This window comes from Procambarus clarkii, chromosome 12 (assembly GCF_040958095.1).
Source record: "Procambarus clarkii isolate CNS0578487 chromosome 12, FALCON_Pclarkii_2.0, whole genome shotgun sequence".
NCBI classification, from domain to species: domain Eukaryota; kingdom Metazoa; phylum Arthropoda; class Malacostraca; order Decapoda; family Cambaridae; genus Procambarus; species Procambarus clarkii.
Window position 1 is genome coordinate 44,685,355 of NC_091161.1, and position 138,251 is coordinate 44,823,605.

The 138,251-nt window shown below is 42.5% G+C and overlaps 1 long non-coding RNA gene across 1 annotated transcript; it reads right to left on the reverse strand.

The window, feature by feature from the left end:
- Window positions 1–55,478: 55,478 nt before the first annotated feature.
- Window positions 55,479–111,228, reverse strand: LOC138363914 (uncharacterized). The gene is made up of 4 exons (XR_011228262.1): window positions 111,090–111,228; window positions 107,524–107,633; window positions 106,982–107,059; window positions 55,479–56,819 (listed from the first exon to the last, which is right to left on the reverse strand). It is a non-coding gene; the product is annotated as an uncharacterized lncRNA (long non-coding RNA).
- Window positions 111,229–138,251: the final 27,023 nt, after the last annotated feature.

The window sequence follows — 138,251 nt, forward strand, 5'->3', positions numbered from 1 at the left end:
ACCTATAAGTTAAACAATCCTTGTAAATATTTATTGTATGTATGTACCTTACCTAAATAAAATTGTATTGTATTGTAGTTTTAGGCTCTTTAGTCGGTCCCAATAGTTTAGATGTTTTACTGAGTGGATTCTAGCAGTAAAGGATCTCTGCACGCTCTCCAGGTCAGCAATTTCTCCAGTTTTGAAAGGGGCTGTCATTGTGCAGCAGTACTCCACTCTAGAGAGCACAAGCGTTTTGAAAAGTATCATCATCGGTATAGCATCTCTAGTGTGGAAAATTTTTGTTATCCAACCTGTCATTTTTCTTGCAGTTGTGACGGCTACTTTATTGTATTCTTTAAAGGTAAGGTCTTCCGACATGAGTACACCCAGATCCTTTACATTACCTTTTCGTTCTATGTTATGATTTGCCCGAGTTTTGTACGTGGTTTCCGTTTTTATTTTTTCGTTTTTTCCATAGCGCATGAGCTGGAACTTATCTTCGTTAAACACCATATTATTTTCTGTAGCCCATAGAAAGACCTGATCTACATCTGACTAGAGGTTTGCCGTGTCCTCTGTTGCCTACTCTCATGAAGATCCTAGTGTCATCTGCAAAGGGTGATACAGTGCTATAGGTTGTGTTCTTGTCTATGTCCAATATGAGGATGAGAAAAAGTACTGGAGCAAGCACAGTACCCTGGGGGACTGAGCTCTTCACGGTTGATGGGCTGGATTTTATTTTGTTGACTATTAAACATTGGGTTCTGTTGGTCAGGAAATTGTAGATTCCTTTTGAATGCATTTTATGTGCAATAACACCATGGTCACATTTATCAAAAGCGTTTGCGAAATCTGTGTAAATTACATCAGCGTTTTGCTTGTCTTCCATAGCATCTAATGCCATATCATATTGGTCCAGCAACTGCGACAGGCAAGAGCGCGCTGTTCTGAAACCATGTTGTCCGGGGTTATGGAGATGCTGTGATTCCATGTATTTTGTGATCTTACTTCTTAGCACTCTCTCAAAAATTTTTATGATGTGCGATGTTAGTGCTATCGGTCTGTAATTTTTTGCCTCTGCCTTATTTCCTCCTTTATGGAGTGGTGCTATCTCTGCTGTTTTTAGTATGTCAGGGATAACGCCAGTATCTAGGCTTTGTCTCCACAGAATGTGAAGGGCCTGCGATAGTGGTTTTTTACACGTCTTGATGAATATGGAGTTCCAAGAATCCGGGCCTGGTGCTGAGTGCATAGGCATATTGTTTATGGCTTCTTCAAAATCTAGTGGGGATAGGGTGACGTCTGATATATGATTTGATGTTGGTATCATATCCATGAAAAATTCATTTGAGTTATCAATCTTTAGTGTGTTTAATGGCTCGCTGAAAACAGAGTCGTACTGCTTCCTCAGTAGCTCGCTCATTTCTTTGTTGTCATCGGTGAAAGTTCCATCTCCCTTTCGCAGAGGCCCGATACTAGATGCGGTTTTTAATCTTGATTTTGCATAGGAGAAAAAATATTTCGGATTTCTCTCTATTTCACTGATGGCCTTTTGCTCTCTTTGCCTCTCCTGGGTTTTGTATGATTCCTGTAGCTTCCGTTCAATTGATTCTATTTCTCTTCCTAACCTTCTTCGCCATTCTTGAGATAGGGTGCGACTCTCAAGTTGTTCCGCGATTCGTTTTCTTCGCCTATATAGGGAACGGCGTTCCCGTTCCAATCTGTCTCTCCCTCTTTTTTCTTACGGGTATGCGGTTTGAACATATTTCTAGTGCTACTGAGCTTATTTTTTCCAGGCACTGGTTCAGGTTTGTATTTTCTAGCTGTTCTTCCCAGTTTATTTCTGTGAAGTCCTGGTTTATTTGCTCCCAGTTTATCTGTTATTATTGAAGTTGAATTTGCTGAAATCTCCTCCACCGGGAATCTGGACTGGTTTTGAAGGTCTACTCCCCATGGTTGTCATAACTTCAATTAAGTTGTGATCTGAGTAACAGGTATTTGTAATCATTATGTTCCTGATCAATTCATCATTATTAGTGAAAATGAGGTCCAGCGTGTTCTCCTTCCTAGTTGGTTCTACTATTTGCTGGTTTAAGGCAAACCTGTCGCACATCCGTAGCAGGTCATTTGCATGTGCCTGTTCGTTTAGGCTACTTCCCGGTATTCTTTCTGATATTACTGTATTAGCCAGGTGCTTCCATTTCAGGTGCCGTAGGTTGAAGTCCCCAAGTAGGTATGATGTTCGGAGCTGGATTTGTGAGGTTTTCAAAGCAGTGTTCTATTTTCATTAGTTGGTCTTTAAACTGCTGAGGGTTTGCCTCCGGTGACTTATATACAAGGACAATAACTACATTAGAATCTCTATTTTAATTATCAGCACTTCCACCATATCATTTGAGGTGTTTAGCAGCTCAGTACAGATGAGTGTGTCTTTGATGTAGAGGCTGACTCCACCCTGAAGCCGGTGTTTCCTATCACATCTGAAAAGATTGTACTCTGAGATCCATATTTCACCATCATGGTAGTCCTTGTGTGGGTTTCTGTTAGGGCTGCAAACACTGCATTTGCCTCATGAAGGAGACCATCTATAAAGTGAACTTTGTTGGATTTGCGTGTTTTTACCCTGGATGTTAGCAAATATAAATGGCCACTGCTTATTTTAAAATAAGCGGGGAAATTCTGGAAGGAGCAAAAACATTTACGCAGCGCTCAGTGAGAGCTGCGCGCGCCGTGGGGGGGGGGGGGCGCACAATTTAAGCAAACGCTCAAGGATTTTCGTCCTCAGTCCTACACAGCTCCGGTCCGCTCCGCTCGAAAACACTCCTTCACTCCATGTGGTCTACTTCTTCCCCATAGAAGTGCGGATTCGCCCTCAGAGCACATTATGGACCCTACACCAGCAGCTGTGGCCCCTGCTCTAATGGACCTGCCCTTTGGGGCCCCTCGACATCCCAGAGCGTCCCGCCAGGGGCGTCTGGCCTGCAACAGGATCTAAGGTATGGTCTCGCCTGGGTTCGCACGAGGAGCGTGGTGCCCCTCCTAGGCTAGGACTGTCCCCGTGTAGGCGTGTGCCCAGCGCCATGCCCCCCGGGCTTGCTTCTCGTGCCCTAGCTGCTTTCCTGGGCCCCAGTGTCCCCCCTTGTGGGCACTGGCCCCCCCCCCCGGGCCCTCTTCGGGCAACCCCCCCCCTCCCTGGCCTCGTGCCCCAGCTGATGATCTAGCTCCTCCCGGGCCCCTGTTTGGGGGCCCAGTGCTCACGTCCCAGCTGGCTGCGCCCTGCCTGGGCTGGAGGGGGCGGGCGGGCCCCCACGTTTGCCCCTTCTACTCCACGCGGGAACCTGGTCTGGGGGGCCTCCTCCCTAGCCCGGGACCCAGCTGGTGGCCCAGCAGCTACCGGTCCAGCCGTCGGTGTCCACGAGCGGATATCCCAGCGCCGTCGTTCCAGCTGGCGGCGGGCCAGCTGCTGATGTTCCAGCTATAGGGGCAAGCTGATGATCCAGCAGCTGACGCCTAGGTCGGCCGCGTACAGTGGGGGGACGCTGGGGGGCCCCCCCTGCTGGGCTCGGCGCCGTAGGAGTGGACGAATAGTGGACGCTTGGAGCTCCTCCCTACGTCAACGCTCCGTCCCTAAGGGCGCTTTTGGCTTCCGCTCTGCGCTGGAGGAGGGGACGTTCGTTTCTGCCTTCCCTGCGTCTGCCTCTGAAGGAAGTATCGTGTTTTCGTTGCCTGGGGTCCGCTTTCGCTACCTCTTCTGGTGTTGCTGACTTTTTCTTCCTCTTTATATAATTTTTCTTTCCCTCATGCTGCGCTTTTTCATGTTTTTTTTTTTGTTTGTACTGCTACTCTTTTCGTTTATTTTTTACCTCCCCGCTTATTGCATTATTATTGTTATTATTTATTAATTTTCATGTTTATTTTACTTATGTCCTTTTCTGTGCCTCCATTTATTCGTTTCTCCGTTTTCCATATTTATTTTATTTAAGTTTAATTATGTCCTTATTCAGTTTATACTGTTACTCTTTCTTTCGTTTGTTTATTTTACACGTTTATTCGTTATTTATTTACTTTATTTCAGTTATATTTTGTCCTCCTCTTTGTCATGCTCACTTTTTTGCTTATTACAACGTTTTGTATTTACTTTGTTTTATTGTAATTATATTTATTTATTATTATGCCTTTTTCTGTTTGTACTGCTCCCCATTTATTCGTTTATTTATTTACCTCCCCGCTTTATGCATTTTATTTTAGTTTTACTTATGTCCTTATTCTGTGTTACTGCCTTCATATATGCGTTTATTCCGTTTTATTATTTAAGTTTCTTATGTCCTTATTCTGTTTATACTGTTACATTCATTCGTTTGTTTATTTTATACGTTTATCCGTATTTATTTACTTAATAGCCCTGCCCTGGTGACTCTCTATTACTCCCTCGTCTATCCATATCTCAACTATGGTATTTGTGCTTGGGGTTCTACTACCCAAAATCATTTACGTCCTCTAATTACTCAACACAAAGCTGCTATTAGGACAATATCCAACTCTGGCCCCAGACATCACTCGGTACCCCTACTCAAATCTCTGAATATGTTAGACATTAAGTCACTGCACATTCTCTCATGTGTATTATACATATATAAAACGCTAAACTATAATGCTAATCCTGACCTCAAAAGCTTCATAGAAGGTTGTAACAGAACCCATGAGCACCACACCAGAAATAAATACAGTTTTGATATTCCTAGAGTACGACTTAAACAAACTAGAAATGCTCTACAAATCAAGGGACCCAGATTGTGGAATGACCTTCCCAACCATGTTAAAGACTGTACCTCTCTCAACCAGTTTAAGATAAAACGAAGCTATACCTAATAAATTCCCTGTAACCTACCTTACCCCTCTAATGTCATCCAATGTCTGTTTTTTTAAAAGAGCGCTGTTTGTCGACAGAATTGTATTTGTGCTGCTTTTTCAGCTATGTTTTCATTCCATGTTTTCATTTTACTCTTTATGCTCAGTTAGTATTAAGCTTTAGTCATTTAAGTTTTTTTATGCCCGAAACGCTTTACGTACATATGCACACACACACACATACATTCACAAGCAATAAATAGTACCTTACTAATATAACGAAGTTTTCACTAAGAAAATGTAAAAGAGAGACATAAGCACTAGAAGGATAGGGAAAAAGCACAAAATACTCCTTCCAAAGTACTAGGTCGCAGGACCATTAGCCGGCTAACAGGGCGGGCCCGCCCAGCTAAGGGCTCCACAGGGGTCCCGGCTAAGGGCATAACGGACTGGCCCAGCTAATGGGCCTAGTACGGGGCCGACCGAGGGCATGGCGAAAAATGCCAGAAAAAACGATAACAAGTAAAGCAGAGGGAGGGTAGAAGTAAGGCGACTAAAACCCGGACTTAATCATAAAGAACTTAAATAAGTAGTAGTATGATACAGTAGGAACTGTATAAATAGATAAATAAGTAAATGTCCCACACTGGAGAGGAGGAAGTAAGCAGGGAAACCCTAACCTTAACAAACCAACAATAACGTAGCATGCACAACACGAACACTAGTGGTCAACAAGGGCAAAATAAGGGCCTAACAAACAACAGTTGCCAAATGTAAACTGTAAAATCCTGCCTCTGAACATCAGCAGCTGGAACACCTGCAGCTGGACATTGGCAACTGGTGCATCAACATCTGCCAAAGATAAATAAATAGTGGCAACTGGCCACCAGGGAAAACTTCGGTTATAAGTAGAAGTCCAACTGTAAGACAATTAGGGACCATATAGAACCTGGGAGCCAACAAGGAAATGGAGAGTATCTTCTGCCGCTGCCGAAGATACAAAATTAGCGGCAACGGGCCAAGGGGGAAACTGCAGCAGTAAGGGAAGTGCGACTGCAAAACAGATCATGCTCAAAATAATGCTGGAATATAACTCTTTAGAGAAAACGGGATTAATGCATGAAGCTGAAATAAATTACAATCAAATACAATAAACTGAAAGGAGTGCTAATAGGCACAACGTCGGCTGGAACACTTCTGCTGGAACTTCGGGGGCTGGCGCGTCGGCAGCTGGACCCTTGGGAGCTGGAACGCAGTAGGATGGGAATTATCAGTTGTGACCGCTTCAACTGGAACATCAGGAACAACTTCAACCGTAGCATGGGAGCTGGTCCAACAACCGCTGGAACGCCAGCAGCTGGACCATGTTCCACCTGAACAGCAGCAAGCTGGGACAGCAACAGCTGTACCCACAGCAGCTAGAACACCGACTGTCGGGAATGTCAGCAGCCGGAACACCAACAGCTGCAGCATCTGGACACCAAAATTGAGCAACAACGTAGGAAGAGTGGCGGCTCGGACACTAGGGCAGACGGCTGGACCAGCTGCAACAGACCCAACCGAGCATCGGCCGCTAGAACACAGTGACACGTCGCAGGAAGAACATCGGCCGGACATCAACCCCTGAACGAAGGCAGCTAAGACGTCGGTGGCTGTGAAAACCTTCCGGGCTACACCGGGCAGACAACACGTCTGGATAAACCAGCGGCCTGGGGGGCCGCTGTGACTTCCGGGCTACACCGGGCAGACAACACGTCTGGATAAACCAGCGGCCTGGAAGGCCGCATATTTATATGACCAATATAAATATAATACCTGAATAACATCGCCGGCTTAACTCATCACAGGAAGAACGTCGGCTGGAGAGCAGCCCCTGAACGCAGTCAGCTAAGACGGCAGTGGCTATGACAACCTTCCTGGCTACATTGGGCAGACAAAAACGTCTGAATAAACCAGCGGCCTGGGAAGCAGCAGTATCTTCCGGGCTACACCGAGCAGACAACACATCGGATAACCAGCGGCCTGGGAGGCCACACATGTCTGGATAAACCAGCAGCGGGGAGGCTGCAGATTCTTTCGGGCTACACCGGGCAGACAAAACGACTGGAAACGTTTACTGGTACTGGTAAACGAAACTGGTACTGTCTAGCTGTCAGTACTTAATAACTTAATGACAAAGTCAACAAAACAAGTATAAAGGTAAAACGGTAAGTAAAATGACATGCACTTAAGCAATGCATAACTAGCAATAAATTGCTGATGGAACTAATCATAATACGAGTCCAAGATAAACTTAAAGGGAGAGGCATGAGGCCCGAAGACAGCGTCTAGGACATCCTAGCTGACTTTACTTAACTTAAAGGTGAAGCATAAATTAAACAAACATAATTGTAAACCAGTAAAGTAAAAACATGCAGCAAGAGCGATGTAAAATGCGGGAAATTTGCTGAGGAAACTAAACGTAAATGCAGGGCCAGAATAAACTTAAAGCAAGGGGCCCGATCCCTGCAACTATCACATCCTAGCTGACTTTACATAATAACTTAAAGGCAAAGCAGAAGTTAGACAAACAAATGTAAAACCAGCAAAGAAACATGCAGCTTGACACTGCATAAAATTCCTAAATAAATTAAGGAAACTTATGGAAAATACAAGTCCATAAAAACTTAAAGGTAGAGGCTGGAGGCCTGTGACACAGCAGCTAGCATAACCTAGCTGACCTTACCTAATAACTTAAAGGCAATAAGCAAAAGTTAAACAAACCTAAATGTAAAACCAGCAAAAGAAAACATGCAGCTTGACACTGCATAAAATTCATTAATAAATTAAGGAAACTTATGGAAAAACAAGTCCATGAAAACTTAAAGCTAAGGGCCGGAGGCCTGTGACACAGCAGCTAGCCTAACCTAGCTGACTTTACCTAGTAACTTAAAAGCAATAAGCAAAATGTTAAACAAACATAATTGTAAACCAGTAATAAATAAATACACATGCAGCAAGACGCTGCATAATTTGCGGGAATAGTTAGCTGATGTAACTAAACGTAAATGCAGGGCCAGTAATCTTAAAGCAAGAGGCAAGGGGGTTGGGGGGCCGTACTCTGCGCCTATCACAGCCTAGCCGAGTTACTTAATAACTTAATGGCTAACAATAGTTAAACAATCACAATTGCAAAACCAGTAAGAGTAAATAACATGCAGCTTGACCTGCATAAATTGCAGTAATAAATTGAGGTAAAATAATGGTACACAATACCAAGATAATCTTAATTAAAGTCAAAGGCATGAGGCTTGTAACTCGGGAACTAGCACAACCTAGGTTACTTTCCTTAATAAATAACTCAATACAAGAAGCAAGAGTTTTAATAAGTTAATAAAACATGCACGAGGGCAATGCATATATTGTAATAATAAATTGCAGAGAGAAACAAATCGTAGTTGCAAGCCCAAGAAAGGTAACAGCAAGAGGCTTGGACCCGCATCACGGGTCTGATAAATAAATTGCGGATAAATAAATTGTGAGGCATAACACATTGGAACTGAAAGACAATATAAAAATTTATATAGCCAGCGTTTAGAGTAGAGTAAACAACAGCACGAATAGGAGCTGGCTTGAGCATTAAATGTCCTGGAACAACAATAACAGCACTACCCAATATATAAACATAGGCATGGGACGAAAGCAAAGGTAAAATTACAGTAAATATTGTAGCTTGAGGAAGCACGCTATGACTAACAGTCAGACTAAAGAAGCACTTATATAAAGAACATAAATAATAATTAACGGCTACACGAGAAGTTGCCCAAGCAGCAGACCTTACGTCGACTGAGTGAGGGAGCTTAAGGTACAAGGCTGAGCAGATGGGGGAGGTGGGGGGTGGGGGGGTGGACAGGCTTCCTCCCGATTGTGCTTCAAATAACAGCCACCTACTGGAGAAAAAACCAGTGCCCCATAACAACACCGAGGGTCACCTCCCCCTCTAGGTCCACTGCACCTGCATTTGGTCACCAAGGCTGAACCAATAGGCGTGCTTCAGGGACGCGCCACGGAGGGACCGTGGCGCGCCAAGACAAACACTGTACCTTAAATGTTGAGAAGGGCAGGATGCCCCTGACGGGTCGCTCTGAGTCGTTGTCGATAGGAACTGGTGTAAGGTCCATGCTGGGGGAACAGTTGAGATTAATTTAATTACACTAATTACAATTCATGGGAATATTTCTTAGCTATCTGCAGGCTTAACACTTTGGGGGTTCCGGCGGAGCACCCCCAAAGATACAGCAAATGCTTAGCATGCTAGAACAAGTGCCCCTTGAGCACGTCTGCGGGCCGTCCCTTTCAAAAATAAAACAGAGGATGCAGAGGATCCCGGGAGGAGGGTGGGGGTTTTGTAAGAGAGCAGCTGCTGGCTTGTCGGGAAAAGGGGCCACGCAGTCTGTGGCCGGGTTTATATAACCTCGGCTCGTTGCGCGCGCAGCTTGGGTGGTTAAAGTCAGCTTCCAGACATACGTTTTCTCTTCCCTCCGAAAACCCACCGTTTTTGGGAAAAAACAGTGTTCTTAACATCATTTCTGATTGGGGAGAAAAAACAAGCCAGGAGTGGGGGGACCTTAATTTATTAAGTAATGTTTACAGAGCAACTGCTGTACCACAATAAAAGATGTCGTGTAACATGACTGAGTAGAATGCCATTACTGCAAAGATGCAACTAAGGGAATGAGTCGTAGGACATTAACCGTGCCTAGTGCCGGCTAGCCGAAGCAATGTTGCAGTACTCGCTTAATACTATAATTAAACACAATGCCAGAGGTAATTGAGTGGCACAGCCAGTACAGTATGTATAAAATATATTCTGTATACACAGAGGACATAGAAAAGAAATAGATAAGAATTTCCAGGGGTAATGATATGCTAGTGCCTAGTTTACATGTAAAGTCTGCAACCCCCAACTTGCACTACAAGAGAGCACTTGACATATGGTAAGTAGCTGCGGGCAGCCCTAGACTTGGGGATCCGGCGCAGCACCCCCACTCCGCAGGCCAGCGAAGCCTCTTCCCCACCCCGCGAAGGGCGACGTGCCCGTTCGCCGCAGAAGTAACTTATCTAGGTAATGGAATGACGTCTTGCCTGACGTAGGAGTGGAACGCATCACTTTTCCACCTGCCAACTGCTCTGATTGCTGCCGGTGCCAGGCCATCCTTGGACATCTGCATGGCCCTGCCGATTCTGAAGGAGTGCGGAGCATAATCGTTTGGAGGCAGGCCTAGTGCTCGAACGGCAACACGGAGCACCCATATAAAATCTTGTCTGGTGACCGGGGCGCCCGATTCACCAAGGAAGATAGGTCCTGGTTCCATGCCCCGTCGTCTTATGTAGTTCGCCATGGCACGGACCAGGCAGTACTTGCTATAGGGGTCTGCACTCAGGGTTAAAGTGGGGGTACGCCCTGCACTGTGCTTGTAGAAGGCAAACGCGATGTCGATCCCTGTCCGTGATAAAGTTAACTGGTCCAAGCATAGCATGTGTTGCCCCTTCCCCGTATAGGTCACCTCCCCTGGCTGGAGGCAGGCGTAGAAGGCGAGGGAGAAGAGCGCTCGGTAGCAGGTCTTCTTGTAAGTCGAGCGGCAGACACCTCGCAGGGCCCCCAGTAGTCGATGCAGTAGTCGTCTGGTCACGGGCAATCGTCGTGCGGGGAGCCGTTGGGCCTTGTTGCGCGCTCCTTAAGTAGTTGTGTGACTAGGAACTGGCGAGTAGGATCCTCCCTACCATGAAGCTTGAACATGAAGGCGATTGCCGCAAGGTAGGCGCTGAGAGAGCGGAAAGCCAAACCTAGAGACAGCAGCGACTGCAGGAAGTTCGCCAGTGTCGTGGACGAAGCCTCGAAGAGACACTCCCGTCTCCTGTCGTTTGATACATACGCCACGTACTCCGCCTACTAATGTTGATACGCTCGCCGTGTCGCAGGCTGCAGGGAGTCGAGCAGCGTCCTTACAGTTTCAGGGTGAAGTTGCAGGGCAGGTGCTGCGGGATTGCGGTTGGCTTCTCGGCGAGTCCTGCGTCTTGCAGGAACGAGGGCGGCAGTACCTGCAACCGGGAACTTGCCCGGGAGGTGTGATGGAAGAAGCGTAATATTATGGGTGAGGAGGAGGATTGCCAGTGGCCGGACCAATTGCATGAGGAGGGGGCACCTGGCGGACAGACATTGCAGCACGTTTACCACAGCGGCGTTGTCGGACCTACACACAAGCCTCTCGTTTGCTAACACTGTGCACCCCCACTCCGGCACGTTTACCACAGCGGCGGCATCAAGTGCGTCTGTGTCCACTGGCGTTGTGATGTGTGTCTTTCTTCCTGCTCTTGTCCTGAGTGGGGTGACGGGAATGATTCTCCTTGGCGGTGGCGACTCGAGGTTTGGCCTGGGGGCACGGGCAGTAGGCAGGGTGTCGCTTGTGGCAGCGAGGGCAGTGCTTGAAGGTGCAGGAGGGGACAGAGCAGCCTGCCCCGGTTGCGTGGAAAGCGTAGCAGTATCCCGGTGGTAGTCCGTAGGCCCGTGCAGTAGAGAGCGAACGTTCAGCTGGGGAGGCGACGGTGCGAGGCACCACCTGAATCCGCTCCTGCACTGCACGTTGTACCGATCGAATCTCCAGGTCGAGTCTTAATGCGGTCCAAGGGCAGCCCGACCTCTCCTTGTCCCACCTGAATGCCTCGTCGTACCACATCCAGTCGCCTCGGAGGTTGCGCTTCATGGACTTCACGTAGCGGATATAAGTGAAAAGCGCCCGCCCCTCGGCGGGATGTCGCTCCAGGTAGATTGAAGCAAAGATGTCAAAGCCGTGTCCCCACTGCTCCGGCGTCAGAGGCGGCAGGTTCTTAGTGGATAACTGGGCCTCAGAGGGAGTGGCATGGCGTGTCTCTGAGGGCCTGGCATCGCGTTCATAAGCCAGCAGCTCGCGCAGGTCGATGTACTTGTTTGCCCAGACTTTTTCTCTTAGGGCCAGTGGGACGTGCTCGCCTAGCATGGTGACGGTGTTGCCTCGCGTCCCCCAGGGCTGTCCCACCCAAGGACTAGGGGTAGGGGGGAACGAGCTCTCTTGGCGGTACTCACCGTTGAAGGACGCGCTGGAAGAGCTGTGTCGCCGTGTCGCGTGGCTCCTTGCCCTTGACCGTGTGCGGCGCACAGGAGGGGAGGCTGTGTGTGTAGGCCGGTTCGTGAGGGAGTTTATGTCGCCCGCTCCGCCGGGGTTCGAAGTCTGCCGTCGCCTCGAATCGGAGGGGGCCCTCCGAACCTGAGCATTGAGCGTCTGCAGCGTTGCCCAGTCGGCGGCCGAAAGTTGTGGGGGTTGGTCGGCCGCGCCCCCCGTGGCCACGCCGGTTGGGTGTGCATCGTGGATGTGGTCGCCGTCCGAGTCAGAGCCTCCTGAAGAGGCCTCCGAGGAGGAGGCAAAGCGAGCGGGTTTCACCCTTGCCCTGGGTGGTTGCGTCCTAGCGCCCCTTCGTCGCTGTCCTCTTGTTGACGCCGTCCTTGTCCTCTTCTTCACCGTGGGGGGGGGGCCGGCATCCCCGTACTGCGGAGAGGGGAAAAATATAAACGGGCGGCCAGGGCAGGACAGGAAAGGAAACATGGCTAAGCATGTAAGCAAGATAACTTATAACCATGTAAAGCAAAGCATGGCAGGGAAAAAAAAAAAAAAAAAACTTGAGCCATGGACATGACATACCATAAGCATAAGTAAACTGAAATAAGTAAAATAAATAACAAGTAAAATGCGTAAATAAAATAAAACAAAAAGTATCAGGAAGCAGAAAAAAAAGCATGAATAAAACGAAATGATAACTAAATAAATAAGCGAAAAGTGAACAAAGCAAACAGAATAAGGACAGAAGTAATAACTGAAATAAAGGAATAAATAACGAATAATACAGAGAAATAAAGAAAACGAATGAAAGCGTAGCAGTAAAAAAAAAAAAGCATAAGTAATAACTAAAAGTGAAAACGGAGAAAGACGAATAAATGGGAGGAGTAAAACTGGATAATGACATAAGAAGTAAGAGAATAAATAACGTATGAAACGGAATGATAAAATAAATGCATAAGTGGGTAGCAGACGAACAGAAATAAAGGCAAAGTAAAATAAATAAAGTAAATAAATAACGAATAAAACGGAAAATATAAATAACGAAAAGAGGAGCAGAAAAACCGGGAAAACATGACTAGAAACATTAACGCTAGAGAAAGCGTATAAATGTGAGCAGTGCAAACAGAGCAAGGGCAAAAGTAATAACTGAAATAAAGTAAATAAATAATGAGTAAACGTATAAACAAACAAATGAAAGTGTGGCAGTATAAGCAGAAAAGGAACAAAAGTAATACCCTAAGTAATTAAATAAATAAAGAATAAAGGGAGAAAACGAATAAAAGGAGGCAGTATCACAGAATAAGGACATAAGTAAATAAAGAAAATTAATACATAAAGCAGGGAGCTAAGTTAAACTAATAAAGGGAAGCGGTACAAACAGAATAAGGGCATAATAAGGGAAACAAAACGTAGTAATAGGCGAGTAAAAATGGGCAGGACAAACAGGATAAGGACAAAAGTAATAGCTGCAATAAAGTGAATAAAGAACGAATAAACTTAAAATAAGCAAACGGAAGAATGTGTAACAGTAAAACGGAATAAGGACATAAGTAAACTTAATAATAAAATAAATAATGAATAAACGGAGAAAGCGAAAATGGAGGCATTAACCCAGAGGCAGTAATAAGTGAAAATAAAATATATAATGAGTAAATAAAATAAATATAAGTAAATAAACTCGGAAATAAACTAAAAATAAATTTAACAAACTTTAATTAATTAATACTTAAATAAACAAAAACAAAATGAACTTTAATAATTAAAAAAAAACAAAAATATAAATTTAGTAAATAAACTAAAATGAAATGCCAGGACATAAGAAAACTTAATAATAAAATAAATAAAGAATAAACGGAGAAAGCGAAAATGGAGGCATTAACCCAGAGGCAGTAATAAGTGAAAATAAAATAGATAATGAGTAAATAAAATAAATATAAGTAAATACTCGGAAATAAACTAAAATAAATTTATAAACAAACTTTAATTAGTTAATAAACTTTAAAATGAGCAAAACAAAATGAACTTTAATTAATTAAATAAACCGAAATATATAAAACTGTAAATAAACTAAAATTAAATGCCAGGACATAAGGAAACTTAATAATAAAATAAATAATGAATAAACGGAGAAAGCGAAAAAAGGAGGCAGTAACACAGAATAAGTAGATAAGGGAAATTAAAATAATGAGTAAATCAAATAATAAGTAAATAAAAGAAATAATAATAGTAAAAAATATAAGAGACATAAAGCAGGGAGGAAAAATAAACGGATAAAAGAGTAGCAGACAAACAGAATAAGGTCAAGAAGGGAAACAAAGCGTAGTAATAAGCGAAAAAAGAGAGCAGGACAAACAGGGGAAGGGCAAAAGTAATAACTGAAATTAAAAAAAAAAAAAATAATGTTTATTTAGGTAAGGTACATACATAAAAGAGATTTTACAAAGAGTGATGGATTTATAGTTAGAGCTAGTACATACAATGCCTAATCCCACTATTACACAAAGCGTTTCGGGCATAAAAAAACTTAAATGACTAAAGCTTAATACTAATTGAGCATAAAGAGTAAAATGAAAACATGGAATGAAAACATAGCTGAAAAAGCAGCACAAATACAATTCTGTCGACAAACAGCGCTCTTTAAAAAAACAGACATTGGATGACATTAGAGGGGTAAGGTAGGTTACAGGGAATTTATTAGGTATAGCTTCGTTTTTATCTTAAACTGGTTGAGAGAGGTACAGTCTTTAACATGGTTGGGAAGGTCATTCCACAATCTGGGTCCCTTGATTTGTAGAGCATTTCTAGTTTGTTTAAGTCGTACTCTAGGAATATCAAAACTGTATTTATTTCTGGTGTGGTGCTCATGGGTTCTGTTACAACCTTCTATGAAGCTTTTGAGGTCAGGATTAGCATTATAGTTTAGCGTTTTATATATGTATAATACACATGAGAGAATGTGCAGTGACTTAATGTCTAACATATTCAGAGATTTGAGTAGGGGTACCGAGTGATGTCTGGGGCCAGAGTTGGATATTGTCCTAATAGCAGCTTTGTGTTGAGTAATTAGAGGACGTAAATGATTTTGGGTAGTAGAACCCCAAGCACAAATACCATAGTTGAGATATGGATAGACGAGGGAGTAATAGAGAGTCACCAGGGCAGGGCTATTAAGTAAATAAATAACGGATAAACGTATAAAATAAACAAACGAATGAATGTAACAGTATAAACAGAATAAGGACATAAGAAACTTAAATAATAAAACGGAATAAACGCATATATGAAGGCAGTAACACAGAATAAGGACATAAGTAAAAATAAAATAAAATGCATAAAGCGGGGAGGTAAATAAATAAACGAATAAATGGGGAGCAGTACAAACAGAAAAAAGGCATAATAATAAATAAATATAATTACAATAAAACAAAGTAAATACAAAACGTTGTAATAAGCAAAAAAGTGAGCATGACAAAGAGGAGGACAAAATATAACTGAAATAAAGTAAATAAATAACGAATAAACGTGTAAAATAAACAAACGAAAGAAAGAGTAACAGTATAAACTGAATAAGGACATAATTAAACTTAAAATAAAATAAATATGGAAAACGGAGAAACGAATAAATGGAGGCACAGAAAAGACATTGTATGTGCGTATATATGTGTGTATATGTATATATATATATTTATGTGTATGTATATATTCATTAGTTGCTATACTAATTTATAGTACTGTCATTCATTTTTTATTTCCATCTCGTCCGTAGTAATTTATTATGAGTCTGGGAATTGGTTTACTATTTTCGTCCTTATTTCTGTTATTTTACTATATTAATTACATTAATTCTGATCGGGGAGAAAAAACAAGCCAGGAGTGGGAGGACCTTAATTTATTAAGTAATTTTTACAGAGCAACTGCTGTACCACAATAAAAGATGTCGTGTAACATGACTGAGTAGAATGCCAGTACTGCAAAGATGCAACTAAGGGAATGAGTCGTAGGACATTGACCGTGCCTAGTGCCGGCTAGCCTAAGCAATGTTGCAGTACTCGCAATCAGCTTAATACTACAATTAAAACAATGCCAGAGTTAATTGAGTGGCACAGCCAGTACAGTATGTATAAAATATATTCTGTATACACAGAGGGCATAGAAAAGAATAGATAAGAATTTCCAGGGGTAATGATATGCTAGTGCCTAGTTTACATGTAAAGTCTGCAACCCCCAACTTGCACTACAAGAGAGCACTTGACATATGGTAAGTAGCTGCGGGCAGCCCTAGACTTGGGGATCCGGCGCAGCACCCGCACTCCGCAGGCCAGCGAAGCCGGACCACCACCATAGCCAGTAGGGGGACCACGCTCCTCGTGCGAACCCCAGGCGAGACCATACCTTAGATCCTGTTGCAGGCCAGACGCCCCTGGCGGGACGCTCTGGGATGTCGAGGGGCCCCCAAAGGGCAGGTCCATTAGAGCGGGGCCCGCAACTGCTGGTGTAGGGTCCATAATGTGCTCCGAGGGCGAATCCTCACTTCTAGGGCAAGGAGGAGACCACGTGGGGCGTAGGAGTGAAGGAGTGTTTCGAGCGTAGCGGAACTGTGTAGGACTGAGGGGGAAAATCCTGGAGCGATTGCTTAAATGAGCGCCCCCCCCCCCCCCCCACGGCTCGCGAGCACTCGCTGAGTGCTGCGTAAATGTTTTTTCTCCTTCCCAGAATTCCCCCGCTCATTTTAAAATGAGCAGTGGCCATTTATTTTACATTTACGGATCCCTAGCCTTCCTGGTGTCCATTTCACTTTGCCTCAGATCCCCAGATCTTGGAGTTCTTGGGGTACTGCTGCTCGCAGAATGCTCATTGACACTCAGACTAAACTCATTTACGCCTCTTAAGGCAGTTTCTTAGGCTAACTATTCAGCTCTTAACATGCTTTCGGAGGCCAACATAGAATGGAGATCACTGTAACGGACTCGGTTACCATCCTTATAATTCATGTCACTCTGGACGCAAGCATGTTGCAGTTACGCCTTAAGACCTGTTTCTTATATTTCATTTATGGTTTTATTTTTATATTGATTTGATATTATATACATAGTGGTCATATAAATATTGATTATGTTGGGCTGTTCTATTGTTTTATATTATTCTATTGGATTATTTTGAAATGAATTATTACTTGCTAGATCCCTCCCCCTGGATTAACTTCTGCCCTTGACCCAGATACGGTAACTGGTTTCCCCCCCAACCTTTTTTACTTGTCTGGTTTTTTTCCTGCTAAAGTTCTGCTCGGTTTGGTAGTTACCTTACTTCGCTACAGACTAGTTTCCTGGAAGATCTTTTTCTCTTCCTTTCCCCTCTAGTCACTCCTATTCCCTAGCTGTGCCAGTGTTCCTTTTGAGAGTTTCCGCAGGGTATCACCCTGGCTTTATCCATTAATGACACTTGCCCAGTTCGCTTCTGGAAATGTCCCCCTCCTCTTAGAAACTAATTCCAGCAGTACCCATAAGGAGTAGGTTCCTTGCCCGTCACGTTCATACTGCATGCCCGTTTCTGCCCACCCTTACTGCCTTAATACTTCCAGAACCGACTACGGAAGGCGCACAAGGTACACCATTGATGAACAAGGAAAAGGGATGAAGCCCGAGGGCAGACTACTGCATCCATAAGGTCGACACACATTCCTAGTTACAGCTGCCAGCCGCCGCGTTCGCCCTTCGGGGTTGGGGGTTCCGCACCGCTGGCCCTCGCGGGATTGGGGGTGCTCCGCCGGAACCCTCAAAGTGATAAGCCTGCAGATAGCTAAGAAATATTCCCATAAATTGTAATTAGTGTAATTAAATTAATGCAACTTTCATTTACTACCTATGGATGTAGTTATTAATTGTAATTGATTTCTACTTTATCATTAAAGATTATTCCTTAATACTTTATTGTTATGCACTAGTCAATAATTATTTATCATTCATCCTAATTAGCTATTTGATTCATTAAAAATAATTGCCTATCATTATACTATTTGTTATTATTATTATTTATTATATATTAATAATAATTAATTTATTATTTATTAATTTATTATATATTAACTTATTATTTACCATTATAAAATAAACAAGTCCCCAATCTGAGCACGTTTTCTTCCAACCTCAGAAAAAGAACACTGTTTTTTCCCAAAAACGGTGGGTTTTCTGAGGGAAGAGAAAACGTATGTCTGGAAGCTGACTTTAACCACCCAAGCTGCGCGCGCAACGAGCCGAGGTTACATAAACCCGGCCACAAACTGCGTGGCCCCTCTTCCCGACAAGCCAGCAGCTGCTCTCTTACAAAACGCCCACCCTCCTTCCAGGATCCTCTGCATCCTCTGTTTTATTTTTGAAAGGGACGGCCCGCAGACGTGCTCAAGGGGCACTTGTTCTAGCATGCTAAGCATTTGCTGTATCTTTGGGGGTGCTCCGCCGGAACCCCCAAAGTGTTAAGCCTGCAGATAGCTAAGAAATATTCCCATGAATTGTAATTAGTGTAATTAAATTAATGCAACTTTCATTTACTACCTATGGATGTAGTTATTAATTGTAATTGATTTCTACTTTATCATTAAGGATTATTCAATATAATTATTCCTTAATAATTTATTGTTATGCACTAGTCAATAATTATTTATCATTCATCCTAATTAGTTATTTGATTCATTAAAAATAATTGCTTATCATTATACTATTTGTTATTATTATTATTTATTATATAATAATAATTAATTTATTATTTATTAATTTATTATATATTAATTTATTATTTACCATTATAAAATAAACAAGTCCCCAATCTGAGCACGTTTCCTTCCAACCTCAGAAAATCGTGTTAGTGGAAGTGCTGGAAGCCTTACTAGGTGTTAATATCTGAGGCTCAGGTAAGGAGGCCACTGTTCATTTATTGATTTTATAAATAAATATATATTTATATATTATATCTAATAGTAATAAATATATGTATGTATATATGTCGTACCTAGTAGCCTGAACGCACTTCTCAGCCTACTATGCAAGGCCCGATTTGCCTAATAAGCCAAGTTTTCCTGAATTAATATATTTTCTCTAATTTTTTTCTTATGAAATGATAAAGCTACCCATTTCATTATATATGAGGTCAATTTTTTTTATTGGAGTTAAAATTAACGTAGATATATGACCGAACCTAACCAGCCCTACCTAACCTAACCTATCGTTATAGGTTAGGTTAGGTTAGGTGGCAGAAAAAGTTAGGTAGTCGAAAAACAATTAATTCATGAAAACTTGGCTTATTAGGCAAATCGGGCCTTGCATAGTAGGCAGAGAAGTACGTTCTGGCTAGGTACGACATATATATTATATATATATATATATATATATATATATATATATATATATATATATATATATATATATATATATATATATATATATATATATATATAATATATATATAATATATATAATATATATATATTATATATATATATATATATATATATATATATATATATATATATATATATATATATATATATATATATATATGTCGTACCTAGTAGCCAGAATGCACTTCTCGGCCTACTATGCAAGGCCCGATTTGCCTAATAATCCAAGTTTTCCTGAATTAATATATTTTCTCTAATTTTTTTCTTATGAAATGATAAAGCTACCCATTTCATTATATATGAGGTCATTTTATTTTATTGGAGTTAAAATTAACGTAGATATATGACCGAACCTAACCAACCCTACCTAACCTATCTTTATAGGTTAGGTTAGGTTAGGTTAGGTAGCCGAAAAAGTTAGGTTAGGTTAGGTTAGGTAGCCGAAAAAGTTAGGTTAGGTTAGGTAGGTTAGGTAGTCGAAAAACAATTAATTCAGGACAACTTGTCTTATTAGGCAAATCGGGCCTTGCATAGTAGGCTGAGAATTGTGTTCTGGCTACTAGGTACGACATATATATATATAATATATATTAATATATTATATATTAATATATATATATATATATATATATATATATATATATATATATATATATATATATATATATATATATATATATATATATATATATATATACATATATATATGTAGCAACTGTTAGCAACCCCAATGTCGGCAACTTGCACGCGTCTCACACCACACGCCCTCCGAATTGCTGTGGCCCTCTGCCTTGCTGCCCCAATCCACACCAGATATAGGTGTATTTGTGGCGAGGTGGTGGCTGACAGATACGGCCACCATGGCCTACTCTGCCAAAGCACAGGGGGATGGCACTCGAGGCACAATGAAGTTAACGACATCATCAAGAGGAGCCTCACCACAGCTGGATGCCCAGCTGAAAGAGAGCCCCGTTACCTAACGCCCCGTAACTCTGATGCTCTTATTGGTCGCCCGGATGGTATCACAGTGAACCCCTGGAAGAATGGCAAGCAGTTGGTATGGGACTACACGTGCGTATCAACCCTGGCTAACACCTACATTAACCTCAGTGTTGCACAACCAGGTGGCGCTGCCACCCACAGGGAAGCAGCCAAATCCCGTAAGTATAGTGAACTGGATCACCACTACAATTTTGTCCCCATTGCTTCTGAGACACTCGGCGCCTGGGGTAAAAGTGCTACCAGTTTTTTGAAGGAACTGGGTTCTAGGCTCATTGAAACAACAAGGGACCCAAGAGCTGCAAGCTTTCTTTTCCAGCTCCTCAGTGTGGCGATACAGAGGGGAAATGCGCACTGCATCCAGGGTTCCTGCCCGCCATCTGAGGAGCTGGAGGAACTCGACAACCTATGATAACCATCTTTGTAACCCATATGTAACTCCTTTTTTGTAACAAAGTTCAAATAAAGTAAATATATATGTGTACATACAAAAGAATGGGGGTGGTAGGAGAAGATAATATTAGTGTTCAGTGAGAAACCACAAGGTCTCCTCTGAATACTTTTTATTTTCTTCTCCGAGGCTATGGGTCCCCACATTGGCACCAGAGGTGGTACCCTCACAAACTTTTTATTTTTATATATGTATATATATATATATATATATATATATATATATATATATATATATATATATATAATATATATATATATATATATATATATATATATATATATATATATATATATATATATATATATATACATATATTAGTATATTTTGGTAGCAGTCTTTCCTGTAGACATATATTATTAAATATGACCGAAAAAGTAAGATTAATAATTCTAACACGAATTTTCTTAATCTTTCGTACATTTCTTTTCACTGTTGGAGGTAATTCAAAAATCAATTCTCCAAAATTCATTTTTATTTCTAGTCTGACGCGACACTTGAGCGCGTTTCGTAAAACTTATTACATTTTCAAAGACTTTTCACATACACAACTGAATAGAACTTACATATCTCCGATTTGTTTATATCTACATTTGAGTGAGGTGGATGGGGTGAGGTGGTATTTAATAGGGAATTAATTTCATCAACACAAGACAGAACTCGAAACAATGGGTATTGAAATGGAAGTGATTGTAGAAAGCCTATTGGTCCATATTTCTTGATGCTTCTATATTGGAGCGGAGTCTTGAGGTGGGTAGAATATAGTTGTGCATTAATTGGCTGTTGATTGCTGGTGTTGACTTCTTAATGTGTAGTGCCTCGCAAACGTCAAGCCGCCTGCTATCGCTGTATCTATCGATGATTTCTGTGTTTTTTACTAGGATTTCTCTGGCGATGGTTTGGTTGTGGGAAGAGATTATATGTTCCTTAATGGAGCCCTGTTGTTTATGCATCGTTAAACGCCTAGAAAGAGATGTTGTTGTCTAGCCTATATACTGGGTTTTTTGGAGCTTACAGTCCCCAAGTGGGCATTTGAAGGCATAGACGACGTTGGTCTCTTAAAGCGTTCTGCTTTGTGTCTAGAGAGTTTCTTATGAGTAGGCTGGCCGTTTTTCTGGTTTTATAGTAAATCGTCAGTTGTATCCTCTGATTTTTGTCTGTAGGGATAACGTTTCTATTAACAATATCTTTCAGAACCCTTTCCTCTGTTTTATGAGCTGTGGAAAAGAAGTTCCTGTAAAATAGTCTAATAGGGGGAATAGGTGTTGTGTTAGTTGTCTCTTCAGAGGTTGCATGGCGTTTCACTTTCCTTCTTATGATGTCTTCGACGAAACCATTGGAGAAGCCGTTGTTGACTAGGACCTGCCTTACCCTACAGAGTTCTTGAATTACCTCCAACAGTGAAAAGAAATGTACGAAAGATTGAGAAAATTCGTGTTAGAATTATTAATCTTACTTTTTTGGTCATATTTAATAATATATGTCTACAGGAAAGACTGCTACCAAAATATACTAATATTAAAGCGCACGACCCAGCAGCAAGGAATCAAGCCTTCACGATAAAATATCGCCAGGATCTGATTCGTGATCAGATATACAAGGCAGAGAATGAAATCAAAGACAACAAAACGCAACTACTTCATGCTACAAACGAGTGGAGAAATAGCAACATCGACGAAAGTATCCGTACCCGCATTGAACAACACCTCGACATCCTCACAGACCGACATCACCTCAGCACTGAAACAGGATTATCAAGAAACTTACAACATTATATGGAGGACCTATGGCAATTCCACGACCAAGAGATGGCTTCCTGAACCTTGCAGGAATTAACCTCACTGAGGACCAAGTCACTCTCCTAAATCTGGGCATAAACTGTCACGTTATGTCCAGACCGAGTGAGATGGCCCGGAATCAAAGTAGAGTTGGAAATTCTGTTGGACGACATATTCGACCTCGAGACACAAAAGAAGGTCACTACCAAAGATACCTTACAAGCAGAACTTATTGCAGAAGGAGGAAAGAATCGAGGCAATTACAGAAGCACCATACTGTCCCCCGAGCTCAAAGCGGCAGCTAAAAGCCTTCGTGAGAACAAGGAGATAGTTGTCAGGAGAGGTGACAAGTCGCCAATATATGTCATTCTTAAAAAAGACGAATATCTGGCGAAAATGAACCTCATACTCTCTGACCAAACTAAGTTCCAAAGGGTAATGAAGGACACTACAGCCGAATTGAATGCAAAAGTCAACAAACTGATCGAAACTGTGAACGCCAAGAAATCCGGACTCCACCTGCCAAAGATCATTGGGGAATATAAACCTGGATATGCGTATGGAAATGTCAAGACACACAAGCCTGGAAACGCACTTCGGCCAATCATTAGCCAGATACCCACACCCACGTACAGACTGGCGAAGCGACTCAACGGCCTGCTGACTCATTATGTTCCTTGCCCTTCAGCCTGAAGTCTCCAAAGGAATTTGTTGACTTACTGCGGGGCACACGGGCCACAGGGATAAGAGCCTCGTTGGACGTAGAATCGGTGTTTACCAACGTACCTGTGGACGAGACAATCGGGATGATAGCCGACAGAGTGTATCGTGATCCAGCCTGTACTCCTCTTGACATACCCAAAAATATTCTAAGGAAACTACTCCAAGCTTGTACTAAAGAGGCACCCTTCTTGAGCCCGGATGGGCACATGTATAAGCAAGTAGATGGGGTCGCCATGGGTTCTCCCCTAGGTGTCCTGTTTGCAAACTTCTACATGGGTACCATCGAGCAAAAAGTCTTAGTCGACATGAACTTGAAACCGGCCATATACTGCAGGTATGTTGACGACATTTTTACACAGGTACCTGATGTCAGACATCTGCAGGAGCTGAAGGAGGCATTTGAGCAGAGTTCCGTGCTGCGTTTCACTTACGAGATGGAAAAGGATGGGAAGCTGCCCTTTCTAGATGTAACAGTCATGGAAAAGAGCGGAGGTTTCCACACTGCAGTCTACACTAAGGAAACGAACATAGGAATGTGCCTAAATGCCAATAGCGACTGCCCAGACAGGTACAAGAGGAGTGTTGTTAACGCATATGTCGACCGTGCTCTAAGCCACAGCTCAGAATGGAAGCAAGTCGACGAAGAACTCTGTAGGGTAAGGCAGGTCCTAGTCAACAACGGCTTCTCCAATGGTTTCGTCGAAGACATCATAAGAAGGAAAGTGAAACGCCATGCAACCTCTGAAGAGACAACTAACACAACACCTATACCCCCTATTAGACTATTTTACAGGAACTTCTTTTCCACAGCTCATAAAACAGAGGAAAGGGTCCTGAAAGATATTGTTAATAGAAACGTTATCCCTACAGACAAAAATCAGAGGATACAACTGACGATTTACTATAAAACCAGAAAAACGGCCAGCCTACTCATGAGAAACTCTCCAGACACAAAGCAGAACGCTTTAAGAGACCAACGTCGTCTATGCCTTCAAATGCCCACTTGGGGACTGTAAGCTCCAAAAAACCCAGTATATAGGCAAGACAACAACATCTCTTTCTAGGCGTTTAACAATGCATAAACAACAGGGCTCCATTAAGGAACATATAATCTCTTCCCACAACCAAACCATCGCCAGAGAAATCCTAGTAAACAACAAAGAAATCATCGATAGATACAGCGATAGCAGGCGGCTTGACGTTTGCGAGGCACTACACATTAAGAAGTCAACACCAGCAATCAACAGCCAATTAATGCACAACTATATTCTACCCACCTCAAGACTCCGCTCCAATATAGAAGCATCAAGAAATATGGACCAATAGGCTTTCTACAATCACTTCCATTTCAATACCCATTGTTTCGTGTTCTGTCTTGTGTTCATGAAATTAATACCCTATTAATGCCACCTCTTGTTCTGTCTTGTGTTGATGAAATTAATACCCTATTAATGCCACCTCACCCCATCCACCTCACTCAAATGTAGATATAAACAAAATCGGAGATGTGTAAGTTCTATTCAGTTGTGTATTTGTAAAGTCTTTGAAAATGTAATAAGTTTTACGAAACGCGCTCGTGTCGCGTCAGACTAGAAATAAAAATAAATTTTGGAGAATTGATATTTGAATTACCTCCAACAGTGAAAAGAAATGTACGAAAGATTGAGAAAATTCGTGTTAGAATTATTAATCTTACTTTTTCGGTCATATTTAATAATAAATATATATATATATATATATATATATATATATATATATATATATATATATATATATATATATATATATATATATATATATATATATGTCGTACCTAGTAGCCAGAACGCACTTCTCAGCCTACTATGCAAGGCCCGATTTGCCTAATAAGCCAAGTTTTCCTGAATTAATATATTTTCTCTAATTTTTTTCTTATGAAATGATAAAGCTACCCATTTCATTATGTATGAGGTCAATTTTTTTTATTGGAGTTAAAATTAACATAGATATATGACCGAACCTAACCAACCCTACCTAACCTAACCTAACCTATCTCTATAGGTTAGGTTAGGTTAGGTAGCCGAAAAAGTTAGGTTAGGTAGTCGAGAAACAATTAATTCATGAAAACTTGGCTTATTAGGCAAATCGGGCCTTGCATAGTAGGCTGAGAAGTGCGTTCTGGCTACTAGGTACGACATATATATATATATATATATATATATATATATATATATATATATATATATATATATATATATATATATATATATATATATATATATATATATATATATATATATGTATATATATATATATATATATATGTATATATATGTATATATGTATATGTATATATATGTATATATGTATATATATATATATTATATATATATATATATATATATGTATATATGTATATATATATATAACTGAAAACTACCTGGGGTGTGAGTTTTCAGTTGTATATAGTCCTGGGGACCATTCAGGCTTGTTTGCATATATATATATATATATATATATATATATATATATATATATATATATATATATATATATATATATATATATATATGTGTGTGTATTTATTATTTTCTGGTTTAGGGCTTCTATCCCTCTAACTATTTTCTTAGCATCAGGGCTTTATTGAAATAGGAGTTCTCCAAAACTCATTTTCGTACTTTTAAGGTGAAGAAAAGAAGTGATTTACTATAGAGTGTATTACACTTATTTGTATAATTTGCACGACGTTTCGAACCTCCATGGTTCATTCTCAAGTGAACAGATCTTACAATACTAGTTGATTTTATACCCGCATTAGGTCAGGTGATAATACAATGAAGGTGAAAACATGGGGGGATACATAAGGGATAAACATAGGGGCTGCAGAAGGCTTATTGGCCCATACGAGGCATCTCCTATATAAACACAAAGATTAATCCAGTGTAATTGGCCTGTTATGTTGGACATTGTCTTCTGTGTTGGCATCGATATGTTCTTGTCTTGTCCTTACTCTCATGGTGGGTAGAGTAAATAGTTCCGTGATTTGGGTGTTCATGGTAGGTCGCTCTATTCTTATGTGAATTGCCTCAAGAATTTGTAATCTTCTTGAATCTTGGGTTTTGTCTATTATGCAAGTATTCTTGTTCAACATTTCTCTTGTTAGAGTAATGTCATGGGCTTGTCTCATGTGATTCCTAGGGGCACCAGATTGAAGATGGCATGTCAAACGCCTCGTCAGCTTGGTCGACGTCATACCTATGTACTTACATTGAAGGTTACATCCTTCGTGGGGGCAAGTGTACATGTATACAACGCTTGACTGCTGTAGAGGGTTCTCCGTCGGCTTCGGGCTGTTTTTGATAAGGAGTTCGGAAGTCTTCTTGGTTTTGTAGAATATTATCAGGTTTATGTTTTGGTTAGGAGTAGTGCTTTTTACTCCTTTACGGATTATTTCTTTCATTATTCTTTCCTCTTTTATATGTTCACTGTGCATGGTTGATTTGTAATATAATTTTATTGGGGGTGTTGTGGTTTCTGTTCTAGGTTCTGAATTATACCAACGGTCCAAGTGTCTTCTTATAGCAACGTTTATTTCCGCGTTGCTATATCCGTTGTTCACCAATACCTGAGTTACTCTTTCAAACTCTCTACTCACGTTGCTCCATTCAGAGCAGTGGGTAAGCGCTCGACGAATATAAGTATTGAGAACACTGGCTTTGTATCTTTGGGGGCACTCACTTCTACCGTTCAGGCATAATCCTATGTTGGTGGGCTTGGTATATACGTTGGTGCTTAAAGAGGTTCCTGATTTTGTTATTAGTACATCCAAGAATGGCAGACTGTTATTTTCACTATTTTCATGTGTAAATCGGAGTACTGACTCTCTCTCTAGGTGTCTTTTTAGGTCAATTAGTTCATCTGAGTCTTTTACTATTACGAATATGTCATCTACATAACGGCAGTATACAGTTGGTTTTTGTCTGCTACTGAAGACCCTATCTTCGATGGTTCCCATATAAAAATTAGCAAATAAAACTCCTAAGGGGGAGCCCATTGCTACTCCGTCTATTTGTAAATACATGTCTCCTTGTGGACTGATGAAAGGGGCTTCCTTTGTACATGCTTCGAGAAGACTTTTCAAGTGTGGCTCAGGTATGTCTAATTTGGGGGTGCTCTCGTCTCTGTATACTCTGTCCAGTATCATTCCTATGGTTGTGTCGACTGGGACGTTGGTAAAAAGGGATTCAACGTCCAGGGAAGCGATGATTCCATCGGGCTGGGTAGATTTGATCAATTCTAGGAAATCTGCTGATGATTGTAGACTAAACTTACTTGGAGTGTATGGAGTTAGGAGTTCATTGAGTTTCTTTGCCAGGTGATAAGTTGGGGTTGGTATTTGGCTGATTATAGGGCGTAGTGGGTTACCTGGTTTATGCGTCTTAACATTGCCGTAGGCATATCCTAAGCCATAGTCGCCTTGAAGTTTATTGAAATGCACACTACCTTTCTTTGCGTTGATTGCTGTAATTGTTTTGTTTACTTTCCGCTTAAGGTCTTCTACGGGGTTCCTCGTGATTCGTTGAAATTTGGAGTCGTCACTTAGGATGTCGCTAATTTTGTTCATGTATTCATGGGTAAGAATCAATACATATGCTGCTGTTTTGTCGGCTTTTCTTATTGTTACGTCTTTCAGATTTTTTAGTTGTTTCGTTGCTTCTTTGAGTCGTGGGGTTAAGATTGTAGATGAATATGTTCCTCGTTTTTTCCCCTGCTTCTGCAAGTAGTTCACCAACATAGGATTATGCCTGAATGGTAGAAGTGAGTGCCCCCAAAGATACAAAGCCAGTGTTCTCAATGCTTATATTCGTCGAGCGCTTACCCACTGCTCTGAATGGAGCAACGTGAGTAGAGAGTTTGAAAGAGTAACTCAGGTATTGGTGAACAACGGATATAGCAACGCGGAAATAAACGTTGCTATAAGAAGACACTTGGACCGTTGGTATAATTCAGAACCTAGAACAGAAACCACAACACCCCCAATAAAATTATATTACAAATCAACCATGCACAGTGAACATATAAAAGAGGAAAGAATAATGAAAGAAATAATCCGTAAAGGAGTAAAAAGCACTACTCCTAACCAAAACATAAACCTGATAATATTCTACAAAACCAAGAAGACTTCCGAACTCCTTATCAAAAACAGCCCGAAGCCGACGGAGAACCCTCTACAGCAGTCAAGCGTTGTATACATGTACACTTGCCCCCACGAAGGATGTAACCTTCAATGTAAGTACATAGGTATGACGTCGACCAAGCTGACGAGGCGTTTGACATGCCATCTTCAATCTGGTGCCCCTAGGAATCACATGAGACAAGCCCATGACATTACTCTAACAAGAGAAATGTTGAACAAGAATACTTGCATAATAGACAAAACCCAAGATTCAAGAAGATTACAAATTCTTGAGGCAATTCACATAAGAATAGAGCGACCTACCATGAACACCCAAATCACGGAACTATTTACTCTACCCACCATGAGAGTAAGGACAAGACAAGAACATATCGATGCCAACACAGAAGACAATGTCCAACATAACAGGCCAATTACACTGGATTAATCTTTGTGTTTAGATAGGAGATGCCTCCTATGGGCCAAAAAGCCTTCTGCAGCCCCTATGTTTATCCCTTATGTATCCCCCCATGTTTTCACCTTCATTGTATTATCTCGTGACCTAATGCGGGTATAAAATCAACTAGTATTGTAAGATCTGTTCACTTGAGAATGAACCATGGAGGTTCGAAACGTCGTGCAAATTATACAAATAAGTGTAATACACTCTATAGTAAATCACTTCTTTTCTTCACCTTAAAAGTACGAAAATGAGTTTTGGAGAACTCCTATTTCAATTAAGCCCTGATGCTAAGAAAATAGTTAGAGGGATAGAAGCCCTAAACCAGAAAATAATAAATACAGAATATGCAGTCATATTCAATGAAACATGTTTGAAAGAAAACCTGCTGCCAGTATACACCAATATATATATATATATATATATATATATATATATATATATATATATATTTATATATATATATATATATATATATATATATATATATATATATATATATATATATGCGAACAAGCCTGAATGGTCCCCAGGACTATATGCGAATGAAAACTCACACCCCAGAAGTGACTCGAACCCATACTCCCAGAAGCAACGCAACTGGTAACTACAGGGCGCCTTAATCCGCTTGACCATCACGGCCGTCAAAAGGAAGTGATAGCCGAGGCTATTTGAGCCACTTCCCCGACGGCAACTCGGATGGTAATCTTGGGCATAGCATTTCACCAAATCACCTCATTCTTTGGGGCACACGTGAGGAACACAAATGCGAACAAGCCTGAATGGTCCCCAGGACTATATGCGAATGAAAACTCACACCCCAGAAGTGACTCGAACCCATACTCCCAGAAGCAACGCAACTGGTAACTACAGGGCGCCTTAATCCGCTTGACCATCACGGCCGTCAAAAGGAAGTGATAGCCGAGGCTATTTGAGCCACTTCCCCGACGGCAACTCGGATGGTAATCTTGGGCATAGCATTTCACCAAATCACCTCATTCTTTGGGGCACACGTGAGGAACACAAATGCGAACAATATAAACTGGGGTGTGAGTTTTCATTCATATATATATATATATATATATATATATATATATATATATATATATATATATATATATATATATATATTTATATATATATATATATATATATTTTATATATATATATATATATATATATATATATATATATATATATATATATATATATATATATATATATATATATATATATATATATATATATATATATATATATATATTATTAAATATGACCGAAAAAGTAAGATTAATAATTCTAACACGAATTTTCTCAATCTTTCGTACATTTCTTTTCACTGTTGGAGGTAAATCAAAAATCAATTCTCCAAAATTCATTTTTATTTCTAGTCTGACGCGACACGAGCGCGTTTCGTAAAACTTATTACATTTTCAAAGACTTTTGTTCACAAATACACAACTGAATAGAACTTACGCATCTCCGATTTTATATCTACATTTGCAACCCGTTCTCGCAAATTCGTAAAGTCAATATTGACTTATTAACTACGTGCATAGGTGATATACTAAACATAATAGATACCCTTAAAAAGATTCATAGAAAACACCGACCTTACCTAACCTTGTTAGTATCTTAAGATAAGCATCTTATTGCTTCGTAATTACAATTATTACCTAACCTATACCTATTACAGGTTAGGTAATAATTGTAATTACGAAGCAATAAGATGCTTATCTTAACATACTAAGTAGGTTAGGTAAGGTCGGTGTTTTCTATGAATCTTTTTAAGGGTATCTATTATGTTAAGTATGTCACCTATGCACATATTTAATAAGTCAATATTGACTTATTAAATTTGCGAGAACGGGTTGACATTTGAGTGAGGTGGAAGGGGTGATGTGGCATTAACACAAGACAGAACAAGATGTGGCATTAATAGGGTAGTAATTTCATCAACACAAGACAGAACAAGAGTATTAATAGGGTATTAATTTCATCAACACAAGACAGAACACGAAACAATGGATATTGAATAGAAGTGTTTGTAGAAAGCCTATTGGTCCATATTTCTTGATGCTTCTATATTGGAGCGGAGTCTTGAGGTGGGTAGAATATAGTTGTGCAATAATTGGCTGTTGATTGCTGGTGTTGACTTCTTGATGTGTAGTGCCTCGCAAACGTCAAGCCGCCTGCTATCGCTGTATCTATCGATGATTTCTGTGTTGTTTACTAGAATTTCTCTGGCGATGGTTTGGTTGTGGGAAGAGATTATATGTTCCTTAATGGAGCCCTGTTGCTTATGCATCGTTAAACGCCTAGAAAGAGATGTTGTTGTCTTGCCTATATACTGGGTTTTTTGGAGCTTACAGTCCCCAAGAGGGCATTTGAAGGCATAGACGACGTTAGTCTCTTTTAAAGCGTTCTGTTTTGTGTCTGGAGAGTTTCTCATGAGTAGGCTGGCCGTTTTTCTGGTTTTATAGTAAATCGTCAGTTGTATCCTCTGATTTTTGTCTGTAGGGATAACGTTTCTATTAACAAGACTTCAGGTAACCTCTGAAGAGACAACTAACACAACACCTATACCCCCTATTAGACTATTTTACAGGAACTTCTTTTCCACAGCTCATAAAACGGAGGAAAGGGTCTTGAAAGATATTGTTAATAGAAACGTTATCCCTACAGACAAAAATCAGAGGATACAACTGACGATTTACTATAAAACCAGAAAAACGGCCAGCCTACTCATGAGAAACTCTCCAGACACAAAACAGAACGCTTTAAAAGAGACTAACGTCGTCTATGCCTTCAAATGCCCTCTTGGCATTTGGTCTTGTAAGCTCCAAAAAACCCAGTATATAGGCAAGACAACAACATCTCTTTCTAGGCGTTTAACGATGCATAAGCAACAGGGCTCCATTAAGGAACATATAATCTCTTCCCACAACCAAACCATCGCCAGAGAAATCCTAGTAAACAACACAGAAATCATCGATAGATACAGTGATAGCAGGCGGCTTGACGTTTGCGAGGCACTACACATCAAGAAGTCAACACCAGCAATCAACAGCCAATTATTGCACAACTATATTCTACCCACCTCAAGACTCCGCTCCAATATAGAAGCATCAAGAAATATGGACCAATAGGCTTTCTACAAACACTTCTATTCAATATCCATTGTTTCGTGTTCTGTCTTGTGTTGATGAAATTAATACCCTATTAATACTCTTGTTCTGTCTTGTGTTGATGAAATTAATACCCTATTAATGCCACATCTTGTTCAGTCTTGTGTTAATGCCACATCACCCCTTCCACCTCACTCAAATGTAGATATAAAATCGGAGATGCGTAAGTTCTATTCAGTTGTGTATTTGTGAACTAAAGTCTTTGAAAATGTAATAAGTTTTACGAAACGCGCTCGTGTCGCGTCAGACTAGAAATAAAAATGAATTTTGGAGAATTGATTTTTGATTTACCTCCAACAGTGAAAAGAAATGTACGAAAGATTGAGAAAATTCGTGTTAGAATTATTAATCTTACTTTTTCGGTCATATTTACTAATATATGTCTACAGGAAAGACTGCTACCAAAATATACTAATATATATATATATATATATATATATATATATATATATATATATATATATATATATATATATTATATTATATATATATATATATATATATATATATATATATATATATATATATATATATATATATATATATATATATATATATATAGGCTCCCAGGACCCTATAGTCCTGGGGACCATTCAGGCTTGTTTGCATTTGTGTTCCTCACGTGTGCCCCAAAGAATGAGGTGATTTGATAAAATGCTATGCCCAAGATTACCATCCGAGTGCCGGCGGGGAAGTGGTTTAAATAGCTTCGGCTATCACTTCCTTATGTCCGGTCGTGATGGTCAAGCGGATTAAGGCGTCCCTGTACATACCAGTTGCGTTGCTCCTGGCAGTATGGGTTCGAGTCACTTCTGGGGTGTGAGTTTTCAGTTGTATATAGTCCTGGGGACCATTCAGGCTTGTTTGCATATATATATATATATATATATATATATATATATATATATATATATATATATATATATATATATATATATATATATATATATATATATATATATATATATATATATATGTCGTACCTAGTAGCCAGAACGCACTTCTCAGCCTACTATGCAAGGCCCGATTTGCCTAATAAGCCAAGTTTTCCTGAATTAATATATTTTCTCTAATTTTTTTCTTATGAAATGATAAATCTACCCATTTCATTATGTATGAGGTAAAAAAAATTTTATTATACAATACAATACAATACAATACAATTTTATTTAGGTAAGGTACATACATACAATAAATATTTACAAGGATTGTTTGACTTATAGGTAGAGCTAGTACATACAATGCCTAAAGCCACTATTACGCAAAGCGTTTCGGGCATGATAAACTTAAATGACAAGCTTAATACTAATTGAGCATAATGAGTAGAATGAAAACAAGAAATGAAAACATAGATGAAAAAGCAGCACAAATACAATTATGTCGACAAACAGCGCTCTTTAAAGAAAAAAACCAGACATTGGTTGACAATAGAAGGGTAAGGTAGGTTACAGGGAATTTATTAGGTATAGCTTCGCTTTTAACTTAAACTGGTTGAGAGAGGTACAGTCTTTAACATGGTTGGGAAGGTCATTCCACATTCTGGGCCCCTTGATTTGTAGAGCATTTCTAGTTTGATTAAGTCGTACTCTAGGAATATCAAAACTGTATTTATTTCTGGTGTGATGCTCATGGGTTCTGATACAACCTTCTATGAAGCTTTTGAGATCAGGATTGGCATTATAGTTTAGCGTTTTATATATGTATAATACACATGAGAGAATGTGCAGTGACTTAATGTCTAACATATTCAGAGATTTAAGTAGGGGTACCGAGTGATGTCTGGGGCCAGAATTGGATATTGTCCTAATAGCAGCTTTGTGTTGAGTAATTAGAGGACGTAAGTGATTTTGGGTAGTAGAGCCCCAAGCACAAATACCATGGTTGAGATATGGATAGATAAGGGAGTAATAGAGAGTCACCAGGGCAGGGCGTGGTACATAATATCTGATCTTAGAAAGAATGCCCACAGTTTTTGAAACTTTTTTTGATATGTTTAGAATGTGTCCCTGGAAATTAAGCTTGTGGTCAATGAGAATGCCAAGGAATTTGCCATCTAATTTGTTACAAATTTGGGTATTGTTTATTTTGAGATTTATTTGATTAGAGGATTTATTGCCAAACAGAATATAAAAGGTTTTGTCAATGTTGAGGGTGAGTTTGTTGGCAGTTAGCCACAGATGGACTTTATAAAGCTCAGTATTTACTGTGGCATTTAGAGCAAGGGGATCAGGACTGGAGTAAATGAAGGTTGTATCGTCAGCAAATAGAATTGGTTTGAGGTGTTGGGAGGCATTTGGAAGGTCATTAATGTAGATGAGAAAGAGGAGAGGGCCAAGTATGCTGCCCTGGGGAACACCAATGTTGATGGGTAGGGTGGGAGAAATTGTATTATTCACAGAAACATATTGGAGCCTGTCAGTAAGGTAGGATTTGAGGTATTGTAGGGAGTGTCCTCTGACTCCATAATGATGTAATTTAAGAAGAAGGTTTTGGTGGTTGACAGTGTCAAAAGCTTTACGCAGGTCCACAAACAACCCAACAGGGAACTCATTTTTATCAAGAGCTGTATGAATCGAGTTAAGCATACTAATAAGTGCATCGTTAGTGCTTTTTTGGGGTCTGAAGCCATATTGGCAAGGGCTAAGTATATTGAGTTTGGCTAGATATGAGTAAAGCTGCTTATAGATTAGTTTTTCAAAAATTTTTGACAAGTTTGGCAGGATAGATATAGGTCTGTAGTTGTTAACATCTGTGAGATTACCACATTTGTGGACAGGCGTTACTCTCGCTTTTTTTAGAATATCTGGGAAGGTTTGGAGTTCAAGTGACTTGTTGAAGAGCAAAGCAATAGCAGGGGCTAAAGATCTGGAGGCATTTTTGTAAATTAAAGTTGGTACGTATCTCCTCAAGGGCACCAGACTTGGTTTTAAGGGAAAGGATTATCTCATTGACGTCAGTGGAATTAATAGGCTTTAGGTACAGAGACTGAGGATAGTTACCTGAAAGATAGTCATTAATGTCTGTACTGGAAGATGGAATATCATTTGCAAGGGATGAACCAATGGAAGAGAAAAACCTATTGAACTCAATAGCAGAATCAGAGGCTGAAAGCTGACCATCGTTATTAGACAGGAGAGTCGGTTTGTTATTTAAAGACTTCTTTGATCCCAATATTTGAGAAATTGTTCTCCAAGTTTGTTTAATGTTGCTCTTTATTTGGGTAAATTTATCTTCGTAGTATTTAGTTTTGGCTCGTCTAATTATCTTAGACAGCAATAATGAGTAATTCTTTGAGAATTCTTTGGAGACAATTCCTAACCTATACTTCTTCTCAAGGTCATGTTTTTTATTAATAGATTTAAGTATTCCCTTTGTAAGCCAGGGATTGTTAAGCCTTTTGGTTGTCGACTTGTTTTGTAAGCATAGGACAGTGGGTATTATAAAGGCTAAGAGTTTTTTTAAGAAAAGATTGCACTGCTAGGTTGATGTCCACTATGTTACCTAACTCGGACTCCCAGTTGACATTATCAGCAGCAGTTATAAAATTGTCTATAGCAGTTTTATTGTGTAGTCTAAAACGTATCACTCTTGACACTCTTATTGGAGTTAAAATTAACGTAGATATATGACCGAACCTAACCAACCCTACCTAACCTAACCTAACCAATCTTTATGAGTTAGGTTAGGTTAGGTAGCTGAAAAAGTTAGGTTAGGTTAGGTTAGGTAGTTGAAAAACAAATAATTCATGAAAACTTGGCTTATTAGGCAAATCGAGCCTTGCATAGTAGGCTGAGAAGTGCGTTCTGGCTACTAGGTACGACATATATATATATATATATATATATATATATATATATATATATATATATATATATATATATATATATATATATATATATACAATACAATACAATTTTATTTAGGTAAGGTACATACATACAATAAATTTTTACAAGGATTGATTGACTTATAGGTAGAGCTAATACATACAATGCCTAAAGCCACTATTACGCAAAGCGTTTCGGGCATGATAAACTTAAATGACAAGCTTAATACTAATTGAGCATAATGAGTAGAATGAAAACAAGAAATGAAAACATAGATGAAAAAGCAGCACAAATACAATTATGTCGACAAACAGCGCTCTTTAAAGAAAAAAAACAGACATTGGTTGACAATAGAAGGGTAAGGTAGGTTACAGGGAATTTATTAGGTATAGCTTCGCTTTTAACTTAAACTGGTTGAGAGAGGTACAGTCTTTAACATGGTTGGGAAGGTCATTCCACATTCTGGGCCCCTTGATTTGTAGAGCATTTCTAGTTTGATTAAGTCGTACTCTAGGAATATCAAAACTGTATTTATTTCTGGTGTGATGCTCATGGGTTCTGATACAACCTTCTATGAAGCTTTTGAGATCAGGATTGGCATTATAGTTTAGCGTTTTATATATGTATAATACACATGAGAGAATGTGCAGTGACTTAATGTCTAACATATTCAGAGATTTAAGTAGGGGTACCGAGTGATGTCTGGGGCCAGAATTGGATATTGTCCTAATAGCAGCTTTGTGTTGAGTAATTAAAGGACGTAAGTGATTTTGACGTATATATATATATATATATATATATATATATATATATATATATATATATATATATATATATATATATATATATATATATATATATATATATATATATATATATATATATATATATATATATATATATATATATATATATATATATATATATATTGTGACGGAGTTCCCCCCCTTATAATTCTCCCACGCCTGCAGTAAGAGTCATGTCTGCTTTTCCCAAGCGTTCTCTACGTTGCAGGCTACAATTTGATATATGGGAGAGAGTGAAGTGTTCTCGGAGAGCCGAGAAATTTGTGAAATAGTAATATTTTGGCCTGTGGTTTAGGCCCTTTAGGGAGCCAAGATGGCGCTTACCTCTCTGATCTCCCGCCAAAACCGTGTGACGTCAGTGGCACCGGATTGGTCACCGACAGCAATGTGGCACCGGGAGCCAATGAAAACCTCCCGTGGCAAAAGTGACGTCACGAAGGAAGGGGGTCCGGCCAGCGCACCGGGCTGGCGCCAGCAGTCAGACACGACACGTCATAGAGGTCGGACGTGCGACGAGTGGTCCTGTCTGTCGGACAGCTGTTTCCCACTACCGTGGATTTACGCGTCACCTGAAGTCCGCCAGTACTCTGAGAAGTCTTCCCTAGTTCATGTGTTGAACCAGAAGAGGGAATTGACGGTTATTTGAGCAACAAGTGCTCCAGTCAGCTGTGCCAGTAGCAGTGAAGCCGTGCAGTGACGTATGTTGACGTCTGTGGCAATTCACCAGTTCGTGACAGCGTAGTGGCAGACAGAGCCACTGGGTAGCTGAGGAAGAGAGGACTATTTGGGGGAAACCGAACGACTGCAGCTGAGACGTAGGCGACAGCCGTTGCTGGGAGAAGACGACGGCCAGGAGACCGACTCCAACCTTCAAGAAGTCAAGAAGGAGGACGGACCTGCAGTGAGGAGGCACGGAGACGACGCGCTAAACGGTGGGACGACGAGAGGCTCTGGTAGGACACGACGACGTGTAGTGTGGGGGCGTTCCCGACACGAGGACCAGGAGCTACATCTCGACTCTCATCGGAGGATAGGGTGAAGTAGGTGGTTCTAGTTCCCTCCCCATTCCCCTTTAGTTAGATATATAATTCGGCTATATTATCTAGCCTGAAGATTTTATATGTCGTGAGCAAGTCTCACCTATGTCATGGTAAAGCACCAGTGTGCTAGACAGTACTATCAAGAGTACTTGTAATATTCATGTTGATTATTGGTGTGTACAGGCACCAGGAACCAGTGATAAATTTACTGTGTTGTGTATATCTTTCTATAGATTTTGATATGAACATATAGTGGTAAATTATATGTAATATTATGCCAGTATTTGGAGGTTAGGCTATGTGCCCAGAAACTATTTATTTTCCATGTATTGATGATTGATTTATATACCATATATATGTCTATGTTCATTCAGTGAATAATCATTTGCGAGTACAGTGAATTATTGCGTTATCGCCCACGAGAGAAAGTACTGAAAACTCCCGTGTTAATATTTCATAATATATTGTTGGATAAATAACAGTGTAAGACCATTACAGTGAATCATTGTAGAATTGATTGTAGAAAAGACTGTTTGAGCCTGAGTACAGTGTAACTAAGTAATTCGGTTTATTTGTGCCAATATAGAGTGTGCGAGTTTCCAGTAATATTGGAGAATTTAAAGAAACCGCGCGCGTGAATCTAGCAAACAAGCAAATTTCGCGCGGAGAGTCCATTGCGATCAGCTGTTCTTGACACTTGATGAGGAGGGGGAGGTGTTGCCACCTAATGATCGCGGACTATTCGTGGGAACTTCCGGCCGCGTCAGGATTTGCTGATTTATTTGTTGTTGTTTGGCTTTGTGACATCTTTCATACATTTTAAGTAAAATACAAAACTCTCTTTGTGTTTTTATCATCCCCTCCATTGATCTTGTGGCTATACTATACCTGTAAGCATAGAGTGATAACAATAAGTACCTGCCTGATTCCTGATCTTTGAGTGTGACCTTGCCAAGGCTACCACTGAATACACCAGTCCACTGAGGGTGTTACTGGCCACCTTAAACACCAGTTGGCGATCTTGTGTTTAACCGTAGAGCCCTATTGTTGGGGAGGGCACACGACAGTCGAGGTGAACGAGTCGTGTTCTCACTCTTTCTTAATAAGAGGCCGTTAAGATTGACTGGGAGACTCTCCTGGCGTGCAGTGGCGCCGTGAGGATCGAGGGAAGACCCGCAGGGCTACGGTGAGTTACCTTGAGCATAACTATTGCTCACCCCAGAGTAAGGGTAGAGAATAATAGAGAGGTGAAACCCCCAACATTGGCGACCTCGCCAGGATTTCAATCGAAGTAAAGGTTGCAGTGGTGGTACTTGGCAGTGGTGTTAGAGATCAGGTGCAGGTTAACACTCGTAGCACAAGATGGAGGATGATAAAGTAGCAAGGTTTATTGACTCTAGAGACGAACAGGTGCTGGAAGAGTGCACCAAGGCACAGTTACAGGCTATAGCGGATCATTTTGGAATAAAGCTGAAATCTGCCCGAGTTGGTGAAAGAAGACTAGAGATAATGGCTCAGCTCAAGGCTCGAGACGAAGCTTTGGGGGAGGAACGGCCCCAAACACCTGCCAGTGAGGGTGAACACTTGAGTATTGGTGGAAGCAGCAGGGGATCCAGCGGCAGCAGGCACAGCATTAAGCTGGAAATAATGAAGCTGCAGCTAGAGGCACAGCAGCGCAAAGAAGAGCGAGAGGCACAGCAGCGCAGAGAAGAGCGAGAAGCACAGACGAAGCGTGAGGAGCGAGAAGCGCAGCTGCGCCGGGAAGAACAGGAGCGAGAAGCACAGACGAAGCGTGAGGAGCGAGAAGCACAGACGAAGCGTGAGGAACGAGAAGCACAGCTGCGCCGGGAAGAGCAAGAGCGAGAAGCACAGCTGCGCCGGGAAGAGCAAGAACGAGAAGCACAGCTACGCAGGGAAGAACGAGAGCAAGAAGTTAGGCTGAGACAAATGGAAATAGAAGCCAACCAGGAGGTGGAGCTGAAGCGAGCTGAACTGGGACTAGGTGCCCCTGCCCCGCCACAGGAAGACCGACGAGTGAGGGAACGAGACCTGCCGGTCTTTGTGCCTAGTGAAGCCGAAAGTTTCTTCGATCACTTTGAGAGAGTTGCTGCTATGAAGAGGTGGCCGAGGGCGGAGTGGGCGGAGTTGGTCCAAGGGAGGCTCACAGGGGAAGCTCGCCAAGCCTTCACTATGCTCGACTTCCAAGAATGCACTAACTACGATGCGGTAAAACGAGCTGTGCTCCGTTCCTTTAAGCTCACGCCAGAGTGTTACAGAAAGAGGTTTAGAGAATGTACCCGGTTGCCAGGAAAATCGTATGCGGAGACGGCGAGGGACATAGAAAGAAAGCTCCTTAAGTGGCTGGACTCTGAAGAAGCAAGGTCGGTCGAAGAGGTCAAGGAACTAATGGCCATGGAAAAGTTTATGTCCGTGCTCTCTCCTGAGATCAGGATGAGGATAAAGGAGGCGGACATAAAGGACCTGAGGGCCGCAGCCGACCGGGCCGACATGCTAGAAGAAGCCCTACGCCCACGCCGAGAGGGACAGAACCGACCACCCGCATACGTCGGAAACGATAGGAGTTATAGAAGGACGGATGGATGGAGGACAGGAACGAGTTCTCCCAAGTCCCATTTCTCAAGTTGGAACACCCGAGGATCAAAAGGTGCTGTAGAGCCGATAGGGGAGAACCAAGCTGAGAGCTCGGGAACTATTACTGCAGGGAAAGAAACGACAAGTGAGGCGGGAAAGACACAGGGTGTGACGGTCTCTGGAGGCAGTGCTAAGACGAGCGGTGGTGGATGGTCTCCGCCGAGGGGCCGCTGCTACAACTGCGGAATACCCGGACACGTCGCGCGGGAGTGCAGACGCTTTAAGCAGCGGGGACACGTTGCTTTAGTGGTGTTCGAGGACCAGAGGACCGAGGGAGTGCGGGATGAACCCGTGCTGAATGGGGAGAAGAAAGTTCACCCATTCATGTGTCAAGGAACCGTAAGGATGGGGGTCGCAGACCCCATCCCAGTGAAGATGCTAAGAGACACCGGGGCTGACTTTACCCTGGTAAGTGAAACCCTGTTCCCCGAGGGTTACAAGAGCACCAGTGTGGGGGTGGCAAGTGTGACCACTGTGGGAGGCCCAGTGAGGATGCCCCTACACCAGGTAACTTTAAATTCCGAATATGGCTGCCAGACCCTAGAGGTGGGAGTCTGTACATCAATGCCCGAGATGGAGGCACAGGTCATCTTGGGGAATGACGCGTGTGGAGGATATGTCCTCCCGCATCTCGTGAAAGGCGAAGAGTGCCCAGAACAACACGAGGAGACAGGCGAAGATTTGAACGCCTGTGGGGACGAGAAGGGAATCGCACCGGTGGCGATCCCAGTTTGTACTGTGACACCGAGACAACGCGAAGAGCAAGGAGGTTGTGGATCTGATGGGGCTGAGGAGTCGACTGACAGCCTGGGAACAGATCACCTCTGCGTAGGACCCAGAGAACGAGTGGAGGGCGAGAGTAGCCCGAATGGTGAGTTGCAGGTGACACTCACCAGTTCTCCAGGGGTAAGCCGCACTCGTCTCGGAGAGTTACAGCAGGAGGAGTTCCCCAAATTGGTTAGTAAGGCCGAAGGAGGACGTGTGGGTCCTGAGAAGGCTTACTTTCCATTTATCTATATTATATATGCCATGCTATCCATGCTGAAGGAACGATGGACACCAGGAGCGACCGTGGGAACGGTGATTAAATATGTCCAGAAGTTCAAAGAACGTCTCACTAGAGCGAAGGGACTGGCTAGGAAACTCCTGAAGAAGGCGCAACGTAAGATGTCGGAGTGGTACGACAGGAGAGCTGCGCAGAGGGATTTTCAGGCCGGATCCAAAGTAATGGTTGTGCTGCCAGGTAAAGGTAGAGTGACCAGGTCGCGGTTCAAGAGACCATACCGAGTGCTGCGACGGTTGGGTCCAGTGTCATACGAGATTGGGAAGCCGGATGGACCCCGAAAGAAACAGGTGTGTCCCGTAGACCGCCTGAGACCTTTCTTCACTGTGGAAGGTAGAGCCGCCAAGCAGGACGGAACGGATACCCGAGAAACCCAGCGGAAGACGGGTCTGAGTGTACCGAGGGACCGAGAACTCCCGGAGGAGGAAAGTAAGTGGTCCAGGGCGGACGGCACCAGTCTCACCCGCACTGAGAGTCTGACAAGGATCAAGGTCAAGCACATCAAGGGGAAGGACAACGTAGTAGCGGATGCCCTATCCCGCATACACTAAACAGACATGACTCTTATTTTAAGGGGAGGGGTATGTGACGGAGTTCCCCCCCTTATAATTCTCCCACGCCTGCAGTAAGAGTCATGTCTGCTTTTCCCAAGCGTTCTCTACGTTGCAGGCTACAATTTGATATATGGGAGAGAGTGAAGTGTTCTCGGAGAGCCGAGAAATTTGTGAAATAGTAATATTTTGGCCTGTGGTTTAGGCCCTTTAGGGAGCCAAGATGGCGCTTACCTCTCTGATCTCCCGCCAAAACCGTGTGACGTCAGTGGCACCGGATTGGTCACCGACAGCAATGTGGCACCGGGAGCCAATGAAAACCTCCCGTGGCAAAAGTGACGTCACGAAGGAAGGGGGTCCGGCCAGCGCGCCGGGCTGGCGCCAGCAGTCAGACACGACACGTCATAGAGGTCGGACGTGCGACGAGTGGTCCTGTCTGTCGGACAGCTGTTTCCCACTACCGTGGATTTACGCGTCACCTGAAGTCCGCCAGTACTCTGAGAAGTCTTCCCTAGTTCATGTGTTGAACCAGAAGAGGGAATTGACGGTTATTTGAGCAACAAGTGCTCCAGTCAGGTACTGTGCCAGTAGCAGTGAAGCCGTGCAGTGACGTATGTTGACGTCTGTGGCAATTCACCAGTTCGTGACAGCGTAGTGGCAGACAGAGCCACTGGGTAGCTGAGGAAGAGAGGACTATTTGGGGGAAACCGAACGACTGCAGCTGAGACGTAGGCGACAGCCGTTGCTGGGAGAAGACGACGGCCAGGAGACCGACTCCAACCTTCAAGAAGTCAAGAAGGAGGACGGACCTGCAGTGAGGAGGCACGGAGACGACGCGCTAAACGGTGGGACGACGAGAGGCTCTGGTAGGACACGACGACGTGTAGTGTGGGGGCGTTCCCGACACGAGGACCAGGAGCTACATCTCGACTCTCATCGGAGGATAGGGTGAAGTAGGTGGTTCTAGTTCCCTCCCCATTCCCCTTTAGTTAGATATATAATTCGGCTATATTATCTAGCCTGAAGATTTTATATGTCGTGAGCAAGTCTCACCTATGTCATGGTAAAGCACCAGTGTGCTAGACAGTACTATCAAGAGTACTTGTAATATTCATGTTGATTATTGGTGTGTACAGGCACCAGGAACCAGTGATAAATTTACTGTGTTGTGTATATCTTTCTATAGATTTTGATATGAACATATAGTGGTAAATTATATGTAATATTATGCCAGTATTTGGAGGTTAGGCTATGTGCCCAGAAACTATTTATTTTCCATGTATTGATGATTGATTTATATACCATATATATGTCTATGTTCATTCAGTGAATAATCATTTGCGAGTACAGTGAATTATTGCGTTATCGCCCACGAGAGAAAGTACTGAAAACTCCCGTGTTAATATTTCATAATATATTGTTGGATAAATAACAGTGTAAGACCATTACAGTGAATCATTGTAGAATTGATTGTAGAAAAGACTGTTTGAGCCTGAGTACAGTGTAACTAAGTAATTCGGTTTATTTGTGCCAATATAGAGTGTGCGAGTTTCTAGTAATATTGGAGAATTTAAAGAAACCGCGCGCGTGAATCTAGCAAACAAGCAAATTTCGCGCGGAGAGTCCATTGCGATCAGCTGTTCTTGACACTTGATGAGGAGGGGGAGGTGTTGCCACCTAATGATCGCGGACTATTCGTGGGAACTTCCGGCCGCGTCAGGATTTGCTGATTTATTTGTTGTTGTTTGGCTTTGTGACATCTTTCATACATTTTAAGTAAAATACAAAACTCTCTTTGTGTTTTTATCATCCCCTCCATTGATCTTGTGGCTATACTATACCTGTAAGCATAGAGTGATAACAATAAGTACCTGCCTGATTCCTGATCTTTGAGTGTGACCTTGCCAAGGCTACCACTGAATACACCAGTCCACTGAGGGTGTTACTGGCCACCTTAAACACCAGTTGGCGATCTTGTGTTTAACCGTAGAGCCCTATTGTTGGGGAGGGCACACGACAGTCGAGGTGAACGAGTCGTGTTCTCACTCTTTCTTAATAAGAGGCCGTTAAGATTGACTGGGAGACTCTCCTGGCGTGCAGTGGCGCCGTGAGGATCGAGGGAAGACCCGCAGGGCTACGGTGAGTTACCTTGAGCATAACTATTGCTCACCCCAGAGTAAGGGTAGAGAATAATAGAGAGGTGAAACCCCCAACAATATTTATATATATATATATATATATATATATATATATATATATATATATATATATATATATATATATATATATATATATATGCGAACAAGCCTGAATGGTCCCCAGGACAATATGCAACTGAAAATTCACACCCCAGAAGTGACTCGAACCCATACTCCCAGGAGCAACGCAACTGGTATGTACAAGACGCCTTAATCCACTTGACCATCACGACCGGACAAAATGAGGTGATAGCCGAAGCTATTTGAACCACCCCACCGCCGGCACTCGGATGGTAATCTTGGGCACAGCATTTTACCAAATCACCTCATTCTTTGGGGCACACGTGAGGAACACAAATGCGAACAAGCCTGAATGGTCCCCAGGACAATATGCAACTGAAAACTCACACCCCAGAAGTGACTCGAACCTGGGGTGTGAGTTTTCAGTTGCATATTGTCCTGGGGACCATTCAGGCTTGTTCGCATTTGTGTTCCTCATGTGTGCCCCAAAGAATGAGGTGATTTGGTAAAATGCTGTGCCCAAGATTACCATCCGAGTGCCGGCGGTGGGGTGGTTCAAATAGCTTCGGCTATCACCTCATTTTGTCCGGTCGTGATGGTCAAGTGGATTAAGGCGTCTTGTACATACCAGTTGCGTTGCTCCTGGGAGTATGGGTTCGAGTCACTTCTGGGGTGTGAGTTTTCAGTTATATATATATATATATATATATATATATATATATATATATATATATATATATATATATATATATATATTTATATATATATATGTCGTACCTAGTAGCCAGAACTCACTTCTCAGCCTACTATTCAAGGCCCGATTTGCCTAATAAGCCAAGTTTTCCTGAATTAATATATTTACTATAATTTTTTTCTTATGAAATGATAAAGCAACCCTTTTCTCTATGTATGAGGTCAATTTTTTTTTATTGGAGTTAAAATTAATATAGATATATGACCGAACCTAACCAACCCTACCTAACCTAACCTAACCTATATTTATAGGTAAGGTTAGGTTAGGTAGCCAAAAAAAGCTAGGTTAGGTTAGGTTAGGTAGGTTAGGTAGACGAAAAAACATTAATTCATGAAAATTTGGCTTATTAGGCAAATCGGGCCTTGAATAGTAGGCTGAGAAGTGCGTTCTGGCTATTAGGTACGACATATATATATATATATATATATATATATATATATATATATATATATATATATATATATATATATATATATATATGTCGTACCTAGTAGCCAGAACGCACTTCTCAGCCAACTATGCAAGGCCCGATTTGCCTAACAAGCCAAGTTTTCATGAATTTATTGTTTTTCGACTACCTAACCTAACCTAACCTATAAAGATAGGTTAGGTTAGGTTAGGTAGGGTTGGTTAGGTTCGGTCATATATCTACGTTAATTTTGACTCCAATAAAAAAAATTGACCTCATACATAATGAAATGGGTAGCTTTATCATTTCATAAGAAAAAAATTAGAGAAAATATATTAATTCAGGAAAACTTGGCTTATTAGGCAAATCGGGCCTTGCATATCACGCCGAGTACGACGTTCTGGCTACTAGGTACGACATATATATATATATATGTCGTACCTAGTAGCCAGAACGCACTTCTCAGCCTACTATGCAAGGCCTGATTTGCCTAATAAGCCAAGTTTTCCTGAATTAATATATTTTCTCTAATTTTTTTCTTATGAAATGATAAAGCTACCCATTTCATTATATATGAGGTCAATTTTTTTTTATTGGAGTTAAAATTAACGTAGATATATGACCGAACCTAACCTAACCTAACCTAAACTAACGTACCTAAATCAATAATTTATATTCTTAATATAATATACAAATAATATTTAAAATAAACCAATAGTAAACAATTTATTGAAAATAAAGAAAATCACTCGGCCTATTAGGCAAATCGGGCACTGCATAGTAGGCCGAGAAGTGCGTTCTGGGGCCGGATTCAGGAAGGTACTTACGAAGGTTTTTCCTCTTAGCTAAGAGCGTTTTCCGTCTTAGCGCCTTCGTGGCGGCTACGTCCGTATTCAATTAACTACCCTAAGTGGAAAAACCTTCGTAAGTTCTTTCCGGGATTTAAGTGTGGTTTCGACCACTCGTAGCTTTACGTAAACTGGATATAAGTTATTTTTTCTCTACTACATAACACTGGGATCGATTTATGATATTGGAACATGACCAAAATATTATAGCTGGTGAATCTAGTGGGCCGGAGTCCTTCGTGTTAGTTATATATGCATTCTCTGCTTGAAACTTGAAGTAAATATGTGTTTGATGATAGTAGAATTAGTTTTATAATAGCAAGATATTATACCAGTAGTTATTAAGTAAATAAACACTGGTGAACATGAAATATGAGAGAAGGTGATGAGCCCTGCCTGATGGGATCATTTACTATCACCAAATGCCCCTGTTCACCTAGTAGTAAGGGTGTACCTTAGCTATACATACCCATTTCTAATTTATTTAGTTGGGTTTTATTTTTAAATTAAATCTGGGTGAGACATAAAATAAAAATATGCTGCACAAATGATGTTAGGTAAGGAAAAGGGTAAAAATGTCAAAAACTTTATTCATTGAATACTTAAAGCTATAATTATGACTATATAGATTATTAAAAAAGAGAGAGGGAAGTAGGGGTCCAAGACCTCTTCCTGTTATACAATTTGGGTGTGGAACAAGTAATTATCAAAAGAAGGCACCATGCCGGGAAGGCTATGTAGCAGTAAGGCAGTGAGGTGAGGCAGCTACTTATTTGAAAAATGCTTATTTTATTTACCTTATAAGCTGAGGCAACTTATTTTATTTGAGGAATACTCAGCTGATTCCTCTACTTTTAGCATGGAACAAATTTGTGTCCAAGACCTCTTCCTGTTACTCAATTTGGCTGTGTGTAACCAAACTAGAAGTGCTCTACAAATCAAGGGACCCAGAATGTGGAATGACCTCCCGAATCATGTCAAAGGCTGTACCTCTCTCAACCAGTTTAAGAGTTAAACCAAGTACTGCCTAATTAACTCCATGTAACCTAACTTACCTCCTAAATGTCAACCCATGTCTTGCTATTTTTTAAACAACGCTGTTCACCAACATGTGCAATTGCTGATTTATGCTATGTTAACCCCCTTTTTGTATTTTTTATTCCTTCTTTCAACACAATTTATACCTTATCCCGATTACTATTAAGTTTTAGTCTGTGTTTTTTTCCCCCCACACCTTGCCCGAAATACTATGAGTATTAGTGGCTTTAGGTATTGTATGTACTAGCTCTGCCTATAAATCCAACATTATGTTTGTAAATCAACTGTATGTACTTTTCCTGAATAAAATGTATTTATTATTTATTTTTTAATCAGTAAGTATTAAAAGAAGGCACCAAGCTGGGAAGGCTATGTAGCACCATTGTGTGTAACAATAAACCAAATTTTTTTTAACAAATAATGCACCTGTATGGGAAAACAAATCCTGTCAGCTGTAAAAATATTGATGCAGTTATTTAAATGAAAAATATAATGAAAGAAATATTACTGGTTTATTTTTATCCTATCTTTTTGTACTGTACAGTATATCCAAGGAAGTGAAAAATTGAGACATAATGCACAATTTAATGAATGATTAGCATGGATTAGCAGTTCAAAAGAAATATGACTTGTATTACATATCAACATGAGATCTTAATGATCCATGGTCAACATGATTTAATAAGGATAATACAGTACTGTATTTGTAATAATACAAACTATAATTTAAAATCTTTATTACTGATTTTTTTATGAAGAAGATTAGGTATACACAGCAATGTGCTGCTACCCTATTCTATATGGAATATTACACAGTGTAGATAAAAAACTAGCTATAAGTTTATCTAATACTCCCATCTCACAGGATGGTTAGACATACTGTACATGGAATCAATTTAGAAAATACCAGCCTCAATACAAAAAAACAAATCAACTCTGACTAAACAACTCTAAGCAATTTTCACAAGAGGTAAGCACTGAATCATGGAAACATTATATTATAATTACTCTTACCAGTTTCTACAAAACTCCTCTCAAACAATGTATTTTTAAACATGTTTAGGTATACACAGCAATGTGCTGCTTCCCTATTCTGTATAAAGGACCACACAGTGTAGATCAAAAACCAGCTACAAGCTCATCCAACATCCTCACCTCACAGGATGGCCAGTCATACATGGAATTAGGAGAGAACAAAATACTTAATGTTGATCTATTAGCCTCCACTGGCAAAATCTGGGTGCAGCACAAGAATATCTTCCAATATTCCTGAGTGTATGAAGTAATTACAGAGCTCAAAATACCTCATACCATTTGGTATGAAGTCACTGATAACAGGGCAATCACAGATATAGTGTTGGAGAGTATGTTCTCTCAAGTAGGACTGAAAACAGATGTTTTTTTTCCACCAAGAGGGTTATAAACCCATGGAACCGCTTACCCGCTGAAGCCGTAAATGCCAAATTCCAGCTAAAAAATATCATTAAGACAATTGGCGGGCCCTTTAACAAGCCGCCGGCTTTCTGTCCTCTTCGAGGTCACTAGATAGTTAGTGGCCCTTGGGCAAATTCAGTAAATATATATAATAATTGTCAGCGCATCTTCCGAGCAACAAGGACAGCTACAGGATGGATGGATAGATAGATAGATAGATATAGATAGATATAGATAGATATAGATATATATATATATATATATATATATATATATATATATATATATATATATATATATATATATATATATATATATATATATATATATATATATATATATATATATATATATATATATGTCGTACCTAGTAGCCAGAATGCACTTCTCAGCTTACTATGCAAGGCCCGATTTGCCTAATAAGCCAAGTTTTCATGAATTAATTTATTTTCGACTACCTAACCTACCTAACCTAACCTAACCTAACTTTTCGGCTACCTAACCTAACCTAACCTATAAAGATAGGTTAGGTTAGGTTAGGTAGGGTTGGTTAGGTTCGGTCATATATCTACGTTAATTTTAACTCCAATAAAATAAAATTGACCTCATACATAATGAAATGGGTAGCTTTATCATTTCATAAGAAAAAAATTAGAGAAAATATAATAATTCAGGAACACTTGGCTTATTAGGCAAATCGGGCCTTGCATAGTAGGCCGAGAAGTGCGTTCTGGCTATTAGGTACGACATATATATATATATATATATATATATATATATATATATATATATATATATATATATATATATATATATATATATATATATATATATATATATATATATATATATACACACATAAATAATAAACATGATATATTTGCATAATTTTTTGGGGGAACTTTATTTGTATTGGTAAAACGAAACATTTTTAAAAATCCGCTCATACAGATCCTTTATTATAAGCTGATGTGATAGAAGAGTGTCATAGAAATGATTTCATTTCAAACTTGTGGTTGTAGAGGCTTATTGAAAATGTGTAAAATTCATTGAAAACTTGAAACAGTTGCAGCCCTTCTTGTATACAACTTGTAAAAACAGATTGGTTGACATTGAACAATTTATAAGAAACTAAACTAATGCTCCCTTAAATTGGCTACCCTTACCAGTAAACCCACTGGACCTACCTGGCCATCATCTACAATTCGTAATCTCATCTTAAGTCCCTAACCCCGACTCATCCCTACAACACTCAATACTCACACATTGCAGACTCGACTCGAGTCAACAGATCATATCGGTTCCCCATATTTGGCTGGTTTTTCTGTCGCTGCCACAGGCAGATAAAGAGGAGTACCTGGAAAAAATCCCAGCTTCCACAAGACTGTCCTCCAGCCGATCATAGCCTTTACCACCACACCAGCATCCCAATGATGCTATAATCACATTAAATGTAAATCTCCTAGTTTCCAAGAACTATGGATCACCCTTTGTGACCTCCTGGGTGTAATATTGGCTTGGCCGTGCTAAGCCTGTCTTATTCTCTTTGACTTTACCTCGATGCGACCACAATCTGACTACTCACGTGTACTACCACTCCTTTCAACCATCATTTGTTAAGTGCTTTTGTGCCTGATTCACTAGGTAATACTTCTAACTTGTGGATTGCAACACTACTCCCACTTAATTCACGTTGAAGCGGTTGCAAGAGCAGCCGCAGCTTCCACTGGCCATATCCCTATCACAGTTACTGTGGTACTTACAACATTCCTACACACTTAACTCTGCAAAAACTGCCACACGCCTACCATATAAAGTGAATCTTGTCACTCGCATACATGTTCTTGTTAATACAAGTTTCTGTTATTCCTTTACCTGACTTACCCGAGGGCCACTAACAGTAGTGACCTTAACGAGGACTGGAAGCCGACGGCTTGTCAAAGGTCCCTCCCCCCCATTTGCCTTGGGTCTCTTTCAGGTATACTTTTTATAACTGAACAGTTTTGGCAATTACGGCCACGACGGTTAGGCCGTTGTTCCATGGGTTATTGACCCTGTGGGTGAACAAGCATCTTCTGTTCTCGGTCCTACATTACGGCTTGTTGAGATTGAATCCGTTGCTCATTGTTTGTTACATGAAGAAAATATTCGGATCAACATAGTCTATCTTGTTTAGTATTTTAAGTTTCAATGAGATCCACCCTGTCATGCCTGGTTTGTAGTGGTGTTAGTCCTGTGGCCTTCAAGGCTTCCTGATACGAGAGATGACATGGCTTTTGAATGACCGTTGTTACCCAGCGTTGCACCTTCTGCAGAGCATCTACGTCCTTCTGAAAATGAGGTCTCTATTCGGGGATTCAGTAATCCAAATGATGTGCAATATTTTATTATTAGAAATGCATTACTCGTGCAATAGTCACTGCTATTATATTTAAATACCTCTGCTTCTAGTTTAGTAAATATTGTTTACAACAGACGGAGAGCATGATCATATTGCGTCACACTATTTCTTATTTATCCCTTGCCCGCGATGAACATACAGAAACGCTTGCATTTATGCACGAAGGCCAAAAGAACAGAGTTGGAACAGAATGTGGTATCTCCAGTGGTGTCATACGCCTTTTCCAAGTCAAAAAGGACTGCAACCACGAAGGTCTTCACAGCAAAGGTAGTACAAACATAGACCTCTAAGTTCAGGAGGACATCAGTCATGCAGCAACACTTGCGAAAGCCAAATTGAGAAGGAGAGAGGGGGGTGATAGCGTTCCAAGAACCATATCAGACAGACACTGACCATACATTTAAAGAGGTTGCAGACACAACTCGTTAAAGCAATGGAGCGAAAGTCTTTAAGGAATGACCACAGAGAACTAGGTTTTCAAATAGGAAGAATAACCGCCTCAAGTCAGTCCTCGGGAACTGAAGACAACTCCCAGACACTGTTATAAACATTCAGTAAATACTGAAATATGTATGGAGGGAGATGTCAAAGTATTACATAATGAATATCACCTGAACCCGCCGCTGTAGAGCCGCAGAAGGCCAGGGCAGACTGGAGTTCTGAGAGAGAAAGGAGCGTTATAGAGAAGATGAAGAGGAGTTTTAAAATCTAAGTGACAAGATTCAAGAAGAGGCTTAAGAGTACGGAAAGGAGGAAGATGAGAATCGGAGCTAACAGTTGAAAAGTGTGAACCCAGTTCGGTTTTGACCGAGACCGGATCTGCCACAATAGAACCACAGAGGTGAAGAACTGGAAAGACATCTGGAAAAAATACCCACTAACTTGCAGATTTCCTCCCAGATCAGGGGCAGAGGGGTGTTAAGACATAATAGTGGAAATGAAAGATCTCCAACTCTCACTCTTAGTCGTACAGATGGCCCTACGGGCCACCGCACTTGACTTCCGAGGCAAAAGCAAAGAATCAGGCGTCCGTCAACAACTGTGTTTCTCCCAGGCCGCACGCTTACAATGGACAGCCTGAACACAGGCTGCATTCCACCAGGGAACGCACTTCTGTGCGCCCCGGGAGGTAGAGCGAGGAACAGAGCTGAGGGCAGCATAAAAAACTGTCATGAAAGGAGGGGGGGCTCGGGAAAGAGTAACACAAAGGTAAAGAGGTTCCAAACAGCCTTGTCAAACTTCCACCTAGGGAAGGAGAGGGGAGGTGAGAAGAAAAGTGACAAGGATGGGGAAAAGGTCACTGTTATGTAGGTCATTAAGAACCCGCCAGGTGAAATTCATATAAAGAGAAGATGAGCAAAAAGATCAATATAGGAAATGGTGGGAATCAACATGAGTGGGTTCACCAGAATTCACTAGTTATAAAGGAAGAGAAGTGAGCACAAATGGTTCAAGAAGGTGTCCCCGGGTGTTTGTCAGAATATCTCCCCAGAGGGTATGCTGACAGTTAAAATCATCCAAAAGGAGCACAGGCTCTGGTAAAGAGCCCAACAAGTGTTTAGGATCATGAAGAGAAAGCGTAAAATTTGAGGGGAGATAAACGGAACAGACTGTATACCATTTACTCACAAAGATACGGACCACAAAACACTGAATGGGTGACTGAAAAAGTCGAGGGATGAAGGGAATATCAAGACAGATCAAGAGAGCAGTAGAGTTATGCGCAGTAAAAGCTGGAGGGGAAAAGAGAAAGTAATAACCATGCCAAGTAAATTTTATTTTATTTTGGGAGGGAGTTCTTTGGCTGTTCTACCTCTTCCCCTCACTTCATTACACACAGAAATCACAATAGCGTGATGCTTCAATGAACAAATCCACAAGGGCCGTGACGAGGATTCGAACCTACGTCAGAAGAGGTAGAACAGCCTATTGACATAGCTAGAGTGCATGGGGGAGTTGTGTAAAACCCTGGTTTGTGTCTAAGAGGCTACAGGATTCAAGTAGGTTCAGTAAAACTTCGGGTTTCAACTCTTTTTTTTTACCATGTCGTAGCTCAGTCGATAAGGCAGCGTCTGGGATGATCTCTGACGTAGGTTCGAATCCTCGTCACGGTCCTTGTGGATTTGTTCATTGATGCATCACGCTATTGTGATTTCTGTGTGTTTTTGACAATATTCAAATGACTTATGCTGTATGAAACCTAATGTGCTTTATTAGATTTGATTTTTGTGAAAAGTCTTTTTGACACACTGAACAGTGATATGCATTCTCTCCTGTATGAATCCTCATGTGTGTTATTAGATCTGATTTTTGTGAAAAGTCTTTTTGACACTCTGAACAGTGATATGGTTTCTCTCCTGTATGAATCCTCATGTGTTTTCTTAGATATGATTTTAGCGAAAAGTCTTTTTGACACACTGAACAGTGATATGGTTTCTCTCCTGTATGAATCCTCATGTGTGTTATTTGATCTGATTTTTGTGAAAAGTCTTTTTGACACTCTGAACAGTGATATGGTTTCTCTCCTGTATGAATCCTCATGTGTTTTCTTAGATATGATTTTTTGAAAAGTCTTTTTGACACTCTGAACAGTGATATGGTTTCTCTCCTGTATGAATCCTCATGTGTGTTATTAGATCTGATTTTTGTGAAAAGTCTTTTTGACACTCTGAACAGTGATATGGTTTCTCTCCTGTATGAATCCTCATGTGTGTTATTAGAGATAATTTTTGTGAAAAGTCTTTTTGACACTCTGAACAGTGATATGGTTTCTCTCCTGTATGAATCCTCATGTGTATTATTAGATTTGATTTAAGTGAAAAGTCTTTTTGACATTCTGAACAGTGATATGGTTTCTCTCCTGTATGAATCCTCATGTGTTTTCTTAGATCTGATTTTTGTGAAAAGTCTTTTTGACATTCTGAACAGTGATATGGTTTCTCTCCTGTATGAATCCTCATGTGTATTATTAGACTTGATTTTGAGTAAAGTTTTTTTGACATACTGAACAGTGATATGGTTTCTCTCCTGTATGAATCCTCATGTGTTTTCTTAGATCTGATTTTTGTGAAAAGTCTTTTTGACATACTGAACAGTGATATGGTTTCTCTCCTGTATGAATCCTCATGTGTGTTATTAGAGATATTTTAAGTGAAAAGTCTTTTTGACATTCTGAACAGTGATATGGTTTCTCTTCTGTATGAATCCTCATGTGTTTTCTTAGATAGGATTTTTGTGAAAAGTCTTTTTGACATACTGAACAGTGATATGGTTTCTCTCCTGTATGAATCCTCATGTGTGTTATTAGATTTGATTTAAGTGAAAACTCTTTTTGACACACTGAACAGTGATATGGTTTCTCTCCTGTATGAATCCTCATGTGTGTTATTAGAGATAATTTGTGTGAAAAGTCTTTTTGACATTCTGAACAGTGATATGGTTTCTCTCCTGTATGAATCCTCATGTGTGTTATTAGAGATAATTTTTGTGAAAAGTCTTTTTGACATACTGAACAGTGATATGGTTTCTCTCCTGTATGAATCCTCATGTGTGTTATTAGATTTGATTTAAGTGAAAAATCTTTTTGACACTCTGAACAGTGATATGGTTTCTCTCCTGTATGAATCCTCATGTGTATTATTAGAGATGATTTTTGTGAAAAGTCTTTTTGACATTCTGAACAGTGATATGGTTTCTCTCCTGTATGAATCCTTGTGTGTGTGTTATTAGCCATAATTTATTTTTAAAGTCTTTCAGACACATTCTACAGTGATATGACTTTTCTCCTGAATGGTCACTTATATAAATTTTGATATTTTTGAAAGTAGTTAAGACAATGTATTTACTTTTTTTCTCTAAATGTTTTGTATGCTATTATGCGAGATGTTTTCATAATATAATTTTGAACATTCAACATTGATGACATTTTTCTTTTGAATAAATATTTGTACAGTTTTCTTGATTGTATAAACCTTTACAGCTATTTGATCCAAAAAGCAAGTATTATCTAATGAAATATTCTACATTTCATTAGTTAAGTCTTGTAGACAATTATTATTAGTATTTGTCTCCGTTATAAATTGTTGTGTTCTTTATAAATCTTAGTAATATATTTCTGACATAATTTTAAATGCATGAGCTTTTATTTATTACTAAAGCAAATATTGATAAGAGATGCCAAAAACACTTGGACTATCGGATACATAAATAATTCGAGTAACTACATAGCAATCAGTATAGAGTAACCAGAATAGAGCACACAGGTATAGTGTTAACTCTGTTGTCAACAGATGGCACTCAATATCAGATAAGCAATTGGAATAATCTAACTTTTGTAGGAATATAAAGCAATTTAATTGTCAAAGACACAAGAGAATGGAAAAAAGTTACAATATGTAAACCACTGGTATTATTCATAAATAGTATGATAATATTGTGCTTATTATATTATAAAATGTGCTAGACATAAAATATACTCTACAATATTTCCTGTGAAGCAACAAGTGTAAAAGCAAACATACAAAACTACGTCTCCACATGCGTTCACCAGCAGGAAAGTTAGTGTCCGTGTATAACTTTGTAAACATTACAAACAAATCCTGTGGATTTTTTTTTTTTAAGATTTAGCAAAATGTCTTTGCATAGGAAAAGTAAATATATTATAAATTTATTTATAATTATACTGTTTTATCATACTGTACATATAGCAACAGCAGAGAGGGATGGTTTATTATAAATACAGCCACAGTATTAAGATGTTTCACTACAGAACCTTATTACAAATATGACCACAGAATTTGGGATGTTTAATTATAAACATAACCACAGAACTGATGGATGTCTTATTATAAATATAACCACAGCACAAGAGTCAGGTACAGTGGACCCTCATGTGGTTTGTTATTTGCAAACATATATGTATGTGATTTTTACAAGAACTTACTGATCCAATGTACCATGCACATTGTTATTTTTAAATCCCCTATACATTCATGTAAATATGTAAATAAATAAATTCTGAGCATTAAGAACACTGATATTTTATCTTATTTGGAGAGCCTTTTGAGCTTAAGAGCAAATTACCTAAGAAAAAATTCATAATTACTATACAGTATAAAGATTATTTATTTTAAATGCTTTCTCAACATTTACAATGGCTCACATAGGAGAAACAGTATGTAATGTTTTAAAACTGAAAATATATATTAAACTTTTTTATATTAGAACCTGATAATAAAAATAATTAATTTGAAAATCTTAAAATGTTTTCTTGCCAAACAATAGTATTAAAAACAATACTGTACCACATACACAATGAATTAATAAATACTGAGATTTTAAAATTAATGATACACCAAATTTAATTTAAATACACATTTCCTTTGTTACCATAGTGCATGAGATGTTAATAATGCATGACATATTGATAATACATGTAGTCATTCACATGAGTGTGCTGAAGACAGTCTTACCCATCTACATGTAGTATTTCTTACACCATAATGTGTTTCATAATACTGCTGACAACATGTATGCAGTATATCTGACACTGTGTGTGGATGCTGACACTGCAGGTATTATTCAACACCACTGGGTCCTGGCACTGCAGGTATTATTCAATGCCACTGGTTTCTGGCACTGCATGTATTATTCTTCTGGTGACCGTAGGAGCTGTGAAAGAAAAGATTAAGAGATTACCAAGTCGTTTTAAGTCAACAAATACCAAATACAGAATCTTTGAAATTTAGTAAAGATTTCCCAAATAGGATTTTTTTTAATAATTCCAATACTATAATGGTTCTTTCCCCAAATAAAACAAAGATATACAGTATAGGTAAAATATATCAGCCAGCAGACTGCTAACAGGTACAAATCCCTGCACACAGGAATCTTAGCAGATACAGTATATGGAAAATGGCAAACATAATTCCAATCTACAAAAATGGTATCCGAGAAGACCCTCTAAATTATAGACCCATATCATTAACAAGTATGGTAGTTAAAACATTAGAAAAAAATAGCTAACATCAAATGGGTTGATCCATTGTTGTTAACACAACAATGGGTAGAACACCTGGAGAGTACAATAATGACATAAAAATGGACAGACGGTATGGTTTTCGAACAGGAAGATCCTGTGTAACAAATCTACTTCGTTTTTATGAATCACAGAGATTCTACAGGAAAGAGATGGTTGGCCAACTGTCTATCTGGACCTAAAAGACCAGCATTGATGTAATGAAATGCCATTTTCTGGGTGAGACCAGAGGCTCCCTGGAGCTATCCGGGCTGATATGAGTGTATTAGACCGTGGCATCAGTCAAGTGAATGGAGTTCTTAGGCCTAACAGGGACCACAAACCAGAACCTAGGCCCCCCCTCAGAGAGGCACGAGGAGCAATGGCCTATAGAAAGCCTCGTGAGGTTGGAAGCATTCTACGTCTGCCATCGACCGAGACAGGCACCCAAGAAAGGTAGGTACCCCAAAACAACCCTATCTGGTTAAAAAATTGCTACTGAAAGCCAAACTGTTGAGAACTCTCCAAACTAAAAACTAACAAATGAGCATGATGTCACAACCATCTCCGTGCCGCTGTCAGTGCAGCTCCCCCTTCCGCAGAAGGGGGAATGGGGAGCTCCAGACCTCCCACACCAGCTATCATCCCCAAGTTCAGAGGCTGGATGTCAAAAACTGCAAAAAACCTCTGACCAGAGAAAGGGAGGGTTGCTGGGAAGACTCCGGGTCTAGCCCAAAAAATGACGTTTCATTACATTCAACGCTGGTTTTCTGGGGGAGCCCCTTTGGCTCCCCGGAGCTACTTAACCAAAGATAAAAACAAGAGGGTCTTTCCCGGGAGATGGTCACCACTTGCTCCAGGGACACCATCCAAGCGCCCAGTTCCAAGAAAAGCCGGACCTGGGACAAAGAAGTCATCCGAAAGCAGGAGCAATAGACCCAGGGGTTCAGATGGAACAAGTCCACAATGTACCGCAAGTCCGCACAGTCTCTTTTCAGAACCGTTAACAGGTGGGAAACCAACCTGAGGGATGAGGACTTTTGTCCACACCCAAGCAAACCAACTCCAAGGTGACCCAACAGAGAGAAAGCCTGCCCTGCCATCTCCGAGCCCCCCGAAGAAGGAGGGGCCACCCAATGCCACTGCAAGCCGCATGAAGCGACCTGAAAAGCCGACAAATCGTTGGACCAGGCGCGAGCAAACTGCACAAACCTCTCCCTTCCAATTGCTTCGTCAATAGGATGACCAACAAAAGAGCTGAAAAGCCGATAGATGAGCAGAGCGATTACCGCGCCAACCAGACGTCGTCGGCCCGGAAGGCTATTCCGACTCTGAAATTGGCACCACTGGCATACCACGATAAGAGGAACCTCAAGCCCTGGGCATGACCCTTTTGGGAAGAAACCCCACGGGCCCCCCCTAAGAACCAAAAAGTCCAACATGGGACGACAACTAGAAACCTCCGTTTGCAGAAACTGCACCATCGCATACTCTGCAAACGGAAAGGACAAAATGGGCATAGAAAACCTAAGAGCCAGAGCTCAAGTGGATTCTAAGGATTGAGCGAGCACCACCTGATGGCACCCAAAACGAGAAGCAAAAAACAGAGACTCTGCCTCCCTTAGGATTGGCACAAACAGCTTCAACAAGGCAGCCGACGCCCACACCACTGCGACCAATGCACCAGAACTAGGATCAGCAACCAACGCCTCCATGTCCTCCTTAAGCCAGTCCGAAGACAGCTTGAGAAGGGAAAAGAAACGCAAGACTGAAGCCTAATGGTCACGGATGAGTAAGTCCTCAGCAACCAGGGCAGCCGAAAGGGAGGGAACCTGTACGCAAAGCTACACAGGCCGACATCCCAAACAAGGGCAGGGACGAACAAACAAGCAGTGAAGCGTTCAATCTCGCCCCCCGGGTAAACCTGAACAACCGTCAGGGCCTCTCACCACTCAAGCATGTGGGACCGACAGAACGTATGCCATGCCCCTATTGAAAATACAGACTATTCTGCCAAAGAGGACGACTCTGGAACCTCGTAACGCACCCAGTAAGGAAAGGAAAACCCAATCACAAATGAGGCAGGATCCATTATCGAGGCACAATCCAGGTCGTGCAGGAGATGGCCTCGAGCCGCAATGGCCTCCCACACCTAATGGGGCGCGATGCCGAAATCCTCTAGAAGTGAGAGACAGAAGTACCAGAGGGATCCCAGGGAGGGGTTGATGCTCTATCAAAATCGTATAGGGAGGGAGGGGATAAGAAAACCCCACCCCCCTGCAACAACAAGCCTCGCTTATAGGGTACCAACACCCAAGCGGGGTCAAATGGAGCCCAAGCCCCCCAAGTAAACCCCTCCCTTGCCTCGGGAACCTCCACATTAGGACCCAGGGCCGAGTCGTCTTGCAAACCTTGTGCCTCAAGAGATAAGGCAGAGTCCACCGGAAAAGTTGGAACAAACAGGGTCCATTGGTCACACCCAGACGCACCGGCTGGAGAAAAAGGCTCGAATGCCTCCGTCATCACACCAAAAGGAGCATCCCCTGAAACTGCCCGAATCTCACCACCAACTAAACCCTGCCCCGACTCTGAAACCCTTAGACACTTCAGAACTGGGTGCAGAGGGTCGAAGAACAGCAGAAGGACAAGGGAGGCACGGATGAAACAAAATTGAGGTGATAACAACCCCAAGTTCAAGTCCCTATATGCAAAACCGTGCAGGCTCAGGGCATCCGGGTTAGTAACCAACCCAGCGCACTGCAGCAACCTAAAACACGCATGCAACGCCAAAGCTGCCTGCACCCGTGTATCAAGATCAGTGGATTGGATGAACTGGAGTACAAGCAAGGAACACCACTCGCAGGACTCCGGGTCAAAGGTGTTACAGACCCAACAGGCAGCATGAGGGAGGCACAAATTGGTGATTGTCACCCTGAGACAAGGGAACAGAGCAACCCTCAAACTCACATGAAGTGAGATGGGACCCAGAGGATGCATCCATCGGACCACAGAGCCCTAAAGGGGATTTCCAGGGCCCTTAGATGCTCTGCTAAGGGAAGCCCAGGCAAGATACTGATAACCGGCACCCCAAACTATCCAGCGAACTACTAACAGTTGAACCCTCGGGACGTGTACACTCACAGGGACCTAGTAGGACCACCAATTTATATAGAAGGGGTACCAACACCAAGGGGCAGACCCCCACCAGGCAGGAAACAAAAATAAAAGAAAACTCCCGCATGAGGGACAACAACCCAGGTGGAACATAGCCGATCGCTATAATCTGGTGAAAACTAGCTGCACAGTACCTTGTGCCCCTACCAGTGACAAAACAAGTGGTGCAAGAAACACCCCAGCTGACACCAAGGGCGGGCAATTACCGAGAAGCAAAAGATTCCACAGAGGCAGACCCCAAGCGACTTGTGGAAGATAACCCCAAGCCACAAGGGCAATACCTACTGGGCACCTAGGGAAAGGAACCCTAGGCATATGCAGCCCTGAGTACTTGTGATATTACTCCTGGTTAACACACCACCACAGGACAGGACCACACCACAAGGCACAGCACTGTTAATGACTTAAGCACCATCAGGGCATTAGTCAATGGAGTTCAGCCTACCGGGGACCACAAACCAGAACCTGGCCCCCTCAGAGAGGTACAGGGAGGAATGGCCCTGGAAAACACCCCATGGTTGGGGGTTTTCCTTATCTGCCATCCAATAGAGTTAGGCACCCAGAGAAGTAGGCATAACAAAACAGACCCCACATGGTAAGAAAACTGCAACCAAAAACCGGAGAGGCAAAACACCCACCAGTCCCAAGTTAACAAGGGAAACAAGCAAACATCACACTTTGCCGTCGCACCTCTCGTAAGCGCAACCCATCCCCTCCCCACTAGGGTGATGGGGAAGCCCCGGACCCCTTGTGCCGGCTACCTAGCAATCCAGTTCGGAAGCTAAGCATCCAAACAATGCGAAAAAAAAGTCGGCAGGAGGGAGGGAGGGAGGGTGACTGGGAGCCTCCAGGGATCACTGAGAACTTTTCGACCTCCAAAAGCACTGCGCCCGAATATTGACCCAAGAAATGGCAAACACGGCAGCTAAAGCAGCAAACTTCCTAACGTCATGGGCGTGCGGACAGATAGCAGGTTGGCTAGACTTAACCACCATGCTGTACGGCCATAATAAATGACAATTCTGTGGTGCGCCGAAAATAAATTCTGTGCAAAAAAATTATTTTCTCTTTTATTGTTAAATTGTAGCCTCTGATCATGGTAAAATAAAATTAAATATTGTATGTGACATACTATAGCCATGATGGAGCTGAGAAGTTGAGCAAATTATGGGCGCTGAGCGATGAAGCCCTCAGGGTCACTAGCAGACGCCACCTCACTCCTTCTTTCACCAACACCTCACTCGGCAACAATCCTTCTCCCAACATACTCCTTTTGCTGTTACTACACTATATACACACATCATATACAGTATAAGAATCTACATTTGTTTTCACCATAGCGAACCACTAAGCTGGTATGCTGAGTCCAGACAATAACAGGTTGCCACACAGAATTAGCAGACGATGCTACCTCCCTCACCAAGATTACTCCTCCCACCATACTGCAAACAGGGCTAATTATCACCACAATCCTATTATCAGAATCCTGGTCACTAAATCCTGTAAATTAATAATTTTCCACAAGTTTATTCTGTAAAGGAACATGAGAAGTCATTTCAAGATTCTAAGATGGACCAAACAATGGTAGGATGCTGTGGCTACCTGCATAGTGCTGTGAACATCTTGAACAGAACATGAGAACATAAGAATAACGGTAATTGCAGAAGGCCTATTGGCCCATATGAGGCAGCTCCTATTTATAACCTCATACTCATATACATGTCCAACCTATCCCACAACAGCATTGTGTTCACTGATATCTGGAAATTGTACACAGTCTTTATCACAGTCAGGCTCCTCTCTAATACTATCATGGCTAAATAATACCAGTTACATATATGTTTTGACAATTTTAGACGATGCCGTGGTCACAAGCTGAACAGCGATGCTGTTAGCTCATGCTCTACTCACCTAATTGTGCTTGCAGGGGTCGAGCTCTGGCTCTTTGGTCCCGCCTCTCAACCATCAATCAACAGGTGTACAGGTTCCTGAGCCTATTGGGCTCTATCATATCTACACTTGAAACTGTGTATGGAGTCAGCCTCCACCACCTCACTTCCTAATGCATTCCATTTGTCAACCATTCTGACACTAAAAATGTTTTAATATCTCTGTGGCTCATTTGGGCACTTAGTTTCCACCTGTGTCCCCTAGTGTTAAATACCCTGTCTTTATCTACCCTATCAATTCCCTTGAGAATCTTGAATATGGTGATCATGTCCCCCCTAACTCTTGTGTCTTCCAGCGAAGTGAGGTTTAATTCCCATAGCCTCTACTCTTAACTCATACCTCTCAGCTTGGGTACTAGTCTGGTGGCAAACTGTGTGCCATCCTTGGTTGATAACTCAGTACTGAGGCTCTCACACTTTAAGAATGTTGCCAACGATTTTCTTTAAAAATGAGGTCTGTTTAAAGGAGTCCTGAGACACAGGATACCTGGTTGATACCTGGTTGATGGGGTTCTGGGAGTTCTTCTACTCCCCAAGCCCGGCCCGAGGCCAGGCTCGACTTGTGAGAGTTTGGTCCACCAGGCTGTTGCTTGGAGCGGCCCGCAGGCCCACATACCCACCACAGCCCGGTTGGTCCGGCACTCCTTGGAGGAATAAATCTAGTTTCCTCTTGAAAATGTCCACGGTTGTTCCGGCAATATTTCTTATGCTTGCTGGGAGGACGTTGAACAACCGCGGACCTCTGATGTTTATACAGTGTTCTCTGATTGTGCCTATGGCACCTCTGCTCTTCATTGGTTCTATTCTACATTTTCTTCCATGTCGTTCACTCCAGTACGTTGTTATTTTACTGTGTAGATTTGGTACTTGGCCCTCCAGTATCTTCCAGGTGTATATTATTTGATATCTCTCTCGTCTTCTTTCGAGTGAGTACATTTGGAGGGCTTTGAGACGATCCCAATAATTTAGGTGCTTTATTGCATCTATGCGTGCCGTATATGTTCTCTGTATTCCCTCTATTTCAGCAATCTCTCCTGCTCTGAAGGGGGAAGTGAGTACTGAGAAGTACTCAAGACGGGACAACACAAGTGACTTGAAGAGTACAACCATTGTGATGGGATCCCTGGATTTGAAAGTTCTCGTAATCCATCCTATCATTTTTCTGGCTGTCGCAATATTTGCTTGGTTATGCTCCTTAAACGTTAGGTCGTCAGACATTATTATTCCCAAATCCTTTACATGCTGTTTTCCTACTAAGGGTACATTTGATTGTGTTTTGTACTCTGTATTATGTTTAAGGTCCTCATTTTTACCGTACCTGAGTACCTGGAATTTATCACTGTTAAACATCATGTTATTTTCTGATGCCCAGTCGAAAACTTTATTAATATCAGCTTGAAGTTTTTCAATGTCCTCAGCCGAGGTAATTTTCATACTGATTTTTGTGTCATCTGCAAAGGATGATACGAAGCTGTGACTTGTATTTTTGTCTATATCTGATATGAGAATAAGGAAAAGCAGCGGTGCAAGGACTGTACCCTGAGGTACAGAGCTTTTCACTGCACTTGGACTAGATTTTATATGGTTGACAGTTACTCGCTGAGTCCTGTTTGACAGAAAACTGAGTATCCAGCGTCCTACTTTACCGGTTATTCCCATTGACTTCATTTTGTGTGCTATCACGCCATGGTCACATTTATCGAAAGCCTTTGCGAAGTCCGTGTATATCACATCAGCATTCTGTTTCTCTTCTAATGCCTCAGTGACTTTGTCGTAGTGCTCAAGTAGCTGTGAGAGGCACGATCTTCCCGCTCGAAATCCATGTTGGCCTGGGTTGTGTAGGTCATTGGTCTCCATGAAATTGGTGACCTGACTCCTAATCACTCTCTCAAATACTTTTATGATGTGCGATGTTAGTGCAACTGGTCTATAATTTTTTGCCAATGCTTTGCTCCCTCCCTTGTGTAGAGGGGCTATGTCTGCTACTTTAAGTGCATCTGGTATCTCCCCCGTGTCCAAGTTCTTCCTCCACACTATACTGAGTGCCTGTGCTACCGGCACTTTGCATTTCTTTATAAATATTGAATTCCATGAGTCTGGACCTGGGGCCGAGTGCATGGGCATGTTTTCAATTTCTCTTTCAAAATTTAGTGCGCTCGTGTTGATATCAGTTATATTTACAGGGGTTTGAATATCCCGCATAAAGAAATTGTCTGGATCTTCCACTTTCATGTTGTTTATTGGAGTGCTAAACATGTCCTCATACTGCTTTTTTAGGATTTCACTAACTTCTTTGTCATCCTCCGTATATGAACCTTCACTTGTACGAATAGGTCCAATACTGGCAGTGGTTTTTGCTTTTGATTTCGCATATGTGAAGAAGTATTTTGGATTTTTCTTTATTTCCTGAATTGCTTTCTGTTCTAACTGCCTTTCTTCAGTCTCATATGAGTGTTTCAATTTCCGCTCGATTTCTTCAATCTCCCTATTTAAATTATTCGTTCTTTGACGGGAAATTCCTGTCTGCATAAGCAGTTCCGTTATTTTTTTCCTGCGTTTATAGTGTCTGCGTTCTCTTTCTACGTTAGATCTCTTTCTGGCTTTCCTCAAAGGAACATGTTTCAGACAGACTTGATACGCTTCCGAAGTCAGTTTTTCTATTCCTTCTGTAGGAAGGAATCTAAGGAGGAAGGAATCCTTCTGTAGGAAGGAACCCCCCGATCTAACCCCCAATCTGATGCTCTGTGTACCCCTAATCTAATGCCTCAAGGCACTCTGTGCAGTGCGGTGGTTAACCCTTAAACTGCACAACACGTTATGACATGTTGAGTAACTGACGCAAACGTGCGCATCCACATGTTTGCGGGTGCGCAATATGACGTTTTGGAGTACTACCCGCTATTTAAACTGGAGTTTAAATAAAAATAATAAAACTCCATAAAAAATATGGCGTACTATTTAAACGGCCGCAGATACAAGGGGTTCACATCACCTTCCGCAGGGCTCTTGTAAACAGACGCCATTTAAAAAAAAAATTGTCGGCAACATTCCCGGGTGTGAGGGCCTCAGTACTGAGTGAGCCACCAAGGCTGGCACAAGCAGCATGAGCTCACAACACTGTTGTTCAGCTTGTGACCACAGTTTCACCTAAAAATGTAAAAAATATATGTAACTGGTATTATTTAGCAATGATAGTATTACAGAAGACCCCCTGACTGTGATAAAAATTACCAGGATTCTGACAATAGCAGGATTGGTGTGATAATTTGTGCTGTGCTGTGAGATGAGTAAAGTTGTGGGTGGGAGGTCTGAAGCATCGACTGCCGAATCTGTGTGGCCACCTGTTGCTGTCTGCACTTACTATATCAGCATAGTGGTTTACTATGGTAAACAAAACATGCAGATACTTATATATAACGTCTGTATATAGTGAATAAAAGCAAAAACAGTATAGTGGGAGGAGAATTTTGGTGAAGGAGTGAGTGGCAGCCAGTGGCTGGCTGGTGTGCCGGCCACTCCTTGCTGCGTTTTGACTCAGCTTACCAACTTAGTGGTTTGTTATGGTAAACACATATGTAGATACAGTATCGACTCTATTTAACAGTCTCTTATTTACCAATCTGCCAGTTCCATTGACCGGTTTGTGAGATCCGGTATCTGGAACCTCATATACCGGTCTGGCGGTCGATATTGGGTTTGTTTCGGTATCGGCGGGCCCTCACATGGCAACGGGCCACCAACCTTGAAGGTATTGAGGGAGGGATGGGAGGTAGTGATTGATGGAAGGAGGCATTGAGGGGAAGAGGCAGGGAGGGATAGAAGCAGTGAGGGAGGGAGAGTGTTGGTGGTGGTGAGGGAGGAAGAGTGGTGGTGGTGAGGGAGGAAGTGTGTTGGTGGTGGTAGTGAGGGTGTTGGTGGTGGTGAGGGAGGAAGTGTGTTGGTGGTGGTAGTGAGGGAGGGAGTGTGTTGGTGGTGGTGGTGGTAGTGAGGGTGTTGGTGGTAGTGAGGGAGGCGGAGGGAAGGATTGCTGATAAGGCAATGGTTGCTAAACCTCTCACTCGTACTGTATTAAAAGTTTTAATCTTAGCAGTAAAATATTTATGCCAAAATATGTTAATTTTTGTGTATTACTATACATTATTAATCATTAACATGTTTTATTGTTCCCTGTTTATTAATTAAACTTATATAGTTTTAGGAATTATGCACAGTTGGCATTTTTGAGCAGGGGCTGACAGACATGTACGCCTCTACATCTAGCCTCGACCCTATTAGTAACTCCCTTGACCCTGTTAGTAGCTACCTCCTCCAAAGCCTGCTGTTCTCATGTTATGAGGAAGGCAGAGAGGCAGTGAGGGAGGGATGGAAGACATTGAGAGAGGGATGGAAGGCACTGAGGGAGGGATGGGAGGCAGTGATGGAGGGAGGCATTGATGGGGAGAAGCAGGGAGGGATGGAAGGTGCTGAGGGAGGGATGGGAGGCAGTGATGGAGGGAGGCATTGATGGGGAGAAGCAGGGAGGGATAGAAGCAGTGAGGGAGGGAGGGTGGTGGTGGTGGTGGCGGTGAGGGAAGAGTGGGGGGTGAGGGAAGAGTGGGGGGGGGGGGTGAGGGAAGAGTGGGGGGGTGAGGGAAGAGTGGGGTGTGAGGGAAGAGTGGGGGGGGGGTGTGAGGGAAGAGTGGGGTGTGAGGGAAGAGTGGGGGGGGGGTGTGAGGGAAGAGTGGGGTGTGAGGGAAGAGTGGGGTGTGAGGGAAGAGTGGGGGGGGAGTGAGGGAAGAGTGGGGGGGGTGAGGGAAGAGTGGGGGGGGGTGAGGGAAGAGTGGGGGGGGTGAGGGAAGAGTGGGGGGGGTGAGGGAAGAATGGGGGGGGGTGAGGGAAGAATGGGGGGGGGTGAGGGAAGAATGGGGGGGGGGTGAGGGAAGAGTGGGGGGGTGAGGGAAGAGTGGGGGGGTGAGGGAAGAGTGGGGGGGTGAGGGAAGAGTGGGGGGGGGTGAGGGAAGAGTGGGGGGGGGTGAGGGAAGAATGGGGGGGGGGTGAGGGAAGAATGGGGGGGGTGAGGGAAGAATGGGGGGGGGTGAGGGAAGAGTGGGGGGTGAGGGAAGAGTGGGGGTGAGGGAAGAGTGGGGGTGAGGGAGGGAGGTGTTTGGTTACTATGGTTCACTTGTTGTGTGGTCCACTTGTGTGATCCAACTTGTCATATGAAGGAATTATTAATTGTAATCTGTGATAGAATGGGCCCTAACACAGGAACTAACTTGCAACGCAATTACACAATGAACTGTATTTCATTTTAGTTACATAAAATATATCTTACCAGAATGTTACTTGAAATATTACCAACACTTCACCAACTTCATAAATACCAGAGCCCTGCATTTAACGATCTGGGTACAGCCCCATATAGGTCTTTAAATCGAATGGACACTGTATTTATATATAACATGTATATATAGTATAATAACAGCAAAAGGAATGTTGGGAGAAGCCATTTTGATGAGGGAGGTGGCATCATGTGCATGACTTGTCATGCTGTGTAAGGGAGGCCACTATGCTCTTTAGGCACTATACCAGCTTAGTTGATCAGTTATAATGAACAAAAATGTAGAGACATATATAATGTGTGTATATAGTGTAATAACACCACAAACAGTATATACTTGAAGAAGGAATGTTAGTGCATCTTGCCTTGAACCAGTGAGGGAGGGAGGGATGGAGGGGGGAGGGAGGGACGGAGGGGGGAGGGAGCATCAGTTGGGTGTGGCAACATTTTACTGTCTGCCGTCACCATACAAGATTAGTGATTCGCTATGGTGAACACAAATGTAGATACAGTGGTACCTTGGTTTAAGAGTTTAATCCATTCCTGGAGACAGCCCGTATTCCAAAAACTCATAATCCAAAGCTAATTTCCCCATAAGAAATAATGGGAAATGAATTAATCCGTTCCTGACTACCCAAAATCCTCACTTCAAACTAAATTTTCTGGGGGGAGCCCCGTCGGCTCCCCGGAGCTATCCCAGGCTGATATGCTAATGTCAGACTTTGGCATCAGTCATGTGTATGGAGTTCTTAGGCCTACCGGGGACCACGGCCAGAACCGGGCCCCCTCAGAGAGGCAAGGGGAGCAATGGCCTATAGAAGCCCCCGTGTAGTTGGAAGCATTCTATGTCTGCCATCGACCGGAACAGGCACCCAGAAAGGTAAGCGCCCCAAAACAAACCCCTATTCTGGTTAAAATTGCTACCTAAAACCGAACTAGTGGATAGAACTCCCCAACCGAAAACAAGCAAACTAGTGTGACGTCACACACTGCCGCGCCGCTGTCTGCGCAGCTCCCCCCTCCCCGGGAGGGGGAAGGGGGAGCCCCAGACCCCCTGCGCCGGCTACCCACACCTCAGTTCTTGAGGCTGATGCTATAGGCGATGGTCGTGTGCTCTGGCTCCGGTGTCGCTACTGCACTGTGCTTTGCGTGTGGTGTTAGTTTTGTGGGTGCGAGAGCCGGGAGTTATCTTCAGTACTCGGGCTGCATGCGCCTAGGGCTGCCTTCCCTAGGTGCCCTGTAAGTACTGCCCTTGGGGCTTGGGGCCACCTTCCACAGGCTCCTCGGGGTCTGCCTCTGCTGGTCCGTTTTACCTTTCGTTTTTTCGGCCGCCTGTTGGGCTCTTGGGTGTTCTGTTCTCCCTTGTTACCGGCAGGTAAGAGGCAGTTTGCACTGGTAGGGGCGCAGGGTGCTGCTCAGCTTGTATTTCCCGACATCGCGGCCGGCTCTGTTCCTTGGGGTTCGCTGTCCTCTTGCGGGGTTTTGTTTTTCTTTTTGTTTTTGCCTGGTGGGGGGTTCTGTCATTTTATTCAGTTTGTTTTTGCCCTTCCACTGTTCTCCTCGGTGGCGCCCCCTGCTAGGTCCCCGTGAGTATACACGTCCCTGGGGTTCAGCTTTAGAAGTTTGCTTGGTAGTTTCGGGTTCTTGGTGAACTGGAGGAAGTCCCATCTGGTTCCCTCTCAGGTTCGGACTTAGCTGGGTCTCGTGTGGGACTCGAACCGCCTCCTTGTCTCTCCCTCCGGAGTCTCTCCTGCGGCTGCGGTCCCGCCTTCGTCTGTTTCTGGAGGGCCCTCGGGTCACCCGGCGGTTGCTCGAGGGGCTGTGCGGGAGCCTGAACTTCGCGATGGTGGTCTACCCGCCGGGTCGGGTTTGGCTTCGACGGCTGTTCTGGTTCCTTCGGGGTTCCCCCTTCCGCCTCTCTCGCGATCGCAGAGTTCGACCCCCGGGGGACTTGCGTCGGTTGCTGCGTCACCGGCTTCCTCTTCGGGTTTTTCGGGGTTCAGTGCCTTGGCGCCTACCCGAGCCCTCGCTCGATGTGTACACGGATGCGTCGTCTCTCGGCTGGGGTTTTGTGACCAGTGCTCACCAGGCCGGCCAGGGGCGTTGGGATCCGTCCTTCCGTCGAGCTCACAGTACGGTGCGGGAGTTCGCGGCAGTGTGGTTTGCTCTGGGGAGGATTCGGGTGGCCCGCGGATCGACGATTCGGCTCCATTCGGACTGCTCTCCGGTGGTTTATTGCCTGAACCGCGGGGGTTCGATGCGGTCCTTGTCTCTTTGGGGTTGGTCACTTCGGGTGACTCGTCTGCTGAGTTCTCGGGGTTTGGCTCTCCTGGCGGTTCACGTACGGGGCGTGTCCAACGTCTTGGCCGACGCCCTGTCTCGCTTCGTTCCCCTCTCCATGGAGTGGACGGTCGACGACGAGTCCTTCCGTTGGCTTTGCCAGACGTTCGGGCGCCCCGAAGTGGACCTCTTCGCGTCGGCGTGGTCGCGGCGTCTTCCCGTTTATGCGGCGCCCTTCCCCGATTGCGAGGCTGTCGGGGTCGATGCCTTTCGGCTCGACTGGTCGAGGTGGGGGTTCCTGTACCTCTTTCCCCCGGTTCGGCTGTTGCTCCAGGTCCTGACTCTCTTAGAGACTTACCGGGGGAGAGTTGTCCTTCTGGCCCCTTGGTGGCCGGCCCAGCCTTGGTTTCAGGCACTGGTTGCTCGGTGTCCGAACCCGAGGGTTTTCCCGCGGCTCCGCCTCTTTCAGCAGATCGGGCCGGTACGTCACGTAGCTGGTTCGATCTTCTCCTCGAGTCTTCGCGTATGGTTTTTTTGACTCGAGTCTATCATCATCTCTATGGTGATCAGGTGGCCGCCTTGTTGGTGTCCCACCTGAGGGCTTCTTCTCGGCGGCAGTATGAAGTTTCCTGGCGGTCCTTCCGTTTCTTTTTGCGTCTTCGACGTGTTAGCTCCTTGTCTGTTCGGGTGGTCTTGTCCTTCCTCTCGTGGTTGTTTCAGGACCGTCATCTTATGCCTAACACTGTCGCTTCGTATCGTGCGGCGCTGGCGGAGCCGCTTCAGCTTGCTTTCGGTATCGATGTTACGTCTGCGCTGTTTCGCAAGCTGTCTCGTGCATTGTTTCACCTCCGGCCTGCTCATGCGTCGCCTGAGCCGTCCTGGTCTTTGGACAGAGTGCTCGCTTACCTTTCATCTCCTCGTTTCGTTGTGGCCCCTTCGGTCCAGGATTGTTTTTCCAAGGCACTTTTCTTGTTGGCTTTGGCCTCTGGGGGTTGGGTAGGGGAGCTTCATGCTCTCCTCCGGCGCAGGGGTTTCTGCTCTTTTGGTTGTGGTGATAGTTTTGTTCGTTTGCAGCCGTCTCCTTCTTTTCTGGCGAAGAATGAGACTGCTGCGTTCCGGAGGGGTCCATGGGTGGTTGATGCTTGGTTGGTCAGGCCGGGGGTGCATCATGTTTTGTGTCCGGTTGCGGCGCTTCGCCGTTATTTGCGCGCCACAGCTTCTGTGTCCGGGGACGCGCTGTGGGTTGATCCGGTTTCCCTTCTTCCCTGTTCGCGGGTTCGGGTCTCTCAGGTCGTCCGAAAGGTTATTAGGTCCAGCCAGCCTGTGGTCTATCCCCGTGCCCATGACGTTCGTAAGTTCGCGGCTCTTGCTGCCGTCTTTGGGAATATGTCTTGGTCTGATATTCGGGCGCGGGGATTTTGGCGGTCGAACAGGGTCCTGGCTGCTCGTTACCTTGTGAATGTCCCTGGGCCTCGTCGGGCCTGTGTTGCTTTGGGTTGGCGGTTGCAGCCAGATGTCTCGGCTTCGAGTTGAGGGGTCAGCGACGACCGCCTCCCGGGTAAGTCCCTCTTTTTCTGTCTGTGGGTAGTTAGCTCCGGGGAGCCGACGGGGCTCCCCCCAGAAAACCAGCGTTGAATGTAATGAAACGCCATTTTCTGGGCGAGTCCCGGAGGCTCCCCGGCATCCCTCCCTCCCTCCGGTCGGCGGTTTTTCGCGTTTTTGACATCCAGCCTCAAGAACTGAGGTGTGGGTAGCCGGCGCGGGGCGTCTGGGGCTCCCCCTTCCCCCTCACGGGGAGGGGGGAGCTGCGCAGACAGCGGCGCGGCAGTGTGTGACGTCACACTAGTTTGCTTGTTTTCGGTTGGGGAGTTCTATCCACTAGTTCGGTTTTAGGTAGCAATTTTAACCAGAATAGGGGTTTGTTTTGGGGCGCTTACCTTTCTGGGTGCCTGTTCCGGTCGATGGCAGACATAGAATGCTTCCAACTACACGGGGGCTTCTATAGGCCATTGCTCCCCTTGCCTCTCTGAGGGGGCCCGGTTCTGGCCGTGGTCCCCGGTAGGCCTAAGAACTCCATACACATGACTGATGCCAAAGTCTGACATTAGCATATCAGCCTGGGATAGCTTCGGGGAGCCTCCGGGACTCACCCAGAAAATGGCGTTTCATTACATTCAACGCTGGTTATATACCTAATTCATCTAAATAAACCTACAAAACCATGTTCAAGTTATTACTTACCTTGCTGATGACTGCTGTTGGCGTATGGAAGATGGTAAGGAGGAGAGAGGAGAAGAGGTGTTATTGTTTGGAAGGGGTACCGCCCCTTCCATTATAACATCAGGCAGTGAGGACTTCACTGGTGTGCACACACTGGCACGTTTTGCCTGCATACCACTAAGACTTGCTTGTCTTACTAAGAATCTATCTAAAGACACTTGTTTTTCCCTATATTTTAACACTTGTCTGTAGTAAGACATCACATTGTCATTTAAAAGGGTCAGTGCAACAGCCTGCTACAGCTTTATCTGGGCGAGTTTTTTCAACACAACTTTGCAATTCTTCTCATACTTCACACATTTTCTTAACACTTTAGCGTTATCACGGTGCTCGTGAGCATTACCACTTTTTGTGTTGAGGTCGCACAGCGGACTCGCTCACGAGTCACGAGAAAAAATATTTCTATAATCTCTATTTGTTATGCGATCGACTTTGGGATAGTTTGAAATGTTTGCCATGAAATTTCCGTTTTCTCTAATAGCCGCATAGCCTATTTGAGAGAACAGCATAGCATTGCACCATCGAGGTAAGACAATTGTATTGTTGACATGACAAGAGTAATCAACGTAGTTTTTTATTTGGTGCCGGTCTAACACATCTTTGTGTGAAATTTTATACTTATGTTCTTCTAGAACATTCTATTGCGAACACATTGGTACAAAAATGAAATACGTACATTAAAAATTAATGTCAAAACAGTGAAAAGAATATACACTTTTCAATAGGGGTTTCGCCGATGTGCCGTCACGGGTAACACTTCGGCCACTTCCCACACTCTTGCGGGCGGGCTGCGACATTGATTCTACATTTATATGCATATGTCCGTGTAGGGAATTTTATTGCGATCTCAGTGATACCAAATTTAATGCTGTAGGACAAGTGTGGAGTTGACAACCCTGAAAAGAGTAGAAACATTTCGTCGCTGTTTGGCACTCACGGCTAGTGATCAACGTAGCTCTTTATTTGATGCTGGTCTAACTCATGTTTGGTGACATTTTATATATAACAACATCTTTTATGCTCAAATGGCCAAAAATCCGACAAAAAAAATAAATTCTTGTGGAGAATTCAGGCTGTCGGAAAATCCGACACCATTTAATAATCATACAGATAATAGCTGTGTTGTATAAACAAGTTACCCATAGAAAACGTAACTTGTAGTGGAATTACCGTCTAAAGAAAACGGGATATCATCACCACATACTATTATAATTCACCAGCTATTCTGCTGGGAATTATTCTTAAATACATTAGTCTTTGGACTTTACCATCATAAAAACATCTTATATAAATTAACTTAATTATCAATATTAAAGTAGAGTAAATGTGACCCTTCTATCACTTTCTGACATGTGGACAAAGTAGGCCAGGCGTGAGGGAGGAAGGGGGGAGCCATTGTTGTGTCACCTCCGAGACGTGTGGAGCAAATTCGGCTCCTATCATTCTGGACAATGTCGGCCAGTAACGTCAATAGTATGGAGTGTTAAACAGCCATTGTTTATATTGAGACCAGAGGCTCACACGGGAGCAAATTCGGCTCCTGTTAAATTTACTTGGACGTAGTGTTATGGAAACCAAAGGTGTACCATTTTTCAACACGCTGTCTACATATCAAGTTAAGTCTATCCGAAACCCGTTTATCATTCATTTATGGCCATTAATGTCAGGATATAGGGTGACCCGGTTAGATCACGTGGAAGCCTCAAACTAAAGGTAATTAAGCCAGGTCTTCAATGTTCCATGTACAGTTTCTCTGAAATACTTGTCATATATAGGATTCTGGCTTCACAGCTAGCGCACTTTTGACAGGTCAAGACGAGGAAGGAAGATTTGTGCACCAGTTACTGGGTGATATGGAAGCTACCTCAAAGAGGATAATTTGGTGTCTACACCCTAGTTATACCTGGTGGACTAACCTGCTGTACTATAAGATAAGGAACCTTTTCAATGTATGTAGTTAATTCCTGTAGTTTGATTGGCTGCATATATATTAATTTAATAAACCCCCCCTAATGTGTAGAGGATCGATTTGTGAGATTGAGATTATTGCAGAAATACAGTCCACTTATCATTATACAAATTGCTATCGAAGTATATAAATTAACGTAAATATAAATTCATATAAATTAAATAAATATAAATCTCACAGGTCGGTTCCCACACAGGCGGCATAGTCACTGGGCGCAAGGTACCGGTAAACTGAGGCGCGATCGCCATGCCACCACGTGCTAGTCGGCCTGTACGTGTATCAACACCCTCGTCTTCCAAGGCAAATTTTCCGAACAAATCCTGCTTGTATTCCGAAAAACTCATATACAGGGACACTCGTATTCCGAGGTACCACTGTACTTATATATAACGTGTATATATAGTGTAATAACAACAAAATGAGTGGTGGGAGAAACCATTTTAGTGAGTGAGGTGGCATCATCTGCAAGACTTGTCATGATGTGTAAGAGTGGCCACTATGCTCTTTGGGCATTATACCAGCTTAATTGAATAGCTTAATTATACCAGCTTAACTGTATATAGTGAATAAAAGCAAAAACAGTATGGTGGGAGGAGCATGTTGGTGAGTGAGGTGTTGTTGAGGGAGGGGGTGGTGGAGAGTGGCTGGCTGGCTGGAATGTGGTGGCCACTCCTCGTTGCTTTTTAACTCGCCATATCATCTTAGTGGTTCATTATGGTGAACAAATCATGCTGATACTTATATATAACCTGTGTATATAATGTAATAACCGCAAAACTATTTGTTTATTGTTTTATGAACAAAATAATTGAATCAGTAATATGAACACCATAATTTTGAATACAGTATAGCATTGATTCACACATTTTATTATATAAATATATCACACTACACACGATTGAATAATATTACTGCAAAAAACCAGCGTTGAATGTAATGAAACGCCATTTTCTGGGTGAGTCCCGGAGGCTCCCCGGAGCTAACCCAGGCTGATATGCTAATGTCAGACTTTGGCATCAGTCATGTGTATGGAGTTCTTAGGCCTACCGGGGACCACGGCCAGAACCGGGCCCCCTCAGAGAGGCAAGGGGAGCAATGGCCTATAGAAGCCCCCGTGTAGTTGGAAGCATTCTATGTCTGCCATCGACCGGAACAGGCACCCAGAAAGGTAAGCGCCCCAAAACAAACCCCTATTCTGGTTAAAATTGCTACCTAATACCGAACTAGTGGATAGAACTCCCCAACCGAAAACAAGCAAATTAGTGTGACGTCACACACTGCCGCGCCGCTGTCTGCGCAGCTCCCCCCTCCCCGGGAGGGGGAAGGGGGAGCCCCAGACCCCCCGCGCCGGCTACCCACACCTCAGTTCTTGAGGCTGGATGTCAAAAACGCGAAAAAACCGCCGACCGGAGGGAGGGAGGGATGCCGGGGAGCCTCCGGGACTCACCCAGAAAATGGCGTTTCATTACATTCAACGCTGGTTTTCTGGGGGGAGCCCCGTCGGCTTCCCGGAGCTAACTACCCACAGACAGAAAAAGAGGGACTTACCCGGGAGGCGGTCGTCGCTCACCCCTCAACTCGAAGCCGAGACAACTGGCTGCAACCGCCGACCCAAAGCAACACAGGCCCGACGAGGGCCAGGGACATTCACAAGGTAACGAGCAGCCAGGACCCTGTTCGACCGCCAAAATCCCCGCACCCGAATATCAGACCAAGACATATTCCCAAAGACGGCAGCAAGAGCCGCGAACTTACGAACGTCATGGGCACGGGGATAGACCGCAGGCTGGCTAGACCTAATAACCCTGCGGACGACCTGAGAGACCCGAACCCGCGAACAGGGAAGAAGGGAAACCGGATCAACCCACAGCGCGTCCCCGGACACAGAAGCTGTGGCGCGCAAATAACGGCGAAGCGCCGCAACCGGACACAAAACATGATGCACCCCCGGCCTGACCAACCAAGCATCAACCACCCATGGACCCCTCCGGAACGCAGCAGTCTCATTCTTCGCCAGAAAAGAAGGAGACGGCTGCAAACGAACAAAACTATCACCACGACCAAAAGAGCAGAAACCCCTGCGCCGGAGGAGAGCATGAAGCTCCCCTACCCGACCCCCAGAGGCCAAAGCCAACAAGAAAAGTGCCTTGGAAAAACAATCTTGGACCGAAGGGGCCACAACGAAACGAGGAGATGAAAGGAAAGCGAGCACTCTGTCCAAAGACCAGGACGGCTCAGGCGACGCATGAGCAGGCCGGAGGTGAAACAATGCACGAGACAGCTTGCGAAACGGCGCAGACGTAACATCGATACCGAAAGCAAGCTGAAGCGGCTCCGCCAGCGCCGCACGATACGAAGCGACAGTGTTAGGCATAAGAAGACGGTCCTGAAACAACCACGAGAGGAAGGACAAGACCACCCGAACAGACAAGGAGCTAACACGACGAAGACGCAAAAAGAAACGGAAGGACCGCCAGGAAACTTCATACTGCCGCCGAGAAGAAGCCCTCAGGTGGGACACCAACAAGGAGGCCACCTGATCACCATAGAGATGATGATAGACTCGAGTCAAAAAAACCATACGCGAAGACTCGAGGAGAAGATCGAACCAGCTACGTGACGTACCGGCCCGATCTGCTGAAAGAGGCGGAGCCGCGGGAAAACCCTCGGGTTCGGACACCGAGCAACCAGCGCCTGAAACCAAGGCTGGGCCGGCCACCAAGGGGCCAGAAGGACAACTCTCCCCTGGTAAGTCTCTAAGCGAGTCAGGACCTGGAGCAACAGCCGAACTGGGGGAAAGAGGTACAGGAACCCCCACCTCGACCAGTCGAGCCGAAAGGCATCGACCCCGACGGCCTCGCAATCGGGGAAGGGCGCCGCATAAACGGGAAGACGCCGCGACCACGCCGACGCGAAGAGGTCCACCTCGGGGCGCCCGAACGTCTGGCAAAGCCAACGGAAGGACTCGTCGTCGACCGTCCACTCCGTGGAGAGGGGAACGAAGCGAGACAGGGCGTCGGCCAAGACGTTGGACACGCCCCGTACGTGAACCGCCAGGAGAGCCAAACCCCGAGAACTCAGCAGACGAGTCACCCGAAGCGACCAACCCCAAAGAGACAAGGACCGCATCGAACCCCCGCGGTTCAGGCAATGAACCACCGGAGAGCAGTCCGAATGGAGCCGAATCGTCGATCCGCGGGCCACCCGAATCCTCCCCAGAGCAAACCACACTGCCGCGAACTCCCGCACCGTACTGTGAGCTCGACGGAAGGACGGATCCCAACGCCCCTGGCCGGCCTGGTGAGCACTGGTCACAAAACCCCAGCCGAGAGACGACGCATCCGTGTACACATTGAGCGAGGGCTCGGGTAGGCGCCAAGGCACTGAACCCCGAAAAACCCGAAGAGGAAGCCGGTGACGCAGCAACCGACGCAAGTCCCCCGGGGGTCGAACTCTGCGATCGCGAGAGAGGCGGAAGGGGGAACCCCGAAGGAACCAGAACAGCCGTCGAAGCCAAACCCGACCCGGCGGGTAGACCACCATCGCGAAGTTCAGGCTCCCGCACAGCCCCTCGAGCAACCGCCGGGTGACCCGAGGGCCCTCCAGAAACAGACGAAGGCGGGACCGCAGCCGCAGGAGAGACTCCGGAGGGAGAGACAAGGAGGCGGTCCGAGAGTCCCACACGAGACCCAGCCAAGTCCGAACCTGAGAGGGAACCAGATGGGACTTCCTCCAGTTCACCAAGAACCCGAACCCGGCGAGCTGGGAAAGAACCAAATCCCTGGCTAGCAAGCAAGCGGACTGGCTGGGAGCCCAAACCAGCCAGTCGTCGAGGTAGGCCAACACCCGAACACCTAGGAGACGCAAACGAGCCACCACAACCCGTGTAAGGCGTGTGAACACGCGAGGTGCCAGGTTCAACCCGAACGGGAGACAACGAAAGCGGTAACTCAGACGCCCCACTACAAAACCGAGCCAGTCCCTGAACCGCGGATGAATCGGGACATGCCAATAAGCGTCCCGGAGGTCCAGGGACACCATCCAAGCACCCGGCTCCAAGAGGAGCCGAACCTGAGACAGCGTAGTCATCCGAAAGGAGGGGCAATGAACCCAGGGGTTCAGACGGGACAAGTCCAGAATGAACCGCAGGTCCGCGCAGTCCCGTTTCGGAACCGGAAACAGACGGGAAACCCATCTGAGGGACGACGTCGTTTCGACGACGCCCAAGCGTACCCACTCCAAGACGACTCGACAGAGCGCAGGGGAAGAAGCCTGCCCCGCCAGCCCCGACCCCCCAAAGGGGGGAGGGGCCACCCAACGCCACCGCAGGCCGCGAGACACGACCCGAAAGGCCCACGAATCGTGGGACCAGGCGCGGGCGAACAGCGCAAGCCGCCCCCCCATCGCCCCGTCAAAGGGGCAAACCGCGAAAGGGCCGGCGACCCTTACGAGACCCAGAACCCCGCACAGCGCGAACACCGCGCCGACCAGACGAGGGAGGGTCCGCAGGAGGAGCCAACCCCAAACCTGACACCAGAGGCCTACCACGACGAGAGGAACCCCGAGCCCTGGCACGACCTTTCCGGGAAGACCCACCCCGGGACCCCCGGAAAACCAACAAGTCCGACATCGGACGACAAGCCGCCGACGCAGCCTGAATAAACTGCGCCACGGCCGACTCCCCAAACAGGAGAGGACAAAAAGGTGAAGAACGCCTAAGAGCCAGAGCCCAAGCAGATTCCACGGAGGAACCCAGCACCGCCTGCCGACACGCGAGACGGGAAGCATAGAACAGGGAAACCGCATCCCGCAAAATCGGCGTGAACAGCTTCAACAAGGCAGCCGACGAACGCGCAGCCGAGGACAAGGTGCCGGACCCCGGGACGGACCCAAGCGTCCCCACATCCTCCACGAGCCAATCCGAAGACAGCTCCAGGAGGGAAAAGAACCGCAAGGCCGAACACAAAAGGCCCCGAGCGCGCAAGTCCTCCGCCACGAGCGCCGCCGAAAGGGAGGGAACCTGCACATGGAGCTGAATAACGCCCACATCGCGGGGAAGGGCAGGGGCAAACAAGCACTCATTCAGGTACTCAAGGTCACCCCCCAGGAAAACCTGAAGCACCGTGGAAGCTTCCCGCCACTCCAGCGTGCGGGAACGACAGAAGGAATGCCAGGAATCCAGACCAAACAAGGGGCAGTCTGCTAGCCAGGATGACTCCGGAACCTCGTAACGGAGCCAGAAAGGGAACGAAGTCCCAAACCTGAACGTGGACGGATCCATTTCCGAGGCATAATCCGGGTCACGCAGGAGGTAAGCTGCAAAGGCCGCTCGCACCACACCAGGTTGGATGCGATAAGCCGAAAACCTCCGGAAGGACGGAACCGACGTACCCGGGGGAACACGGAACCGTACCCGGGGAGGGGCCGACACCAAATCCAACTCGTACGCAGAGGGGGGGAAAGAAAACCCCACTCCTTGTAACAATAAGCCCCGCTCAGTGGGAAGAAAAACCCAGGCGGGGTCCAGCGGGGCCCAAGGCCCCCAAGTCAGCCCCTCCCCAGCCTCGAGGTCCGTCACCACAGGACCCGAGGCCGAGTCCTCTCCCCAAGCCCCGACCCCACAAGACAAGGACGGAGCAGCCGGAAAAGCTGGAGGAAGGGGGGCCCACTGGTCAGACCCTGAAGCTTCGGCCGGGAGACAAGACTCGAATGCCTCTGCCGCCCCCCCGGAAGGGGCAACCCCCGAAGCTGCCCGAGTCTCGAGATCAAGTAACCCCTGCTCCGACCCCGAAACCCTCAGACGCTTCGGGGCCGGAAGCAGGGGCGGGGGACCAGAACGAACAGAAGGGGAAGGACGAGGAGGTGCGGACTGAACCAGGATCGAAGCGACCCCCACCCCCAAGTCCGGGTCTCGAAAAGCAAAGCGGGGCAGCCCCGGGGCATCCGGGGAAGCAACCAACCGAGCGCGTTGCAACAGACGAAACCTAGACTGCAACGCACGTGCCGCCTGTACCCGAATAGAATCATCAGAGGATTGGGTAAATTGAGTCACAAGCAAGCAGCAACACTCACAGGACTCAGGGTCGAAAGTATCACCGACCCAACAGGCAGCGTGGCAGAGGCAAAAACAATGAGGGTCACCCTGAGACAAGGGGACCGAGCAACCCTCAAACTCGCACACAGCGAGTGGGGACCCCGGGGTCACATCCATCGGACCCACGCGCCCCCTAGGGGATTCCCAGGGTCCTGAGCGTTTACTTTAAGAGGACTCGCGCTCAGGTAGTCCCAGGCAGGGTGCTGCAAACCGGCGCCCAAAACTACCAAGCAAACTTCTAAAGCTGAACCCCAGGGACGTGTACACTCACGGGGACCTAGCAGGGGGCGCCACCGAGGAGAACAGTGGAAGGGCAAAAACAAACTGAATAAAATGACAGAACCCCCCACCAGGCAAAAACAAAAAGAAAAACAAAACCCCGCAAGAGGACAGCGAACCCCAAGGAACAGAGCCGGCCGCGATGTCGGGAATTACAAGCTGAGCAGCACCCTGCGCCCCTACCAGTGCAAACTGCCTCTTACCCGCCGGTAACAAGGGAGAACAGAACACCCAAGAGCCCAACAGGCGGCCGAAAAACCGAAAGGTAAAACGGACCAGCAGAGGCAGACCCCGAGGAGCCTGTGGAAGGTGGCCCCAAGCCCCAAGGGCAGTACTTACAGGGCACCTAGGGAAGGCAGCCCTAGGCGCATGCAGCCCGAGTACTGAAGATAACTCCTGGCTCTCGCACCCACAAAACTAACACCACACTCAAAGCACAGTGCAGTAGCGACACCGGAGCCAGAGCACACGACCATCGCCTATAGCATCAGCCTTAAGAACTGAGGTGTGGGTAGCCGGCGCGGGGGGTCTGGGGCTCCCCCTTCCCCCTCCCGGGGAGGGGGAAGCTGCGCAGACAGCGGCGCGGCAGTGTGTGACGTCACACTAATTTGCTTGTTTTCGGTTGGGGAGTTCTATCCACTAGTTCGGTATTAGGTAGCAATTTTAACCAGAATAGGGGTTTGTTTTGGGGCGCTTACCTTTCTGGGTGCCTGTTCCGGTCGATGGCAGACATAGAATGCTTCCAACTACACAGGGGCTTCTATAGGCCATTGCTCCCCTTGCCTCTCTGAGGGGGCCCGGTTCTGGCCGTGGTCCCCGGTAGGCCTAAGAACTCCATACACATGACTGATGCCAAAGTCTGACATTAGCATATCAGCCTGGGATAGCTCCGGGGAGCCGACGGGGCTCCCCCCAGAAAAAAATCTCCCTTTCTATTTACGCTGCAGTACTGAAACTTGGGACAATTTCAGTACTTTTCATATACAACTAGTCAAATAATATTGGTTGACATTGAACAACACCACCCTAATGCCCCCTTAATATTCCTCTTATATTCGTGGCTGTCTAGTGAGGGGTCATACTGGACTGTAACAGTGTTAAGCTGGGGTATTGAGTGAAGAGAGAAAGTGAATTACAACAGGGATAGCGCTCAGAACGATTACGAGAGTACAGGGTTATTACAGCTAGTTAGGTTTTTGATTGAAAATAGAACCGGGTTGGTTGGCACAGTAAAGGCACGAAGAAGGGAAATGCCAGTATTTGGCAGTGGACATGCAGTTGGTGAGTGCCAGGTACGAAAATGTGATCAAATATTCTCGATACAGTGGAAAGACAAGAGAGAAGTGAACCTGCTGACCATTCATGAGGGTACAATGTTGAACAGTGACAAGGTACACCATGTAACGAGAGAACCAGTATATAAGCCAGATTGTGTTCTTGACTACAATCTCAACATGCGTTTGATTGATAAGGCTGACATGATGATTGGCACTATCGAGTGTGTGCGGAAAACACTTACGTGGATGAAAAAGGTGTTTTTTCCATCTTGTTGACATGAGCATGTTGAACTGCTATAATTTGTATCTGGTGAAAACTGGACGTAAACCTAATTTCCGTTCATTTTCTTTTACACTTGCAACACAGATATTAGCAAAGTTTGGTCAAGGAGTCCCTGGCATACGAAGACCACTCATGAACCCAGTGTTGCAGCATGCTGCAACACCCAGGCTTGCTCACATACATGCCTTTCAGCAACACAGACTAAAGAATTTGCCACCAGGTGGAAAGTGTGCAATAGGCCAACTTGCATGCCTAGTATGTAAAACAACAAAACGAAGAGAACCGAAACGTAAAATGGTGTAAACATGGTGTGAAGGGTGTAGAGTTGCATTGTGTGCTATCGACTGCTCCAACGACTACCACTCACTCCCAAGATTTCTAAATGTGCAATAATAGTGCAAAAACCTGTACATAGTGCATGCTAGTGTGTTATTTCCTAAGATGACAAAAAGGCAGAGAGACTTATTTATGTAAATAAAACTTGTACAAATGTTGAGTTATTTTTTCTTTTTTATATCCATAAATTGGTATAAATAAGCTCGTATTTTCTTGAACAGTATTTTTTTTTTTGGGGGGGGGGGAACAAATACTCAAAGAGGTCATAATGCTCATAAGAACATAACATTCTTCCCACAGTCACTGGCGACTTGCCGGCTGGATTGATTGCAATTGTTTAGTTACCGCCCAAAATAGTTGGTTTATGGGGGGGGGGGGTGAGACACTGCCTCATTTAGTGAAATTTGCTATGTCTAATAGCTTGGACGTTGGGAACTGAACAAGAGGTCTGCATGAAGGTTGCTTAACATCCCGCACGAATATGGACATAAATAGAATCTCTCTCTTTCTCTTTCTTAGGTAAAGAAACTTTTGAGAACTAGTACTCAATGGTCAAAAGGAATAAAAGCTTTATAATTAGAGGAGCAACTAAGATACTGCATTATTCAGAGAAATTTGCTATGTCCAATAGCTCGGATGTGGGGAACTACACGAGGGCCTGCATGAAGGTTGCTCAACATCCCATCTGAATGAGGAAATATGTGGGAGAAAGAGAGACAGCTTTTCTCTCATTGTGATGAAAAAAACACTTTAACAATTGGTGCTCTAAGTATTGAAAATCTTAATAACTTTATAGCAATTGAAAGTCTTATAAAATAATATATATTTAGAAGTAAATCCTTATCTATGTTAATATATATTAATAAAAAAGTTAGTTGTAATTTCATTGCCAAAGCCATCCAAACCTGGCTCATTAAAATAATTTTTGTTTATGAAATTTCCTAAATATTTATGCAATATTTATTATGAAACTATCATAATACATAAAGGCACTTCATTTCCATACAAATTATTTATCAAGAAAGAACATAAGAACAAAAGCAACTGCAGAAGGCCTATTGGCCATACGAGGCAGCTCCTATCTATAACCACCCAATCCCTTTCATATACATGTCCAACCCATGCCCGAAACAATCGAGGGACCCCACCTCCACCACGTTACACAGCAATTGGCTCCACAAATCAACAACCCCGCCACCGAACCAGTATCCACCCAAGTCTTTCTTAAATCTAAATTTATCCAATTTATACCCATTGTTTTGTGTTCTGTCTTGTTTTGATATTTTTAATACCCTATTAATATCCCCCCTGTTATGTCCATTCATCCACTTGTAAACCTCTATCATGTCACCCCTAACTCTTCGCCTTTCCAGTGAATGCAACTTAAGCTTTGTTAATCTTTCTTCATATGAAAGATTTCTAATTTGGGGAAATAACTTAGTCATCCTACGTTGGACACGTTCAAGTGAATTTATATCCATTCTATAATATGGCGACCAAAACTGAACTGCATAATCTAAATGGGGCCTAACCAGAGCAAGATATAGCTTAAGAACCATACCAGCTGTCTTGTTACTAACGCTTCGATTAATAAATCCCAGTGTCCTATTCGCCTTATTACGAACATTCATGTATTGATCCCTTTGTTTTAAATTCTTACTAATCATAACTCCCAGATCCCTTTTCCAATCCGACTTCGCAATCTCAATACCATCTAGCTCGTATCTTGTAACTCTATCATCATTACCTAACCTCAGAACTTTACATTTATAAGCATTAAACTGCATCTGCCAATCCTTTGACCATTTCAAAACCCTATCTAGATCAACTTGAAGTGATAGTGAGTCCTCCTCCGAATTAATTTCCCTACCGATTTTCGTATCATCGGCAAATTTGCAAATGTTGCTACTCAAACCTGAATCTAAATCATTTATATATATTATAAACAACAGAGGTCCCAGAACAGAGCCCTGAGGTACTCCACTAACAACATTATCCCACTCTGACTTAACCCCATTTATACTCTGTTTCCTTTGGAATAACCATGCCCTAATCCAACTTAATATAGCACCCCCAATACCATGAGCTTCTATTTTTTTAATTAGTCTTTCATGTGGCACTGTATCAAAAGCTTTGCTAAAGTCAAGGTACACAACATCACAATCCTTACCACTATCAACTGCTTCAACTATGCTGGAATAAAAAGTTAGCAAATTTGTTAAACATGAACGACCATTTGTAAAACCATGTTGTGACTCATTTATTAATTTATGTTTTTCAAGATGGAGACGAATGGTATTTGCAATTATTGATTCAAGTAACTTTCCCCACAATAGAAGTTAGGCTAATTGGCCGATAGTTAGACGCAAGTGATCTATCTCCTTTCTTAAAAATTGGTACCATATTTGCTACCTTCCATGACTGGCACTCTGCGTGACTCTATTGATTTATTAAATATAGTAGACAGTGGCTCAGAAAGCTCCTCTTTGCATTCTTTAAGCACCCTGGCAAACACTTCATCCGGCCCTGGGGATTTGTTTAGTTTTAGTTTTTCTAATTGTTTAATTACATCCTCCCTGGTAACTGCTAAATTAGTCAACCTGTCCTCATCCCCACCCACATAGACTTGTTCGGCTGAAGGCATATTGTTAAGTTCTTCTTTAGTAAATACAGATATAAAATATTTGTTAAAAATACTACTCATCTCCTTGTCATTATCCGTTATTTGACCTGTCTCAGATTTTAATGGACCTATCCTTTCCCTAGTCTTAGTTCGATATAACTGAAAAAACCCTTTAGGATTTGACTTTGCTTGCTCTGCTATGCGAACTTCATAGTTTCTTTTTGCTTTCCTAATCTCTTTTTTAACATTTCTAACCAGTTGTATGAATTCCTGTTCTAAACTGACTTCCCCACTTTTAATCCTTTTGTACCAAGCTCTCTTTTTACCTATAAGATTCTTCAAATTCTTTGTTATCCACTTTGGGTCATTAGTATTCGATCTATTCAATTTGTATGGTATACTACGTTCCTGTGCTTTGTTTAGAATATTCTTAAATAAGTTATATATTAAATCCACATCGAAATCCCCTTTTACGTCACCTATCGCTGGGTTCATGTCTTGCTCCAAGACCAGCCCACACCTCATACCCAAGACTTTCCAATCTATTTGACCCAAAAAATTTCTTAGGCTATTAAAATCAGCTTTTCGAAAATCTGGCACTTTAACAGAATTTTCTCCTACAGGTCTATTCCATTCTATGCTAAATCTGATTACTTTGTGATCACTGTTCCCTAGCTCACTCCCTATTTCGATGTCATTAATTTGTGTTTCCCTGTTAGTTAACACTAAATCTAAAATATTATTTTCCCGCGTTGGTTCCTTAATGTGTTGCGTAAGAAAGCAATCGTCAATTAATTCTATAAAATCTTCTGCTTCACTATTCCCTGTTTTGTTCACCCAGTTTATTCCACTAAAATTAAAGTCACCCATGACATAAATACTGTAAGGTCTAGATGCTCTAGATATTTCATCCCATAGATGCTTTGCTTCCATTCTGTCTAAATTTGGTGGCCTATATATAACTCCTATTATAATATTATTTGCTTTTTCGTTTAATTCTATCCAAAGAGTTTCTGTGTGTGGCTCAGTTTTGATTCCCTCTCTGAGACTACATTTCAAATTGTCCCTAACATATATGGCTACTCCCCCTCCTCGTGTGAAATAGTTTAAATCCATTTATTTGATATTCAGCTAATAGTTCTCTATTTTCTACATTCATCCACGTTTCGGTAAGTGCAATAATATCTCTTTTTTTCTGTGCAGACAAGAGCATTTAATTCGTTAATTTTATTTCTTAGACTTCTACTGTTAGTGTAATATACCCTAAGTGAATTGTTATTTTTATGAGGCCCTTTTCTTTCCCTGATCATTTTGCCAATTCTTTTCTCTCACGAACACATACTTTTATTACCTCCTTCCTCCAAATCAATTCCCATACCACTATCTACTAACAGTTTAAACCCAAACAAACACCTCTAACCACTGGTTCCAACGAGATCGCAACAGCAACAATCCCAGCACTCGATAGATGCCCCCCATCACGAGCATACATTTCATTTCTTCCATAGAAGTGTTCCCAGTTGTCTATGAAAGATATTGCATTTGATTTGCAATATCTTTCCAGCCGGCAATTGACACCAAGTGCCCTCGACATCCATTCATTTCCCACTCCCTTTCTTGGAAGAATGCCACATATGATCGGGATTTCTCCCTTGCTCCTAACTAATTCAATGGCTGTCCTGAATCTCTGTATTAGTTCCTCACTCCTAACTCGGAATATTATTATATATCCCGAGTTAGGAGATAAATATAATGCCATTGCGAAACTCTTTTGCGAAACTCTTTCTATCTGATAAATACAGATAAATATGGGGGGGTCCTTCTGGAAGACTGTAGGATTTGTTTGGGGGTAGGGATGCGAGAGGCGAGTGATCAGAGTTCTGGGGGCGCGAGTTCATCCCTGATGATTTTTCCCAGCCATATTTTACAAAGATCCCAGTGCGATGGGAATATTAGATGAACTTAAAGCTAGTTGTTTAGTTAGAGTGGTTAGCCCTGCTTACTAACTCTTGCTAACCCTTCTTATGAACTTCTGCTAGCCCTGCTTACTGACTCATGCTGGCCTTCTTACTAACTCATGCTAGCCCTGCTTACTAACTCTTGCCAGCCCTGCTTACCAACTCTTGCCAGCCCTGCTTACCAACTCATGCCAGCCCTGCTAACTCTTGCTAGCTCTTCTTACTAAGTCATGCTATCCCTGCTTACTACCTCATGCTATCCCTGCTTACTACCTCATGCTATCCCTGCTTACTACCTCATGCTATCCCTGCTTACTACCTCATGCTAGCGCTGCTTACCGACTCATGCTGGCCTTCTTACTAACTCATGCTAGCCCTTCTTACTAACTCTTGCTGGCCCTGCTTACTAACTCATGCTAGCTTTCTTACTAACTTTTGCTGGCCCTTCTAACTCATGCTGGCCCCGCTTACTAACTTTTGCTAGCCCTTCTTACTAACTCTTGCTAGCCCTGCTTACTAACTCATTATTGAAGCAGATATTTTTCTCCCCTGATTCTATGTATGACTAACCACCCAGTGCTGGTTTGGAAGGCTTTTGGCATTTACAGTGAGATTGTGATAGTGTTTAAGTTTAACCCCTTACACCGCACAAATCATATATATATATATATATATATATATATATATATATATATATATATATATATATATATATATGATTACCTTGTCGTACCTAGTAGCCAGAACGCACTTCTCAGCCTACTATGCAAGGCCCAATTTGCCTAATAAGCCAAGTTTTCATGAATTAATTGTTTTTCGACTACCTAACCTAACCTAACTTTTTCGGCTACCTAACCTAACCTAACCTATAAAGATAGGTTAGGTTAGGTTAGGTTAGGTAGGGTTGGTTAGGTTCGGTCATATATCTACGTTAATTGTAACTAAAATAAAAAAAAATGACCTCATACATAATGAAATGGGTAGCTTTATCATTTCATAAGAAAAAAATTAGAGAAAATATATTAATTCAGGAAAACTTGGCTTATTAGGCAAATTGGGCCTTGCACTGTAGGCTGAGAAGTGCATTCTGGCTACTAGGTACGACATTATATATATATATATATATATATATATATATATATATATATATATATATATATATATATATATATATATATATATATATACATACATATATATATATATATACATATGTCGTACCTAGTAGCCAGAACTCACTTCTCAGCCTACTATTCAAGGCCTGATTTGCCTAATAAGCCAAGTTTTCCTGAATTAATATATTTACTATAATTTTTTTCTTATGAAATGATAAAGCAACCCTTTTCTCTATGTATGAGGTCAATTTTTTTTTATTGGAGTTAAAATTAACGTAGATATATGACCGTACCTAACCAACCCTACCTAACCTAACCTAACCTATATTTATAGGTAAGGTTAGGTTAGGTAGCCAAAAAAAGCTAGGTTAGGTTAGGTTAGGTAGGTTAGGTAGACGAAAAAACATTAATTCATGAAAACTTGGCTTATTAGGCAAATCGGGCCTTGAATAGTAGGCTGAGAAGTGCGTTCTGGCTATTAGGTACGACACATATATATATATATATATATATATATATATATATATATATATATATATATATATATATATATATATATATATATATATACATATATATATATATATATATATATGTCGTACCTAGTAGCCAGAACGCACTTCTCAGCCTACTATTCAAGGCCCGATTTGCCTAATAAGCCAAGTTTTCATGAATTAATGTTTTTTCGTCTACCTAACCTACCTAACCTAACCTAACCTAGCTTTTTTTGGCTACCTAACCTAACCTTAACTATAAATATAGGTTAGGTTAGGTTAGGTAGGGTTGGTTAGGTTCGGTCATATATCTACGTTAATTTTAACTCCAATAAAAAAAAATTGACCTCATACATAGAGAAAAGGGTAGCTTTATCATTTCATAAGAAAAAAATTATAGTAAATATATTAATTCAGGAAAACTTGGCTTATTAGGCAAATCGGGCCTTGAATAGTAGGCTGAGAAGTGAGTTCTGGCTACTAGGTACGACATATATATATATATATATATATATATATATATATATATGTATATATATATATATATATATATGTATATATATACATATATATATATATATATATATATATATATATATATATATATATATATATATATATATATATATATATATATATATATATATATATATATACATATATATATATATATATATATATATATGACAATGTCAGACCACGGAGGAAAAATGAAACAGGAAATTTCCTTAAGTACTTTCGTATATTAAATACATCTTCAGAAGGTCAGAAGCGACCTTCTGAAGATGTATTTAATATACGAAAGTACTTAAGGAAATTTCCTGTTTCATTTTTCCTCCGTGGTCTGACAGGACCTTCTGAAGATGTATTTAATATACGAAAGTACTTAAGGAAATTTCCTGTTTCATTTTTCCTCCGTGGTCTGACATTGTCACATTCTTAATCACGTGTTTATTTTCGTGATATACACACATATATATATATATATATATATATATATATATATATATATATATATATATATATATATATATATATATATATATATATATATATATATATATATGTATATATATACATATATATATATATATATATATATATATATATATATATATATATATATATATACATATATATATATATATATATATATATATATATATATATATATATATTTATATACATATATATATATATATATATATATATATATATATATATATATATATATATATATATATATATATATATATATATATATATATATACATATATATATATATTAATATTATTATTAAATATGACTGAAAAAGAAAGATTAATAATTCTAACACGAATTTTCTCGATCTTTCGTACGTTTCTTTTCACTGTTGGTGGTAATTCAAAAAACAATTCTCCAAAATTCATTTTTATTTCTAGTCTGACGCGACACTTGAGCGCGTTTCGTAAAACTTATTACATTTTCAAAGACTTTAGTTTACACATACACAACTGAATAGAACTTACACATCTTCGATTTATTTATATCTACATTTGAGTGAGGTGGATGGGGTGAGGTGGTATTAATAGGGTATTAAATTCCTAAACACAAGACAGAACACGAAACAATGGGTATTGAACGGAAGTGATTTTATAGAAAGCCTATTGGTCCATATTTCTTAATGCTTCTATATTGGAGCGGAGTCTTGAGGTGGGTAGAATATAGTTGTGCATTAATTGGCTGTTGATTGCTGGTGTTGACTTCTTGATGTGTAGAGCCTCGCAGACGTCAAGCCGCCTGCTATCGCTGTATCTATCGATGATTTCTGTGTTGTTTACTAGGATTTCTCTGGCGATGGTTTGGTTGTGGGAAGAGATTATATGTTCCTTAATGGAGCCCTGTTGCTTATGCATCGTTAAACGCCTAGAAAGAGATGTTGTTGTCTTGCCTATATACTGGGTTTTTTGGAGCTTACAGTCCCCAAGAGGGCATTTGAAGGCATAGACGACGGTCTCTTTTAAAGCGTTCTGCTTTGGGTCTAGAGAGTTTCTCATGAGTAGGCTGGCCGTTTTTCTGGTTTTATAGTAAATCGTCAGTTGTATCCTCTGATTTTTGTCTGTAGGAATAACGTTTCTTTTATCAATATCTTTCAGGACCCTTTCCTCCGTTTTATGAGCTGTGGAAAAGAAGTTCCTGTAAAATAGTCTAATAGGGGGTATAGGTGTTGTGTTAGTTGTCTCTTCAGAGGTTGCATGGCGTTTCACTTTCCTTCTTATGATGTCTTCGACGAAACCATTGGAGAAGCCATTGTTGACTAGGACCTGCCTTACCCTACAGAGTTCTTCGTCGACTTGCTTCCATTCTGAGCTGTGGCTGAGAGCACGGTCGACATAAGCGTTAACAACACTCCTCTTGTACCGGTCTGGGCAGTCGCTGTTGGCATTTAGGCACATTCCTATGTTCGTTTCCTTAGTGTAGACTGCAGTGTGGAAATCTCTGCTCTTTTCCATGACTGTTACATCTAGAAAGGGCAGCTTCCCATCCTTTTCCATCTCGTAAGTGAAACGCAGCACGGAACTCTGCTCTAATGCCTCCTTCAGCTCCTGCAGATGTCTGACATCAGGTACCTGTGTAAAAATGTCATCAACATACCTGCAGTATATGGCCGGTTTCAAGTTCATTTCGACTAAGACTTTTTGCTCAATGGTACCCATGTAGAAGTTTGCAAACAGGACAACTAGGGGAGGCCGGATGGGCACATGTATAAGCAAGTAGATGGGGTCGCCATGGGTTCTCCCCTAGGTGTCCTGTTTGCAAACTTCTACATGGGTACCATTGAGCAAAAAGTCTTAGTCGAAATGAACTTGAAACCAGCCATATACTGCAAGTATGTTGATGACATTTTTACAGTAAATCTCACTTTACAGTGAGGTTTCACTCACTTTCGTCTGTGTTGTCATAGTTCAGTGACCCATGGCTTTAAACGTTTCACATTAATAAATCATTTCTAAAACTTGTGTTTTAATAACTCTTTATTATCCTAATTAAACTAAACTAAATAAAACCAAAAATATACTGTAATAAGATAGATATCTCCTATTTGAGAAATTATTCATGTTATTGGCAGCACAACTCCAACACGAGTGGACAGGTCTAATCCCTGTCCATACAACACCATGCTTGTTGTGTTCGATTTCGTCGCCACAGTTCAGCGATCTACGACTTCGAAATAATAAAATTAATAAATCAGTTCCAAAATAAGTATTTTTTATAGCTCTTATTATCGTAATAATGTTGCTAAACTAAATATGTAACCCAAAAATATATAATTTGATGTAAATTGAATATTTGAGAGAAATATATGTTACTGGAAATCGAACACAACACCAGGCAGTGTTTTGTTTGATTTCGTCGCCACAGTTAAGTGACCTACGGCTTCGAAATAATAAAATTAATAAATCAGTTCCAAAATAAGTATTTTTTATAGCTCTTATTATCGTAATAATGTTGCTAAACTAAATATATAATCCAAAAATATATAATTTGATGTAAATCGAATTGTTAAGGAAAATTTATGTTACTGGATCAGGCTTAAACACCAGCCTACTGAAGGGTGTACGTATAGACTTAGTCTGCGTTCGTACAGTATGCACCCAGTGCTCTTAGCTTTGTCTGCGATTGACGTACAGTATTTATCCGCCGGTGGAAGAATAATTGTGGAATTGACCATTTTTTTACTACAGCTCTTTGGTTATAAAACAAAATGTCTCAGGGGCTTACTAATAGTGCCTCATTAATGCCAAAAATGAAGCAATATTTTGCAAGAACTAGTAGCAGAAAATCAACCAGCACGAGAACAGCCGTACCCAACACGAGAATAGCTGTACCCAGCACGAGAACAGCCGTACCCAGCACGAGAACAGCCGTACCCAGCACGAGAACAGCCGTACCCAGCAAGAGAACAGCCATACCAAGCACGAGAACAGCCGAACCCAGCATGAGAACAGCCGCACCCAGCACGAGAACAGCTGTACCCAGCACGAGCACAGTTGTACCCAGCACTGGTACAACAGCCGTACCCAGCACAAGCACAGTTGCACCCAGCACTGGTACAACAGCAGCCAGCACCAGCTCAGAAGCAGCTGAACCCACAGCAGCAGCGAGCACCAGCAAAGCTGATGCAAACATCTAAAAACATCATGTGAAGCGTGAACAGTTAGAACAAGTGTTAAATTTAAGTGTGTACACAGTGTTATAATTAAAGTTGCAGTAATTTTAGTGTACAATAGTTTTCATAAACTGTATTGTAGTACTCAACATACAGCAGAACTACTTTTAATCAACACAGTGCTAACGGCAAAATGCACTGCAGTACATATTTAATGTAGAGCATTCACAACTTCACGAAACTTCCAGATGGACATAACTTCAACAATAAGGTAAATTTATGAATTACAGTATTTTTTAGTAGAGAAGTAATATACTGGTAGAGTATGTAATATGATAATGCATTTTTATTGTGTACAAGAAAATAAAAGACACTGACACAAACGCCTCCTGAAGGTCACCTCTTGCAACGAATCCAACGCTCCAACGAACTGGGGTTAGTCCCATATAGTACGTTGAATCGAGGTTGTACTGTAATTCCACTGATGTTACTGACATAATCCTTTCCATTAAAACCAAGTCTAGTGCCCTTGAGGAGATACCAACTCTTATTTACAAAAAAGCCTCCAGAATTTTAGCTCCTGCCATTGCATTGCTCTTCAACAAGTCACTTAAACTCCAAACCATTCCAGATATTCTAAAAAAAAGTGAGAGTAACCCCTGTCCACAAATGTGGTGATCCCACAGATGTTAACAACTTCAGACCTATATCAATTCTGCCAAACTTGTCAAAAATATTTGAAAAACTAATCTATAAGCAGCTTTATTCTTATCTAGCCAAACTCAATATACTTAGCTCTTGTCAATATGGCTTCAGACCATAAAAAAGCACTAACAATGCACTTATTAGTATGATTAACTTGATACATACAGCTCTTGATAAAAATGAGTTCCCTGTTGGGTTATTTGTAGACCTGCGTAAGGCTTTTGACACTGTTAACCACCAAAACCTTCTTCTTAAATTACAACATTATGGAGTCAGAGGTCACTCCCTGCAGTACAATAAGTCTTACCTTGCTGACAGACTCCAGTATGTTTCTGTGAATAATTCACTTTTTCCCACCCTACCCATCAACATTGGTGTTCCCCAGGGCAGCATACTTGGCCCTCTCCTCTTTCTCATCTACATTAATGACCTTCCAAATGCCTCCCAACATCTCAAACCCATTCTATTTGCTGACGACACAACCTTCATTTAATCCAGTCCTGACCCCCTTGCTCTAAATGTCACAGTAAGCTAAATAAAGTCCATTACTGGCTAACTGCCAACAAACTCACCCTCAATATTGACAAAACTTTCTATATTTTGTTTGGCAATAAATCCTGAAATCAAATAAATCTCAGGATTAACAATACCCAAATTTGTAACAAAGTAGATGGCAAATTCCTTGGCGTTCTCATTGAACGCAAGCTGAATTTCCAGGGACACATTCTAAATATATAAAAAAAAGTTTCAAAAACTGTTGGCATTCTTTCTAAGATCAGATATTATGTACCTCGCCCTGCCCTGGTGACACACTATTACTCTCTCATCTATCCTTATCTCAACTATGGTATTTGTGCTTGGGGTTCTACTACCCAAAATCATTTACGTCCTCTAATTACTCAACACAAAGCTGCTATTAGGACAATATCTCACTCTGGCCCCAGACATCACTCGGTACCCTTACTCAAATCTCTGAATATGTTAGATATTAAGTCACTGCACATCCTCTCATGTGTATTTAATATACAGTATATAAAACGCTGAACTGTAATGTCAATCCGGACTTTAAAAGCTTCCTAGAAGGTTGTAACAGATCCCATGAGCACCACACCAGAAACAAATACCTATTTGATATTCCAAGAGTACGACTTAGTCAAACTAGAAATGCTTTACAAATCAAGGGACCCAGAATGTGGAATGACCTTCCCAATTATGTTAAAGACTGCATGTACCTCTCCCAACCAGTTTAAGATTAAAACTAAGTGCTACCTAATTAACTTAATGTAACCTATCTCACCCCTAAATGTCAACCCATGATACCTGGTTGATGGAGTTCTGGGAGTTCTTCTACTCCCCAAGCCTGGCCTGAGGCCAGAATTGACTTGTGAGAGTTTGGTCCACCAGGCTGTTGCTTGGAGCGGCCCGCAGGCCCACATACCCACCACAGCCCGGTTGGTCCGGCACTCCTTGAAGGAAACAATCTAGTTTCTTCTTGAAGATGTCCACGGTTGTTCCTGTAGTATTTCTGATCTACGATTTTATACAATGCTGTTTTTTGGCCAAATTGTATTTATGCTTTTTTTCTTCCATGTTTACCCTCCCCCCCTTTTTTCATTATTTTTTCTTATTTTTTCAAAACACAATTTATACTTTAATCTCAATTAGTATTAAGTTTTAGTCTTAGTGTTTTTCCTGCCTGAAACGCTTTGCGTAATAGTGGCTTTAGGCATTGTATGTACTAGCTCTATCTATAAATCCATCAACTTTTGTATCTTACCATGTATGTATGTACTTTACCTGAATAAATATTTGTATTTGTATTTGGTTTAGCCTGATAAAATATCAGAGCCAGTTAATTTGCTGCCGATGTTACACTATCTGGACAGTCAGCCGGATAATCATGGAATTGTCCGTACAGGCATACCTCAGTTTAAGAGTTTAATTGGTTCCTGGAGACGCCTCGTATTCCGAAAACTCGCATTCCGAAGCTAATTTCCCCATAAGAAATAAAGGGAAATGAATTAATCCGTTCCTGACTACCCCAAAAACCCCACATCAAACTTAATTTTTATGCCTAATTCATCTAAATAAACCTACAAAACTATGTTCACGTTATTACTGACCTTGCTGTTGAATGCTGTAGGCGTATGGAAGATGGTGAGGAGGAGGAGGGAGGAAGAGAAGAGTTACTGTTTGGAAAGGGAGTCCCCTTCCATTATCACATCAGGCAGTGAGGACTTCACTGGTATGCACACTCTGGCACATTTTGCCTGCATACCACTAGGACTTGCTTGTTTTACTAAGAATTTGTCTAATGACACTTGTTTTTCCCTACATTTTAACACTTGTCTGTAGTAAGACATCACATTATCATTTAAAAGGTCAATGCAACGGCCTGCTACAGCTTTATCTGGGTGAGTTTTTTCAACAAAACTTTGCAGTTCTTCCCATACTTCACACATTTTCTTAACCCTTAAACTGCGCAACGCGCCTGCAGGCTCGCGTCTGGTTTGCGCAACGCGCCTCCAGGTATTTTGATTTTTCACGTTCCATTCAAAACTGGCGCGCGGTGACGCGGGTATGGTATGGGTGGGTGGGGGCCCCAGTGATCGTCCGCCATCTTAAAAAAAAATCCCAGCATGCCCTGCGGCCGTGGGGAGCCTCAGTTTCACGGCAGCAACCATGTCTGACGCATCCTCTACGAGCTCCCGCTCCACGGTGACCCGCGGTCATGGAAAACGACTCTCTGAGGAGGAAATACGCGATATTTTGTATGATGACGGTGCTCTGGATGATGACCTGGACTATGATCCAGATAAAGACCTAACTCAGAGATCTGATACGAGTGAGGAAGAGACAGAATTGGAAGATGTGGCGAGTGTGTGGGGTACTCGTGCCTCGCCCGGCCTGCCTCGCCGCCCTGGGTCAACACCGTTATCATCACCACCATCATGTATGTCCCCAGACGCTAGTAGTTTATTCAGTGATAGTACATGTGACGAATCTTTCTCGGGCTTCAGTGACATTGGCTCCGATACGAGTAGTGTGGACGACCCGAGTACGAGCAGTGGTGGTGTTACCAGGCGGGGTTTTGCTACCTCAGCAACACGCCGCGGCAGGCGGCAGCGTGCCTCACAGCATGTGGACAACGACAGTGGCCCCTCAACATCATTTATTCGTGGTAGGTGTACAGTACGTAAATCTGCCTCAGCGCCTAGCATACCCTCACGCAGCTCCAGCAGAAGCAGCGGACGACGTAGCCGTAGTTTTGGTGCTCGTGGTGGTGTTGGCCGTGGTGTTGGCGCCAACACCAAACCCCCTGGTGTACATGTGTGGGAGGATTGCACCACATTTGCCCCTCAAATACCAACATTTGATGATAGCGATTTTGGTGTTACACCATTATTCCCATATACTGGTGATGATATGGCACACATGGAATATTTTCAGGCATATTATGACAATGTATTCATGGCGCATCTTGTGACTGAGACAAACAGGTTCGCTCACAGCCTCATAGACGAAGGCATTTTACCTGCCTCACGGCTCACACGATGGAAGGACACGACAATCGACGAAATGTACGTGTTTCTGGCACTCACCATGATGATGAAGCACTCTGAGAAAGCTGTCATCCAGGAATATTGGAGCAAAGACAGCCTTGTTCCATCGCCTGTGTTCAACCGGTACATGTCGCGTGATAGGTATCTCTTGATTCTCAGGTGCCTGCATTTCGAGAATAATGCAAATGAGGACAGACACGACAGACTGTGGAAAGTACGGAAGATGTTCAGTGACATGAGAGGGAAGTTCAGGGATTATTTTGTACCTGGACAGAATGTGGTTATTGACGAGTCGCTTGTACTGTTCAAGGGGCGACTGGCATTCAAACAGTACATTCCATCAAAGCGGCACCGATTTGGACTGAAGTTTTTTGTGCTATGCGACTGTGAGACTGGTATTGTCTTGGACATGATATTATATTCTGGTACAGACGTCGACATACCGGCTCAAGATGAACACGGGTTCTCTGGCAGTGTTGTAAAGACCCTGATGGAACCGTTGCTGAACAAGGGGCATGTACTGTACACCGACAACTATTACACCAGCCCCTTATTGACCAGATACCTCCTTGCCCACAACACCGGCGTATGTGGCACTGTGAAGAGCCATAGGAAGGAAATGCCAGTGTTCGGTATAGCTATAGCCGTGGGCGAGTGCCAGCTGCGCAAGTGTGACAATACGCTGTCAGTGCGGTGGAAGGACAGACGCGAGGTGAATATGCTGAGTACGATTCACACCGGTGCCATGTTGGACAGTGGGAAAGTCCACTTTCAGACACGCAACACCGTGTATAAGCCAGACTGTGTCATAGACTATAACGTGAACATGCGCCTCGTCGATAAGTGTGACATGATGCTTGGTGGAGTAGAGTGCGTGCGCAAGTCTGTGAAGTGGACTAAAAAGTTCTTCTTCCACCTGATGGATGTTGCAGTGCTCAACTGCTTCAATATGTACTTAGTAAAATCTGGCAGGAGACCGTCTATACGTACATTCAGTGCTGGTGTTGTGTCACAGCTGCTAGTAAAGTATGGCAAGGAGGGTTCTGTTGTACCGCGCGGAGTGCAAGCAACAATGCCACATGCAGCTCCAGACAGATTGAGGGGTAATGAGAACTTCGGAGTACATATGCTTGAGTATATGCCAGGCACAGCATCACGGGAGAAGGGTAAACGTGCGTGTATAGTATGCAGGAACACTACCCGCAGAGAACAGAAACGAAGATGTATCAGCACCTGGTGCGTGGAGTGCAAGGTGCCACTCTGCCCCGTTGGCTGTTTCGCAGCATATCACACACTCGCGGAGTACTGAGTGTGTTTATGGTGTGTGTATATAGTGTGTGATACTGTACAGTGTGTATATAAAGTGTAAATATAAATTTATTTGGCATGATACATTGGAAATTGTGTAGGATAAGTGAAGTTGTTTGTGATGCACGTAACACAGTGTCTACGGACAGTACGGATGTTGTACTGCGATATTACAGTGTACGTGTTCATTATACATTGGATTGGCACATAAAAACAATGAAAATGTATTGGGAAATGTGCGCAATAAATGAACAAAAATATATTCGCGGCAACTCGCGCGCCCCGCCCCGAGCGCCCCACCGCCTCTGAGAGCTTACACCACGGGCGCACGGGGAATGATGACGTCACGCCCCAACTTCCGGACCCCATAGCACCCAAAGTAAGTACAATTTCGAATTTTTTTTTACATACCCATACTCAGGGAAGGGTTTTTGACACTTTAAAAAGAAAAAAGAATTTTTTCAAGAGAATTTATTTCCTGCGCACTGCGGGGGTGTCACATTTGGAGGCAACGCAGTTAAGGGGTTAATCAAGAAGGGACATCCTGTACTGTCTCTACTCACAGCTATTTTCTTAGGTTGAACCTTACCAATGGCTTTCTTGAGACCCATGGCAAGATATATAATGACATTTTTATGCTCAAATGGCCAAAAAAACGATAAAAAACTGTAAATCCTTGTGAAGAATTCAGGTGGGATAGTCACTGGACACGAGACACTGGTAAACTGAGGCGCGATCGCCATGCCACCACGCGCCAGTCGGCCTGTACACGTATCAACAAACTCGCGTCCCGAGGTAACCCTCGCCTTCCGAGACATATTTTTGGAGTAAATCCTGCTCGTCTTCCGAAAAACTCGCATACAGGGACACTCGCATTCCGAGGTACCACTGTATATGAAAACCATGAGGCAGGTCGTACCGTATTAATCCCGTCTGCCTGTGGCTCGAGGCGCATGGTGTAGGAGGGGGTGGGGTGGGTGGGTGGTGTCGGGAGAGAGGGGAGCATTGGGAGGGACCACCTGGGGGGATAAGGGTTGGATGGGGAGCGGCCTATAGACTACAGTACAGGAATTACCATCGATTTTAGAACAACTCATCATAGCCAAAGTCAAAAGAAATACTAGTAATTATGTAAAAAAAAAAATATCATGCAAGTTTCCTAAAAACAATTTGCACAGGCTGAAGTTTCCTTCAAAAATATTTTTTTTTCCTGCTGGCGGCCTACATAACGTGCCTCCTCCCTGCCCCGACTGGACCCGTCCAGGCCTGGTCAAGCCATGTGCTCTCTACCCTCATGTTACACCACAGTGCTGCACCATTAGTGAAATATTTTTTTAAATAACTTTTTTTTATTTTCATAGTAACTTTGAACATTTTTGACCAAGACTATGTCTGGTAGCAGCATGAATCGTTCTGGAGATGTTAAGAGGAAGAAGGTTGTCCTAACAATTAAGGACAAGCTACGTGTTATACAACTTTGTGAACATGGCCGGTCGACCTCAAGTGTTGCCAAGGAATTTAATATAGGCACTAGTACTGTTTCTGATATAAGGAAACAAAAAGAATAACTTATAAAATTAATTTCAACCTGTAAAAGTGAAGGTGCAAGCACTAGCAGAGGGTGTGGTAGAAAGACTATGAAAACTTTGACGCATGTGCAGTTGGATGAGGCTGTGTACAAGTGGTTTGCTAAGCACTGCACAGCTGGCCTGATAATTCACGCCAGAAATACAAAATGCTGCAAGCAGGTTTGCTGCAAGCCTTGGAATAAAGAATTTCGAAGGGAGTGAAGGGTGGGTTGCAAGGTTCAAGGGTAGGCACAATATTGTGAAGAGGAAAATTGTCGGTGAAAAATTGAGTGCAGATGAAAGCAGTGTAGAACCATTTAAACAGAAATTAAGAGCATACATTGTGGCAAATAATTTATATTCGTATCAAATTTATAATGCAGATGAAACTGGGTTGTATTGGAAGAGTTTACCAGAAAAACCTCTAGCAATGAGGAGTGAGGATTGTGTGCCAGGACGTAAGGTCAACAAGGACAGGCTCTTGGCCATGATGTGTGCGAATGCTGACGGAACAGACAATCACATGTGTAATTGTTGGCAAATCTAAGAAACCAAGAGCCTTGCAACATTGCATGGACAGACTGCCAGTCAAATATTATACGTGTAATAAATATTAATATTATAAGTGCCGGACAAACCGGGCTCACGGACCAACCAGGCCAACTTAAAATTATCTGTTGATTTAGGACCTGCCCAAAGCCCTATGGGTGTTAATTGCTTTACAATAATTTAAAAACATCAATGCTATGTACTCAAATAAACCTAATGTACCGCCTTTATATATATATATATAAGAACATAAGAACATAACATAAGAACAAAGGTAACTGCAGAAGGCCTATTGGCCCATACGAGGCAGCTCCTATTCTATAACCACCCAATCCCACTCATATACTTGTCCAACCCGTGCTTGAAACAATCGAGGGACCCCACCTCCACAATGTTACGCGGCAATTGGTTCCACAAATCAACAACCCTGTTACTGAACCAGTATTTACCCAAGTCTTTCCTAAATCTAAACCTATCCAATTTATACCCATTGTTTCGTGTTCTGTCCTGTGTTGATACTTTTAATACCCTACTAATATCCCCCCGGTTATGTCCATTCATCCACTTGTAAACCTCTATCATGTCACCCCTAACTCTTCGCCTTTCCAGTGAATGCAACTTAAGCTTTGTTAATCTTTCTTCATATGAAAGATTTCTAATTTGGGGAATTAACTTAGTCATCCTACGCTGGACACGTTCAAGTGAATTTATATCCATTCTATAATATGGCGACCAAAACTGAACTGCATAATCTAAATGGGGCCTAACTAGAGCAAGATATAGCTTGAGAACCACACCAGGTGTCTTGTTACTAACGCTGCGATTAATAAATCCAAGTGTCCGATTTGCCTTATTACGAACATTTATGCATTGATCCTTTTGTTTTAAATTCTTACTAATCATAACTCCCAGATCCCTTTCGCAATCCGACTTCGCAATCACAACACCATCTAGCTCGTATCTTGTAACTCTATCATCATTACCTAACCTCAGAACTTTACATTTATCAGCATTAAACTGCATCTGCCAATCCTTTGACCATTTCAAAACCCTATCTAGATCAACTTGAAGTGATAGTGAGTCCTCCTCCGAATTAATTACCCTACCGATTTTCGTATCATCGGCAAATTTGCAAATGTTGCTACTCAAACCTGAATCTAAATCATTTATATATATTATAAACAACAGAGGTCCCAGGACAGAGCCTTGAGGCACTCCACTTACAACATTTTCCCACTCTGACTTGATTCCATTTATACTAACTCTCTGTTTCCTTTGGTATAGCCATGCCCTAATCCAGCTTAATATAGCACCCCCAATACCATGAGACTCTATTTTTTTAATCAGTCTTTCATGTGGCACTGTATCAAAAGCTTTGCTAAAGTCAAGGTATACAACATCGCAATCCTTACCACTATCAACTGCCTCAACAATGCTAGAATAAAAAGATAACAAATTTGTTAAACATGAACGGCCATTTATAAAACCATGTTGCGACTCAATTATTAATTTATGTTTTTCATATATATATATATATATATATATATATATATATATATATATATATATATATATATATATATATATATATATATATATATATATATATATATATATGTCGTACCTAGTAGCCAGAACTCACTTCTCAGCCTACTATGCAAGGCCCGATTTGCCTAATAAGCTAAGTTTTCATGAATTAATTGTTTTTCGACTATCTAACCTACCTAACCTAACCTAACCTAACTTTTTCGGCTACCTAACCCAACCTAACCTATAAAGATAGGTTAGGTTAGGTTAGGTAGGGTTGGTTAGGTTCGGTCATATATCTACGTTAATTTTAACTCCAATAAAAAAAATTGACCTCATACATAATGAAATGGGTAGCTTTATCATTTCATAAGAAAAAAATTAGTGAAAATATATTAATTCAGGAAAACTTGACTTATTAGGCAAATCGGGCCTTGAATAGTAGGCCGAGAAGTGCGTTCTGGCTACTAGGTACGACATATATATATATATATATATATATATATATGTCGTACCTAATAGCCAGAACGCACTTCTCAGCCTACTATTCAAGGCCCGATTTGCCTAATAAGCCAAGTTTTCATGAATTAATGTTTTTTCGTCTACCTAACCTACCTAACCTAACCTAACCTAGCTTTTTTTGGCTACCTAACCTAACCTTACCTATAAATATAGGTTAGGTTAGGTTAGGTAGGGTTGGTTAGGTTCGGTCATATATCTACGTTAATTTTAACTCTAATAAAAAAAAATTGACCTCATACATAGAGAAAAGGGTTGCTTTATCATTTTATAAGAAAAAAATTATAGTAAATATATTAATTCAGGAAAACTTGGCTTATTAGGCAAATCGGGCCTCGAATAGTAGGCTGAGAAGTGAGTTCTGGCTACTAGGTACGACATATATATATATATATATATATATATATATATATATATATATATATATATATATATATATATATATATATATATATATTATATATATATATATATATATATTATATATATATATATATATTATATATATATATATATATATATATTATATATATATATATATATTATATATATATATATAATATATATATATATATATATATATATATATATTATATATATATATATATATATAATATATATATATATTATATATATATATAATATTATATATATATATAATATTATATATATATATATATATGTCGTACCTAGTAGCCAGAACTCACTTTTTGGCCTACTATTCAAGGCCCGATTTGCCTAATAAGCCAAGTTTTCCTGAATTAATATATTTTTTCTAATTTTTTTCTTATGAAATGATAAAGCTACCCATTTCATTATGTATGAGGTCAATTTTTTTTATTGGAGTTAAAATTAACGTACATATATGACCGAACCTAACCAACCCTACCTAACCTAACCTAACCTATCTTCATAAGTTAGGTTTGGTTAGGTAGCCGAAAAAGTTAGGTTAGGTTAGGTTAGGTAGGTTAGGTAGTCGAAAAACAAATAATTCATGAAAACTTGGCTTATTAGGCAAATCGGGCCTTGCATAGTAGGCTGAGAAGTGCGTTCTGGCTACTAGGTACGACATATATATATATATATATATATATATATATATATATATATATAAATGTGCATAGGACACTACAAACAGGTGCTAAACATTTCAAGTGTGCTGAATGCAGGGAAAAGATTTGGGAAACGTTCTAGTACAATTAGTCACATGACTGTGCATACGGATGATAAACCTCGTGAATGTCCTGAGTGTGGCAAGGGATTCAATCATCTGCGACTTAAAAAACTCACAGGATTGTGCATACAGCTGATAAACCTCCTGTGTGTCATGAGTGTGGGAAAGTATTCAGATGATGCATTGCAGATGGTGCATTCAGATGATGAACGTTACCTAGTTCCTTCATCTGGGAAGAATGAAGACATATTGGTGCGTTTGGATGATAAATAGTACCTAGTTCACTTGATCAGTAGACTGTATATCATACTAACAATAAACATACAACACCAATGAATTTTCCAGTGAGGTTTGATAGAAATTTACTTCAGGACACGTACTAGAAAAAGTTTATGTTACAATTAACAATTTTTGTTTGTGTAAATTTTTTGGTGGATAATATACATTTATACACTAAAGGGACCTAGCCATATTTATTCTTAAATATCTTCAAACTGATATTACATTGAAATTTAACAATAAAAACATAAGCATTTTTACTATTAACACTGAAAAACAAAAATTGGTAGAATTTTTCAACTAATATTATTGCAAACCCTTTTGATTGGTTTTGTTATAAAGTTAAAGTTCAATATAATAGGCTAAGCTAAGCTTTGCTAAGCTAGAACAGAGGATTTTCATACTTGTAGATTTGTAAACCTCATCCTGTAAACATTCATGTTTCTATATGTTAAACAAGCTACGAGGATGAGGGAAGGGGATGTTCCCTCCATTCTGGATGTTATATTTACAAGGAAAGAGGAAGAGATATTTGTCATTCAGTACCTCCCTCCCTTGGGTAAAAGTGACCATGTCTTTTTGGGAATAAAGTATGCAATGCATTATAATCTGTTAAAAAATAAGCTTGAAGCAGTTGAAAAACCTGATTTGTGGAGAGGTCATTATGGGGAACTCAGATATTTCCTTAACCCTTAAACTGCGCATGGCGTATATATACGCCCTGAGTAACATGTCCCATGGTGCGCATGGCGTATATATACGCCATAGGGTGCCAGGCCTGATTCAAATGGCCCGCGGCTACACGGGGTTCACAGTAGCTTCCTCAGGGCTCTTGTAAACAGATGCCATTTAAAAAAAAAATCGTGGGCAATATTCTCAAGTGTGAGAGGCACAGTACTGTTGGAGCAACCAAGGCCGGCACACGCAGCATGAGCGAACAGCATTGATGTTCAGCTTGTGACCACAGCATCGCCGAAAAATGCCAAAATAAATATATAATTGTTATTATTTAGCGATGACAATATTACAGATGACCCATGACTGTGATATAAATAACCAGGGTTGTGATAATAGCAGGATTGTTGTAATAATTAGTGCTGTGGGAGGAGTGATGCTGAGAGACGGAGGGAGACAGCATCGTTTACTGACTGTGTGGCCACCTGTTATTGTTTGCATTCACCATACCAGGTCAGTGGTTCTCTATGGTGAACACAAATGTAGATACTTATATATAATGTGTGTATTAGTGTAATAACAGCAAAAGGATTATGCTGGGAGGAGCCATTTGGGTGACGGAGGTGACGTCGTCTGCATGATTTGTCTAGCTGTTTAGAGGGTGGCCACTATGCTCTTTGGGCGCACTACAAGCTTAGGTGTACAGTTACGGTGCATAAAACATGTAGATATTTATATATAATATGTGTATATAGGGTAATAACACTGCAAAAGGTATTGTTGGGGGAGAAAGTTTAGTGCGTGTGACCTTGAAAGAGTGAGGGAGCCGCCAGCCGCCATCTGTGTATAGCGACGACTCTTAGTGCCTGAACTAACTATATCAGCTTAGCTGTACAGTTGTGGTGAACAAAATATACACATACTTATATATAACGTCTGTATATAGTGTAATAACACCACAAATGGTATTGTTGGGGGAGAAAGTTTAGTGCGTGTGTTGAGGGAGTGGCAGCGAGTGGCTGGCTGGTGTGTGGCGGTAACTCCTCGTTGCTTTTCGACTCTCAATACCAACTAAGTGGTTCGTTATGGTGACCAAAACATGCAGATACTTATATATAACCTGTGTATAGAGTGTAATAGCAGCAAAACTATTTATTTATAATTTTATAAACATAATAATTGAATCACTAATATGCACATCATACTTTTGAGTATAGCGATTATTAACCACTTTTATTATATAAATATATTACAATACACACTATTGAATAATATTACTGCAAAAAAACTAAGAAAAAATCAATCAGAGACATTGAAACAATTAGGTAATAATATCTTTGTGGCAACTCCCATCTGTCAACGCGGGTGACGCTGACCGGGTCTGACGACCGCTCTGTCAACACCCACTTTTTGCCAGACTTCCTCGGTCAATTGCGCCCAAAATATGTCACCTACGATTTTTTTTTTATTTTTTCCGTGCTCAGGGGACACAAATTAACATGTTTAGAAGACTAAAAAAAATTTTTAAATTTTTTTATTTCTTGCGCACATGGGTGTAAATGTCCCAAGGACCCCTGAGCAGTGTAAGGGTTAAGGAATTTGACAAACACTTGCCGTTAGGACATGAAGTAAATGAGATGTATGTCAAGTTTTGTGAAATATATGATAAAGGCACAACAAAATTTATTCCAAAGGAGAGATGCAGAACTAGGAAAAGGGGATTTGTTTATAGATGTCATCTGGATTTTTCCGAGTTTCGGAGTTTCCGTGATATTTTCTATTTTGATCAAAATATGTATAATGTTAATGTATTTTGATAAATGAGCTTTCCTGTATACTTAGGTAATGATTCCAAAGATCGTCCTTCCTTTCCTCCCAGGAATCTGGATGTAGCAGGTGCTCAATTGTCAAAAGTGAAAAATTTGGTTTGTCATCCGAATGCACCATATCGGTAAATTTTTTAATAATATTTTAAAAATAGTAAATGGCACTATTTTTGCAAAATCATTACAAGATCTATTATTCTAATAGGGGTTTGATAAAATACAGTAGAATGCCTACTGGTTTTACCTGTAATAGGGTTTGATATAGTTGATTATGGATATATTGTAATGAAATGCTCCTATTGTTAAGAAACACTTTTTTAAAAGAATATTTTGTAATGAGCAGCTCTGAAAATCAGTTGATTACAGATAATGCTACATAATACACTTAATGTGTGTATATGTTACCACAAGTGAGGTATATAATGGTATTTATGAGTAAGATGTAATTGTGTCTTTGACACTGATAAAATTAAGTACTGTGGTTTTATATACTGATAATTAGCTAAAAATATATACTGTACAAGTAAATAAATTATTTTACCTTGCACCGAGATCCACCAAGCCTGTATGGTGTGCGTTTCAGTACTTCGGAAATCTGGAACGATCTGGAATCTCTTATCTGCAATGAAACAATACATATTATTGCACTTACCAAAACATGGATGAATGTAGAAAATAGAGAACTATTAGATGAATATCAAATAAATAGATTTAATCTATTTCACACAGATAGATATATTAGACAAGGAGAGGGAGTAGCCATGTATGTTAGGTAATATTTGAAATGTAGTCTCGAAAAGACTACATTTCAACAGAAACGTGCCACACACCAGTCACAAGACTGAACCTCATCGAGGCCAAACGTCTAAATGAGAGCATGAATGAGTAAGAAATAATACTTTAACACCAGGCATCATACACACAATGAATGCACCTGCAGAGACACAACGAGCACTATCAACATAGCAAAGATTACTCCATAAAAAAAAATCATTAAATATGATTGACAATGAGATGAAATAATGCACAATATGTCAATTTTGTGAAATTTTTTCATTACTGAACTAGGTTTTCAATGCTTACATTTGTTATTCTTGGCATTCTTTGCTTCATATCTGAAGCTTCGTTTTAAGTTTCCACTTCAGACGTGTCTTCCGCAGCTATGCATCTCCGGTTTGCAGCATCAAAATCATCTGCAATAGCTGAATATAATTAATAATATATCAGTGAGATATATATTTATCATTACCTAGTAGTAGTGAACACTAAGAAATAACATAAATCAGCTTTCTAAAGAGATGTTTAATAATACGACACACATGATTTGGAACTTATAACTGGGTTAAGTACTTTGCACATAAGTTTCAAGGAGCCATTAGGAAACCCTGCTTGTGATTAAAATATTATGCTGTTTTTATATACTGTATGTGCAGCACAGTACCTCTCCTCTCAATACACCAGCACTGGCCTTCGCCTCTCAATACAGCAGCACTGGCCCTCGCCTCTCAATACACCAGCACTGGCCTTCGCCTCTCAATACACCAGCACTGGCCCTCGCCTCAATACACCAGCACTGGCCCTCGCCTCTCAATACACCAGCACTGGCCCTCGCCTCTCAATACACCAGCACTGGCCCTCGCCTCTCAATACACCAGCACTGGCCCTCGCCTCTCAATACACCAGCACTGGCCCTCGCCTCTCAATACACCAGCACTGGCCCTCGCCTCTCAATACACCAGCACTGGCCCTCGCCTCTCAATACACCAGCACTGGCCCTCGCCTCTCAATACACCACCACTGGCCCTCGCCTCTCAATACACCAGCACTGCCCCTCGCCTCTCAATACACCAGCACTGCCCCTCGCCTCTCAATACACCACCACTGCCCCTCGCCTCTCAATACACCACCACTGCCCCTCGCCTCTCAATACACCACCACTGCCCCCTAGCCTCTCAATACACCACCACTGCCCCTCGCCTCTCAATACACCACCACTGCCCCTCGCCTCTCAATACACCACCACTGCCCCTCGCCTCTCAATACACCACCACTGCCCCTCGCCTCTCAATACACCACCACTGCCCCTCGCCTCTCAATACACCACCACTGCCCCTCGCCTCTCAATACACCACCACTGCCCCTCGCCTCTCAATACACCACCACTGCCCCTCGCCTCTCAATACACCACCACTGCCCCTCGCCTCTCAATACACCACCACTGCCCCTCGCCTCTCAATACACCACCACTGCCCCTCGCCTCTCAATACACCACCACTGCCCCTCGCCTCTCAATACACCACCACTGCCCCTCGCCTCTCAATACACCACCACTGCCCCTCGCCTCTCAATACACCACCACTGCCCCTCGCCTCTCAATACACCACCACTGCCCCTCGCCTCTCAATACACCACCACTGCCCCTCGCCTCTCAATACACCACCACTGCCCCTCGCCTCTCAATACACCACCACTGCCCCTCGCCTCTCAATACACCACCACTGCCCCTCGCCTCTCAATACACCACCACTGCCCCTCGCCTCTCAATACACCACCACTGCCCCTCGCCTCTCAATACACCACCACTGCCCCTCGCCTCTCAATACACCACCACTGCCCCTCGCCTCTCAATACACCACCACTGCCCCTCGCCTCTCAATACACCACCACTGCCCCTCGCCTCTCAATACACCACCACTGCCCCTCGCCTCTCAATACACCACCACTGCCCCTCGCCTCTCAATACACCACCACTGCCCCTCGCCTCTCAATACACCACCACTGCCCCTCGCCTCTCAATACACCACCACTGCCCCTCGCCTCTCAATACACCACCACTGCCCCTCGCCTCTCAATACACCACCACTGCCCCTCGCCTCTCAATACACCACCACTGCCCCTCGCCTCTCAATACACCACCACTGCCCCTCGCCTCTCAATACACCACCACTGCCCCTCGCCTCTCAATACACCACCACTGCCCCTCGCCTCTCAATACACCACCACTGCCCCTCGCCTCTCAATACACCACCACTGCCCCTCGCCTCTCAATACACCACCACTGCCCCTCGCCTCTCAATACACCACCACTGCCCCTCGCCTCTCAATACACCACCACTGCCCCTCGCCTCTCAATACACCACCACTGCCCCTCGCCTCTCAATACACCACCACTGCCCCTCGCCTCTCAATACACCACCACTGCCCCTCGCCTCTCAATACACCACCACTGCCCCTCGCCTCTCAATACACCACCACTGCCCCTCGCCTCTCAATACACCACCACTGCCCCTCGCCTCTCAATACACCACCACTGCCCCTCGCCTCTCAATACACCACCACTGCCCCTCGCCTCTCAATACACCACCACTGCCCCTCGCCTCTCAATACACCACCACTGCCCCTCGCCTCTCAATACACCACCACTGCCCCTCGCCTCTCAATACACCACCACTGCCCCTCGCCTCTCAATACACCACCACTGCCCCTCGCCTCTCAATACACCACCACTGCCCCTCGCCTCTCAATACACCACCACTGCCCCTCGCCTCTCAATACACCACCACTGCCCCTCGCCTCTCAATACACCACCACTGCCCCTCGCCTCTCAATACACCACCACTGCCCCTCGCCTCTCAATACACCACCACTGCCCCTCGCCTCTCAATACACCACCACTGCCCCTCGCCTCTCAATACACCACCACTGCCCCTCGCCTCTCAATACACCACCACTGCCCCTCGCCTCTCAATACACCACCACTGCCCCTCGCCTCTCAATACACCACCACTGCCCCTCGCCTCTCAATACACCACCACTGCCCCCCACCTCTCAATACACCACCACTGCCCCCCACCTCTCAATACACCACCACTGCCCCTCACCTCTCAATACACCACCACTGCCCCTCACCTCTCAATACACCACCACTCCCCTCACCTCTCAATACACCACCACTGCCCCTCACCTCTCAATACACCACCACTGCCGCTCACCTCTCAATACACCACCACTGCCCCTCACCTCTCAATACACCACCACTGCCCCTCACCTCTCAATACACCACCACTGCCCCTCACCTCTCAATACACCACCACTGCCCCTCACCTCTCAATACATCACCACTGCCCCTCACCTCTCAATACACCACCACTGCCCCTCACCTCTCAATACACCACCACTGCCCCTCACCTCTCAATACACCACCACTGCCCCTCACCTCTCAATACATCACCACTGCCCCTCACCTCTCAATACACCACCACTGCCCCTCACCTCTCAATACACCACCACTGCCCCTCACCTCTCAATACACCACCACTGCCCCTCACCTCTCAATACACCACCACTGCCCCTCACCTCTCAATACACCACCACTGCCCCTCACCTCTCAATACACCACCACTGCCCCTCACCTCTCAATACACCACCACTGCCCCTCACCTCTCAATACATCACCACTGCCCCTCACCTCTCAATACACCACCACTCCCCTCACCTCTCAATACACCACCACTGCCCCTCACCTCTCAATACACCACCACTGCCCCTCACTTCTCAATACACCACCACTGCTCCTCGCCTCTTAATACACCAGCACTATAGCCAGCACCAGAATCTAATAATATTATAAAATATAAGTGTTTACTTACGATAATATTTGCGTGATTGCATGAAGCGTTTGTCTTCTTGCTGACTGCACGGACCACAAACTGACCGCTTTGTTGATGTTCCTGGCGGCGGATGACGCTGTGACGTCACAGGTGAGGGACGCTTTGCGCACTACTCAATCGTCGCTTGAACCCATCATAAATAGTTTTGTTATTTTTATTATTTTATTTTTATTTATTTTTTTACAAGAAGTTACAATGGAGGTTAACAGAGAATATAGAAAATAAGTTGAATTAACATTCTTGTAAAGCCACTAGCACGCATAGCGTTTCGGGTAAGTCTTTAAACTAAGTTTTTTTTTTTTTTTTGATAAATTAACAGTAAAATTGATACAAAATGTTACCAGGTATTTTATAGCTTTTCTTTACAGGTACAGATAATTTTAAGTAAAATAATTACAGTAAAATCAACATAAATGTTTACAGGTAATTTGAAGAAATATTGACACAAAAGCAGATCAGAATAATACACAATAAAGAAACAAGGATTACTAGATACATGAAAATAGCATTTCAGGGTTATACATTGGTTCACTGAAGCACAATATGAGGATCATTTCGAGGAAAAGTTTCAAGGAATAATGCAGTACAAAATGCACTCAATACAACAACCATGATATCAAATGATATCTAAGATTACAATGTTAAAGTAATATGGCTTAGGTACAAATATTGGGGGATTGAGTAGCACTAGATACAGTGTGAAGATAAAGCCCATGGTAGAAAACTATGAAAATGAAATTAGGTACTTTTTGGTTTTATTTTTGAATATGGCAAAAGTTGGACAGCTTTCAAATCATTAGGGAGTAAGTTCCATAGACTAGGTCCCTATATTTACATAGAGTGTTTACATAGATTAAGTTTGACTCTGGAGATATCAAAGAGATATTTTATGTCTGGTGTGGTGGGCATGTGTTCTATTACATCTGTCCAGGAAGAGTTTCAGAACAGGGTTTGCACTTAGAAAAAGGGTTTTATCAACGTAATTTACACAGGAGAATGTGTGAACTGAATTTATGTTTAGCATGTTTAGGGATTTAAACAGAGGAGCTGTGTGTTGTCTGAAAGTAGAGTTAGTTATTGTCCTGATAGCAGATTTTTGCTGGATGGTGATGGGCCTGAGGTAGTTTGCAGAGGTTGAACCCCAAGCACAGCTACCATAAGTAAGATAGAGATAGATAAGTGCATAATAGAGTGAGAGGAGAGCAGAGTAGGGTACATAATATCTGATCTTAGAGAGTATACCAATTGTTTTAGAAACCTTTTTAGTTATGTGTTGTATATGGGTGCTGAAGTTGAGTCTCTTGTCTAAGTACAGGCCAAGGAACTTTCCATCATTTTTATTGCTAATGTTTACATTATCTATCTGAAGCTGAATTGCATTTGTTGATTTGCTTCCAAATAAGATGTAGTAGGTCTTTTCTATGTTTAGTGTGAGTTTGTTGGTTGACATCCACAAGTAGACTTTTTTTTAATTAATTGTTTACAACCTTATTTAACATGAGTGGGTTGGGTCAAAGTAGATGAGTAGTATCATCAGCAAACAATATAGGTTTAAGTATGTTAGAGACATTAGGGAGATCATTGATGTATATAAGAAACAGGAGGGTCCTAGGATGCTGCCCTGTGGCACCCATACAGTTATTGGTAGAGTGGGAGAGGTTATATCATTGATGGCTACATATTAGTGTCTGTTACTAAGATAGGATCGGATATAGTTCAGGGCAAGGCCACGGATTCCATATTGGTGGAGTTTAAGTAAGAGGTAGTTATGGTTAACAGTATCAAAAGCCTTTCTCAGGTCAATGAAGAGTCCAATTGGAAACTCACTTTTGTCGAGGGCTCAGAAGATTAAGTCAAGCAGACTAACAATACCATCATTGGTACTCTTTTGGGAGCGGAAGTCAAACTGACAAGGACTTAGTATATTGAATTTTATAAGGGAGTAGAGCTGTTTGTAAAAAAAAATTAAAATATTTTTGATAATATAGGTAGATTTGATATGGGTCTGTAATTATTTATGTCTGCCGTGTTACCTCCTTTATGAACTGGCGTTACTCTTGTTTTTTTAAGGATATCAGGGAAGGTATGACACTCTAGGGATTTATTGAACAGCAATGCTATGGGTGGTGCAAGGGCATGGGGGGCACTCCTGTATACCATCGATGGTATTTCACTAATGTTCCCCGCTTTGGTTTTTAGCAAGTGAATGATGGACACAACATCTGTAGGGCTGACCGGAGAGAGAAGAGAGTTTGGATAGCTGCCTGAAAGATATGTGGTAACATATGTCTGAGTCTCTGGGATTTTTCGGGCAAGGTTAGCACAAATCGATGAAAAGAAGCTATTAAATTCAGTTGTTGTTTCAAGATCTGTTGCAGGTACTCACCTAGTTGTACTCACCTAATTGTGCTTGCGGGGGTTGAGCTCTGGCTCTTTGGTCCCGCCTCTCAACCGTCAATCAACAGGTGTACAGGTTCCTGAGCCTATTGGGCTCTATTATATCTACACTTGATACTGTGTATGGAGTCAGCCTCCACCACATTGCTTCCTAATGCATTCCATTTGTCAACCACTCTGACACTAAAAAAGTTCTTTCTAATATCTCTGTGGCTCATTTGGGCACTCAGTTTCCACCTGTGTCCCCTAGTGCGTGTGCCCCTTGTGTTAAATAGCCTGTCTTTATCAACCCTGTCGATTCCCTTGAGAATCTTGAATGTGGTGATCATGTCCCCCCTAATTCTTCTGTTTTCCAACGAAGTGAGGTTCAATTCCCGTAGTCTCTCTTCGTAGCTCATACATCTCAGCTCGGGTACTAGTCTGGTGGCAAACCTTTGAACCTTTTCCAGTTTAGTCTTATGCTTGACTAGATATGGACTCCATGCTGGAGCCGCATACTCCAGGATTGGTCTGACATATGTGGTATATAATGTTCTGAAAGATTCCTTACACAAGTTTCTAAAGGCCGTTCTTATGTTAGCCAACCTGGCATATGCTGCTGATGTTATCCTCTTGATATGAGCTTCAGGGGACAGGTCTGGCGTGATATCAACCCCAGGTCTTTCTCTCTCTCTCTGACTCTTGAAGTATTTCATCTCCCAAGTAATATCTTGTATCTGGTCTCCTGCTTCATACCCCTATCTTCATTACATTACATTTGCTTGGGTTAAACTCTAACATCCATTTGTTCGACCATTCCTGCAGCTTGTCCAGGTCTTCTTGAAGCCTCAAGCTGTCCTCCTCTGTCTTAATCCTTCTCATAATTTTGGCGTCGTCAGCAAACATTGAGAGGAATGAGTCTATACCCTCTGGGAGATCATTAACGTATATCAGAAACAGGATAGGTCCAAGCACAGAGCCCTGTGGGACTCCACTGGTGACTTCACGCCATTCTGAGGGCTCACCCCTCACTATAACTCTCTGCTTCCTATTGCTTAGGTACTCCCATATCCACTGGAGCGCCCTACCAGTTACTCCTGCCTGTTTCTCCAGCTTATGCATCAACCTTTTATGGGGTACTGTGTCAAAGGCTTTCCGACAGTCCAAAAAAATGCAGTCCGCCCATCCTTCTCTTTCTTGCTTAATCTTTGTCACCTGATCATAGAATTCTATCAAGCCTCTAAGGCAAGATTTACCCTCCCTGAACCCATGTTGATGGGTTGTCACGAAGTCTCTTCTCTCCAGATGTGTTACTAGGTTTTTTCTCACAATCTTCTCCATCACCTTGCATGGTATACAAGTTAAGGACACTGGCCTGTAGTTCAGTGCCTCTTGTCTGTCACCCTTTTTAAATATTGGTACTACATTAGCAGTCTTCCATACTTCTGGTAGGTCTCCCATTTCCAGTGACCTACTATACACTATGGAGAGTGGCAAGCAAAGTGCTCCTGCACACTCTTTCAATACCCATGGTGAGATTCCATCCGGCTCAACAGCTTTTCTCACATCCAGCTCCAATAGGTGCTTCTTGACCTCATCTCTTGTAATTTCGAACCTTTCCAAGGTCACCTGGTTTGCTGCCACCTCTCCTAGCGCCGTGACTTCTCCCTGTTCTATTGTAAAGACCTCCTGGAACCTTTTGTTGAGTTCTTCACACACCTCTTTGTCATTCTCTGTGTACCTGTCCTCGCCCACCCTAAGTTTCATCACCTGTTCCTTCACTGTTGTCTTTCTCCTGATGTGACTGTGTAGTAGCTTTTGTTCGATCTTGGCTTTATTAGCTATATCATTTTCATACCTTTTCTCAGCTGCTCTTCTCACACTAACATACTCGTTCCTGGTTCTCTGGTATCTCTCTCTACTTTCTGGTGTTCTGTTATTACGGAAGTTCCTCCATGCCCTTTGTGTGTGTGTGTGTATGTGTGTGTGTGTGTTCGATCCCTTGTAACGATTCGTGTGTGAACCTTAGACAAACTAGTAAATATTTACGTTCGTATTTTTCTCAACATTGTGTGAATAAAATGGGGCCAAACAATCTAATGCATTGTATTTATATGCCAGTTTATATAATCATAATATTAATTGGAGAGAGCCAATACATATTTGAAGTGCAGGAATTTTGTTGAACGAAATTTGATCAAGTCGGCCCAATTAACTAATGTCCCAATATTTTTAATGTTAGCACTGACCTGTACAAACTAGACCCATATTTATATATTGTAGTTACAAATTGTAACTACCTACTTAGTGTGGAAGGCAGGCTCGTGATTCGTCAATCTTCACCTGACCACAGTAAAGCGAGGCGATGACATAGGGTGGGGGAGGGGGTGGGGGTCTGTCATATATAATTTCTCTCAAACCGCTTTACTCTTAGAATGTCAGCCCCACTCCCGTCTGGAGTTTTATACCGGAAGAGACGGAAGGCCTTCTTCAGTGATGTGAATTAGCGATCAGAACACTATCCAGATAGAAAGCTTTCTTCCATCGGCACTGTGATCCGATGAAGGGGGAGTCAGCTGAACGACTTGGGCTTTGTCTTCGCTCCTGGTGCTAGCCAAACAGCACCATGTTCCACTGCATCAAGGTTCAGTTCCGAGGAACCTACACCAAGGCCGAGATTCTGGCCCTCTTGACGGCGAACTCTGATGTTGCTCACATCGACGTCATCATGGAGGAAAAGGAAAACATCGTTTTTCTGGTGTTCAACCAGGAAAATGATTGAACAGTTTCAACCGTTTCCGTTGGTTGAAACTCGACGGAACCAACCCACATTGGTGGGGGGGGGGGGGTGCTTGATCTCACGTTTGTCTCCACCAGTATTTATGAGTTGACATTGGCCAGTTGACCATGTTCTGACTAGCGACTCCGTTGCTACAAAAACAGTTATTAATATTGCATTACCTCCCAGGACTCCAGTTCCCGAGCCCGGATGGGACTTTATCAACGCAAATTGGACAGTTTCAGGAAGCTCTCGAAACTTGGCACCTAAACTACACTCCTCCTGACAACACTGAAGAAATGGAAAAAGATTTAGTAAATGCAAGACAGAGCAGCAAATCACGCCATCCACAAGAGGAAAACAATTACCCAACAACATAAGGACCACTGGTATTACTATTATAGGATCAAAGATCTACATAACAGACTAAATTGTGCACGAAAGAGTTTCAGAAGAGATAGAACCGAAGCTAATCTAGGACTAGTTAGAGCTGTCCGAAATCAAGTGCACGAAGAAACAGCCAAAATCAAAGAAAATGGCTCGAGTGGTGTGCCAAACTAAATCAGCATACATCCTTGGGCGACATTTGGAGACAGATCAACATTGCCAAAGGCAAATAATAATAATAATAATAATAATAATAATAATAATAATAATAATAATCTTTATTTAGGTAAGGTACATACATAAAGAGATTTACAAAGTTTGTTGGCTTTATAGATAGAGCTAGTACATACAATGCCTAAAGCCACTATTACGCAAAGCGTTTCGGGCAGGAAAAACATTAATGACTACAGCTTAAAACTAATGGGTAAAAAGAAAAGATGTGATGAGTACATATAAAAAATAGAGGTAAAAGAGGGGGGAACATTGTTGAAAAAGCAGCACAAACGCAATTACAAATTATTACAGAAAATTATATTCAAACAGCGTTGATTTGAAAAACAAAAAAACAAAAAATATACATGGGTTGACAACAGGGGGGGTAAGGTGGGTTACATGGAATTTATTAGGTATAGCTTCGTTTTTAACTTAAACTGGTTGAGAGAGGTACAGTCTTTAACATGGTTGGGAAGGTCATTCCACATTCTGGGCCCCTTGATTTGTAGAGCATTTCTGGTTTGATTTAGTCGTACTCTAGGAATATCAAAACTGTATTTATTTCTGGTGTGGTGCTCATGGGTTCTGTTACAACCTTCTATGAAGCTTTTGAGATCAGGATTGATCTCAAAACACATGAACACATGAGAGAATGTGCAGTGACTTAATGTCTAACATATTCAAATCGCCTCCTGCTCTGCCACATGTTCATCCAGAGCAAGAAGCAGAAAGGTTAGCAAATCTATTTGCTTCAAGAGCTAGTTCTACTAAACTTCCTCAAGCAACTCTGACTCACCAACAAAGACAAAGAAGCAAGATTGGAAAAAATAGATGATGCTTTAGCCTTACCTGACGAACTAGACCAACCATTCAATCTGAAAGAACTCAGGAGAGCTACAAAAAAACTAAAAACACAGATCCAGGTGAGAACAAAATCACAACATGCTGGCCAAGCTAGGAGAAAAGGGTGAAGAAGCCTTCTTGAATCTCACCAACGAAGTATGGGTGACATGAGCTCGACCACTCTTGGAACAGTGCAATTATAGTTCCCATTCCAAAACCTAAAGACCTTGGAAATCCAAGACCCATCTCATTAACAAGCTGTCTGGCCAAAACCGCAGAAAGAAGGCTCTTAATCGAATTGAATGGAAAGCCAATCCACTACAACAAAATATGTTTGCTTACAGAAAAGGTGTTGGAACCACAGAAATCCTTACCTCCTTCCTGGATCAAATCAATGACAAACCTGGAATCCTTATATTTCTAAACCTAGAAAAAGCCTTCAAGTTAGCCAAGGCTCCAGCTACACTGTGCTGCCTTGTGGAAAAGGAAATTAAAGGACACGCTCTTGCCTTTGCCAAAGAAAGCCTGCTTAACCGAGAAGCTAAAGACAAATTCCCCCCCAAAAAATCGACCTCAAAGAGGCTGGAAAATTGAACTCCGCAGGGAGGAATACTCTCTTTTATGTATGTACCTTACCTAAATAAACATTTGATTTGATTTGAAGCGCTTTCCTCTTCAACTGTCTCGTGGAACAATTCATAAAGCTCAAGTTACCAAAAGCCAAACTTCTTAACTATGCAGACGACTTTGTGTTCATCATCAATGGCAAAGGCGCCAGGAACCCTGCACAAAAATGCCTAGATAATATCAGCAGGGAAGCGGAACGCAAAGCAGTGTAAATAAAGAGCAATAAAACCAAAACAATGGCCGTTAAAATGAGAACAAGACATCAGAATCACAATACAAGTTCATGAAATTGAGTGGGTTACCTCTTTTCAATACCTAGGAGTCATAATAGACAGGCAGTTGAAATTCACTCAAGAAATTGAATATATTCGGCAACGTTGTAAAACCAGAAACTCAGCTTTGCGCTCCCTGACACGTCTTAGAGATGGTGCATCTCTACCAGTGCTCAAAATGTACTACGTTCAAGCAGTTATTTACGATGATATTTATTGTTTATTAGAACAGTTATTGCTGCTGCTGCTCTTACATCCCTCAATGATAATCAATGGGAGAAACTGGAAGTGTCTCAAAATGATGCTCACAGAACATTGCTGGGAGCACCTATACGGACGCGTCGAGAGACTAAGAATGAAAACCAACTTACCAGCATTAGAAAGCAGGATCAAACGATAGCCACCAGAAGAGCAAAACTTGTTAAAACCACTGCCTGACTGTCAATCAAAGATAGCATACACAGATCGCTTCAGAGAAACCTTCAATATAGAACAAGTGCATGGATAGATAATCTGGTCAAGATTCTAGAGAAAGTGGACTTGAAATGAACCTTTAAAAACATAGATAGATAGATAGACCATATAAATACTTTCGGCAGCCTTCACCATGGGAAGAATCGAATCTGAAGAAAATCATTGAAGGATTACCGTTAAAAAGTTAGCATGTGACTTGCAGAGGCTCAAAGCAGTCATAGAACAACAAATGGAAACAATCTCAAGACCTACAACGACTCATCTTCACAGATGGATCAGTTGATCAAGAAAAAGGTTCTGCAGGGGCAGCAGTTTACACTAACAACCATGAAGCTTACTGGATAATTAATAGTGGGTGTTCAACATTTGCAAACAGAATTATATGCCCTGAAGGGCATATAATTGTATATACTATACAATTGAGAATAATTTACATGATATCATTCATACCGACTAAATCTTCGCTACAGGCATTGTTATCCAGTCAGCACAGAGATCACAGAGACTCCTCACAGAAATCAAACCTATAGGAAAAGAAGCCTATGCAGGCGATGAGTCACAATAACGTGGCTAAATTATGTTGACCAGACCACACACTAGAAGGTGAAGGGACGACGACGTTTCGGTGCGTCCTGGACCACTCTCACAATCGACTTGAGAATGGTCCAGGACGGACCGAAACGTCGTCGTCCCTTCACCTTCTAGGTTGTGGTCTGGTCAACAAAGAAGCCTATAATGTAGGGTTGTCAATCACCCTAAATTGGGTAGCAAGTCACATTGGCATAGATGGTAATGAAAATGCAGCCTCACTAGCAAAAACTGCCACTGCTCTACCTATTGTGCAGGCTCAAATACCTCCAAGTTTTTTCTCAGATTAAGGAGCAAATCAAGAAGAAAACGTTGCCAACTATCAAAAGTCACCACAGAGCCAAAGTAGCAGAAAGAAGATCCACTGCAATATGGTACAAACAAGCCACTGGGTACTACTCTTTCAAGCCTGACTAAAAGATATCCAGATACATTGCAGTGGCCATACACAGTCTCAGACTTTGCTACAAGTGCTGCTGGGTTGGTAATAAACGCAATAGTTAAAGTGTGTCATATCTGTGGAACAGAAGCAGAGATGCCACGATTGCACTACTTACTGGAAAGTAAAGCTACTGAAGCACTGTGCATGAAACCCAACATTAATTCAACGACAGCAACTGCATTAGATGCATATTCCACAGCGACTACAATGATTAGAAAAGCCGTTGAAGAATGGGACTCACTAGTGAACATTCTGCATCTACTTCCACAGTAGTGTAAAAGGAGACACATGGGGAATAAAAATTTTCAGAAACGGTTGGGCACTTCCATGCCGACTTGGGTCCCGGGGGCGGATTCGACCAACAACTGATTTTAAGTGGTTAGGTTAGGGCGCGGTCGGCGCGCACCTGGCTTGCTGGCGGGGTGGGGTGGTGGTCCGTTCCCCCCAGGGGTCCCAAGGGCCCACCACCCAGAGGGTACCTGAGCAACTCGTGCCCTATCCTAACCTGTTTTTTCTCGATACGTCGCGTGCTTTTAAGATGAGTCTAAGGCATTAAGAAGGGGGTCCCTACTTATGAAAGGTACAGAGGATGAATGTTCAATAGATTCAAACCAAAAAATACATTGGTGAAAGGCATATAAACGTTTTTGGAGTATTTAATAGCATGAGCAAAATTCACGATTTGGCCTGGGGTGTAACCAGAGTACTACGGTATCAATTTGGGGGTCCCTACTTATGAATGGATCAGAGGGTGAATGTTCAATAAATTAAAACCAAAAAACACAGTTGAAAGCGAATATAGAAGTTTTTGGAGTACTTTAATGATGCTATGACTGAATAGTATAGGGAGCCCTTGGCACAGCTCCATTTTCTGTAATGGTCACAGGTGAGTGGAGAGAACGGGGCGCGATTTTTTGACCAATCAGGAGCCGAGTAGAAAAATTCTCTTTCCGTCCCGGGTCATGGGTCAATCAGGTGAAATTTTCCTTATTTGTCGCCGGGGTGTCACGTGACATGACACGTGTAACTCTGAAGGAAAATAGTTTAGTGTTTTAAGTAATTTAATATAAACTAGGAATTTGTTCATATTCTGTAATAAATTAATATTTTTTAACACCTTAATAGCTCACAGCTATTGTGGTGGGGGGCTCCAATAACTCATGTAACGCGACTACTGTTGCTATGCAATACTTTTTGGTATCATGTGTAAAAATTTAAAAGTCGAATCCATCAGTTGCCTTTTTTGTCAGTGGTGGTATATCAAGCGCAAAGGTTTTCGTAAAATGTTAGACCTCCACCTTTTGAAAAGTGTGAAGATGAATTCATGCAAGTAAGAAGGGCCAGCAAGAGTTAGTAAGCCGGGCTAGCATGAGTTAGTAAGCCGGGCTAGCATGAGTTAGTAAGCCGGGCTAGCATGAGTTAGTAAGCCGGGCTAGCATGAGTTAGTAAGCCGGGCTAGCATGAGTTAGTAAGCCGGGCTAGCATGAGTTAGTAAGCCGGGCTAGCATGAGTTAGTAAGCCGGGCTAGCATGAGTTAGTAAGCCGGGCTAGCATGAGTTAGTAAGCAGGGCTAGCATGAGTTAGTAAGCAGGGCTAGCATGAGTTAGTAAGCAGGGCTAGCATGAGTTAGTAAGCAGGGCTAGCATGAGTTAGTAAGCAGGGCTAGCATGAGTTAGTAAGCAGGGCTAGCATGAGTTAGTAAGCAGGGCTAGCATGAGTTAGTAAGCAGGGCTAGCATGAGTTAGTAAGCAGGGCTAGCATGAGTTAGTAAGCAGGGCTAGCATGAGTTAGTAAGCAGGGCTAGCATGAGTTAGTAAGCAGGGCTAGCATGAGTTAGTAAGCAGGGCTAGCATGAATTAGTAAGCAGGGCTAGCATGAGTTAGTAAGCAGGGCTAGCATGAGTTAGTAAGCAGGGCTAGCATGAGTTAGTAAGCAGGGCTAGCATGAGTTAGTAAGCAGGGCTAGCATGAGTTAGTAAGCAGGGCTAGCATGAGTTAGTAAGCAGGGCTAGCATGAGTTAGTAAGCAGGGCTAGCATGAGTTAGTAAGCAGGGCTAGCATGAGTTAGTAAGCAGGGCTAGCATGAGTTAGTAAGCAGGGCTAGCATGAGTTAGTAAGCAGGGCTAGCATGAGTTAGTAAGCAGGGCTAGCATGAGTTAGTAAGCAGGGCTAGCATGAGTTAGTAAGCAGGGCTAGCATGAGTTAGTAAGCAGGGCTAGCATGAGTTAGTAAGCAGGGCTAGCATGAGTTAGTAAGCAGGGCTAGCATGAGTTACACACAGAGAATAAGAGAAAGGGGATCCAGGAGGTCATTCCAAATAAGGAGAGAGTGGGGACTCATGGCGGCTCGAGGGGGTGTGCGCACGTGACAGTGAAGTCAGTTTTAGAGCCGCCATCCCTTAAGTGTGTGACGTTGAACCCCTCTCCAAGTGCCAGAAGCTCCCAGGGTGATCTCCTGGTCAAAAGAAGCACTTTCCGGGTTTTGGGTCGATTATCCGGAAGGAAGGATGGATAAACGACCAATCAACATCATCATAATACCAAGTACATTGAGGCGGCCACATTATGCATGAAGTGTTCTCGTTAGGACAAGGTATCTATACAAGAAGTATAGATGCAACTCCGAAGTAGTCAAGATAGTGCAGCAGGACCAAGGAGGAAACAACGGAAAGCTAACGACAACTATGACTAACGTTTGGGTGAAAGGAACGGCAACAATTAAGGCGACCCTTGAAGCAGTAGGCAATGCAGCTCCCCAAAATAAAAAAAATAAAAATAACTTGGAGATTAGGTTCAGGACAATAGTGAACTGGGGTTGGTACTCGAATCTTTGAATATTTCAGAAAGCTAGACGAGAGGATTGAAGTATTAGAAATGTTAGCTATTGAGGGTAAACGGGGTGAAGATGGTGGTGAAACAGGACGTGAAATGGATAGTGAAACAGGCGTAGAAAAAAGTAAGGAAGAGCATGAAGTATCAATGATGTTATATAGTCAGAAAAATGTGCTTTCTAGTAGCGTTGGCAGTGTTCAGCCTTCTGTAGTGAAAATGGTGAAACAAAAGTTGAAGTAAAACGGTACACAGACATAAAAGAAATAGATATGAATAATATCACCTTTGATGTTAGTAGTAGTAGTTGTGCAAGTGAAGAGAAAGCAAAAATATTAGTGTTGGGAGAAAGTGTCTAAGCTGCTCTTGTATCTTATGTAATGTGACGGACAGGGCAAAGGTAGCTTTATTAATATTCATCATGGAAGAAAGTGAAAGGAAATCTTGGAACGTTAATGGGTTAAAATGTAGAGCGGTGGATGTACACTATTATACTCATAATATTGCCATAGTAGCACTCCAGGAAACTGGAGATAGGGATGGTAGAATCCCTATCACAAAAACGGCTATAAAGGTTTTCACTTGCATGCTGATGGAGACATTAGGGGAAGTCTCCTGTGTCAAAAGTACCATACTTGCTGTGATAACCGAGATACCCGAGATATATAAACGTACTGAAAGTATTAGTTTTCAGATTCAATTACAAAACCGATAATTATATATCTTCAATCTATACATCTATAATAATAATAATAATAATAATAATAATAATAATAATAATAATTATTATTTAGGCAAAGGTACATACATAAAGAGATTTTACAAAGTTTGCTGGCTTTATAGATAGAGCTAGTACATACAATGCCTAAAGCCACTATTACGCAAAGCGTTTCGGGCAGGAAAAAACACTACTGACTAAAGCTTAAAACTAATGGGTAAAAAGAAAAAAATGCGTTGAGTACAAATAAAAATAGGGGTAAAAGAGGGGGAACATTGTTGAAAAAACAGCACAAATACAATTACAAATTATTACAGAAAATTACATTAAAACAGCGTTGATTTGAAAAACAAAAAACAAAACAAAAAACATACATGGGTTGACAATAGAGGGGTAAGGTAGGTTACAGGGAATTTATTAGGTATAGCTTCGTTTTTAACTTAAACTGGTTGAGAGAGGTACTGTCTTTAACATGGTTGGGAAGGTCATTCCACATTCTGGGCCCCTTGATTTGTAGAGCATTTCTGGTTTGATTAAGTCGTACTCTAGGAATATCAAAACTGTATTTATTTCTGGTGTGGTGCTCATGGGTTCTGTTACAACCTTCTATGAAGCTTTTGAGATCAGGATTGGCATTACAGTTTAGCGTTTTATATATGTATAATACACATGAGAGAATGTGCAGTGACTTAATGTCTAACATATTCAGGGATTTGAGTAGGGGTACCGAGTGATGTCTGGGGCCAGAATTGGATATTGTCCTAATAGCAGCTTTGTGTTGAGTAATTAGAGGACGTAAGTGATTTTGGGTAGTAGAGCCCCAAGCACAAATACCATAGTTGAGATATGGATAGATAAGGGAGTAATAGAGAGTCACCAGGGCAGGGCGTGGTACATAATATCTGATCTTAGAAAGAATGCCCACAGTTTTTGAAACTTTTTTTGATATGTTTAGAATGTGTCCCTGGAAATTCAGCTTGTGGTCAATGAGAATGCCAAGGAATTTGCCATCTAATTTGTTACAAATTTGGGTATTGTTTATTTTGAGATTTATTTGATTAGAGGATTTATTGCCAAACAGAATATAGAAAGTTTTGTCAATGTTAAGGGTGAGTTTGTTGGCAGTTAGCCACAGATGGACTTTATTTAGCTCAGTATTTACTGTGGCATTTAGAGCAAGGGGATCAGGACTGGAGTAAATGAAGGTTGTGTCGTCAGCAAATAGGATTGGTTTGAGGTGTTGGGAGGCATTTGGAAGGTCATTAATGTAGATGAGAAAGAGGAGAGGGCCAAGTATGCTGCCCTGGGGAACACCAATGTTGATGGGTAGGGTGGGAGAAATTGTATTATTCACAGAAACACATTGGAGCCTGTCAGTAAGGTAGGATTTGAGGTATTGTAGGGAGTGTCCTCTGACACCATAATGATGTAATTTAAGAAGAAGGTTTTGGTGGTTGACAGTATCGAAAGCTTTACGCAGGTCCACAAATAACCCAACAGGGAACTCATTTTTATCAAGAGCTGTATGAATCGAGTTAAGCATACTAATAAGTGCATACTTAGTGCTTTTTTTTGGCCTGAAGCCATATTGGCAAGGGCTAAGTATATTGAGTTTGGCTAGATATGAGTAAAGCTGCTTATAGATTAGTTTTTCAAAATTTTTTGACAAGTTTGGCAGCATTGATATAGGTCTGTAGTTGTTAACATCTGTGAGATCACCACATTTGTGGACAGGCGTTACTCTCGCTTTTTTTAGAATATCTGGAAAGGTTTGGAGTTCAAGTGACTTGTTGAAGAGCAAAGCAATAGCAGGGGCTAAAGATCTGGAGGCTTTTTTGTAGATTAAAGTTGGTATCTCCTCAGGGGCACCAGACTTGGTTTTAAGGGAAAGGATTATCTCATTGACGTCAATGGAATTAATAGGCTTTAGGTACAGAGACTGGGGATAGTTCCCTGTAAGATAGTCCTTAATGTCAGTACTGGAAGATGGAATATCATTAGCAAGGGATGAACCAATGGAAGAGAAGAACCTATTGAACTCAATAGCAGAATCAGAGGCTGAAAGCTGACCATCGTTATTAGACAGGAGAGTCGGTTTGTTATTTAAAGACTTCTTTGATCCCAATATTTGTGAAATTGTTCTCCATGTTTGTTTAATGTTGCTCTTTATTTGGGTAAATTTATCTTCGTAGTATTTAGTTTTGGCTCGTCTAATTATCTTAGATAGCAATAATGAGTAATTCTTTGAGAATTCTTTGGAGATAATTCCTAACCTATACTTTTTCTCAAGGTCATGTTTTTTATTAATAGATTTAAGTATTCCCTTTGTAAGCCAGGGATTGTTAAGCCTTTTGGTTGTGACTTGTTTTGTAAGCATAGGACAGTGGGTATTATAAAGGCTAAGAGTTTTTTGAAGAAAAGATTGAACTGCTAGGTTGATGTCCTCTATGTTACCTAACTCGGACTCCCAGTTGACATTATCAGTAGCAGTTATAAAATTGTCTATAGCAGTTTCATTGTGTAGTCTAAAACGTATCTCTCTTGACTCAAGAGGTGGTTTGCTAATGTTAGTTAAGAGAAATGTGGGGTAATGGTCTGTAGTGCTATCGGTGATTATACCTGAAGTAAGCGGAGAGGTTATATTTGTCCAGATGTGATCTAGAGTCGTGGCAGTGCTATCAGTGATTCTAGTAGGTCCAGTGATTAAGGGTATGAGGAAGCAGGAATTCATACAGTTGAGGAAGCTAACAGCAGTAGGGTGTTCTGGCTCGCAGAGGTCAATATTAAAGTCCCCTGCGATCTTTATCTCTGATAACTCCTTTGATTTAAGATACTCCCCAGATTATTTCTTTCATGAAGATACGCTTGTGATAAGGAATTTTAATGCCAAACCTCGAGCTTTAGGATCAAGGGGGTAAAGCAAATAGTAACGGTTGCAGATGGTACCAGTTTTTGCAGAAACAGATGCTCAACTGGTGAGCGAGCCCTCTCCTACTTATCTGCAGGGAGTGAGTTTAGATTATGCTTGTTTGATAAATGCTGGGGGGGGGGGCATTAAGGGGATTTGTCTTGCTGTAGATGAGATGCGAAGTGATCATTTTGCATTACGAATAAAACAAACTAGAAAAGAATTCCAACCTTCAGATGAAAAGGTTAGGGTTCATTGGGAGAGAATTAAGGGGTCTTGTTGGTCATATTAATTTAGTCTTGGTATGATACCTTTAAGCCAGTTTCGGCAGAAGCATTTCATGAAGATCTAATTAAGAAGGTGGATATATTTAATGCGACATTGAACAGAAGGAAATCACGTATAAAAAAAGCATCCCCCAGAATAGAATATTACACACAGGACAAGATGCTAAGGGGTGGACATTAACAATGAGGAGAGCTCACATGGATTGGAATAGGAATGGCAGGACTGAGAAAGGGAAGAATGCTCTACTGAGAGTTGTTAAGCTGTGTGGGGAGAGGAGAGAGGAAATTAGGAGCAAGAATTTGGCAGGAGTTTGCAGAGAGAGTTTAGGAGTACCAGAAACTTTAAGGAAATCTGGTAAGATGTAAATAAAGGGGTAAAAAGCATAATTTTGTTGCTCTTCCTGACCCGCAAGGAATTGTGAACGGTCTCTCAGATAAATGGGTGAAAGCTGCCAAATTTTGTTTATTGCCCACTATAACGAGTCATTACATTCTTAGAAAGATCTTTATATTTACAGAAGATAACTGTGTTGAATGTCACTTGCACAGTTATTTCCAGAGGTGAGCTAATAATGGCGATTAAAGTTAGGAAATCTACCGCCCCTGGAGAGGATGGAGTAATCTATGAAATACCTAATGAACTTGCCATTATAGAGAAAAGCCCGCTGTTAGGTCTCTTTAATGTTGGTTATAAGGAGGGCAGTATTCCTAGTAAATAGAAAAAGCTATGATCATCCTTACCCATAAAGCCAATGGAGAGTACAGACCCGTGTCCTTAACCTCGTGTTTTTGTAAAATGGAGAGATTAATTTTAAATAGCCATATATGATAGGTGGTCAGTTGTCTAGTAATTTGTTCGGGTTCAGTCAAACGTAATTCTGACTTATTACATGTCTCGCTAATGATAATGATTACTATAGCATTTTATTGATTTACAAGGAGCCATTGATCAATCTTGATTTACAAGGAGCCATTGAACAATCTTACATGAACTAGCTGGTCTTGGTGTTAAAAGGGAGATTGTTGCGCTGGATTATCATCACGAAAGAAAGACTCAAGTGTGTTATAAACGTTTTGTCAGGTGAAAGATCTTTTGAACTGGGCACACCTCAGGGATGATTGTTGACTCCCACCCAGTTTAATATACTAATGAAAAGGATAGCATCTGAGAGACTCAAATGGATAACACCGATCATATATGGCGATGATATTTTGTGTCAGAGCAAAGATTTTTCAAAGGTTCAAGCGGTGTTGGATAATTTCTGAAATCTGTCACCATATGGGACTGGTGGTTAATGAAGACAAAGTTTAAATATAGAAATTGGAGGCCTATTATATTGAAAATAAATGATGAAAATATAGAATGTGTTATGTATAAATATTTAAGCACATTTGTTGGATATAATCCTGGAGAATTTGGAAGCCGAGATGAACAGACTGTTGGGTCAATGTCAGAAGAGATTACAACCTCCGAAGGCCTTGGCATGCTGTAGAAAGAGTGGGAGTAACTGCGCTACGAATGATATACTTCAGTACTGTAAGTTCCCTTATTGACTATGCTGCACCTGTCATTTCTTGTTGTGGTAAAGGTAGACTGGGCAAGTTGGAGAAGGTACAAAATGACGCCATGAGAATAATGTTAGGATGCCCAAGAATTGCTATGATTTAAATAATGAGATTGGAATTGAATCTGAAGAGTATTTGGGATAGAATTTCAGAGATAAATGTAGCCTCTGCCATTAGATAAACGAGAGATGGGGGAGCTAATGAATTAGTCCTCAGTTCAAAAGGTGGGAAGTAATAAATGTATGCTGAAGTATATTAAGAACATGTACGAATACCTTATGTTCTAATGTTATAACGTATGATGTTATTCCAGAATGTATTGTTTTGTCTAATACAATTCTCACCACCATTGGGAGCCGGTCGGCAGAGCGGACAGCACACTGGACTTGTGATCCTGTGGTCCCGGGTTCGATCCCGGGCGTCGGGGAGAAACAATGGGCAGAGTTTCTTTAACCCTATGTCCCTGTTACCTAGCAGTAAAATAGGTACCTGGGTGCTAGTCAGCTGTCACGGACTGCTTCTTGGGGGTGGAGGCCTGGTCGAGGACCGGGCCGCGGGGACACTAAAAAGCTCCGAAATCATCTAAAGATAACCTCAAGATAACCATGGGAGGATTGTAACATGTAATAATTATTCCCCTGCTAAAGAAAACATATGTATGAGAAAGGAGAGCTGAGGGCAACATAGGATGGAAAGGCAAGATGGTGTCTATATTAGGGACTACACTTCCATCGGCACTGTAGGTACTTTTATTGGACGCCGCTTAACTGACTCTTCAACGAAGTCTGAACTCAAAGTTGTATTAGCAGGATTACAGTAGTAGTCAAATGTGGTAAAAATGCTTGTTTCTTTATAGACAGTAGAGGAGCGTTGGAGTCTTTAATAGACAACCAGAATACCAGAATATTGTGATTGAGTGTACAGATTCATGTGTATCCCTTCACATGTGGGAATAATGTTGAATGAGGCAGTTGAGAGAGTGAAGAGAGCCCCAGAAAAAACTTGTCTATGTTACGTGTCAGAAAAACAAATACTAGAATCAAGGCGATATAAGAGGAAGTAAAATTTAAGAGAATGGCATTGGTGGACAGGAGTAACATGCTTAAGAATTATGCAATAATAGATACACATTCGTCCTTATGATACAGAAAAGACTACTTGGAAGGATTCAATTTACTTGCGATTAAGAGTAGGATACAAATATTTCTGGCAATACGGTGTTGATGACAGTGAAATAGACGAGACGTGTAAATTATGTAGATTTCCGCACTCCCACACTTTAGATCACTATGCATTAGTGTTTCAACCTATTGACACCTAGAGAAATAAGGAAATAATTAGTATACCACATCAAATTGTTTGGATGTGTGATAATGGTATGATAGATGGAATACTTAAGAGCTACAAGCATTTTACCCCCAATAGAGTAACAATTATATGCTGTGTTTATTATATTAACCTTCATTGTTATGAGAAGATTGTACTGTGATTTATGGATTTGCATTAACTATTTGTGGGCCCCTTGAGGGGACAAAGTAGAGGGGTAGAAATAGCTTAAGCTACTCTATCCCTTTGAAATGTATTTTATTGTCTCAAACGTACTTGAACATGAACCTTTACCACCGACTTCCCACTTTCTGTAAACGGTCTGCGGACCAGCTGGCAAGCCACTCTCACTCTTTCATAAAGACAACGGGTGTACCAGCCAAGACTCCGTGAAGGTTATCTTAAGATCTCAGGGCTTAGCGTCCCCGCGGCCCGGTCCTCGACCAGGCCTTTTTGTTACACATCCCCAAAAAGCAGCCTGTAGCAGCTGTCAAACTCAGGTACCTATTTACTGCTAGGGGAACGTGCCTCAACGTGAAAACTGCTCATTTGTGTCTGCCTCCACCGGAGATCGAACCTGGAACCGAAGGACTACGAATACCGAGCGCTGTCCACTCAGCTCTCAGGCCCAATTAGTACAGTAACATTGGAATATCGCTGGAGTGTATCAAATGTAATATAAATCTTTCCGATATCAAGGTGTATTGCAGTGTACAGGGGAGAGATCAGCACAACAAGAGGTCAACACGATCTAGCGATGGTGATCTAGATCTGGTGGTAGCGATCCAGACGATCCTATTGATAGAATGGACCACCAGATTCTGTGGGAACAAACGTTGCTGCTCCCGATCACAAAAGGAAAACTCTCTCCAGTTCAAGTTCTGACAGTGATGCATTTACCATCCTGTGACCAAAGCCAACAGGATGAACCACTCCACTAAGACCTATTAAGAAGAGGGGCCTCCACCGATGAACACTCCATCTACCCAGACGAAACCCCTATTGCCAATCTTCAAGGTGCAGCATGCTGAGGGTAAGTCCTCGTACGCCACTGTAGTAGACCTGAAAAATAAAGAGTACCCTCAGCTCAAGATCAGAGCAAAGCCAAACCTCAGAGGCGAATATATTCCGAGGCCTAAAGACGAGACAGTTTGTAACGATTCTTAAAAATTACAGGAAATGCAACGAACTCAAGCCAGAGGACAAAATAAGGAAAATCATTGACCGCCACTATCCCTTGCACATGGCCTTAAAGCATTTCGGAAAGCTGAATTATGTGGCGTCAGCAGAAAGATATCGGGTAAAATCCAAGAAACTGGAAACCTGACCAGTTTTTTCTCACAGTAAAAGGATAGATTCCAGAGAAAATTGATCTTGGCATTTGGGGCGTGGTCCAACACAGGCTTTACACCCTAGAGCCCCTCAGATGCTTCAAATGTCAGATTAGGACCTCACATGGACGGCTGACAACATCCAGTGAGGCGTGGAGTCTGCAGCCAGCTCCACAACACGAAAATATGCCTTGATAAACAAGGCAAACCAGCCTGTCCAAGCTAAGTGCCCAAACTGCTCCAAGGCACACCACGCCTGGAACTTAAGATGCCTCGAATGACTTAAAAGGATTCAAACGAACCCCCCCCCCCCCCTCGGCCTACAGAAGAGCAGAAGCCCCAACCAAAAACATATACCAGCTCCCCTGCCCACAAAAACAGCGTGGAGCTTACCAAGATTAAACCAGGTGGAGGGAACACATGGCCCTCTACCAACGGCCATGGTGGAGGGTATGAAGGCCTCCGTCCCTCTACAAAGTGGCCCCAGTCAATTGCAGTTTGCTGACAAAACTCCTACCGTCATCTACCGAGGAACTTGTACAACAATACTTAAAAAGAAAATCCAGATGCACAAATGCACAGCTTGAATGCCTTAGATGCAATCATGCAATCATCAAGCGTCTGCAACTTTGCCAAGCTGCAGACGCTTGGCAAAGCTCATCAGTTATTACTGGACACGATGGCCAGTCGCACTCGTGAAAACAACCCAGCTTTGGAGGCCAAGATAAAATCTGCGATGGAGGATCAACAAACTGATGTGTCAAGAGTATGAGGAGAATACAGACGTTTCTCCTACCTTCGAACGTCACGCCTTCAACGCTCCCCCACCACAACTGGTTCTCCAGACCCCATCACTACCACCACATTTGGTTCTCCAGACCCTATCACCACTACCACATTTGGTTCTCCAGACCCCATCACCACTACCGGATCTCCAGACCCCATCACCAGAACAACGGGAGCTACATACTCCACCACCATCCACTCCACCTCCCACCGGCCGACCGGAGGGAGCCGGTCGGCTGAGCGGACAGCACGCTGGATTTGTGATCCTGTGTTCCCGGATTCGATCCCGGGCACCAGCGAGAAACAATGGGCAGAGTTTCTATCACCCTGATGCCCTTGTTACTTAGCAGTAAATAGGTACCTGGGAGTTAGTCAGCTGTCACGGGCTGCTTGCTGGGGGTGGAGGCCTGGTCGAGGACCGGGCCGCGGGGACACTAAAAAGCTCCGAAATCATCTAAAGATAACCTCAAGATAACCATGGGAGGATTGTAACATGTAATAATTATTCCCCTGCTAAAGAAAACATATGTATGAGAAAGGAGAGCTGAGGGCAACATAGGATGGAAAGGCAAGATGGTGTCTATATTAGGGACTACACTTCCATCGGCACTGTAGGTACTTTTATTGGACGCCGCTTAACTGACTCTTCAACGAAGTCTGAACTCAAAGTTGTATTAGCAGGATTACAGTAGTAGTCAAATGTGGTAAAAATGCTTGTTTCTTTATAGACAGTAGAGGAGCGTTGGAGTCTTTAATAGACAACCAGAATACCAGAATATTGTGATTGAGTGTACAGATTCATGTGTATCCCTTCACATGTGGGAATAATGTTGAATGAGGCAGTTGAGAGAGTGAAGAGAGCCCCAGAAAAAACTTGTCTATGTTACGTGTCAGAAAAACAAATACTAGAATCAAGGCGATATAAGAGGAAGTAAAATTTAAGAGAATGGCATTGGTGGACAGGAGTAACATGCTTAAGAATTATGCAATAATAGATACACATTCGTCCTTATGATACAGAAAAGACTACTTGGAAGGATTCAATTTACTTGCGATTAAGAGTAGGATACAAATATTTCTGGCAATACGGTGTTGATGACAGTGAAATAGACGAGACGTGTAAATTATGTAGATTTCCGCACTCCCACACTTTAGATCACTATGCATTAGTGTTTCAACCTATTGACACCTAGAGAAATAAGGAAATAATTAGTATACCACATCAAATTGTTTGGATGTGTGATAATGGTATGATAGATGGAATACTTAAGAGCTACAAGCATTTTACCCCCAATAGAGTAACAATTATATGCTGTGTTTATTATATTAACCTTCATTGTTATGAGAAGATTGTACTGTGATTTATGGATTTGCATTAACTATTTGTGGGCCCCTTGAGGGGACAAAGTAGAGGGGTAGAAATAGCTTAAGCTACTCTATCCCTTTGAAATGTATTTTATTGTCTCAAACGTACTTGAACATGAACCTTTACCACCGACTTCCCACTTTCTGTAAACGGTCTGCGGACCAGCTGGCAAGCCACTCTCACTCTTTCATAAAGACAACGGGTGTACCAGCCAAGACTCCGTGAAGGTTATCTTAAGATCTCAGGGCTTAGCGTCCCCGCGGCCCGGTCCTCGACCAGGCCTTTTTGTTACACATCCCCAAAAAGCAGCCTGTAGCAGCTGTCAAACTCAGGTACCTATTTACTGCTAGGGGAACGTGCCTCAACGTGAAAACTGCTCATTTGTGTCTGCCTCCACCGGAGATCGAACCTGGAACCGAAGGACTACGAATACCGAGCGCTGTCCACTCAGCTCTCAGGCCCAATTAGTACAGTAACATTGGAATATCGCTGGAGTGTATCAAATGTAATATAAATCTTTCCGATATCAAGGTGTATTGCAGTGTACAGGGGAGAGATCAGCACAACAAGAGGTCAACACGATCTAGCGATGGTGATCTAGATCTGGTGGTAGCGATCCAGACGATCCTATTGATAGAATGGACCACCAGATTCTGTGGGAACAAACGTTGCTGCTCCCGATCACAAAAGGAAAACTCTCTCCAGTTCAAGTTCTGACAGTGATGCATTTACCATCCTGTGACCAAAGCCAACAGGATGAACCACTCCACTAAGACCTATTAAGAAGAGGGGCCTCCACCGATGAACACTCCATCTACCCAGACGAAACCCCTATTGCCAATCTTCAAGGTGCAGCATGCTGAGGGTAAGTCCTCGTACGCCACTGTAGTAGACCTGAAAAATAAAGAGTACCCTCAGCTCAAGATCAGAGCAAAGCCAAACCTCAGAGGCGAATATATTCCGAGGCCTAAAGACGAGACAGTTTGTAACGATTCTTAAAAATTACAGGAAATGCAACGAACTCAAGCCAGAGGACAAAATAAGGAAAATCATTGACCGCCACTATCCCTTGCACATGGCCTTAAAGCATTTCGGAAAGCTGAATTATGTGGCGTCAGCAGAAAGATATCGGGTAAAATCCAAGAAACTGGAAACCTGACCAGTTTTTTCTCACAGTAAAAGGATAGATTCCAGAGAAAATTGATCTTGGCATTTGGGGCGTGGTCCAACACAGGCTTTACACCCTAGAGCCCCTCAGATGCTTCAAATGTCAGATTAGGACCTCACATGGACGGCTGACAACATCCAGTGAGGCGTGGAGTCTGCAGCCAGCTCCACAACACGAAAATATGCCTTGATAAACAAGGCAAACCAGCCTGTCCAAGCTAAGTGCCCAAACTGCTCCAAGGCACACCACGCCTGGAACTTAAGATGCCTCGAATGACTTAAAAGGATTCAAACGAACCCCCCCCCCCCCCCTCGGCCTACAGAAGAGCAGAAGCCCCAACCAAAACATATACCAGCTCCCCTGCCCACAAAAACAGCGTGGAGCTTACCAAGATTAAACCAGGTGGAGGGAACACATGGCCCTCTACCAACGGCCATGGTGGAGGGTATGAAGGCCTCCGTCCCTCTACAAAGTGGCCCCAGTCAATTGCAGTTTGCTGACAAAACTCCTACCGTCATCTACCGAGGAACTTGTACAACAATACTTAAAAAGAAAATCCAGATGCACAAATGCACAGCTTGAATGCCTTAGATGCAATCATGCAATCATCAAGCGTCTGCAACTTTGCCAAGCTGCAGACGCTTGGCAAAGCTCATCAGTTATTACTGGACACGATGGCCAGTCGCACTCGTGAAAACAACCCAGCTTTGGAGGCCAAGATAAAATCTGCGATGGAGGATCAAACAAACTGATGTGTCAAGAGTATGAGGAGAATACAGACGTTTCTCCTACCTTCGAACGTCACGCCTTCAACGCTCCCCCACCACAACTGGTTCTCCAGACCCCATCACTACCACCACATTTGGTTCTCCAGACCCTATCACCACTACCACATTTGGTTCTCCAGACCCCATCACCACTACCGGATCTCCAGACCCCATCACCAGAACAACGGGAGCTACATACTCCACCACCATCCACTCCACCTCCCACCGCCGACCGGAGGGAGCCGGTCGGCTGAGCGGACAGCACGCTGGATTTGTGATCCTGTGTTCCCGGATTCGATCCCGGGCACCAGCGAGAAACAATGGGCAGAGTTTCTATCACCCTGATGCCCTTGTTACTTAGCAGTAAATAGGTACCTGGGAGTTAGTCAGCTGTCACGGGCTGCTTGCTGGGGGTGGAGGCCTGGTCGAGAACCGGGCCGCGGGAACACTACGCCCCGAAATCATCTCAAGATAACCTCATGATAACGTCCAGGACAGTGGGATGGCTGGGGGCCACAAGAAAATAGTTCAACGTAATCGCCCGCCCATTGCACCCAGTAACCACACTGCAGACAATGAAGGTAAGAGTGTCCTAGTTTTCACTCTGATAAGGGCCAAAAAATAATCAGGCCCCAAACTATATCAGTAGTAGTGCTCCCGTGCAACTGGACACCCTGCTCAAGGCCAATGCTTAAGGCCTTTGTCACGAATATGGTCGAAAGTTTGCTGTTGAAACACGGTATCAAGCAAACCATAGAGACTCGAAAGACAACTGAGCACAAGTTCAAGAAATTCGAAAACACACTATCCTCACCTTCAAGAACGCAGGGCAGGTAACACTCCTGAAAACAGGTCGAGTTCAACACTTCTGAAAGCGACCTTGATGAGTCAGTTCAAGTACACCAAGATCTTCACCTCCAACTTTAAATCCCATGGATACAACGGTAATATCAGCAAATGCCAATAACCTAGAGGATTAAAGATCCTGCAATGGAATGCGCAAGGGCTGCACACCAAATTGCAGCACTGGCGATTCATAGCAGCAACCAAATGCATATTCATCCAGATACTACAGGAGAGCTTGCATCGACACGGGTTAGAATCTTATAATCACAGGCTATCGAGGTTTCTTCCTTCCATGGGTCAACGGGCCATCCAGGGGATGTGCCATCTATGTGAAATGTGACGTGATCGCTAAGCCCATAACCAGCTCACCCGACTGCGGGCCAGGGACAGAGGTGATGGGAGTATCCATTGAGCTATGATATGACAAACTTGAAGTGTTTAATATTTACAGATCTCTGCGTGCTGAAATGGATCTCTTATTTAGACACGCGACCACCTCAAACAATTTGTGGCGATTTCAATGCCCATCATCGATTGGCACTGGGCTCTAACAACAAATGAGGCCAGCACTAACATAGCACATGAATTAGAGCATCTACTAGAAATTTAAATCCTATACAAGAATGAACCCACCCACATCCAAGGAAGTAGATTAGACCTTCTCTTAGGGAGGCTGGAACGAAGGCAAGTAGCAATATGGTCATTTGAGCCCACACTCACAGGCGACCATTATTGGGTCCAAATTGATCTAAAGTTGTATCTACTTATCCCACCTCCACCAGATGCCTGGAAGTTTGCGTTTTTTGCAAAATGGGACCGATTTAAAAACCTTCTTTTAGAGTGGCATAGAAACTACGATGTTTCTTAAGACATTAATCAGGATGAACAAGAATTAGAGCGACTCATAGTGCAGCCAAACACTCATTTCAACTGAAAAAGTCGTCCACCAGACAACACAACGATCACTGGTACTATTGCGACAGTGTCAGTATCAAAGAACTTGTTACGTACTGGTCCGCATAGCTCGTTGCACTACAGGGGTTAGTAAGGGCTCGTTCTAGGAGTATTCAAATGACCCCCCGTCTCTTAATGTCCAACCAGAATGTCACATCACTACGTACATACTTAACAAGCAGAAAATTTCACTATGGATGCAAATATCACACAGGTAAATAAAAGGTTTATATAAAATAGTGGGGTTTGGGTAGTTTAGTGGGTAGTGGGTAGTTTAATAAAATATTATATAAAATAAAGATACATATATATATAAATCAAGGTTACTATTCCTTCAGGTATATCAGTAATCAGATGGCCTACAAAAATATTTATAATAAAATAAAAAATTCTCACCAGACATTGTTACTAAAGCAAAAACAGAAACACAAAAAACAGACACTTATCAGACCAGTTGACCCGACGCTCGTCTCCCAGTTACTGACTAACGTGGCGTCAGGACGCCTCACATTCGCTCCTCACAACATAACGAATGGTAAATTTATATAAAATTATCTTGCGTAATGAGCAACAATACTTTGCAAAAACAAACATTAAAATAACTTAATTATGAATGATTAAATTTATATGCACAGAGGTAATGTATTTTATAATAAACAATTATTTATGGAAAATAATAAAGAGGAAACTGCTGGCAACTACACAATACAAGCTTCCTGTACTCTAGCAGGAAGTTGACTCTAGTATCACAGGTCTAATACCTGACTAGTAATCCCCGCTCCTGTCCCCACTGTTGCCAACTCTCACGATATATTATAAAATATATAAACATGTTTTATTCTTGCATGAAGGTGTGTATAATTATATAGTTATATGAATGTGAATATTCCTTAAATAAGAATATGTAACAGAACTAAGACTCAACAGCACAAGGAAGCTATACAAAAAGCAACAAGTGACCGCAACAAGACCTTACGTTGTGAAGTCAAGGAACGTGCATCAAGAGACCTGGATAATCAAAGAACAAAAGTGGCTGGAATGGTGTTCACATGTGAATGAAAACACCTCTCCGAGAGATGTAGCAGCAAATCCAGTGTCAAAGTAAATAATGCACCTAAAGCCCCACACCCTAAGGAACAAGAAGCCGAACAACCAAATTTGCAGAAAAAGCAGCCAGTAACCAGCTTCCTCCAGTTGTACTAGCAGTGCAGACAGGATTAGAGGACGATAGGTGGCACAGAATCCTTACAGCATGGTCATAAGTCTGATATTAATGCCCCTTTCACTCTG